Source organism: Artemia sp. Qi Xiang Cuo, chromosome 1 (genome assembly GCF_049724085.1).
Source record: "Artemia sp. Qi Xiang Cuo chromosome 1, ASM4972408v1, whole genome shotgun sequence".
NCBI lineage: Eukaryota > Metazoa > Arthropoda > Branchiopoda > Anostraca > Artemiidae > Artemia > Artemia sp. Qi Xiang Cuo.
Window position 1 is genome coordinate 91,771,738 of NC_142794.1, and position 144,179 is coordinate 91,915,916.

Below are 144,179 nucleotides of genomic sequence, written 5' to 3' on the forward strand. Positions count from 1 at the left end.
TAGGGAGCAACATTAAAACTTAAAACGAACAGAAATTATTCCGTATATGGAAGGGGCTGTCCCCTCATCAGCGCCTCGCTCTTTACTCTAAAGTTTTCATTGTTTAAAAAAATAAACTTGTGAGACAAAGCCAAACTTTAGCGTAAAGAGCGAGGCGCTGAGGAGGGGACAGCCCCTTCCATATACGGAATAATTTCTGTTCGTTTTAAGTTTTAATGTTGCTCCTTACTTTCAGTAAAAAAAAACTTTTTTTTTTTTAATTTTTGAACGTTTTTGAATTAATGCAGGTTTTGATTTTGGCTCACCGTACATGAATAATTAAAACAAAATTTTCATATTAATTTTACTTTTATTTGGTTAAATGGCTTTCTCGAAACTTGTTAAATTTTATTTACGAAGATGTTATTTTTGTTTTTATTAGTAATAAATATGCGTAACTTACGAATTAAATTACGTAACGAACTTCTATATTCATATATTTTTAATACGTATATTAGGGGGTTTGTCCCCTAGTTAATACCTCGCTCTTTGCGCTAAAGTTCGAATTTTTTTTTCCAATTCTTTAAAAATGACCGCTTAATCACAAAGACCGTTAATTAGAATAAATAGCTCTTATGAAAGTACAAAAAAATCTTTGGCTTAAAGAGCAAGATATTGACTAGGGGGCGAACCCAATCATATACGTAATAATTTCTGTTCGTTTTAAGTTTTGATGTTGCTCCTTACTTTCATTTGAAAAACTTTGTTTTTTTATTTATTTAATTTCTGATCGTTTTTAAATAATGCTGGGAAATCCGGCACCCCCTTCATAGTGATGTCCCTTCCCCCAGTGAAAACATCCTCCATGGAAGGATCCTCCCACATAACCCCCGACCCTCCACTACCAGAAAAAATCCCCCCTGAAAACGTCTGTATACTTCCCAATAACCAATACTATATGTAAACATTGGGTGAAGTTCACAACTTTCAGCCCTCCCCCCGGGGGCTTTGGGGGATTAAGCCATCCTAAGACATATTTATAATATTTTCGACCATGCTGAACAAAATGGCTATCTCAAAATTTTGATCGGGTGACTTTGGGAAAAAAGTGAGCGTGGGAGGGGGCCTAGTTGCCCTCCAATTTTTTGGTCACTTAAAAAGGGAACTAGAACTTTTAATTTTCATTCGAATGCGCCCTCCCACGATATTCTAGGACCACTGGGTCGATACGATCACCTCTGGGGGAAAAAAAAAACAAAAAAACAAACAAACAAAAAACAAATAAACACGCATCCGTGATCTTTCTTCTGGCAAAAAATACAAAATTCCATATTTTTCAGATAAGAGCTTGAAACCTCTACAGTAGAGTTCTTTGATACACTGAATCTGATGGTGTGATATTCATTAAGGTTCTGTAACTTTTAGGGGGTGTTTCCCCTTTTTTTCGAAAATCAGGCAAATTTTCTCAATTTTTAAATTTTCTCGCGTAACTTTTGACGGGTAAGACTAAACTTGATGAAACTGATATATTTGAAATTAGCATTAAAATCTGATTCTTTTAATGTATCTATTGGTATCAAAATTCCGTTTTTTAGAATTTCGGATACTTTTGAGCCGGGTCGCTCCTTAATTACAGTTCGTTACCTATTATTACCTGTTTGATATAGTTCAAACCTGAATTAAAGTGGCTTAAACAGATTAAGTTTTTTTCAAGAATTTTTCGAGGCGCCAAAAAGTGGGGAGCCCCTCGATTTTAATACTGTGATTTTCAATATAAAAAACTTTGGATACTAATTTAAGCATTGATAATGAGAAATGGGATTAATCCGATCTAGGGTTAAGCGAGATTAGTATATTTTTGCATACCCGCGATAAATGCATCCTAGATGAAACCCTATACTCTTCCTGTACAGACACTACGGCTTTCCAGGGGGGGGGGGGTGTATACTTTTTTTTATGTTAAACTCGAAGTAATACTAATTTTTGATACTCTATTTTCCCTCACTGTTTGAAATGGCTGTAACCCATTTTCAAGGCATCAAGCAATAGCGTGTGGGGATCCAGAGGCCGCTGGATCCTGTAAAAAAAGCTTTTCGATAAGTATTCCTGAGTTCTTTTCAACTTCGACTATTATTCATAAAATAGAAAAATGTATGCAAGATAGGTTTCTACTGGACTTCAAAATTCAAAACCAAGTTTTATTTTTCATTAAAGATCAAATTACTCAGAGTCAATATAGTAATCTCGAGTGTGTTTCCGTGTGTTATTTATTTTATTATCTTTTTACCATCTATGATCTAGAAGGGATGGCTCTAGAAACTACCGTATATTCAACCTAAAATTTATTATGATAACCTAGACAGTGCTGCTTTCAAGTACCCAAAAACGGTAATAATAATAATACAAATATATATATATATATATATATATATATATATATATATATATATATATATATATATATATATATATATATATATATTGAACTCATCCTGAAAATTAACTTTCACTGTTAAATTCAAAACAATAATTTTTGTCAATGTTAGTTTTTGAGATTTCGGTGAAAGCATTAATATTTTAGGGGAAAGGGGGGGATTCATTAAAATTCAATGACAGTGGAAGCAGTGTATCCATTTTGCTAAGAGATCAATGGTGGGTCTTGGTCTTGGTCCCCAAGAATTTTTTGGCGCCCTCTTATCCTGTTTTTTTTTTCTTAAGTAAATTTGTCAATTTAGCCAATTATTGGCACCTTTTTCACATTGCCCCCCCCGATTTCGCTCATTGGCGCCCTTGTCACAATGGACCTCCCCCAGGATTTTACTCTAGATCCGCTCCTGTAAGAGATTACCGAAAGGTACAAAAATTTGGCTCAAAGGTGACATAGCCTATGAAGTCAAGAAGGCAGCTGCTCCAATTATTGCTGTTTGCGCCTTCCTTATCTGTGTATTTTAGAAGAAAAAAGGGCAAGATGCACCTTGTTAAATTTCAAATCATGCAAGAAATTAAAATTTCAATAAATATAGGTACAATAAGGCTTGTCCAATCCATCTCCTTTTACCACCAACATTTTTTCTGAAATCTTTACAGGTTGCGGCTTGTTTCAAATGAAACAATGGAAGGATTTCCAATCATTACGATTGAAGTTCAAAGTAAACCTATACGCCCTCGAAATCAGCCCCACCCTAGGTCAAACTGACATATGCACTGACTCCAATTAACAAAAAGTAGGGTGCAAAGGTCCATCATGTTCTTTTTAAATGAATATACAAAAACAGGTGCTTTCAAATATGAGGGGAAATTTTTTCTTCATTTTCTTATCAAAAATGTCTAAAAAAATATTTTTCAAAACCAAGAGGTGGCAATTGCCTCCCTCTCCCATACTGGATAAAACCTTGAATATCGTCAGTCGGGTATCCGTTTTCGTTTTACAGTTATCGGATGGGAGATAAAAAAGTTATGAGGCTTATGTTCTGCTCTTCCGAAAATTCAAAATTATGGAGATATGTCCTTTTGATACCCGACTGACGATATACACGTACCTATATCTAAGATTTTATTTTTTAAAATCCTTTTGTGTTATACTCTATTCTAGTTATCTGTTCAGAAACATTCGGACGTTACGAATCAATACGACCAGATTTGTTTCCTTAATTTTTTGCATTTTCAGAACTAAAGCCAGAGAAAAAGAAACTGATAACTGATAATTAAGGTAAAATGTTGTTTTGTCAAAATTTCAATAGGTACAGACCTGTCATGTAGGCAAAGGCCAGGACCCTCTAGAGGGAGAAGGAGTGGAGGTAGGTACTTTAAAATATCTTCCCATGCTATACTTTAGCCTGTAGACCCATCCTGAAAGTTTCATTTTCCTAACCTAACCCCTTTCCAAGATAGCCAAAAGTAACTAAAGTAGAATTTTACCCTTTTCCAGATGGAAAGGGGAGCCTAGGGCTGTAGTTCATGAAAAATTGATTGATTATCCCGGAATATTAATTCTCTAGTAATAGATGTTTGGTGGCAGAGAATGGTAGAAAACATCCCTTTTCTGTGGCACGATCTCTTTTGTTATTTTAATAGGGCTCTAGACAACGGGATTTCCTTTCAAATGACCCCTCTCAATAATGTACGACAACCGGTATGATCTTCTCGAGGGGGAAAAACATCAGTGCTCCCACGCAAAAAAGTGACTCCTTGTTGTTGAAGGCGGAGATGGGGGCTGTAAATCTCTCAAAAGGGTTTTCAGCCATGCAACTTGCTTAGTGCGTTTTCCATTTTGATTCGATGCCATTTTCAAGGGATTTCAGGCTCTTTTCCGATATTCCAATAAGTTTGTTTCCGCAATAAACTTTTACTATTAAGATTAATCGAAATATAGTTACCGTTCCTGAATCAGCTAAAAATGGCAACTTTTTCTTAGACAGTTTCTTTTTCAGTGTTTTTGATTTTTCGGTTACTACGTGCCGTGGTTCGCTCTTCACAAGCTGCAGCTATCGCTGCAACTATGATCAATATTTTTTCTTTACAAGCCCCAAATTTTGCGTACCACATTAGAGTCTACCTCCTTCTGACTCCTCGGCCATACTGCCTTCCGCCACGACCCGAAGCTGTGTCGGCAGCGACCGTGTCCTCGAGTTCAGGCAGGCAAATGCCGAAAAGCAGTAAGGAAACAATAAGTATAACAGATACTAAAACTTGCAATAGGGCACCTCTTACCTTGTATCTAAAGTTATCCTAAATTTATGCTTTTAAGCCAAGACATTAACTTCGATCAAAAACTAAACGCTCCAGTAGATAATTTAAGCGAACTATACGTAGACAGGGCGTTGAAGACTGGTCTTTTTGAATAGCTGGTTAAGAAACGTTATCAGACCGTGATAATATGGTATATCTATCTATGCCATCACATCACACTTGCAGGGTTGTAAGCATAATTTGTTTTTTTTTTCTTCTTTTTTTTGAGAGGGGGATATTTTTTTGTAAGTTTTTTTTATAAGTATACATTTTTTTTGTAAGTACAAGTTTTTTATAAGTGTGGGCCTTAGAGTACCCACCCTGCGTATTTGCCTACAAATACGTTGCACGAAAGCGACAAAACTAAAGACAAATTTCTTTATGAAAACGAAACTATTTACGGCGCCAATGTAAAGCGCCAATTTGGATTGCATGACGACTGTTTTGGCCGAAACAGGGAATAAATAATATAGTTTAAAATTCGGAAATAGCCAATCGTTTTAGAGCTATCGTTTTAGAGCTTTAGAGTTTTAGAGACATTCGTCCCTAAATATGTTTAGGCGATGTTTAACATTAAAATACGACACAAAAAATTCTACACAATAACATCGAATCAATACAAAATAAAAAAGAGTTTTAGAGCTATCGTTTTAGAGCTTTAGAGTTTTAGAGACATTCGTCCCTAAATATGTTTAGGCGATGTTTAACATTAAAATACGACACAGAAAATTCTACACAATAACATCGAATCAATACAAAATAAAAAAGAGTTTTAGAGCTATCGTTTTAGAGTTTTAGAGACATTCGTCCCTAAATATGTTTAGGCAATGTTTAACATTAAAATACGACACAGAAAATTCTACACAATAACATCGAATCAATACAAAATAAAAAAGAGTTTTAGAGCTATCGTTTTAGAGCTTTAGAGTTTTAGAGACATTCGTCCCTAAATATGTTTAGGCGATGTTTAACATTAAAATACGACACAGAAAATTCTACACAATAACATCGAATCAATACAAAATCAAAAAGAGTTTTAGAGCTATCGTTTTAGAGCTTTAGAGTTTTAGAGACATTCGTCCCTAAATATGTTTAGGCGATGTTTAACATTAAAATACGACACAGAAAATTCTACACAATAACATCGAATCAATACAAAATATAATAAGTACCGAAAGGACATTATGCATTGAAGTTTGGGGTGAAGATCGTTTATTTCGCGTTACTCTACCAATAAACAAACCCAAGCAGTGCTCAACAGCCAAGGACTAAATTTTTTTTCTCTTAACAATTTAAAATTCTTATTTTTCAATCTTGATACTATTTAATTTAAAAACTTTCCAAAAAAAAAATTTCAAAGGAAAGTAAAGAGCTACATTAAAACCAAAGATCAGAAGAAATAATCAAATGATTTTTTCAAGCATCAAACTACCGCAAACAACCATCAATAAATAAATGAAACCCAAAACGAACAGAAGTTACAATACATAACGGATTCAAACTCAAAAAGATCAGAAATTAATAAAGTAGGACTGATGACCCTGAGACCAGAAGATAATTTGCAGTTTACTGAGAACAAAATATAATTTAAATATTTTCTCTTTTTTAACTGTAACATATCTAAATCTATCAAGACTTTCAAGAATAAATTTCAGTATATATATATTAAACTGTCAATTTACATTCATTTTTTTTATAGTAATCTTGGTTATGATGATGATTTCTTTTCTTTTTCTTCGATATTATGAGAAATAAAAACACATAGCTGGGAATTAGGATTGTTTTCAGTAAAGTGCAAAATATGCTCTGATCTTTAAATGGCACAGGGGGCATTATTTATGCTTATCTTTGGTTTAATGTAACTTTACTTTCCTTTGAAAAATATCTTTTGTGTATTTTTTTTTTTTTTGATTAGTTGCTATTTAGGTCAATCACTGTTACTCAGTTTTCTGGAGTTTGTAGTAACTTTTGATTGCCATGCTTAAAAATTTTTAAATATTCAAAATCAGAAAAAAGGACGATTCTTTGGAGTATATATTGTTACCCATTTTTTCAGGTTTAGGTTTCTATTAGCAAAAGTCACTCTTTACTTGAAGTTCGTTAGCAAAATTTGTTTGATTTAGTTTCATCATTGTTGTATTTTGTTTTGCAGGGGGGGGGGCTGCTTTTTTCAGAGTTAAATACCTGTTTGGACCATGCCCTTGCATTAACCATTAAGTCTACTTATAAAACAATATTCTCTTATGCAGGAAGTATTACCACTTCATCATGGTTGCAGCGGTAGCTGCAGTCTATTAAAGAGCGAACCACAGCCCATAGCATACGAAAGTTAAAAAACCCGTTGAGAAAAAAATACCTGGTGAAGAAAAATTGCTGTCTGACATTAATTCACGAATGGTAACTATTATTTTGGGTCGTCCTAAAAGTAAAAGTTTATTGCAAAAAGAAATTTATGATGATTTCGAAAAAAGCCTGAAACCCCTCAAAAATGGCGTCAGATCAAAATCAAAAGTACACCATTGAAATCAGCATGGTCGAAAACCATATATAGGGAAACTACAGCCCCCCTCCTTGAATAACAAGGAAAATCACTTTTTTGCATGGGTAGTAGCACTAATCTGTCTCCCTTTTTTTCTAGCAGGGCTAGGGGGTGACCAGAACATCATGGAGAGATGTGTAATAGCTCATTCGAACAATAATTAAATTTTCTAGTGCCCTTTTTAAGAGATCAAAAAGATTGGAGGGAAACTACCCCCCCCCACTAAAGGCCCCTCCCCCCCAAAGCCATCCAATCAAAATTTTTAGGTAGTCATTTTGTTGAACAAGTTCAGAGATCCAATATATATGGTTTAGGTGATGATATGACCCTCCATAGTCCCTGGGGAAAGGGCTGTTCGCTGTATTGGTATGAGGCGTACCGATATCACGCGTATCGGTATGGGCGTATTGGTGTCACCAGTATCTTAGACAGATTTTTAGTAGCTCATATAAAAGATATTGCTCGTATTTATGTCCTTCTTATAAATTCCACCATCAGCAAGTTCCAAATGGCACTTTTGGTACCATGTCTCAAGTGGAATAGCTGGGGCTAGTGGGCTACCATAACTTTTTGGAGTGACGTTTAATGGTTCATTTGAAAACTTTTGCTCGTATCTACGTGCTTTTTATCAATTCTACCATTCGTAAGTGAGATATAGCACTGAAAACAACACTTTTGGTCCCAGTTCTTAAGTGGAGATTTTTGGAAGCATAAAACTGTATCATTGTAATAATTATGGTCCAAATCCAAACTGAAGTCTGGAGGGAACAGTTGCCCCCCTGCCCCATAGAAAATTACGCTCCTGACTAAAAACAACACTTTTGATGTCATTTCTTAAGTAGAAAGCTTGGAAGCATAAAACGATATCATCGATGTGATACTTATGGTGGAAAACCCTAAACTGAAGGTTTGCAAGAACACCTCCTATATGTTCCTCCTCCAAGCCACCTTAATAAGCTACGCAATTAAGGTACAAACACCAATATATCACATTAGATTACTAGAGGCGTGGTTCTGTTAGTACAGCGTTGGACTTCAAGTTAGTGTCTTGAGTTCTATTCCTAGTTGGGTTTTTTTTCAATCACGGTTTTGTCCCCTTCAATATGATTATTTTCAGATAATTTCACTGTTTTTGTAAATGTGATGTACTCAAGCCATATAGTAATAACAAAGGTAAAGATGTACTAAAAAGACTGACCTGTTTCAGTGGATGCTTGAATTATGCAGGCTTATCTTAGTTTTGACAACATTTTTGGAGAAAATAAATTTCACCTGGGGGGGGGGGGCAAACTGAGGTCTGGGAAAAAACCAGTCAAACAGTTTAGATTGTAAATAATCAAATATGTAACATATTTCATTTCTACCCAAAGAAAAAACCGCAAAAACCGCATTTCTACCCAAAGAAAATACGGGAATATAAATCACAACAAGCAGCAATTCTGCAAAATTATTCCTGCTTGTTGGAACAAAGGCAATCTAAATTTAAAAAATTGAACTTTTCAATGTCTTGATTTGGAAAAAATTACTTTCTATGCATAAACTAAGATATTTTTTCATTAAAAAGAACTACACAAGAAACCCATTGTGAATTCCTGGGACTGGTACTCCTTAGATCTTCATTTTTCAAGAAATCTGGTCTTGCTTTCTTGAAATTTTTACACTTACTTCATGCATAACATTAATACACTGTATTAATGATAGATTTACTATCTTTTAATACCTGCCCTTTCGCTTACTAACAGCACCTACAACAGTTTTGTCACTGCAACATTTCACACTAGAGAGTAAGAAATATTATACTGAGTCATGCTTCTACTTTTTGGCCCCACTCAACTTTTTTGACGCAATATAGAGAAAATTTTTGAATAGGGAAGTTGTTGTGCTGGAAAAGTAGTTATCAGAAAAATACTTTCACCTAAACAGGGTGTTGCAAAAATTCTGGAGTGCAAATACTATATATTTTAAATGGGACACACTGTATATTATTGCATTTTTGGTGTCTACAGAAAAATCTAGGTCAATAAAGTCTTAACAGAAAAAGAAAAGAAAATTGTTGCACATTCCAATGTAAAATTATTTACTTTTGATACCAACTGCGATTTCAAAATTATTACTTTGTATAGCAAAAAAAATGATAAAGATTGTATTAATGATGAAGCAAAAAGAGCAAATGTTTATCTTAGGATTGCTTTGTTTTTCCATTTATTATTTGTGTATTTAGAAGAAACCTCCTAGAAGCCAAAAGAGTCTATTATGGATTCCCCAGGTGCTGTTTTTCAAAAGAAAGAAAGAAGACTTTCTTGGAATCTTGTTGGTAGTGCAAGTAGATAATTTCAGATAGAGCATAAAAAACTAAGATAGGAACGTACAAACAATTTCCTTTAATTTTCACGGTTAAGATTTTACAGACTGTCAAAGAGTCATAATGGCTGGCTTCGGATTATTAACACAGTATCTTGTGAACAATTGAAGATAGGTAGAGGACATTACATATGAAAAATGTCAAGAATTTTCCATTGAATCCAAAACTTCATTAATATTTGGGTTTTTCCATTTAAGAAACACATATTTTTTTTTTGTTCTCCACACTTTTAGGAACACATTGTATAGACAAAATATTTTCAATAAAAAATACTTTTAAAGATGTTGTATTTCAACCTTTCTTCTACATCGCCTCACAGAAAAACTTAAGGGGTGAGAGAATACAAAAAAAAAAAATATCCTGTAAATAGGCTATATACGAACAAATACGTAAAAGTATTCAGATACAATAGAAAAAAAATACCAAGGAATAAACAGTAGTTCTTTTTCCCCAGAAATAAAAACCCATAGTTTATTCTGGAAAAAGTGAATTATTTTCTTCATTTCGAGGCATCCTGAATAAGAAAATTCAGTATTTTTGGAGAATTATATTTTGAAGGTTGTGACCAATACCAGTAGTTGCACCAACAATCTTACATAAGTGATGTCTGGTTTTGAGTGGGCCAGATTCTTGTACAGCGTTTTTTTTTTCTAAGTTAAAGATGAAGAAATTCAAAGATATCAGGTCATTTTTCAAAACGTAACCTCAATGATGCCCACTGATACAAAAAGGGTGGCAAATGTAAGTCCTAGCTGTTCTGCATCACTGGGAGCAACACCAAGGCTATCGAAAGAAGATCCTCCGAGAAGCAAAATAGAAACAACAGAAGTAGGCTACGAGTAAAAGGAAAATGCCTCCATCCAACTACCAAAGGGCAAAATTTTATTTAAGTGTAGTATCAGAAGTAGTTATGGTTGATTTGCCAGAAGCTGCTAAGAACCAAAAGAGGAGCAAATTTGGCCATTTGCAATATATACCCTTCCAGCTCTATACAAATTTTCCAGAAACAGAATTTGGCAGCAACTTGAGATTTTTTTTTTCTAAATATTTTAGAAAAATTAACTGGTGAGAATATAACACAGATGAAGACAATGTCTAGTTTTGTGTGCACAGGGACTTCATTAAGGATGGAGTCTGTGACCAATGCAAAATTTATTTTTGAAAATCAGTTACAACAACTAGAAGAAACTAGGCAAATTGTAAAAAAAAAAAAAAAATGCAGAATCTTCATCAAATGTGCCAGAAAATATGTTTCATATCAAAAGCCTGAAAAAACTGGGTTCGTCAAACCAACAAGGTCTAAAACAACAAGAGCATGATATTATTGAAAAAGGAAATTATTTTTTAAAACCTATCTATATAATACTGACTCTTGTACATCTGGGCTTGCCTTTAAGAGGGCATCATGACTTTTACTCCTCACATACTCCTCATTGAATAAGAGGGGCAGTTTCTTGAAAAAAAAGTCAACTTTTTTCAAAGTACAACAAGAATTTTGTCACTAACTTTGAAAAACATTTGAATTATTGCAGTCCAAATTAGGGCCCGACCAATATTATTGGACTGATATGAGGATTAGTGTCATTATCAGGTATTGTAAAAAAAAATAATATATTTGTTATCAGCCATATATATATATTTTTTTTGCACAACTTGCCCAGCAGATGGCACCACATTTCCTCAAGTTTTTTTTCTTGCCCAATCCTTAGAGGCAGAGGCACCAGCTAAATCTGACCATGGTTGAGAGAGTAGCACAGGTGAGTCAAATGAAGTCAATGTATATTTATTGTCAATACACACCTGGTGCAGCAATGTTCTAAATGCATGGTAACTTCAAGAATGTACATCCTCTACCAAAACAGCTAGAAAGAACACAGTAAATCATACATTTTTGTTTAATGAATGTTCACTTGCATTGGTGAAAGTCAGTTAAAGCCATGATATCCAGTTCAGGGTGCAGCTAAGGAGAAGAAGGGTGTTTTATGGTGGGGGGGGGGGAGTTTCAAGGTTTTACTGCTGCGTGTCAACGCCTTGGAAAATTAATCTGGTGTGTCCGCATTTGTTGACATACTGGACGATTTTGTTAACACAGTCTTAAAATCCCTCCTCTAAATTCAAAAATTTAGCTGCATCTCTGTATCAAGTGTGCCCAGCATGGATTCCTTAGTAAGAGACCATATCATGTGATTGTTAAGTAAAGTTTTCACACTAATATGTGAATTATTAAATTCAATGTCCTGCTATTGAAATTTGGGTTTTAAATAATCAATTTCAATAAATATCTTGTGCTTCTTTCAATCAGATTTTTATGCATTTGTGTTATGTAACTAAACTGGCTTCTTTGATTTTTGTTTCTTAATTGTCACTTCCGCAAATATCCGCCATTTCGTTTCTGTGCTCAGACGCTGCTGATCAGAAAAGGTAAAGACAATCAAACAATTCTTGTAAATGGCCCAATTTTTGGAGTCCACAGTGAATTATTGAGGCTGTTCTTTGGTGTGTAATAGACCAGAAAGAAACATGTGAGTATGAATATGGGCAGAGAATGGGGGGTTTAAACTTTAGGTAAGGTTTATTTCCAGAGGGGAATTTATCGGCAAATTATATCAGTACTGTATTGGTACTTTATCAATATACTGGTATTGGAGCCCAAAAATCCATATTGGTTGGGCCCTAGTTCAGATATCCAAAATGAGATTATTGATATGAAAGCCTGCCTTACCAGAGAGGTGATTATGAACTTTACTGTGAATTTTAGAAAGACATTAGATTTTGTGTGAGTATAAGAAATAACATCATTATAATGAGGTGTAACTTACAAATCTCTCATTAAATTGCATGGTAACTTCCTAAGTTTGTCAACTTCAACAAAAAAAATCATAAACTAGATTGCTAAAAATTGAGACAATACAGTTACTTTCCTTCAGCTGATCAGCTGCCCTGCCCCCCCTCCCACCTTAGGATAAATCTCTAGCTAAACCAATGACCATGAAATCCTTAAATTAATCTTTAAGCTGCTAAAACATAACTTTATGTCAAAAATCTATGCTTCTTGGCTTAAGTGGAATCAACTTGAGATATACCAAAGTTATCACTACACAACATAATTCTTATTGGTATTAGTAATACTAAAATTTTAAAAAGCATGAATTAATCAAGCCATTGTTACTCAGATAACCTAGTTTTTTTTCACTGCATTCCTGTGGTAGTCCAGTAGCATTTCTAAAGAGAAAATAGAAAATTGCATTGTCTTGTTCTAGCAACTCTTTTCTCTCAGTAACCTTTCAAAAATGACTTCCTATCATGCTGGCATGTGTAGAAAATTCTTTCATAGTCAGTTGACTTTAAAACTTGCATTGTATTTTCATTTGTCAAATTGATTACTAATCAGCTTTGGTCTCTTGTAAAAAAATAATAAAATGACAAATTGACAGAGTTAATTTTCTTACTCTTTATGCTTGCTTTTTCTTGTTCACATTGCTCTTAAAAATCATTTACAGAACTGAATCTCATTAGCTTGACAGCCTGATGGTAATCCAGTAAATTCTATTCACTTACATACTAACTTCCAACTTCATTTTCTCAACATTATATACAAGCTATTCTATACCATATATAGAAGTTGTGATATGCAAGTGTGAAAAACCATAGTTTTAAGAGATATAAAATCAGTATATAGTGCTGTTATGCAAACCTAATTTGCAAAGTTAATTTTAGCAAAAATTTCAAAAGAGTTTCAATAATATCCACACCTTGCACACCCAGAAACTTCAACCCAGCATTACAACCTTGAACAGCTCAAGCAATACTTCTACACATTTATATGGCTGTCTTTAGTTGCAGTGTGCAGTGCAGTGGTTTCATCCTTTTGCTTATCATTTAGATTAACCCCTTTGCTCAAAGCACTTAACAAATTTCTGTATTTCTTAGGGAAGAACATATGCAAAGTCATTTTGCATCTCTTTCTGTCCTACAATGTACTTGTGCACCCCATTCTAGCAGTAGTCTTATAATCTATATAATTTCCTGTTCAGTTGCAATGTGCAGTGCAGGGTTTCATCCTTCTTCTTGGCATTCACATTAGCCTTTTCATTCAAAAGAGCTTTGCAAATTTCATTATTTTGGTGAGAAGAACATATGCAGAGTGCGGTCATATCACTTTCTATTGTAGAATCAACTTTACCACCCCATTCTTGCAATACTTTTACCACTAATCATAATATACAGTGCTGTTTTTCTACCCTCCTCCTTGGCATTTACATTAACTCCATCATTCATGAACATTTTGCAAATTTCTTTATTCCTTTTTAGAGTTGAGTAGTGATGTGGTATTACTATAATGTAATGGCAAAGTTGCACTGGAGAGGGTAATTTATTCAAAAACCTTTTATTACCATTGACATTTGCTCCTTTGTTTAGCATATTGTATATATTCTTCATTCCCTTTTAAAGAAGCAAGAAGGAGTGGGGTTTTATTACTTTTTGTTTCTAGATTGAAAACTAGTTTATACCCTAAAATAGCTTTAACAACTTTTGTGTGCCCATTATAAATAACCTTGTGTAGTGTTGTTGCATCATCTTCATCTTGGGCATTTACATTTGCATCTTTACTCAAAAGTAGTTTACCAATTTCACTCTTAGTATCCAAAAATGAGGAAAATTCAAAGGCAGTATAATGCAATGCTATTAGACTAAATATTAACATCAGAATCATGCTGCAAAAGAGCTTTAACTATTTCTATGCATTACTTTTCAGTAGCCCAGGATTATCTTTCTGCATTAGCTCAGGACTGTCTTTTATATTAGCTTTATTACTTAAAAGTAACTGTGTAGTGTTCAAACTATTATTCTCAACAGTATAAAATATTGTAGTTATTCCAGCATTGTCTTGAGCATTTATATCAGCTTTACTTCATATCATTAATTTAGCTACTTCTTCCTGCTTATTTTGCCTGCTATATGTATCAGCACTGAATTTTAATTGGTTTTGCATGATCTTACAAATATTGGCAAGTCAGTCTATTGAAACTGGTTTTACAGAATATATTGTATAGGTTTAGAAGCAGTAATTAGCCTATTGTTTGTTCAAGTTTAATTTTCTTTTTTTCATTACATTAATAAAAAAAAAACTCTTTCTACACAAGAAATCTTTTGAAGAAAAATAAAGATCTAGGCTACAATAAACCCAAGACAGGCAGAAATAAAGTCAAATGGCAATTCAAGCATAAAACAAACATAAATTATCATCAATAATTAAATGAAACCCAAAAAGAACAAAAATTCTTGTCAAACATATAACTAAAGGAAAGCACCATAAACAGGAGAAGGGCTAATGATCTCTGTACCTTGTAAAGACTGCCTTAGTACAGTGTTTAGTTTAGATAAGAGGATAGCCTACACTTATCAAAAATGTATATGCCTCTCAGTACAAAAGCTTTTTAACATCTGACCTAGGGTATTATGATATTATAATAATTATGTTAAGTTAATTTTACTAGCTGAATGACAAAAATATCTTTTAACACCAAGGTATTGAATTCCTATCAACATATTTTAATGCTAAATAAGAATGTACTAGCTGCTACCCTTATAAACTGTATTCCAGCTCTCTTCCTTAACAGGCAAAATAGAGCCCTAGTCTAGCCTAGGCTATATAGCCTAAAAACATTACTGTTTTTAAGATTGCTGAAAGAATATTCATCTAGCTCAATGGCTCCTAAAATTATTAAAAAGTTATGTATATCTGCCAAAAATTTTTAGGAATGTTTAAAAACAACAAATTGTACATACTATTTAGGTGTTTCAAGCAAGCATACTATTTAGCTGGAAAAGACAAAATAAAATGCTTAGCCTACATTCATCTTCCTTCAATTGGTCGAATTGTCCCAGATAAAACTTAAACAAAACAACAGTCTACATTCAACTATAATTTAGTAATAAATGGATGAGACAACCTATTTTGTGTCATATACTTTGCAATGTTTACCTAGGTATGGATTTTCAACAAAGCCATGAGCTAGCTATTTAAATATTCTGCCATTTGTTTCAATGCTGTCTATCATGTGCATACCGATTTCTTTAACGTACCCAAGTTTAAGTTCTTTTTTCCGTTGTCCATTTGCAAATTAAAAATATGTTTGCATGTTTTCTTGTTAGATCATGGAAATATTAGTGCTAAGTAACTAAAATTATCAGTTAAAAATTATCTTAATTATGTCCAAATGGGTGGAAAATTCAAAATATGCGAGTTTGGAAAGATCGTCTCTGAAGATATTTTCAGGACATCAATAAAATAATTTACTAATAATGAGAAATATTAGCAGTCAGGAATTATCTACTAGTGTTTAAAATGTAATAAATCATTTTTAATTTTTGCGACGCTATCAGTTTGTACCGTGAGTAAAATGTGATATATTTAAAATACAAAAATTAAATTTTTTCTTTCTAAAGATAATTCTGACTTCTTCTAATTAAGTTTAAATTTAGTTTCAAAAAAAGAAAAGTTCTTAATCAGCAAAAAGAGCAATTGTATTTTAGCCTCAGACAATCAACGAAGCTATTCAGATAGTGGGTAATTTCGCTAAGATAGTGGGTAATAAAAAAGATGCTAGACATAATGTTTCTCAGGAAGTTTAAATTATAAGAGCGGTGTGAACGTTTAAATCATCAGAAATATTTAAAACAAATTATTGTATGAGGAGTTCGCATAATGTAGTGAGATTACTTCACCTTAGCCTTTGACGAGACGTAAACAGAGTTGCCACCCTGATCTGGAAGAATTTACTAAATCTGATAAGGAAAATTTCCTAGATCACATCTGTTTTTACTAGATGATCAAAAAAAAATATTACTATAGAAGGATAATCAAAACGATCTTCAAAATCTTTTTTCCTTTTTTCTTCTTTTTTTTCTCTGTTCCTCTTTTCTTTCGTTTTGAAAGTATGATTGAAAATCCATGAAACCTTCCAGTTCAAATATCTTGTTTTATTATCTGGCTATACTGCTGGATCGGCTTCATGATTCAGATGCTGTGTTTGCAAGACGTCAGACAATAGTCTGGAATCTTGGATTCTAGAAATTCTGCTGGTGAAGCCTGGCTTTAAATTTATCAATGTTCTTCGGGTCATAAAATTCAGATATATTGAAAAAGTAAAAAACAATCAAAGAAGACAAACAGCTACAGCTAAGACAATAGTCTGGAATCTTGGATTCTGGAAATTCTGCTGGTGAAGCCCGGCTTTAAATTTATCAATGTTCTTCAGGTCATAAAATTCAGATATATTGAAAAAGTAAAAAACAATCAACGAAGACAAACAGCTATAGCTCATCACGAAGCAATTCAGGCGATGAAGTGCTAAGAATCTGAGGTGTGTTTCAAAGTGATGGCTTTTGAAATTTGTCCCCCAGTTTCCGTTTTTAGGGTTGAAATCTAAATTCTTTAATTTTACACTTTTTGGAGGAAATTTGCCGGTTTTAAAACTCTAATTGGGCTGTTCTTTAAATTCGGGATAAGCTGCTTAAAATAATATCTGGCATGTTTTAAAGTAATTAATTTATGATTTTTTTTTTAACTAATTCTTTATTTAATATTTGTCATTCTTATTTTAGGTAATAAAAAGATATATTTATATGTCACTACAAAACGGAAACGACATAATCGGCTACCGATTTAGTTGTACAATTATGTAAGTTAAAAAGCACACCTCAAATTGGACTAGGGCTGCCAAGAAAAAGAAAACTTATATAACATACAATAATGAGTTTAAAAAATACCATTTTGTCAATAGTCTTCAGGTCAGGTAAATCATTCCAGGTACCTCTTGTCCTAAAAGGGTGGCCAAACCTTTGTCTTTGCCCATATAAACAGAAGCATTGTCAAGTCCTATGCCAATTAAGTTGTAAATTGGTACATTAATTGTGATCAAGTAATCAGTGATCAGTTTCCTCTAGCCCTCCCCATTTGCATCATCCACCTGCAGCAACCCCAGAAATTCTTCCTTTACTTCCTTGTTTTCCGTTACATACTTTGTTATCAATACTAAGCTCTTTTTTGTCGAGCGATCTGTCGACTCGTCGGCAATCAGAGAAAAAAATTCGTTATTCAGGTCCATCGATATGAATTTTTTTTCTTATGAAGAAGTAACATTGGAGATTATGGTAGTTGCTTTGGTTCTCTTGATCTTGATACAAGACGCAAATTCCGAGTCACTGAAAGTAGACTTTATTAGATTTTCAAGGGAGTTCATTTTCAAAATAGGAAGGTCTTCGACAGCGAAGTAGATGGCTAAACGTAGTTCTCTATTTGTAACTTTGTTTGCGTGCGGTTGTCGCGCAGAATTAGCAGAAGTGAAGAGATCTAGATGAAGTTCTTCTTTGGTTGTGTTCATACTTTTCACGTGATTTCGGCATGTATCATGTTTCTTAATAACTGACACGCTCCCTGTTAGGCGTTTTTTTCAATATTTGCTGTACGCCGACTTCAAATCAAGAGGGCACCGGGTAATGAATGTTTTCAGTTCTCTATCTTGTAACCATTCGTCCCTAAACTTCTGTTGGTACAGCAGGTTTCCTAGGCGTTTTACTCACCTTTTATCCACATTCTCAATACCTGCAAAATTTTCATCTTCCGAACTAAGATGAGAAATAAGATCAAATATATATATAGAAATATATATATATATATATATATATATATATATATATATATATATATATATATATATATATATATATATATATATATAAAATGTTACATTTCTACTTACTTTTAATTTCTCTCAGCAGGCTCCTTTTTCCTCAATAAAAATTTTCCGACTGAAGAGATTCACCAAATCACCTTTGGTGGTTTTTCTTTTGGGTGGCTACACTGGCTACTGGCTTTTGTTTTGATTCCTATAGATTCCCAATCATCACAAATCCAAGTGTCATTGCAGCTTCATTTTTAGTTGGTAAGATTTGATACACAGAAAAATGTTTTTGTCGACCTTTAGACGCCGAAAGTGAAGTGTCTGTTGTTTATGAAAATAGGTGACTGCTTGTTTGTCTCTTAGAGACAGACAAGCAAAATTGTAAAACAGACAAGCAAAAATTGTAAATTGTCAAATATTTACGATGATTTTTTCCCCTGAATTACTGGAAAATAAAAAAAGTTTTCTTTACTATAAATCCTGACTTGTTACTAGATTCCAGGAAATTTACTAGATCATTTAAATTTACTAGATTTTTTTATTACTAGATCTAGTAAAATCATACTAAAGTTGGCAACCCTGACAAAATACTGAATTGTTCAATAATTTTGTAAAATGAACCATATTTTGTAGGATTGTACTAAATTGTATCAGTAGAGATGAAATGTAGCAAAATGGTACGGCTGTACCACGTTCGGCACCACCAGGAATCACTGGCTAGATCCTCTGAATTACTAGATCTAGTAAATCCAACTAGCTGTGGAAACCCTGGATGTACTAATTGAAGCCTCAATTTGGAGAGACCACCGTTACCTGGATCTCCCTGTTGAGGCTATTCAAAATTGTAAACAAAGTAAGTTTTTCAAGTTATACTCTTAGAAACTTTAACAGTGTTTATTATAATTTTATATTAAAAGTGTTTCAATCGATACATAGTTTTAAATTACATTTTCACTTGTAAAATTTACAATAAAACTAATTTTAGTTTTTCATTTATCTATAAAATGTTTTTTAAAATATATTTAACCAAGATTCAACTTGAGAATATATTTTTAACGCATGAGTCGAATAAACTGAAAATATTAACGACAAAACAAGAAATTGAAATATGGTATTAAGATGCATCCACGCTAATTAAAATAAATAGTTAGGTACATAAGCGTCTAGTTTGGGCATTTTATGGTAAAAGCATGAAATTTGGCAGACATACGCAGAAAAATATGGAACGAAGCTATTAAGTTTTGAATTTTGCTAAGATAGTTGTTAATAAATAAGATACTTGATACAAAATTTGTTAGGAAATTGAAAGTATAAGAGTGGTGTGAACGTTCGAATCATCAGAAATGTCTAAAACAAATTATTAGACGAAAAATCCGCACAAGGTAATGAGTTTGTGAACATAATTACAAAATAGCGGCCCCCTCCACAGGACTTGGGCCAATTGTGAGTCAGGTCTTAGAGCGCAGGACAAAAACTATGTTTTATAGTGTGGTAAAAGTGCTTTTTGGAGGATTATTATGATCAGAATTATTTCGGCGTTCAGGCATTGCAATTCAGTCATTATTATTATCTCTGCTCCTATTTGTCGTCAATTGAAGTGAGCATTGTTGTACACCTAAAATGTAAGTCACAATAAATCTATTGCCTTTCTATTTGTGTTTATTTTATATGTCTGTATCTAGTTGCACGGCAGGTAATTAGTTCACATGTCTCCATCAGTAGCGCTCCCAGGGATCTGATTTCTACATTATATTACAGGTAATTGATTTCCAGATAGCCCAAGGAAAGGAGGTTACATTTTATAGTTACATATTTTATTGTCTTGCCTTTAGCGAGTTGCGCGATCGGTATACCGCTTTTAAGCATCATATTACATATGGCACAGTCCTTAGCGCTATAAGTGGCGCTATCGGAGAACTTATAAGGTGTAAGTTCACAGCTTAAAGCATAACATTACATTGACGCGGTCAATCCTTATTACCACAATTTAACCCACTCTAATTTTTTTATCGCTACAAGTTCTTGAATATTGCAATTCAATTTCTCCGGTTTGTACTCATACATGTTTGACACAATGTCAAACATTGGCATTCCAGTTTTAACTTAGAGCCCTTTTGAGTGACAAATCATTTGTGGGGATGGAAATACATACCTAATGATGAGTGATAGCATCCCAGTTAATAGCGATTTTATATTAGAAGTCCGTAACACAAGTTACTTAACCTAAGAATGTAGACGGACGTTGAACGGTAGTTTAAAATAATCAATAACAACCAGTAACAACACTACATTCTTCCGGATCTTGTGTAATCGGTGTTATGGACTTATATAGAACAAACGAAGACACCATACATAAAATGAACTATCTAACGAAATGTGCAAAATGAAAGACAATTTTTATATGAAAAATGAAAGATAATTAACCAATTATAACAAATATGAGTCTTATCCAAACCAATGCAATATGATTAAACTGGTGTAAAATTGGCTGAGAAGGGCCACTACGCCAGGTCACTTAAGTCTCTTAAGAATGTGATTTTTCTTCTAGCTGGTGAATCATTTTTAGTTGGTCCATCAAAAATTGTGTTAGAATCTCATGTTGTCTTATACTGTGGTATGAATATTTGTACATTTTTTATCATCAATTATCTTAGATAACTATAGACTAAAACTAGTCTTATTCTAAGCGATCACTCCGCACCTTTTCTTTTTCGACAGCATACACATGATATCTAGAGTTTGGTGTACTGAAAAACAAAATATTCGTTTAGACGGTCATATTTTCATGAAAACGCATTATTTTTTATTTATTAATTGAAAAGCCGTCTACAAAAATTGAAAAAGACGGAGCAAAATATGAAAAAAACTAAGGAAACGAAAATGATAGACGATTAAAAAGATAAAACAAGAAAATAGGGAGCCAGTCCCCCTTGATTTAGTCATTCCGGCTATTGAGAAAAAAAAAATTTCATTACTTTCATTTTTTTTCATCTTAAAACTTAGAGATAAACTTGGAAAAGTTTTAAATAAACAGAATCTCTGTTTCTTTCAAAACTAAACAAAAACATAAACATTTTTTCAACTCAGGAAAAGATAAAACTAACCCTGTACTGGGTAGTGATGTCTAGAGAGCCCCGTCTTCATGTGGGCAATTTTACACCGGTAGAACCCATCAACAACTTGGTGAACGTTTGCATGAACACAAAATTTCAATAGATACGTTCCTGAGATTGGAAAATAAAAATGACAGCTTTGAATCCGCCTTGGCCCTGCATATCCTTGAAAATCTACTTTTTGAGGAGGCAACTTTAATATCTACTGTAAATGGCCTACCGCATTCTTTTAAAGAGGTAATTAAGATAAAAAAATATATATACAGAAATTTGGCTATAAATAGAGATACCGGAGATATTTCATTAAGCCCAATTTATAACAATTTAATATTAAAAGACTAAATCAATATTTTCGTTCAGTCCAATTTAAGAGAACCTAGTTGCATATCTAATGAAAACCAAAATTGTAGACCAGCCAAAACTATTGCAAGACAAAAAATTCCTGCTAAATCATCTTGGTAAATCCTTTTTCATTGATTCCTACCCGGTTTTTATTCACTGTCTTTTCTGTTTTTGTCGGGTAAACTTCGAAAGGATAGTTTTTCGTTCTTCTTTTTTCTTTAGCACTGAGGACGACTTGGCGGAGCTCCTTGTCGAAATATTTGCTTGTTCTTCGTCTTCATGTTTTGCCACTGGCTGACAAAATCCTCGTTTTCTCAGTTTGTTTATTTTATTTTTCATTTATTATTTCCTTTCCTCTCTTAGTTTCATATGTCATGTATAGCATGTATGGTCTTAGAAAGTATTTATATCACTCTTTTCTTGAAACGAAGGGGTTTCTCAACCAACAACAGTTTGGATTCAGACCCGGACACTCGACGGAAAATACTCTGGCGTCACTAAGCCTGGTTATTAATAAGGCACTTGACCTGGGACTTGTACCAGTCGCTATTTTGCTTGACCTTAAGAAAGTGTTCAACACAATGGCTCATGGAATTTCATTAGGTAAACTAGAGCACATTGGGGCTAGAGGAGAGGTATTGTAATGGTTCCGGTCTTACTTTACAAAGCGATATATTTACATAGGAGAAGATTCACTAAATAGCATCTTTGTAAACTTTGGTGTGCCGCAAGGCTCAGTCCTGGGTCTACTGTTATTCCTTGTTCACATGGATGACCTATGTTGTGTTCTAAATCCTTTATTCAACACTTCACGATGTTGCAAATTTTGCTCGAAACTTCGAGCAATGAGGGCAAATATAATCTACTTGTGGCTTTTGGGGGTGACACTACAATAGCCTCCCATGACTCTGACGTGTCAGCACTCGAGAAAAACTTGAGGTCATCTTAGAAGAAACCTACATTTGCGAAACTTGAGGTCATTTTAAAAGAAACCTACATTTGAATGAATGTCAGTTGATTTGCAATAAATGTTAAAAAATTGTACGTTCTCTTTTTCTCTGGATTGGAACTTCCCATCCAGAAATACAAGGACTAACGACTTCTCGAGGAACAATCAAGTGACTAGAAAGGGATTATGCGAGGTACCTAGTTGTAGTCCTTGACAAAAACCGTTCCTACCTACACAAAGGTGCCGGTAGGAAATTCTCCTCGGTGGGAGGGGGGGCAGACACTAGAACAGCATTGGTGGGTGGGAGACAGGGAATATATTTTAGGATATTGTTTTAAGGAATAAGTTTATTTTAAATACATTTAGAAAACATTCTCAAATTAAAAGAACAGCTAAATTTGCCTGCAAAATGAAATAAAAAGTTGATTTTAAACGACAAGGATTTCTGGCAAAGGAGTCAATCCTTTTAACCAATAACATATTTAATTATTATGTATTTAATCTTAAAACAAAATCAGATTCAAACCAAAATTATAGAAAGATATATTTCTTCCGAAGATTATAACACATGTAGACTTGTCTTCATGCAGTTTTCTAAGCCTTAGAATAGGCTACAGAGGGAATAAAGATACTCAAAAATCATTCTGCCTGCATAGATACCAGGTTTTGATTTTATAACGGCCATGTAAAATATACCTCTTTCATAACAGCACAATACTCTCCCTCGAACTAAAATCCCTTATATCCTTAAACATATACAAATTACAGAATAGCGAAAGAAAAAACTAAATCTAAACTTACAATGTAGCTCTCAAATTGACCTTTGTTCTTTGAATTGTCCAATTCTAATGAATAAAATGAACAGGTTAAAAAAAATTTTTTTATCAAAAGTGAATCTTATCAAATAGTTTGTGATAATAAACTGTAAGCAAAAAGTAACTTATGCCAATGTTCACAAAAACTAAAAACGGATTTGTTATGATAATTGGTACACCAACAGAATTGGCGTTTTATCCTGCATTTAAATTTATAAAATTTATTCAGTTTTCTGTTACCCAGAATATAACTACCAAATCATATTATTGACTTACGCATAAAGTGAATATACCACTCGATGCCTTTTTTTTATACTGATTACAAATATAATAATCATTTCTATCGGAAATGAATTTCAGCCCAAAAAAAAAATCAAAAACGCAGACAAAACTTGTTTATATCCATTTTTGTTACGTTTTTACAAGTCAAAAAAACATTTCAGGAGGGGTTCAAACTCCCCTAACCCCCCCTCTGGGTACGGCCTTGCACGGACTACAGGGAATCAGGCAGCAAAGTCTGTCAAAAATGCAGCCATATCACAGAGAAGCAACTTTTCAAAATGTGTTAGTGCTATATTGTCTTTGTCAGAAATAAGTGTGGTGCATCATCATGCACACGGCTGGATTTACCAATGGGCCCACTAGACAAGGGCCTAAGGGCACACTAGACAAAGGCCTAAGGGCACACAACGCAAGGGGGTGAAATAAATTATCACTGAGCGAATATTTTCTTAATAAAAACTTGGTTGATGTGATTTATCGTCAAAGTGCCAGGTCCTCTCCGCCGCACACCTCGCCTATTCACAGAAAAGTCATTTTCAGACAACACAGAAATTCCGTGGCCACTTATATACTGTTGGATGTCTCCCAAGAGAGGCAGCTGGATTTTGGTATCACCTCTCTTTCATTAGTTTAGGCTCATCAGTTGCGTTATGTTTAGTCCCTCCACTACCCCCGAATTTTCGAAGATTTTCCCGATAATCTCGCAGAAACAGACCAGCAAAAACACTTAGACCTACACGTGTCAAAGGTTCCAACCCGGCCCTGATCATGCATATGATAATTTATTTTATCATTTAATTTACAATGGGTCAGAATTCGTTCTATACTGTATTATAGGATTCAAAAGTTAATAATTATACATAGATTGTCGTAGAAACTTCAGAAGGAGATCATTCTATAGGAAATTGAAAGTTCTGGTGCCCTTTTTAAGAGTCAAAAGTGATTGGAGGGCAACCAGTCCTCAACCCATCGCCTCTTTTTTCCCCAAGAACATTTGATAACAATTTTGATACATAAATTTTGTTAATCATAGCTGGAAGGTCCAATAACTATGCCTTTAGGGATATAAATCCCTCTCAGACCACATGGTCAGGGCTTTAAGTCATGCAATTGGCCCTTTGTTTACATACAGTAGCCTATTTCTTATCGGGAAAGAGGGGTTTGTTTGATCCATGGTGTCCAAAAAGGCCAAGGATATTCAGGTGTCCTGTCCTCCATACTATTAAATTTCGTTTTTGATTGAAGAATAAAGCGTGCCTTGAATTCCACTAGAGGCGTCGAAAGGTAGTCCTGATTTATTCTTTAGTGACCTTGACTATGCAGACATATTATCCTGACGACGAAAATGGTGGATGATGCAAAAGCCATTCTGTATAATGTAGTTGACACGGGAGTTGGTCAGGCTGAAGATCCACAAAGACAAAACAAAATTCAGCGGAACTCCGAAGACGTGCTGAGAAACAGTATCTAAGGTGAAGCTTTTAGGGAATTTTAGGCGGATATTGAACTAGATCAAAACACACTATGTGCAAGTAGATTGTCAAAAGGGTGTATCAGCAACGCCTCAGGAACGGCTTAGGGAATTAAGCTGAAACTTTCAGGGTATATTGAGGGGGATTCTGAACTAACCAAAAGACACTATGTGCATGCTATTACTACTACTATGACGACTATTGCCCTATTGCTACTATTGAGTCTAATGGCATTAAGGAAAAAGTCTAAATGGCATTAAGGGGAAATGATATCATTTTGCAGATATCATTTATAGATTAAAAAGATGGATTCTATAGATACAATTCTGCAAAAACAGTAAATAAAAAAATGAATAAAACACTTGCGTTTCAGAGAGAAAACATATGGAAAATACATATCAATTTCTTTAACAGATACAATTACAGCATCTTACCAAAAATCTTAAAACTTTTCTTGAGCGTGCCGTCCGGGATGCTAGAACAAAGATCCAGATTGGTTACTCTTATAGCCAACCGAGGGAAATATAATCGTAGTGCCCTTGAAAAGTTTTATTCTACCTTTTCAGATCATTCTGTTCTTTACCCTATTTTTAGGCAAAACGATTTTAGTGATATTTGAGTAACTTATTTCCATTTCTGTAAATATATTCTCAATCTTTCTCTTTGGAATAGGAATCGAAAAATAATAAATACGTTTTACCTTCCGAATATTACTGAGAAGCTGTAAACGAAAAGCTTTCAGAACCAGCGTACCGGCGTTTGTCGCCTCACCATAGTTTGATTCATTTGTTTTATTAATTTTATTTATTTTTTTCATTTTTTATTTTCATTCGATTTTCATTTTTTTTTAAGTTTTCATTTTTTTTCGATTTTCATTTTTGAATCATATCTTTTTTTAAGTGTTTACTCCACTGTGATGTGAGTGGGTTATAAATAAATATTATTATATTATATTTCAATGGTTCTTGTTTTGAAAAATTTAATTTTTCCAAATTCACATGCTGAAACGGGAACCATTTTTCTTCATGATTCCACAAGTTATCAATTTTTGCTTGCGATAAGAAAACACTAGAAGGATTTTCAAATGAACCCTTGGCTTATTTCTGACGTTTTAAAGCAGCCTCAAGTGAGGATATCGGAAGAAAGATAGCGTGAAATTCCCCTAAACTTAGAGTTTCTGAGGCTATACTAGAAATCCTACTTTTTTGCGTGTTTTCGGTAAAGCGCTATTTTGACAAATCTGCAAAGAGAGAAAAATGTTAACAGTGTGTTTATTCACACTTGTATTATAAATATCAGCTGCATAGACTGAAAGGCAATAATTCCTGCTCGTTTCAAATTACTCCTTATTTTTATCAAAAAAACTTTATCAAAAATTAATGCTGAGTGGCATCTTAGGGCAAAAGTTTTACTTTAAAGTTAATTCTATGTCCAGTTAAAATGGAGAGTTTTATACTGTACAAAACGGTAAAATAAATAGAAGAAACAAAAGTAAAATAAAAATATATTCTTAGTAAAATAAATTTTTATTTTAAAATAAAAATTAATAAAATCTAAATTCTAATCTAATTAAAATAATTTAATTTAGTTAAAATAAAATCTAATATATATATTAGTAAAATAAATTTTTCTTTTAAAATAAAAAGAAAAAACTAAAAGTGGAGTTTTGATACGCGGCACTGTAAGCTGAGGAAAAGTTATAATTCTAATCCACCTTAGATTAAGTAAACATTATTCAAAATCATAGATTTATCTCATTATAATATAAGAAAAAACCTATTTTTCTTTATATTTGATACGCAAGAGAGCATTTGGTCACTAGAATATGCAGAATGACAGAATTCTTAAAGGAAAGCTTGATTATACAGTCGTTCATTCTTTTATTCAATACCAAAAATAGGCAAGGTAAAATGATACAGCAAATACTATAAAAAAACAACAAAAGAATAAAATCCATTACTTATTAAACTTTGTTTACAATTAAATAAAATTCTATCTCTGAAACTAAAAGGGTGCAATCAATGATGATTTTCTTTAGTGAATATAACATAACAGCTTCAAAAAGCATTATTTTATTCATACATACTAGGAAATGATGGTCTAAAGTATGTGAACGTACATTGTATTAGCGGTTGTGGGCCCTAATCAAGGGGGGGGGGATGTTAAATGGCAATCTTAATTAAAACGGGAAAATAACGGACACTTGAAGTATATCACGAAGACAGTAGTGAAGATGTTTCAAATCCTAGAAATACTTTAGCACCAGTAAGATTCTAGATGGTCGATTGTTGTTTTTGTTGCGAAAACATTTATTTCATGAATAAAATGATATTCCCTGTGGTAGACCTGTGCCCAAGTTCTTGTGCTGCTACTTTCAGAATGTTGCTCCAACAGTCAAAATTGATCTACTAAAAAAAATGTCTTTATTAAATGGTGATTATTAGCATGAAACAGTATTAAACTCCCTAGAGAAGTTAGCGCCCTTTTTAAAGTATTTATTTTGACAAGATTGTGGTGAGGAGTTGCCAACTTCAGGACTCAAGGTGTACATCTTTGGAACTTTAGAGGTATAAATCCAGGCTTCTAAGGCTACAGATCCTCAGGTCCCTGAGTTTGACCTCTTAAGCATAGAACTTGAGGCGCATGAACTTTAACCAAAAACCTCGGGAGCTGATTCCCAGAGTCTCCACGACATACACCTTGAGTCCCACAGTTAATAGCCTCTCGCAAATATTTTACAAAAGAAAATCAAAAGGATAAGCTGTTTTTAATATATTTAGCACTGATACTGCTCAGTAGCAAACACAGTATAAGTATATATGTACAGTAGCGAAAAGTTTCTTCAGAAATGACACAGATTAAAGTGCTCGGAAAAGGACATATCTCTAAGCGTCACAGCAGCAATAGTTTCAGTTTCTTCTTGGAATTCAGTCAGATCACAGCATAAGCCCGTCGTAATGCGCTAAGCATTTGTCATTGCGCGTGCGTGAAGAGGCAGAGTCATAAAGAGAGGTCTAAACCAATATGTGTCAAACATCTTTAATGGAGAGTATAGGACTTTTCACTACTGTTTATATATAGCCAACTTATACTGTGGTAGTAAAACAATCTTGTCAACACGAGCAAACTATTCAGAAAAGAAAAACTTTTTCTGAATAACTGAATAGACTTCTAAAATACTGCTTAACAGAAATTTTGAGCGCAAATTTTCAAAATAGTAGGCATTATCCGATTTAAAAAGCCAAGACTTTTTAATATTTTTGCTTAAATTAGACTTGAGAAATGGGGATAAACTCAACAGAAGAAGTTTAAATCAAGTAATCATGAGTAGAAACTGGAATTCTAGTGAGTCCTGAATATTACCATATTTACCAAATATCAATGCATTACACATAACTTAAAGGGGTTGTGCCAAGACGTGTTTTCAAAATACTATCATTTTACTCTGAAAATTATCTGTGACAGAGAGAGATGGAGTCATTGAAGTAGTCTTTTGGTATCTTTTTGTCGCATCAGGATTCAGTTTGGCAAATAAATAGTGATTTATGTAAAAATCTAACAAATTTCCAAAAATATTGAAAGAATCTATTTTTTCCCCTGAATTCCAACAATTATTCAACCTGAAATAATTTGAAACTCTGAGGGTTAGCTTTTTCTTACTTAACCTCAACCAGAGGCGACGCTATAGCGTTGCCTATTATCAACCATCCAGAGTAAATAAAACACACAGGTACAATATAATAACAAAAAATATATAAATATAAAACAGAATAAATTCAATTTGAAGAGGTTACATTAGTAATTAAGACAATTTTTCTTAATGCTCTACATTAAACTTTTACTGTGGCTTAATAGAAAATTATAGTAAAATAAAGAGAAAAATTAGCAAAAGATATATTCAGAATCTCTTTTAGGAAGCAGGTGGAATTTTAATGGGACGGATATAAATTTAAAAAAAGAAGAACAAAACATGCAAATTATAGGGAAAATACACGAAATTATAGAAAAACCGCATGATTACAAAATTTTAGGTGAAAAGTCCAAATATCGCTGAAATAAAAAGACGTATTTTTTCAAAGTGCTTTTAGTAAATATAAAATGGAATACCAGTAAAAATATAAACAGAAACACCTCAAATCAGGGTAGAGGTAAGTCAGGTTACCTCTTAATACAGGGACACCTTACTTACCTCTTACTTAATACAAGGGCAGCGAAACAGTAAATGACGTTCTTCACGAATAAGAAGTCAAATTCATAATCATTGACTGCTGTCTGATCAGATCTTCACGAATAAGAAGTCGAATTCATAATCATTGACTGCTGTCTGATCAGAAAATTGGACGATCACGTCCAATGTTAAGAAATATAAAAACCCCTAACTCCTAAGAAAAGAGTCAGACTTCAGAACATGGATAAATATAGACATGCCAACACAATTCAACTACGTTGATCTTATAATGGTTGAATGGGGACTTCTTAATACAACAATCAAATACTTATTAAAAAAAAACAAAAAACAAACAAACAAACAAAATAATCGAAATAGTTATAGCCTTCACAAAAACTGACTAACTTACAAAAAAAAACACTATTCCGAAATACACTATGTCCTTAACACGTGAACCAGCATACCTTGGCTCGAACGAACACTTTGTTTTACCTGACAACCAGTATGAAAATTTATCTGGCCACATTAGACACCCAAATTACAGCTTCTCTCTGCGACCCTTTGGCCTTAAAAAAGAAAACTTGTTGATAAGAAAAGAAAAAGTAGGAAAAATGTAACAGTTTATTTACACAAAAAAAGAAAAAGATAAGCTTGGCAATAAACGTTAAAACTACACTAACTTCAGTATTAGGCACGTCCTAACATTTTTTTTTAACTTTAAATATCAATTTCGATAAGAATATCAGCTTCAGCCGACAATATCGATAAGATCATGACCGAGGGTCTCAGCTAAAAACATAGCACAAAAGTCTTTTGAAACTCGGGTTTATAAATTACACGGCATATTTATCACGTTGAATGTAGCTAGGCAAATTATCATAAACTATCCTAGCTTGATAAATGCATTAAAATGTTTACTAGGTGTGGTTTCACTGAACGTCGTTAATTGAGAAAATCAGAGCCTATCGAGAAATGATCCACAAAATCTTTAAATTTCTTTTTGTGGAGGATTAACATCTACCATCTGTTAATAAGGATCTTCCTTTTTTCAGAGTCAATGCTTCGGCATCTTATATCTTTTGCCAAGAATAAGCTTGCATATAATCATTGTTTACATAACTATTATATATGGCGCAGAGTTTCAAAGCAGATAGATACTACAGGGATTTCATCAGATAATTTTTTTTTACACCATAGGCATAAAACACTAGGACAGGAAGTATCCGAGCAGAAATTTTAAGCTAGTTCTAGTGCCTTTTTTTCAAGCAATAAAAAAAACTACACCATACAGAGGTTTGGAAGCAGTGACCAATGAGCCATGCATGGCTTTTTCAAAAATAATTAGGAATGGAAAAGTCGGTCTTACATTTCCCCCACTGCTTCCAACAAATCTACCTCCAACCCCTGGGCTGCATCCAGGATCTTTTTTCGGGGGGGGGGGGCGTGTTACAAAAGTATTTATTTAGGGGGGAGGGGGTTACAAAAGTATTTTTTCGGGAGGATTTAGAAAAATAAAACTTTAAAAATGCTTGAAACATTTGTTTATATTCTTTTTTGTTACGTTTTTACGGATCGGAAAAAATTGCGAGGGGGAGGGGGCTCAGACCCCCTAACACCCCTGGATATGGCCTTTACCCAACCCCCAAAAATTGCATGGAGTTCCCATTTTTTAGGGGTGTATTCCCTTTTCAAAGTAATATTATGCAAAAGTTCAGCTTTATATGAAGATCGGAGGGAAGGAGCACTCCCCCAGAAGGGAAAAGGGCACTCCCATGGGCTTAACGTTTGAGTATCAACATTTTATATATAATGATGTCACTCTAAATAAAACATAAACTAAGCTTTATAATAAACAGCAGATTTGCCTATGATTTTCCACATATAGACAAATCTCAGGTTATTTTTGTTTTCAGAAGCACTCTTTCCATTCTTTAAAAAAAATAAAAGAAAACGACCTTTTCTATTTAATGAGTTGAAAGCACTAAGACAAAAAATAAATCTTAGGTTAGTTCACGCTTAATGTTTTAAGACCTTTAATAATAATCGTTGATTAATTGGAATTTTTTCAAGTAATGGAGTTGTTACGAAATTAAGGCCTTCCCGAAATTCAATATTTTTTTGAATTTCCAGGCATTTTTTATTTAAATGATTACCCCCCCCCTCCACCTCTAAAAATTTTTACATGCATGTCGGTTTCATGAATTAGCAAGGGTGGTGTTCTATCTCCGTTTGAATGTATTATTTTGACTGACCTCGTCCTAAGGAACACGACAAAGACTATGGGAGAACATAGTCCGAATAGGAAGGTGAAACTTACAGAATTAAATTATGCATGTGATATGAGTGTCCTAGATAAAAAAGAGAGCGAGAAGAATGAAAATTTTGGAGGTTCTGAGAAATCCTGGTGCAAAATTAGATTCGAAACTTGATGTTAAGATGATTAGGCCGCTTCGGCTAGCAATCAATATTAGAGAAAACCCAAGAAGAAAAACGTGGATATTTCCAGCCAGTGAAAAAGCAAAAATGCTAAACGTTTCGGCCGAGAACTCCCCTCAGCCGTCCTCAGTGCAAAGATAGACGAATAATCAAAGGCCGTAAAACAAACTCACTAAAATGAATAAAATCAACCCATAAAAAAAACACCACTAAAATAAATAGCCCCTTTCCATGTAATGGTGAAAGGGTAAATGAATAAAAAAATCTCACATTGAATTTCAATTCAAAAAACTAGATTTTAGTTCTTTTTATTTAATGCCTTTTAAGCCAATCACTTACCAGGCCTGGTATAAGCATGGGCACTGTTTCTGTTCTGTTTTCAAAGTGCCTGTTTCTATTCTGTTCATGCAAAAAAAAGAAACAGAACAGAAACAGATGACCTTTTTTTAGTTGCCTGTTCTGTTTCTACAATAGCTATTTCGTCCTGTTTCTATTTTTTTTTCCTACCTGTTTTTCATCTGTTTCCAATTTTATTAAGTAATTTACCACCCCCCCCCCCCTCCAAAATTTTTCTGGCACCCTCATTCCGTTTTTTTACTCCTGTTAAGAATGAATTTGTCAATTTGGTAACTATTTACACCTTTGCCACATTGGGTTCCCCCCAAGATTTTGCTCATTGGCGCCCTTGTCACATTGGGCCTCCCCCAAGATTTTGCTCTAGATCCGCCCCTGAATGTTAGTTCCACTAAACCACTTATTTCTTACTCTACATTATTCAATCAATTGAACAGTAAAGTTGCACAGATACTGCTCAGGTGAAGTAGGATACAAACAAATCACCTATTACCGTATATCCTGGCTGTGTCCTTGCATTGTGTCCGTAGACAGTGATGCAGTGTCTACGGAAGAGGGTGGCGAAAGTAATGGAGAAGAACAGTGGGGAGCTGGGGGTCTGTGAGAAAACGAGGTCGCAGCACAGGCTATATATCCATAAGAGTCTCTATCTCTCTTGACGTAAAAGTGCGATGGAATAGCACATTGGAAATGATTGAGTCTACAAAAAACCTAGGGAGCCTGGAAATAGTTTTTTTTTACATTCGACGAATGCAACGATTCTATTAAGAGTCTCTGGGTTATGTCTAATAGCTGAACTGTACTATAAGCTACTATTACCGTACTTTCTACCATGCATAATACAACTGTATTGATAAGTGCTTCTTCATATCCAACTGGCAGTCGAGCACAAATAACCTAAAATGAGCTTGAGCTCTTTTCTAATACTAGGGCTGGTGATACTCCCATCGTTGCACTTCTCAAAGAATTCATAGTCGTTGTGTTAAAAAAAAGTGTTTTATGACAAGCCTTCATTTTGGAAGTAACCTTTTTCAAAAGGCAGATTATCTGGATCCTTCAACATTTTAAAGGTTGTCACTTGGGAATCGTTATCTGGTCCCTCAAGCTTTGACACCATTACTGTAGGATAATTAAGTAATGATGGAGAAACTGCAAGAGAGCCCACTCCAACTCGTTTTTGTACTGCTGAAGTCCATGACGCATTGGCAGAGTCCGGTGAGGAATGATGGTTCTAGTCGTTTTTGGATACAACAGACTTCAAAATCGTAAGACGCTCCGGCAGCGTTAGCAACTCTGTCGTAAATACCTTAAAATCTTTTGAGGAGAAACTGCTGGTCAATCTTTCAGAGTGACGTAGAGAATTCCGGTAATCCTTTTTCATTAATTCGCATAAATACAGTAATGCAAATTTCTAAAAATCCTGGGGGGGGGGGGGGTGTGCATTTTTCTTATATTACACCGTTGAAATATTGGCAGATTCAAAGTTTCTAGGGAAGGGATGGGGCTTGGCTAGGAAATAAAATTAGTATTCTTGGATTGTGTAACTATAGTTAGTTATAATTGAGGGTGTCAATACTTCTTCTCCTTTGGGAATACACCATGAAAACATACCTATATGATCAAAAGCATGTCCGCTCGCATTCTTAAAACGAAAGTTTAAAGTGGTAACAATTTCTATGATAAAGCAAGTGCATGCGTTGAAGATTTTTCTGCCGCAAAGCAACGCAAATTCTTGAAATAAGTTGTCAAAAAGTACAACTTCTATTACCTCTATTACTCCTACCACAACTACCTCCTTGATAACTGTGTTTACCATTACTGCTATTAACAGGATAAAATAGAAGCTGGTTGGTACTTTTATCAGGACTACAACTACCGCTACTACCAACACTCATACTACAATTAGCAATGCCATCACTACTCTTACCAAGACGAATAAAATTCCTTCCACAAAAGCTCCTAGCAGGACCTATTCTAACCCGACCTCTAATGACTATTTTACGTAGACAGTTGCAAAAATTGGGACTACTAAACCTAATGTAACAACTGCAACCGATGCTTCATATTTTTCAAAATCTCTAAAGGGCTGGTGAAAAATCGCTAGAAATCTCCATTTTTTTCAATACCAAATCCCTAAGAGCGTCCCATTTTCTGACTTTTCAAATCACAAGTAAGGCCTTGTTATGCAGATTTTTAAGATCATTTATTTGAGATAACTTATTTTGAAACTAAAGACCAGTTACTTGGACTAAGTTATCTTCTTTTGACGTTTAAAAAAATACTTTTTAATTAACAACTAGTTCGGACTTGATGGATAGATTCCTGCACCACACTCTAGGATCTGGGCCATATGAAGGAAAGTTATCCGTTGATAGATTTGTCAAAATAGGACAAAAATTAGGAACATTTAGATTAAAATTTGCTTAAGATGTACTTCAAAAAGACAAAAAAGGTAAAAAATAAAACAATGCATAGACATTGTTCATATTAGTGTAGTGAAGGGCAATAAGGCGTAGAGTCTAATAAGACGAGTAAGAGAAATGGACTTCAGGTCAATTTTTATTGATGGGAGACCAATCAAATGGTCTGCATTGATTTGGTCAGCATGTCACGGGTGGATGTGGTGGTGAAAACTAAAAAAATAGTTTTATTTAAAAAGTTAATAAATAAAAAGAATTGACTTTTTACGCTAATTCTAAATATGTAAAGACCATTAAGCTTAATTTTATACATCAAATGCCACGCACCAGGGAAAATTTGCCTGATTATCGAAGAATGGAGAAAACCCCCCCCCCGAAAAGATAAGCTATCTTAATGAAAATAACGTCATTAGATTCAGCATGTTAGAGAACCCTACTGTGGAGGTCTCAAGGTCTTACCTAGAAAAATATGGAGCTTTGAATTTTTACCAGAAAAAAAGATCATGAATGGGTGATTATTTCGTTTTTTCTTCGTTTTCAGGGGGTGATTGTATCGAATTATTGATCCTAGAAGAGCGGGAGAGGGTCCACATGAACGGGAATTAAAAGTTTTATAGCTCTATTAACGTGAACAAAAAGATTGGTCCAAGGGAAAGTGGAAATTTTCTGCCATTTTTTGGCATTAAACTAATTTTACCTCATGGAGGACCAAGTTGCTATCGATTTTAAATTCTAAGATAGCCAATCAATTTAAAAGTATCCAAAAACTGCGTATTGAACTTTCCAGTTAGAGGGGTAGTAGTTCCTCACAGTTGCGCATTCGTTCCTGTAAAGTCACGCAGTCCATATAAGTAAAGGTATTCATTCTCTTCTTCATTTTTTTGTAATACTTTCTCTTTTACGGCTCAGTTTTGGATGTGGGGGATGGCTCCGCAACGGGAAGAGGGGTTTCCGAGAGGAATCTTCAGTGACAGAGAAATTTTCTGCGGGGGGGGGGGGGGGATTTCCAGATGGGTGGATTCTCGGCGGATGGGAATTGTCTGGGGAAGGGGGTGATACGCCTGTCCCCTCACTAGAAAAAGAGTGGAGTTGTTTTTTGGACGGTTCTATCAATTGGCTCAGAAATATTATGGACATTTATTAGAAAATGTCGTCTTTCCCAACAATTTATATCATTTCATGAGAAACATCCTACTCCTCTAAAAATAAATAGAATTTACAGAGGGTTAGGGGGTGCATGGGCACCCATAAGTGGGGGGGGGGGCAGGGGGCACCCGCACCCCCTGGCTGAATGATGCTGCCTTATTTTTATATTTTTGTTCTAAGATTTCTCTTATATAGCATTAAAAGTGCCAATTAGACGAGGTTTGCCCCTCCCTGGAATTCAGCTTATGGGCGCCCATGGGGGGATGGGGTTCTAATAGGGATACAAGGACATAATAAAATTAGTTTCTCTTACATTATCAGTACAAACGTTTATAGCTACTGGCTAATAGCAGGACTTTTTTTCCCAGGATCTGGTCCAGGAGGTTTACGGTCTTGTTGCCAAGGTGCACTTGGGTCTCCATAAGGGGTGTGGTTGATACCCTGTTCTTCGAGTACTCCAACATTTGGGTCATACTGGTTATTCTCTAAACGAGTAATTAATCTCTCATCCTCCTCACCAAATTCACCACCCATCAATGATGGTTCACCGACAACCATTACATCCTACAAAAAAAGAAAATTAAAAACATGAAAATTACAAAACATGACAAACAAAACTAAAGAAAAATAAAAAACATGAAAATTAAATATATTAGGGAACATTTGTATCGTCAAACTTTCCGAAGAACACACGTACATAGGAACATGCGAAGTTTCCAAATGTGCTACGCCAAAATCCATCTTTACGAGGGCAGTCCTTCAATTTTTTCTTAAGATGTTGCACTAATAATAACAGCAAGAATATAAAAAAATAAGCATAAAACAATAATTTGTATTCGATCAGAGCTAGGGATTCCTTTACTGGTCGGTCAAGTTTTACCAGTGAGCCTGTCAAGTAACCTCTTATTTTTGCGCTTGGAAACTACACACCGGGGCCATATTCAAGATTTTTAAAGAAGGGGGATTGGAGAGGGTGTTCGCTCCAAAGGATAGCTTCCCATGGACTGCTAATTATTCTTCAGCAAGAAGTGGCTAAGGCTTGAACTATACCTTCTGTTTTTTTTTGAAAAAGTTGCATTGTGGAAAATCTTCCACGTTGGTTTTCTAGGGAGAGAGAAAGGGGCTGAATCTAAAAAGCCATAAGCATCGCAAGCATATTGCGGCTACATAAAGAGCGTGGAATACAGCATAAGCAATAAATTCAAATTTTTCATGTTCCCGAAAAAGACTGTGTGCTGGATTAGCTAGGGCTCTAAAATAACACTAAGTGAGAGGTGCATAAGCCATGCTGCTAGATATGGTTGTCGCCAAACCATTCTTACAAGAAGAGATTCACTATATACATAAAACTACCAGTAAAACTGGCTAAAGCATAATAATATATTGGCACTTCTGATGTACCTGCCAGTGTGAAATATGTTTGAAATAATATAATAATAAAAATAATACAATTAATTAAAATAAATAAAGAGCTACATGACAAGTAGAGACCCCTCCTCCCTTCCGTTCAAATAATATAATAATAAAAATAATACAATTAATTAAAGTAAATAAATAGAGCTACTTGACAAGTAGAGACCCCTCCTCCCTTCCGTTCATCTTCTCTGTAGTTATACAACTTTCTCGGGTGATTACTCCTACAATGCAAGAGCTTAGTCAGAAAGGTAGGTTATTTCAATATTTTGTGAATAATAGTGATAATTTCAATATTTCTTCAATATTATCTGATAAGACAAAGCATGCTCATAGAAGTTGAACAAAATTTTGATTTTCAAATTTTGAAGATTGGCAAGTACCCCCGGGATGAGCCCATTTATCTCAACCATGTATGGTACTGATATTAATTATAACAATACTGCATTTCAAACTAAACACACGAAATAAATTTCAAACATTTTCTCTTACAACTTAATTAAATTTAAAATTATTAAGACTTTCAGGAAAGAATATCAGTATATAATAAACTGTTAATCCTCATTCATTTATTCTATTCAATAATCTTGGTTGGGATCTTGGTTATAATCTTGGTTGTGATGTTTTTTCCTTGTTGTTTTGATGCTATGAGAAATAAATGAACATAGCTCGAAATAAACAATGCTTTCACAAATTGCCTACGGATTGTTCTGGGTACCCGGCTGACTAACCGTATTTCAAACAGTAGGCTGTACGAAAAATGTGGTTCAATCCAGCTTTCTAGGGCTATAATGAAAGAAAGGTTGAGATGGCTAGGACACGTTCTGCGGATGAACGATGACAGATTGCCGGAAAGTGTCCTTTTCGGTCAACCGTCTAGGGCTAAACGAAAGCAGGTCGTCCTCGTCTCGGGTGGAAGGGCGTCATAAAGAAAGATTTAAAGGAAATAGTAACTTCCAGAGAGGGTGTAAAAAGGGAGGATTTGAATAGATTGGGATTGAGGAGGAGCGTGGGTAGCTGTGCTAGCCACAAGCGGCTTGGTGCTGCGGTGAGTTGTTAGTAGTAGTAGTAGTAGTAGTCGCTGAAGTACAAATTATGTTCTGATCTGTACAAGGTATAGATGGCGTTAGCCCTTCTCCAGTTTGTGGTAGTTTCTGCTCACTTTGATTTTGACTTAGTTATCTATAGTAATTTCTATTCGTTTTGGGTTTCATTTATTTATTGATAGTGATTTGCGGTAGTTTTACGCTTAAAAAAATTTCTGACTTTATTTCTGCTCATCTTTAGTTTAATGCAGGTTCTTTACTTTTTTGAAAACTTTTATGCAGAAAAAGCTTGTTTTTAATTAATTATTTAAAACCAGGAGCGAAGCCAGAAATATGCAAGGCCTATAATTTAGCTGAACAACAACTTCAGACCCGTTGCATGCGTTATAAACCAAGTTTACATATTCTCATAGGCCTGATTTTTTTTATTGATAAAGTCATGAAAAAATTATACCTTTATTCAAGAATACATTGAAATTTAAATGAAAAAACATAGTTCCAGCAATGTGAATCAAATCATCGGTAGTTACTAAATATTCATCATCAGTCTAGTGTATAAGTTTCTAATTTAATAAGCAAGTTTGTGAACAAATTTGCGAAACAACCCATTCCCGAATTACAAAAAAAAAAAAAAAAAAAAAAAAAAAAAAAAAAAAGCGTATTAAATATATTTAAAATTTTTGGGGCAAAATGCAATTCTTTTGTTTTTGTTTAATTGGGTTCAATTGGTATGAAGTATAAGTTAATCTGGGTTCATCGAGTAATATATTATTTGATTCAGTAATTATTATTATATTATACACAACTTGTAAATATGGGCTCGTCCTTCCGAAGTTCGACACAAAGGATCTAGTCGGAGAAATATTTTGAACATGCATCGAGAGAGACCTGTCTAAGCACGAGACCCCCGTCCCTCCCAGAGAAACATGAGGGTCTCAGTTAGAGGTCTGATATTCGAACCCGATTCCTATATAGCATGGAAATAATAAAACATTAGTAGAGGAGCTTGCCTGGGATGCTAAAGCAAAATTCGGGCCAGGTGATCGCTTCTTTGAAGGCGGAGCTATTGGGTTTGCTCCAGCACCTGCACCAGCTGAGTTGGAGCCTTTTCGCTTTCGTCGCTTATTGGGAGGTCTTTGGCTTTCCAAAATAGAAAAATACTATCATAATATTTGCTCAAGGGACATTATTTATTTAATTCTAGCACTAACGTAACAGAAAAAATTATAATATAGTAATTTGATTCAATAATCTAAATAAGAAAAATGAAACGTCATTAAAGACCGTTTTTAAAAAGAAAGGACTTAATGATAGTAGTTATAACAAAATATTAGGAAAAGTAATAATATTTCATTGTTCTTTCAAGAATTACGTTCCCATGGATTGGAGCTTCGTATATTTTGTTTCACATATGGTGGTTTTCATTGGATACAATAACGAGTTTCTGTCCTGAAAACAAAAGGCAGGCGTGCAATGGAAGCAATACTCCCGAAAATGGTTTGAAGGAGCTCACTTCCTTTCTCTAGGAAACAATTAGCCTAATTAGCCACTATCTTCAGACAGTCACCGTCTATTAGCCTCTTCAGACAGTCACAGTCAATTAGCCACTGTCTTGAGACAGTCAGTTCTGGGTCGGAAAAATTCTACTAAAATTTTTTTTTAGGGATCTCTCAAACATCAAAAATTGACAGAGGTGAATCAAACGCAATTTCTTTTAGCACAAATTTAAAACATAAATGGTATTTAACATAAGAGTTAGGAAACAATAGAGTATTAGTCTTCAGTGTTTCTTTCATGGTGACTGAAAGGCCTCTAAACCTCAGAACCTCTTTGACTTAAACCTCTAAAAACGTCATACACTTAGCTCAACTACTTATCATTATAATATTAAAGAAAGTTTGTCCAGAAAAGCAATTGTTTACGGTGAACTGAAACCAACATAGCTGCTAAAGCTCCTTCTCCTCCCCAATCTGTTCAAAACTTCACTCTTTACCCTCCCTTGAGGTTCCAATTTCCTTTAGCTCCCTTCTTATCACCTCTTTCCGCCAGAATATAAAAAGTAACTCAATTTTGATTATTTTAAGGTAATAGTCAGCATAAGTCCCTTACCATAGGACGCAAACCTTCTAACGAATCAAGACAGAACTGCAACCTGAACTAAAATTGTAGCATCAATATCATCTTGGAAAGAACGTGTCACTTCGATTAGGTTTGACATCAAGTAGAAGTTCATCATTCCCAAACTTAATCAACTAAAATTAATCTGATAAGTTGTCAATAAAAACTTATTAGACAGGTTTTTATGTGCAACATGGCTGGATCAAAAATAAGAGAAGAAACTTATGTATCGGAGTAGACTAATTATTTATTTATTCAGACAATGAAATATTCTGTGATAAGTTATAAAATATTTTACACCATCTTCTAAAGTACTGATCCATCTCTATTTTCCACATCTATATTTAATTCCCCACATTGCATATATAAATACATTTGAGCTATTTACATCATCTATTGGCACTGTTACTAGGCATAATAATTACGATCATTAATACAACTCTAATAAATTTAAGTCTATAATTTACTTTTACTTTCTCTATATCTCCATATCCTAGCAATTATATGTAAAAAAATCTGATCATCCAATCGTCTAGTTCTCCATACCTTGCTTTATTTGAGTAATCAATTGTCCATTGGTGTCATCACTACATAAAATTAATACAATCATATGTAGAAACTTTAAAGAATACAAAGGATTTTTACGAAAGCTTTGGTGCTTTTACAAAAGCTCTTTTTGCCAAAGGAGCCACAAATTAATACAGCAACTATGCAGTCTCCCAGGCAAGAACTTGCATGTATCTTATGTTTGTCAAAGAATCACACAACTTCGGCAACACGTTTTATTGGCGCAAAACAACGTTTGACGGATAGACTAAAACTAATTCGGCTGTGATAATTAACAAGGTGATAAAAGCCATTTTCGTAACCTTTTAGGAGGGCCAAAAAACTGAAAAAAGTTTGTCCATGGCGTGTGTCTCTTTTTCATCTTCCTAACGACGACATATACATAACTCATTTTTGACTGAAACGACATAAGTCACCCTTTTAATTATCACAACCGTCGGCTGTGAAGTAGGTTAAAAGTAGCGCATGTCTTTTTCTTTATCTTCGTAACGGTACGACATAGAACAATTCTGGCTGCACCATTCGATTCCTCGTGCTAAGTTTACCCACGACACATACATAACTCATTTTCGACAAAAATGGCATTTGTCACAGTTTTAAATATCACTGCTCAATTTCTGCGAATTACTTTAGCCGCAAAGTTTCTCTTTGGTGCTTAAAAAAAAATGTCTTTTTGGTGCCTTCTTGTGACTATAGTGTAACACCGGGAGACTTATGGATGAAAAAAAATTATCAATCAAAGATACACCAAGACAAAACAGCTAACTATGGCACTTACTTTTTGTAGTAAATACTAACTGTGGCACTTGCTATTCGATCGGACTTGGCCGCCCCCAAAAATACGACGCACCTGTTCCCCCACAGAAGTCAGGTCAAAGACACTTGAAGCCATAACTCTAGCCAATGACCAGGGTTATCCGAATTCCGCATGTTTACTTACTCATTAGAGCAATGACAGCACACTTGAAAACTGTATCATCCCTCCCAAGATTAGTCAGACTAAATGTAGATCCTAAAGATAATGAACTGTGAGCCAAGCTTCTGCGTTGCGTCAGATTTGATTGAAATACCATCCTCTTCAGATAGATGGCCGATAACAAGAATTAACAGATCTTCTTTCTTCCTCTTACACAGAGGTCCGATAATACCAGACTCTAAAGGCATAGGTAGAACTTCGACTATTCGATTTAACCAAGTATGGTTAAAACCCAAAACATCATCACTGACAGGAATTGGATCGATATTGGGTTTTTTAAGATAAAAAATAACAACAAAAACACAGAAACACTAACTTCAAACCTCTTAATTTTTTTGCTAAGAGCCAAGAACCTCTTCTGGTAGATATCCTGATGCAAATAATGTAGCGGCCCTCATCCCATAAAGAATCTGAATCAGGTCTTAACACCGAAAAGTCTTAACGAGGAAATTAGCGTAAACTATTTAGCGTTAATAATTAAACTATTTTAGCCTAAACAATTAGCGTAAACGTCAACCAGTTTATTTTAGTTTAATAACTATTCTCTTAGAGTTACTGATTATAAGAATTTATATCCCTCCTTTATTCACCATAAACCAAAAATCCCTTCTAGAAAATGTCCTTATGATAAATTTTCAAAAAACCCACTCCATTTCCTCCAAATACAACCCGAAGTGCAGCCGAACTCATCAAGCTGAAATAAAAACGTCAAAAAAAATATCAAGAACTCGCAATTTTACAAAAAGAAAACTCATATACATAAAACTCGAATTACATTTTTAAAATATTACTTCCTGAAAAATCTAAAACGGAAATAAAATGTTCATCTTTGGTTCTGGAAGAGACAGTTTAATTTTGTTTACAAATCCAGCATTACCCGAGCCCTAAAAAGATTATTCTCAGAGCAAAGACAGATTGGTTTGACTTTTTTATATATTTTATTTAGTAGTATAGGACAAAATGTTTCGTCAAGAAGATTACAATAAACTCTGCAATCATTAGAGCAACTTTTCTTCTCTGTTTAATGATCCCCATGACAGAAAAGAAAATCTCCAAAAGTTACCCATTGCCGTTGCCGAGATACAGAACTAATGATGAATGAATAACAATGACAAGCAAAATAAAAAAAGCGAATGCAGCAGCGCTATTCCAAAAAGAGAATGAATTAAGTAGTTTATTACAAATAAAATTTAATTTATTCTGGTTTCCAAAATTTCATAAAAGAGACTGGAGACTATTCCAGCAAACAAGACATCCTTCTGCTTCTCTAAAATAAGAAATAAAAAAATATAACTTCATAACTTCACAGACGCCGTAGCAGCTCTGGAAATAGTTCTTCGTTGACTTAATCATTCGCTAATTACCTGAATAATCTCCGAAACCTTGTGAAAGGAATTAATGGAGACAACAGAAGAGGAGAATGAAAACAGTCGTGGGAACAAATAAAAAAAAAGACGTGAAAACTTACCGGGAGGCGCTACCATACGTTGCCACTTCTGAAACAATGTGGTTTTCAAACAATCTCTTGGGCTTAAGGCGTAAGCTTTATGTATTGACATAAGTTCCTGCATTGGTTCCAAAATGACGCACAACTAAAAAATAAAAAAGTAAATCTAAAGGAAAAGCATTTCTTCATAATTAAATTTCAACTTAAAAACAAACATTTCCAAACTTTCCCCCTTTTCTCGTTTTTCAATAATTAAATGGTCGTCAACTCTTGAAGATATTATAACTTAGAAATTTAGGGGTAAATAAATCTATGGCCGTCAAGAAATATATGTCATTAAAATATGCAAGAACTATATACCATTAAACTACCCAACTAAATTAGATGTTATCGGGTATCGATATTTAATGAGAAAGGATTGTATAAGCAGCGCATTAACGAGCTGCAGGGATTTGCATGGGATCCGGCGTTGAAGTTTTGCACTTGCGACAGGATGATGTTGTGAAGATATACTCCAAAACCCTATATACGTAACAGTACTAGAGGGTGGGACAACGAGGGAGCCGTAAATGCACACCTCTTCCATAAGAATAGTATTTCTTACTTTATTTTGACGAAACTCAAGTGATACTGAAACTGAAGAAGAGCAGAATTTATCACAAATACGAGCGGTATAACCCCCTCTCTCCCAAGCTTCTAATTTTCAGCCTTCAGCCTAACTTGAAGTTAAAAAAAAACAATACGTATCTTTTCAAGCGTTGTCTTTAACATAATGCTCCCTGAATATATACACTCATTTAATTATTAATTGTGTTTCAAACAGTTCGTGGTAACGAACTGTAAGTAAGGAGCGACCCGGCTCAATGGTAACCGAAACTCTAAAAAACGGAATTTTGATACCAATAGATACATGAAAAGAATCAGATTTCAATACTGAATTCAAATATATAACTTTCATCAAGTTTAATCTTACCCATCAAAAGTTACGCGCCTGAGAAAATTTGGCTGATTTTCGAAAAAAGGGGGAAAGACCCCCTAAAAATTACAGAACCTTAATGAAAATCACACCATCATATTCAGCGTATCAGATAACCCTACAGTAGAGGTTTCAAGCTCCTATCTACAAAAATGTGGAATTTTTCATTTTTTGCCAGAAGAAAGATCACGGATGTGTGTTTATTTGTTCTTTTTTTTTTACCAGGGGTGATCGTATCGACCCAGTGGTCCTAGAATATCGTAAGAGGGCTCATTCGAACGGAAATTAAATGTTCTAGTGCCCTTTTTAAGTGACCAAAAAAATGGAGGGCAACTAGGCCCCCTCCCACGCTCATTTTTTTCTCAAAGTCACCCAATTAAAATTATTGTATTGGTTATTGGGAAGCATACAGACATTTTCAGGGAGAATTTTTTTCTGGTGGGGGGGGGGCTGGAGGAGGGGGTTACTCGGGATAATCTTTCGGTGGAGGATGTTTCTTTGGGGTAAGGGATATTTCTATGAAGGGGGCGCCGTATTTCCAAGCATTAAATAAAAAACGATCAGAAATTAAATTTAAAAAAAACAAGTTTTTTCAACTGAAAGTAAGAAGCAACATTAGAACTTAAAATGAACAGAAATTATTACGAATATGAGGGTGTTATCCCCCAAGTCTACTTCGCACATGACTATACAGTTTTTTTTTTAGTGCTGTCAAAATTGATCTATATTATAATTAAAAGGCCGGTGTTATTCAGGGGTGTGTGAATTAATTTTTTTTTTAACTTTCAACGTAAAAAGCGTGGTATTGACTAAGGGCAGAACCCCATAATATACTTAATAACATATACGTAATAAAAAAAAAAACAATAAAAAAAAACAAGCGATACGGCTAAATAGTTATCAAAACTTTTAAAAACGGAACTTTGATGTCAATAAATGTATCAAAAGAATGGGCTTATAATGCTTATTCTAAATATATGAATTTTATTAAGTTTAGTATTACTCATCAAAGGCTCCAAGCCTGAGAATCTTTAACTGACTTTTCAAAGAGGGGGGGAACATCCCCTAAACTTGAAAGAATTTTAGTGAAAATCACACCGTCGGATTCAGCGTATCAGAAATGCCTACAACATAGGTGTCAAGCTCATGTCTACAAATATCCGCAGCTTTGTATTTTTTGCCAGACGAAAAATTTACGAATATAGAAGTTCGTTACGTAAGTTAATTTGTAAATTACGTCAGAACCAAATTTAGAGACAGCCATTTTGCAAAAGAAAAGTAAAATTTTTATGCAAATTTTGTTTACTTATTCAATGACGGCGAGCCAAAACAAAAGCTGCATTAACTAAAAAAAGATCAGAAATTAAATAAAAAAAACAAGTTTTTTTAACTGAAATTAAGGAGCGACATTAAAACTTAAAACGAACAGAAATTATTCCGTATATGAAAGGGGCTGTCCCCTCCTCAACGCCTCGCTCTTTACGCTAAAGTTTGACTTTGTCTCACAACTTTATTTCTTAAAACAACAAAAAACTTTAGCGTAAAGAGCGAAGCGTTGAGGAGGGGACAGCCCCTTTCATATACAGAATAATTTCTGTTCGTTTTAAGTTTTAATGTCGCTCCTTACTTTCAGTTTAAAAAACTTGTTTTTTTTATTTAATAATATATAGGGTTGAAAGTAAGACTGTAAACAGCTAATTTTCAACTGGAACTTTTGAAAGACATTAGGTTAGTAAAACACTAGCCATTAACAACAGGTTAGTATTTTTATACTTCAATAAACTTTCACTAATGCAAAAGTTGAACTTTAGCATAAAGCATATAACCTAGCATGAGATTAGATAAGAAAAGAAATAGATGAAATATGAAAAAAAATTTCCTATTAACTCTACTTACAAATTCCTTGCGCCGTCAGGGGATTGAACCCGAAAACCTCTCATTATAAGGCCCAGCTTCTTCCACCACGCCGACACAAGGTATGTAATTGTATCATTTAGAGAAATTACGATGTAAAATTTTTGTAAATATATTGTAAACAGACATGGTATTACTCTTGTATTTACTGCAGTTATCAAGCCTCGTAGTTTTTACTTATTAAATAAAAAAAAAAATATTGTAATAAATATTTGCTTGATAAAGCTATCATTTTATGGAACATTTCAAAATGTACAGTTTCCCCTGGGCATTTGTGCGCAATTTAGTTTGAAATAAGTACAATAGAAATAAAGTGGATGAAAATACACATTTTCGATGAAAAATCAATGGATTCGTGAAACAATATATTTACGTATATGATCAGACAAAGGGGTTGCAAAAACGATGAATAGACGGATTTCATGCCAAATACAGCTAAAATGAATTGGCTGGATGAAAAATTATCAGACACATGAAACAATGTCCCTCTATCTATGACAAGAAATAAGGAGACTACGAATGTCCAGCGAACACGAATAACACGCGGATTCTATGAAGAATAATGTAAAGATGAGCTTTCCAGATTATTATTATTATTACAACTATGGCAGAAACAAGACTGAGTCGACAGTAAAGTTACGAAGGCCCGTTGTCTCCACACCCAAATAGCCCAGGCCCATCTTTTATCCCTTTTTAGAAGAGCCTTCCTCGGTAACGTCAAGGTGGATCTGGCTTCTTTTCTCACGCCACAAGAACCCTCAGAGCACTTGAGGACAATTTAATTTGGAATAAGTACAACATCAATAAAGTGGGTAAAAATAAACATCTTGAGTGAAAAATCCCCCCCCACCCCACCTGCCAAAATAAACATTTTGAAAGAGCTCCACCCACCAAAATAAACATTTTGAGAGAGCCCCACCCGCCAGCTTCAGACTGGCGACACTGCAGGAGGAGTCACAAACCACTTGCCAGCCATCAGCGGCAAACACGCTCGATCCACACAATCGGCGCAAACAAGAGAACTTCTTTTTCCCATCTCGAACGATTCTTCAGCGAATCGCTTCTTGTGTCACGGTCAAGGTATTCACCCCCCATGCAAGACTTTGGTTGCCATGCTTTCTTGATAAAAAAAAAACAGAAACAAAAAAAAACTATTGTACAAGGAAAACATCACCTTTTTATCTATGATAAAGAACAAAGGGACTATGAATATCAAGGAAACACACTTAAATACATGAATATTATTTGTACGCAAATAAAAATGCAACTTTGAAGAAAAAGAAACGTCTTTTCTTTACTGCTGTTCATAGTCAACCAATTATAGTCTGTCATTAAGAAATCTATTGTTCTTTCCACAAAGGTTTTGTTGTGGAATTGTATGAGAGAGACTTGACAACAGTATGATAAGGTCTCGGTAACTTCAGAAGCATAAAGTAACCTTAGGCAACAAAGCTTAATTTCTGAAGGGTGCATGTGAAATGTCTATTGCCCTTTGACGTAACTTTGCCGTTAATGCACCAAAATATCTTTCACACAAAAAATTAAACAATGTTGAAAAATAATGGGTAATGTTGCATAACAGTAAAAAAACAAAGACAAAGAACCAACAAACAACAGAAAAAATTCCAAAAAAGGGGATTAAAACAATTATATTTTTCCGATAACTTGAAAACCCGACATGATAGAGTAAATGAGTTTTTACATTTGTAATCAGCCTGAAAAACTGCATAAGGTAAAAGTAGCATCATGTTAGATATCTATAGCTTGTTGCTGTAATAATTTTCCAAAGCGAGAAAATTTTGCATATGCTCAAAATGACAAGTTTTTGTTTAGGAATTTAAGAAAAAGTTTTTCTTAAGTTTCAATCGATTATGCCAATTTAGGCTATATTTGGACTTTTGTCAAATTTGTCTGAAATATTTGGTAGTGTTATAAAAATGTGCATACTCAATTACTTCTTCCTCATGAATGAGGCTAATTTAACTATCAGGGTTTTGTTTATATCCAAGTTTTGGTAATACGAAGAAAGAAAGAAAAAGCCAACATTAACGGCAATAGGCACCAAATTACTTCTCTTTTATGCAGTAAGATCACTTTATTATCAGTGCCTGCAAATTTCTTCCTATGATTGACTAATACACATTTCTAGTTCGGATTATTAAAATTTATGTCCTACTCTCAAAGGCAGAATATTTCTTAACTTTATCTGTCGTCCCATCTTCCGGAGTATATACTTAGTTCTTACTATAGAAACATGTATCTAGTTCCAGACACATTTTCAGACTTTTTTTCCCGGGGGTATTACCTTAAATTAGGTATTTTATGACCTTTAATATGTTAGTTTTAATTTTAATGCTTAGTATATCTGTTGATGACGATCGCTGTATATGTGGTCGAAACATCCAGAGTTTTGTATCTATTTTCACTGTCTAACAAATGGACCTATCCCCAATTGAACATTTATTTGTTAAAGAAGAAGAGGGGAGAAAACTGGGTAATTTATGATGGCCCAGACTCGAGATAACCACTAAATACGTACCTAAGTCACCTTATTAAAATAAGAGTAGTCCACAGACTTTTTTATTTGTTTTTGAAGTTTTTTAAGCCCCCCCATCCGAAAAAGTACCCCCCCCCCCCACCGAAGAAAAAAACAGTAGTCCACACACTTAGAATATTTACAAAACAATATTAAGTGCTAGAATATTACAAAAAAGCGATCATTTACGCTTCTTACGATTTTTTTTTTCAAAAGGGACTTGTCAACAAGTTTCATGCTTTTCAGTGTGAACAGTCGCACCAAAATATAACGATAAACTTGAACCATTCATAGGGTTTCGAACCCCACCAAGGATCAATAACATATTCTCACTTCATATCATATCTCGCCTACAGATCTATTTCTTGCCACTTTAAGGTGAATCTCAGCAGTTCAATGCGGCCAATGTGTCTTCCATTTGACTCAAAAATCCCAACTTAAGCAGTGGTAGTGTAAATCATTTCTTTGACGTTTCTACTCGAGTATCAGAAGTGTACCCTTTTTCTTTTGTGACCGTCTGGTTGCTGTAACCTCATTAGTTTGCCAATCTTTGGTAATCTCCCACTCTCTGCTTTCCCAGTTCTTTCTTCTGCTTTCCTACTTCTACATTTTAACTTCTTTCTTCTGCTTTCCTACTTCCACTTTTTAATTTCTTTCTTCTGCTTTCCTACGTCTACTTTCCAAATTCTTTTTTCTGCTTTACTACTTCTACTTTCCAACTTCTTTCTTTTGCTTTCCTGATTTTACTTTCTACTTTCCCACTCTCTAGCACATTTTTTTTCACTTTGTAATCCGGTTGCTGCCACTGAGTTAGTTTATATTTTCTCTTGTTTCTCAATATCCCCCAGTTTCCCAATTGCCATTCCTCCCTTATTCAGTAACTACTCCCCTCATCACCTCTCTTTACACTCTTAATTTAATGAGATGGTCCCTGTATTTTTGCCACTTTCGAAACCATTTCTTTGAATTAATTCAGATCTTTTCAGTCAAATAATGAATAATTTCTTTTGTAGAAATGAAACACTTCTTTTAAATATACTTGATAGTGTTTAAAGTGTTGCAAAGCATGTATGTATTAGGAAATTCAAACAGGGACCAAATACAAGAGGAAAACAAAAACAGAAATAACGAAAAAAAGAAGCATTAATCTGGAACTCAAGAATAAATTGAATACCTTATTACTATTTTATACATTTGCTTGCATTGATATTATGTATCTTTCTCCGAAGGAACACAGACAGATAATAAAAGTGCAAAATTTAGCGCATGTCATTGGCTCCCAAAGGCAATTCTAAGGTCTTAAATATACACCGATAATATTTCGTATTTTATGGAATAGGCCTGTTTAGTGCTATGGAAGAGCAAGTTGGTTTATAGTACCGAAAAAATACCAGCGAAGATGAGAATAGACGACAGGTGGATACTGTCTCTTCCTTAACATAAATTTTGTTATTTATATCAGCTGACCGTTTAAGAAACATTCGCGCCATCAAAATGTCCCCATAATCCCCATATTCCCTAAATGTTAATTCTTGATAATGATTATCCTTCACAAACATCGATTTTCGTTTTTCCTCGTTACATAATCAATTTTTATTCTCATTAGTTTCCAAACAAACTTTGAATATGAAGAAATATCTTTTAACGAAGCTACTGTTCTAACACTACCAATAACAAAATCCAGAACATAACCAAAATAACAAGCGTCAATTTGGACAGGCAGCCCAGCATATTATGGGCATGTGATTTTTATTTTTGTTCAGTTGGTGGTCCAATAGAAAAATTTCTACAAACCAAGATGTTGTTGTTGAAAGTGTTGTTGAATGTTGAAAAACTGTAAGTTAATATGCGCCAGTGCGGCTCTGGGGTTGTCAGCTGAATTACCCCTCATTGGCAGGAATTGCATCGCAGACTCGTTAAGCAAAGAGACGGAGTACAAAATAAAAATAGGTTCAATGGGCTGAAGACGAATTCAAATGCATAGAGGACTGAATGTAATTTAACCTTAAAAAATATCGATGAGCAAAAACAGAGTGAAAATCCGAAGAAATCCTTTTGTAAAGACAGACCAATTTCAATTGCAGTCTCTCAATTTTATTTTAAATCGTACATAGGTTTTAGAAAAATAATTTGAGGCAAAAAAGAGTTCTGTACAATGGTAAGAAATAGAGTTTTATTAACACACATTAAAAAACTACTGAGCTCTTAAGAGCGCGCAAATAAAAAAAGAAAGTGCTAAACATAAGCCCTGAGACGACCTCTGAGACTGTCTGATCGGATCTTTTAATCCCATTTTGATTCTACGTTTCGGGTCAGATTCTTGTTTTTATTCTAAGCTGTCTAATAACTTCGACCCAAGAAATTTTGACAACTAACCGATTTCTCCTACCCTCTAGCATTTTTCACATACTTAGCTTGTTTTTAGTGACTCTCAAAGATGTGACACCGTGGATCTTGCTTTCATGCCGTGTATTTTTCTTTAAATTCTATAGTTTTAGATTTGGGCATGGGAGTTCAAAGTTCACTTGAACTTGAACTTGCACTGATTTTGAATTTTAGATTACGGGAGTGGACAACTTGAATCAAAAACATAAAGAATTACCCTCAAGTAGTTCAAAGTCGCTGACGTTATGCCTTGTCGAGTAATATTCTTTGTCAGTTGATCTAAAAGTACAGGATCTTGAGAGTGCATAGCCAGCACACTTCGGGGAACAAATTCTCTATGTGTTCTTATGGCAAAATGCCAAGCTTTAATCCTCATCAAGTCATCAAAGGTGAATTCCAGTATTAAACGTCCTTCGGTGCAAACCTAAAAAAATGGCTTATTTATAATATACTCGATTAATAAGTCACAGGAAAACAATTACCTACAAGAGTATTTACCTTTACCAAAATGGCACTTACAATCCAATTGGTCGCGGTTTGTTACCAATGACCAGTGGCCACTGTTCAATTGCATTCTCCCTATTGGTCACTCTTGAATAATCAAACAGTTCGTGGTGAACTGTAAATAAGAGGCGACCCGACCCAATAGTAAGCTAAACTCTAAAAAAAAACGGAATTTTGATACCAATAGATACATCAAAAGAATCGGATTTTTATGCTGATTTTAAATATATAATTTTCATCAAGTTTAGTTTCACCCATCATAATTTAAGAGCCTGAGAAAATTTGCCTTACTTTCGAACAAAGGGTGAAACACACCCTAAAAGTCATAGAATTTTAATGAAAATTACACTATCAGATTCAGCGTATCAGAGAACCTTACTGTTAATATTTCAAGCTCCTGTCTGCAAAAAAGTGGGATTTTGTATTTTTTTGCCAGAAGAAACAATACGGATGCGTGTTTATTTGTATCTTTTCCCAGGGGTGATCGTATCGACCTAGTGGCCCTAGAATGTCGCGAGAGGGCTTATTCGAACGGAAATTAAAAGTTCTAGTACCTTTTTTAATGAAAAATAATAAAATTTAATTAAATAAGTACTTTTTTATTTAAATTCCACTAAAAACTGCATTCTTATTGCCAATCTTGATGAATGCCATCTATCCTAACCACTAGTATACTTACCATTGCACCAACAGAGACTTATGAAAAATAAGTTACATATAAGACATGATAATAAGTTCGATAATTATAATAAAGAACGAATATAAAGTTATTATAAAAGGTACTTCGATATAGTTACATAAACTTTTTGAACTTTGAATTTATTGAATAGAAACACTTAAATAAAACACATTTCCAGGGACTGATCAATGATCCATAGGGCATAAATGTAGCCCTCTGGAGAACGTCGAACGTTTGGAGAACGAATATAAAGTTATTATAAAAGGCACTGATTTGTGTGCCAATTTTCTGTTTCCCCAATTTTCTGTGAAAACATAGAATCACTTTCAAGAGGAGGCCTAGAAAGTCGTGAGCTTTCGTAATATAAGACTTTGATTTAAAATAATTCTTAGACAAAAATCTAATTAATTTTCAGTTTCAGAGAAATTCTTATATTAACTACTAAATTTCTTTAAGGTTTTCCACTTTTTGAACGAAGTCGGCGAACGCTAAACTGTCATTGGCCACTTAGATACTGCCACGTTCATTCGCCGACGACCCAACTACCATACATTCCCAATCTCTTTAACCAGATCTAAACAACACAGTGCTTGCCTGTGTTGTTTAGTATTTAGTATTTGAGTATTTAATTTTTAATACTATAATTATTTAATATTTAATAATAATTTTTTTTGAGTATTTAGTAAAAACAGATGCGATCTAGTAAATTTTTCCTCCCCGATTAAGTAAATTCTTCCAGTTCAGGGTGGCAACCCTGCTTAGCAGTTATTCAAATGTTAGCAATAGACAGAGTTGCTAACAACAGCGTTGTTCTGAATATAAATCACTTACTATAAGAACACTGATGTCATCACCGTCATAGACGTACTATTATAAAATATTGTCTTCTTAGCCGTTCAAAAGTACGTTTTTTTCTTATATTTACATCTTAGAAATATTGGCATATCCAGAGTATCTGGAGGGGGGTGAGTGGGCTCGGCTAAGAAGTAAGAAGCTTTCATATAAAATCAAGTGGAAGCTTTGAGCGAAGATTTAGAAAATTCCTTTTGAAATAATGTGACAAAATAACTTACGGACTGTAATAATGGTGTAGGCAGCTATAGTGTCAATTCGCCTGTTTGACTGAAATAAAATTACTTTTTATTTCTGGATAGGAAATCTGCAATTTTGAGAAAATCATGTAATTTGCTTTTTAATAATAATCAATAAACGGTTACTCCTCGTATATTTTATTAGATCATTCAACGCGCTCTCCGTGGTCTTAAAAAGGGTTTCAACACTTAAAGATCGGAATAATAGAACTGTATCAACTGCGAATGATATTGTCAAACAATCTTTCATCAAATGTCTTATATCCGCGGTATAAATAAGGTAAAGGAGTGGCCCTAAAATCGACCTCTGTGGAATTCACCAAGTTATTAGGTGCTCTCATGATGTTTTTGGTCCAACTATAACCACCTGTGACTATCTGATAGATATGACTCATTCCAACAAACAATCCACTGTGGAAATTTATAATTCTTTAACTTTCTAACTAAAAGATTATGGTTTACTGTATCAAATGCTTTCGACAGGTCAGTAAATAAAGCCAAGATATAAAAAGGCTTATCTAGAAAATCTTTCATTTTACAAATAAAATGGGCAATCACATGATCCGTCGAATGCCCTCTCCGAAATCCATATTGGCTAGGTGGTATTATTTCATTTTCTTCCGCAAATTTACTAATCTTATCATGCATTATTTTTTCAAAAATCTTCGAAATAAGTGGTAGAATTGAAATAGGGCGGTAATTATTTATCTCTGCCTTATTTCCATACTTATATGAAGGCATAATACGGCTTTTCTTTAGACCTTTTGGAACAATTTCTATTTGAAAAGACAAATTGATTAAAGAAATCAAAATATGAAATATCACCGGCAAAACATATTTCAGAACTCGTTTCGCCATGTGATCAATTCCAGGAGCCTCTGATGGTCCCAAAGAATTCACGATCTACTTCGAGCCATCTATGAAAACCGGTTCAAACACATAAATACTACCATCATGATCAAAATTTGAAGAAATTTGACTTTCATCTTCTATATCAATATCATTATCAAGTAGTGATGAAATATTGTGACCAATCTCAATAAAAAATTTATAAAAACTATCAGCTATAGATTGATAATTTCTTATTCTTACCCATTCGGGTTGACTATCTCCTTAGGGACCTCATTATCTTTATGTTTATTTGGCCTCAAAATTCGATTAATAATTTTCCACGTTGAAGATGCATAATTCTTCGCAAGTTCAAAAGCATTAAAAACATAATTCTTCTTAGCATCTCGTTTTTTCTTATTGATAACATTTCGATAACAAACATAAATATCTCGATTTTCATTCAACGAATTTTTCAACATTCTACTATAAAGCTTGTTTCTTAATCCTATCGTGTTTTGTAATTCCTTTGTTAACCACGGAGGTTTAAAAGTGTTTTTCTTTCCCGATCTATTGTCATGTGGTCCTTCAATCTTACAACGCTTCACGAATCTTATCAGAAAACAAAACATAATTTACTTCAGGGTCGTTCTGACTCAAAACATCGCTCCATTCTAGTTTCATGAATGATCTTTTAATTTATTTAAATTGGGTTCATTGAAAACAAATATTTTCTCTTCAATTTTATGCTGGTCATTTGGATATGATGATTCGCTAAACGACACCGTTACAAATGCAAGGAGATGATCCGAACCTGGCGCAATTAGCACATTTGATGATTTCAGCCGGTCACAAATATCTTCACTAATTAATATGTTATCAATAAGCGTGGCCGTGTGTTGTGTAATTACACAAAACACGGCCACAACACACGTATGGGGATGTTAATCGACGGGGAAAAAACTAAATGATAGCATAGTTGTTAAAAATTCCGCATTCAGATTATTTACAAGCTCCAATAAATTATGGTTGAAATCTCCCATTAGCATACACGGCTTTTTACACTACCCTAAATTATGACAAAAGATTCTCAAAATGCTGAGATGTTTCCGTGGGGTTAGAACTCGGTGTCCTGTAAATAATAGCAGTCAAAATTTCAAGATAATATCTTTTTACATTAACAACAAAAGACTCAAACCGACCTTCAACCCAGACACCTAAAGTATCTTCTACGGTTATAGAAATATCATCCCGCACGTAAATCCACCTTTCCACATCTGCGTTCTATTTTAATAATAAAAAGAACAACCGCCTAATAAATACAAACTTAAAGGTGAAATTTCACTCAAGGAAGTCTCGGTTAGAGATATTACAAAGATTACTTTCATTAACTGTGGTAAGTAGTGTATCATACGCAGTTTGAAGCCCCTGACAATTATACCTGCCTACGACCAGATCACTCGATGATTTAATTCGCCTCAGATCACAGGGATCAATATACTTAAAAACAGGAATATTGAGATCTGAACACCCTTTTTCATTCCCACCATCACGTTCACAACGGTCTCGTTCACATACATTAGCTAAATCAAAGTAATTTCCTGCAAGATCAGATAGTCTATGAGTCAGCAGAGACATTTTGAAACAAAAAGTCCACCTTACTGTCACCAAAGCAGTTTAGTCACTCATGTCTGTTAGCCGGAACCCTGGCTTCTTAAAGTTGGCTCAGCGAGACAACTGATGGATCCTTAATTCTAACTACTTGATCACCAGTTAATTATAAATAGGATCTATGTAAGTTTTGTCAGAAATATCTGAAACATAGTATCCAAAAACTACTGCACATAGTAACTAAAAGTTAAGATAATATTACATTAAAAGATGATCATTGGAATAAGAAACCATAGCATACATTGGACTTAGTTCTTCCTGTTTGTTATAGTGAAAGTAAAGGGCGAACTCTAGTCCATAGTAAGTGAAATACTAAAATAAATCAGCATGTGCATGAGGATGTGATACTCTTATTTATTGACAAGATAGCATAATCATGGTTGCTGAAAACTAGTATAAGGCGAACCAAAGCCCATAGTAACTAAAAACTGAAAAAACACGTTTTGAATAGAACCGCCAGGGGAGAAAAATTGGCATCTAACATGGATTCAGGAATGGTAACTATATATTTCCGTTACTATTAAAATTAAATTTTTATTGCAAAAATTATTTTATGGTCATTTCAAAGAAAAGCCGGAAATCCCTCGAAAATGTCATTTCATCAAAGGACAAATAGGGAAATGGTACAAGTATGAAGCAATAGCCATAGCAGTCGACCGTTGCCACAGAGTGTGTTGAACTCAAATCCTTCGGAACCGAAGAATGGTAAATATACCATTAAGTTTATGATGTCTAAGACGTGATAAAAACGTGTGAAAAATAATCCCATACGATTTAGGAACAATTAATTTTTTCGTCTCCTCTATTATTTTTAATGGAGGATGTTGCTTGAAAATAGTGTCCAACCTTTCAAGGAGGAACGAACACTTTTCATCTCTGCTTAATGGTTGATTTGCCATACTGAGACTTGAAACTAAAAAAAAAAGCGATGATTATGGCAATGCATAATTTTGATATTTCAGAAGGTTAGGCATTGAAACATTCCTGGTTGCTATTGAGTTACACAACTACACAATTAGCAAAAATATAACAACTGCGAAAAGGCTGGGAAAGAAGTTGTTTTGTATCTATGACGTCATGCGAAATTACACATTATTTTGAATGAATCTGAACAACTAAAGAAAAATGCAAGGAAATATGCCTCAGGTAATGATAAAATAAAGCACCACTTGATCCGCCACTAGAAGACATACAATAGCAAGCATCAAAAAAAATTCCAAACGAATATACTGGCCAAATTATTCTGGGGTTAGAAGAAAAGCGACAGTAAGAATCTCAGCAATGTAAATAAATAATTCTCTCTCTCAAAGGAGTACCAAGAGAAAGCATATCCTATAACTTAGATGGTTTTACGATGCATCAACAGGAAGGAGGAATTGAATTCACGCCAGAGTTTCTTAATTCAATTGAAATTATTGATTTGACGCCAATCCTTGTTTTTGATCATCAGCCAATACATGCATCCGCACAAAGGTATGTTTTGTATGAATTATGATATTAAAAACTAGCCTATACTAACTGGATTACATAAATGATCTATGTAAATCTGTATAGAACGGGGCTATGTAAGTTTCATCGGTTATAGCTGAAACCTAGTAAAGAATAAACTACGGCACATAGTAATTATATTAAAGAACGAACTGTTGCCAATAATTACATAAAAGATCAATGTAATTCTTTGATAGCGGGGCACTGGAATATCGTAGAGAGCTATTTAATGGCTCATTTTAAAGGAAATTGATGGGGTTAAAAACCTTTCGTAATTAAAAATTTTTTTTTACCAGAACTCTAAAAAACGGAATTTTGACACCAATAGATACATCAAAAGAATCAGATTTCTATGTTGATTTCAGTTTCATCAAATTTAATTCTACCCATCAAAAGTTACGAGCCTGAGAAAATTTGCCTTATTTTGGAAAAAAAGGGGGAACACCCCCTAAAAGTCATAGAATCTTAAAGAAAATCACGCCATCAGATTCAGCGTATCAGAGAACCTTACTGTAGAGTTTTCAACATCCTATCTGCAAAAATGTGGAATTTTGTATTTTTTTGCCAGAAGAAATATCACAGATGCATGTTTATTTGTTTTTTATTTCTTTTTCCCAGGGGTGATCGTATCGACCCAATGGTTTTAGATTGTGGCGAGAGGGCTCATTCGAACGGAAATAAAAAGTTCTAGTGCCCTTTTTCAGTGACCAAACAATTGGAAGGTAACTAGTATCACTTTTTACCAAAAAATTATAATAAAGAATGAACTCAAGACCGCGGTAAAATTTGCGGTAGATGAAACCTAGTAAAAGATGAACACGGCCAATAATACCCAAATCACGGTTTCAGCAGTAGCTGCATAATCAAATGTATGTAGATATAGGTATATAAAATGTTTATTCTTTTAGAGTTTTAACAAAAAATCTGAACTGAAACTAGAGTAATTCCTGAAAATTTTAGATAAAATAATTTTACTTTGTAGATCGCTAAAGTTATTATGTAAACTGCTAAAATATTTATGATATCTGAGTAATAATTTTAATTGTTTAATTAATTTTACGTAAAAACAACCTTCATAATTGTTGTCGTCTGTGAGTTTTGTGACTGGAACCTCTTAGTTCAAGAAAAAAGAGACAAAAACGAAAAATCAATTTTATACCACAACCAAAGATAACGTAACCTGCGTAAGATTTCTTATTGTTGCTATTGAAAATTCTTCCGACAGCCTTTCGCAATCTGGCAACTACTACTACTAACAAAAAACACAGCACCAAGCCTACGGAGGCTAACACAACAGAGAGCACTCCATCTACACCCCAATCTATCGAAATTTTTACCTTTTTCCCTCCTGCTTTTTGGGAGGGGGGGGGTGATGGATAGTCAACACGAACAATCTATGGCAGTATGTAATCCTCCATCCATAAAATGTGTACAAATCATCTTGGCTTTTCTTTCATCAAAGCCCTAGAAAGTGGGATCGACCTACGTTTTTTTTTGTACGGCCCTTTGTTTAACATAGGGTCAGTTAAACAGGGGCATAAACCTCTCCTTAGTCAACTCTTCTGTAAAATCTTTAACAAATCATCCTCTGCTTTTCGAAGCACCCACGTTTCAGAACCATACTTGACCACTATCATTACCGTAGCTTTCAATATTTTAATCTTGGTTCGCAGACTTATCTTCCCATTCTTCAAAATGATTGTTCAACTGTGAATAAAACACCCTGGGCCTTCCCCATTTTATTTTTTACGATTTCAGAGCATCCATCAACTTTACTATTAATAGTACCTGAATAAGTGAAGCTACACACCTGAACATTCTTCATATTACCCAGCAGCACTCCTTCGCCTTCATTTATTCCTAGTCAAGGCACCCTACTCTTCTTGACATGAATTTCCAAACCTATCCTTGCACCCTCAACCATCTAAATCTCCCGTATTTCATTCATTTTATTAAAGTTTTGAGGAACTTCTAAGGGTTTTAAGTTGAAACTACCAGGGAAAGGTGAGGGGGGTGTTAAACTAAATCAATAGACTATGTACATTAAGGTTGTCGAAAAAGCATATATGCAATATCCAAGGAGCTTCTTAGGGAATTAAGTTGAAAAATTTAAGGGAATGTCTGAGACACTCAAATCTCTGCATACTTTATATCAAGGAGAAATTTACTTTCCCATTTGATTCCCCACTCTCCTACGTTATCTGTCGTGGTCCCTAGGAACAATCCATTAAAATAACCTACATTAAACAGGGATAGGATACAATCCTGCTTAACTCCAAATTCAACAACTAGCCTGCTACTAACCTCACTTCCTACGTTAACCACAGCAATGGTATTGCAAAATTAAAATTCAAGTTAGCATTTCTACAGCTGATTACTAAAACAACTTTTAATTTATTAAAAAACGAAAAAGTTAAATAAAAAAACCAATGCTTTACTGCCATCTATAATTCACGAATATTGCAGTTTTCAGTAGCCCTGAGCTTCCTTTCAAAATGTTTAATTTCCGAACAAATGAGCTCGTAGAACTCCCTATAAGTCTAAGACTACATTATACTACATCATACCCCCCCCCATTTTTAAACTCCTTTATTAACGGGACATATACTTGACCTTAGATTCATATAATATGACAATAAGTATATTAACCAAGTAACAAACTCAGAAATAGTTTGTGATGCATTTGCGCTTCTCTCCCCTCGTTGGAGCTTAAGCTGTCATTAAAATTACATGTTCAATCAGTTTCTAACCCTTCATTTCCTGTAATACGGACCCCCACCACCTTGTCCCTACACCACATCATTTGCAATAATTCCTTAGGTTAAATAAAACCTTAAAAGGTGGTTCAGTAAGTTCAAACAAAACGTTAAAAGTGTATCTTAGTCTGTAAAGCCATCATCAGGGAAGTACAGTGTTAACAACTAATGATTTTCATCTACATAAAAAAACACACAAAAACCTGTTTCTGATGAAAAAGGTGTCTGCGAGTGCATCAGGTAAATGAAAATTCAATAGAAAATCCCTGAGAGCACGATTGATGATTTTGGGGAAACTTGTCAGGTATGCTTTTTGGTCCAAGTCAGTACGAAATATTGTAAAGTTCTTACTAAATCTGATCCTGTAAAATACTAGTGCAGTATCTCAAAATGATGATCAATAATTGTTACTCAAGACTCTGCGAGCTCTTGAACAATCCAAGGTGATGAGGTAGATATGACTCATTTTCCTTCCTTAAAAAAATTCCCTTGATATCAGAGTTGTTTCAAGGATTTTGACTCACGAGTTGGTTGAATCTTTTCTTCTTGTTTAGAAAGGGAAAGGGGAGAATAATGGAGGGGTTGTTTTTGGGGGTTAAAGTCTTAAATTGTAATAAAATAATAAAACCCCTTAAGTTACTCAGATGACGTGATCCTAATTTCAATCTAGGCTACCCGTTTAAAGCCCTGCTTTTCCCTTCATCCACATACCCTCACAAAAATACTGGTACCTTTACTATCAGCTTTAAATTTCTTATCTATCTTGATTGAACTGATTTTTGTTGCAATTTCTGAATTTGTTTACGTTTTCACAACCATAATAAAGAAGTTGACATATATGTTCATATTGTTCATATTTTTATACATATGTTGATTTATAAGTAAATTTTATATATATGTTCATTAATATATATGTTCAATTTCTTTATAATATATGTTCATTTTCATAATATATATGTTCATTTTATATATGTTCATTAATATATATGTTCATATTTTTAGATTTTCCATATAAATAAAGTCTACTTTGATCATAAAAAATCATAAAAAAAATTCTACTTTGTTCCCACTTTATCAGGTGGAACCAGAATGTCATTAGACACAGCTAAAAGAAACCCGGATATCATTTCAAGATTTGAAAGTCTTAATTTTTTTTTTTTTTTTTTTTTTTTTTTTTTTTTTTTTTTTTTTTACTTTGATTCATTTTCGTCAAGAAACAAGTTGTCAACATAAATGTAAAAAAATACAGAAAAGTCAGATAAAATTATTTTGTAATCGTAAAAAATAGTAGACCTTCCAGGTCAAGAAACAGTCTTTCAAGTTTGTTAGGCCTTTCCAGTGTGCTCGAATTTACCCTTAATAATCCAACTCTAACTGAATAAGGCACTTACTTTGGCAAATGTAGGCTTTCCATGCTGAGTAATCATCGTGCACTGGTCACAATCCAGAGTTAACGTTGTTGAATGAAAAGATTCCTTGGCGTGTCTTAAATGAAAATATAAGTCTGCAACACCACTGTCAAATATACTCCGAAAGTAACGTGGAATTAATGTTCTTCCAATGGCTAGAAAAAGAAAAACAATCAAAAACTTTTCAATAAAAATGAAATGAAAACCCAAAGTAGAAATTAAAAGACCCTTAGCATCAACAGTTTATAGAAGTTCAGGTTAATCATTAAAAAAAAGTTGTTTCTTCAAGTTCAGCAACTTCTTTAATTGATTTCGTCACTAAGGTATTTTAGAACGGAAATTCCACTTTTGTTCTAGAACTTGTGAAACATAGTACTTCTGGAAAGAAATATAGTACTTGTTGGGACGAAATGGAAAATTTTACATAATTTGGATTAAATTAAGTCAGAAAAAAAACAAAACAAAAAAGATAATTAAGGGTACACTGGTGTCTTGCTGGCTACCCAACTGACAAGCAGGGAAGCGAAATCAATGTCCCAACTGACTGAGTGAGGAGAATCAAGCCCCTAGGAACTTAATTGACTCGCAGATCCATCGTCAAAAGTCTTTTTTTGAAGAAGAAATAAGATTTGTAAAAAAAAAAAAAAAAAAAAAAAAAAAGAATTAAACAAATAACATTTTAGAGTTTTATGTGTAATTCCATGTTTTCTAATTGATCACAAATCTATTCAATTCGTCTACACTGAACCTCTTGTCTACACTGGACCTCTTCTGGTTTCACGCTTATTACACAAGTCTTCTTCAACACTTATAAGGCCAAAATGACTTCCAATAATCCCTTTTCAACTTTCAAAACTGGCCCATTTTTCATTCTAACGAACTAAGTTTGAGTTTCTCAACTTTTGTCATCAATTGTACCTCTTCCCTCGCAAAAAGCACTTGCCTTTTCTGAATTTTGACAATCTTTGGGTTATAAAATTTTAACTAATATATCTATTTTCACAGTACAAATATTTAGATCCTCATATCCTTCCTAAATCTTCATTTAGAATCAAAAATCAGCTTTAAATCTAAAACGAAAAATCATAAAAAGGCTTAAAATCTTACTTAAATCATTGAACTTGAGAGTTCATTCTAGATGGCTGGTTTTTCACAATTCAGAAAGATTTAATACGCCACCTGAATTTAAATGAGAATTTAAAATACTTTAATTTAAGTTTATAACACAGAATATATCTTTAATTACTACCATTCCATCTATTTAAATTAATACTATTTAATTACAATAATGCATCTTGAAATTACTACTTGGAAACTATATTTAGCTCAAATTGTTTACCAAAAAAAACTGCCTATATGGCAGCCCCCTCTTCCCTTGGGGTGGTAATTGGGACGAAGTTTTAAGAATTGGTAACCTCATACGATAAGTTACCTATGACGTCAATGTGTCTTGTTTTAAGTTTTTCTTTTTCACTTACTATATCTTTTAGGTCCATCCTCTAGGCAGAATGTTAAAGTCAACGTTGCATCGTCTTCAAAAAATTCACTTGCAAACGCATCCCACCATAGGCTGTCACTCTCCTGGAAAATCTTCAGGTTAAGACAATCAACTATCAAAGACGAGAAAAAGATAGTACAGAATAGAAAGCAGCAAAAAAGGCCAACCGTTACAGTATTTAAGAGCCATTTTATAAAGAGTATTTTTTCGTAAAAAATCAGGAAATTTTGCGCCTATATAGATTTTCTACGTAAGAAGGGAAGAGGGGAAATCCATAAACAATACGTCTGTTCAAATATGAAACAGTTTAGGATTTCTAAAATCGTGACGACAAACAATATTTAACTCATATTTTAGTAGTATTACCGGTGTTCTAACGAATTTGCCACAATTTTGCTTAATGAAAATCTTGGTTTTGATCAGTTAAAAATTGTTTGAGCCTCCCCCCCCCCCCAAAAAAAAATTAATGGCGATATCCCTGGCAATAACCTGTTAATCATCTGAAGTCACCCATTGTAGTTAAAAGTAATTAAAGACTGACCTTGTTACTTTTTTTAGATAGCCTAGTAAAACCCTTTCTTAGATCTATTTTTCAGAAACCCTGCTCGTAGTTGCACGACAAGATATTAAAAAGGGTTGCAAATATGATACTAGGTGATTTTCCGCCTATGGAGAAAAACAAAAGGGAAAGACAAAAACAGATATTTCGGCATGTAATTCCTGACAAGCCGTCCTCAGTGTTAAAAAACAAACAAAAAAACTGAACTTCTGAAGTGAACATTGACAAAGCTGATGAAACACTGAAACAAACAAAACCCAAGCCTGAATAATTAAGACTATTCACAAATTAAGTCGGACAAGAATTTTCTCCTCAGCGATTAACGCAGCTTGTCTACTAATTTGATTTTTATTAGGGTAAACTGATCTTGGTTTAAAGCGAGAAAAATCGTTACTGGATTTTCTTTGTGTTAAGTCATCGTAAATTGAGTTAATAGCAATATCTTCACTATATCCATTGAAAGTTAAGTCTTAATTATTATTCTTTTTTATTATTATTTATTTCTTATTTTTTATTATTATTATTATTTTTATTATATCATTTTTTTTTTATTATTTTTTTCAACTGCCACCATAAAATATGCTTGGTAGTGGCACTTGCAGAGTCCCGTGTTCGTATGGGAAGTTTTACATTGACACAACCCGTTAACAGTTGGGAAAAAGACTACGCCACCACAAGCTTTCAATAAATATATCTCTAAAAGTAAAAATGACGAGTGCCTTCATTGGCTCTCAATCTTTTTAAAACATCTGAACCATTTAGTTCTTTTTGGCGAGGCAATTGAAATTGAAAAAATACACAAGTAAAACCTCGAGAGTGAGACCGGTCCGATCAAAGTGACAAATTTGGGTCAAAGTAATAAATTCCATTTTGTGACTCTTTGGCAATTATTTGTAACTTTTATTTGGACCCGTTGGGACTTGTTTTTTTTTCTAACTTAGAAAACCCTTAAGATTTAGTCTCCTGAACAAGCTAAAAAGGGTAAGTTCCTTACCTTCACAACAATAAAGAAAATGTGCTATGAAAATTTTGCACGAGTCCTATTCCCATCTGTTATCCAATCAGATATTGTATCATCTAACATTCTAAAGAATTCGATACTTTTCACATAAAGAAAATATTTTTTCAAATCTACTCCTAAAGCTATTTTCTATTTTTTTTTTTTTTCTATACATTTTGACCCTAACCTCAATCCACAGGAGAAACATGCTAATAACCGCATATAATAAAATAACGAGGCTAAAGATTAACATACTTGGTAAGAGCATTCAAAAGAAAATTGTATTGTATATTTTTTTGTACTATAAGAGTGATATACTGACATATAACTAGAGGCAGATGCCGCTACCCCTATTAAAATGGAAAGATATACAAAATATCAACTAAAAGAGGGGGAGCCAGGCCCTCTTCGCAGTTTTTGCTCAACAGGGTCCAAAAACAAAATGATTCATTGTCGAAACAAAACAATACCTTCATAGACAGAGTAAACTAAAATGAAAACCAACTTCTTTTGATTGAACGATTTTCAACAAGGTTGTAACTTTTTACGGAAAAAAGATAGAGAACACTATTTTAAGCTCAAACAATACCTAATATTCATGTTGAACTACCGCTATTTTAAGCTCAAACAATACCTAATCTTCATGTTGAACTACTTTTAATTTTTCTGGTAATTTGATTAGACATAGAGTTCACTATTGCTTTAAAAATGGACAATTTTATGCTTTATAATAATAATAAAAAAAAATTGAAAACGCATCTATCTTGAGAAAAGAGATATCTTACTTTACTTACGGACAAATACAAAAAAAGAGACTGTTTCTTCCAACGAACGCCAAGCAACTTTCTCTTTTCTTCAAGCCGATTAGACTAACACCACGGCAAAATATGATTAAGCCATTTCTAAACACCAATTTTTATTTTTCGAGTTAATCAATTTGACTGAAAGTGGCCAAATAACTAATTTAATTTCTAAGACTATACGTACACACAACTAAATATATATATATATATATATATATATATATATATATATATATATATATATATATATATATATATATATATATATATATATATATATATATATATATATATATATATATATATATATATATATATATATATATATATATATATATATATATATATATATATATATATATATATATATATATATATATATATATATATATATATATATATATATATATATATATATATATATATATATATATATATATATATATATATATATATATATATATATATATATATATATATATATATATATATATATATATATATATATATATATATATATATATATATATATATATATATATATATATATACCAAGAAGTTATATACCTCTGTTCGAAGCTGAAGTCGCTTATTTAGCTCATATATTCTCACATCAGGCTGACCAATAAAGTGACGCCGTCCAAATATCGGGGGTCTGCAAATATGAAAAAGAAAATTATACAGATCGACTATTTTGGTTGGGAGGGGGTTGAAAGAACATTGTATCTTTAATCCAACGAAATTATTTTGCACTATAGCCAGTGGCGGATCCAGGGGGACCCTTCCCCCCCCCCCTAAAAAAAAATTGGCGCCCTCATTCCTTGTTTTTTTTCGCTTTTTTAAAAAATAAATTAGTTAATTTGGTCAATTACTAGGGCCCTTGTCATATTAATCCCCCCCCCCAAGATTTTTCTAATTGGCGCCCTTGTCACATTGCCCCCCCCCCCAAGATTTTGCTCTAGATCCACCCCCGACTATAACCCTTTGAAGCCTAGAATCCATTCACACTATGTAGCAAGGTGAATCAAAAGACCTTATGCGTAACCAAACCTATCAAAATAACACACATACAATAGGCTATCTTGGGAAGACCTACAGGGGTGGGGGGGGGGGTTAAAGTTGAAACTTTAGATGAACATTCTGGGATCAACTGGATCTCAGATTTGGCTTGAACAAGCGGGCAGGGTGTGGGAACTAAAGACACATTTTCTCTTATCGAGCCTAAATACTTTTAATTATTAGTTACTAAGGACTCAGAATCTATACAAGGTTACTTAACAAGATAAAGAGACAGTTTGTGTTGCCAGCTAGTCCAAATAGCGTAGCGGCAATATTTCATGCAAATATAGGAAAAAAAACACTATCTAGGTCTATAGCATTTCTTTTTTTTATAATTAATCGGTTGACTAAGCTATAATTTTTGGGTCACGCCTACGGGAATATATCTTGTTTATACTAATCACATTTGAAAATATTAACATATTCAAAGTAAGAAAAATAAGAAATTCCGTAAAAACTGTTTGGGCAGTTGTGACTTTTCTTTTTGTTACACTCCACATGAATTTTGAACTTAGGGGAGACATGGTCCTTCTGTGCCTCCATCAAATATATTCTCTGATTCCTGAAAGATTCAAAAAATGTGATTTCCAAAAAATAATCAGAATGGATTAAAGAAAAATTCAGGAAATTTCATAATTACATGAAACCCAATAGGTATTTATTTTACCACAATTTAGCTTAAAATGAGCTCTCAAATTTCTAGGTGACAGGGGAGTTGGTTACTCGCTGTTCATATTTTAAAATGGGTATTTCCTTTGTTTTAGCTAGGGTCGACCAGCCAAGATTAGGTATGTAAATACTAAATTACCAAGAAGAGTAAAAATGAAATCTGATTCTTTGAACTGGATGCAGGGGCGTCCCAAGGGGGGGAGGGGCGCGCCGCCCCTCCAAAGTTTTTGGGATTCGGTAAAATTTTCGTCGAAGGCAAAAATTTCGACAAAAATTTTGTGAAATTACCCGAAATTTAGCAAAATTCTTGATTTGAAAATTCGGCATAAATCAGGTAGTGATTCGGTAAAATTTACGGAGATCACCCCCCCCCCCAATGAAATGAGTCTCGGGATGCCCCTGACTGGATGAGTGGAAACTTGATCTACCCTATACGTCTTAAAAGATTTGTGAAACCCAGGAACTCAATTTTTAATGGAAAAGATTTCCATATGCAGTAAGGTAGTTTTACACTTAGGAGGCGCCAAGTTTGAAAATAATGAACGTATGTGTAAAATCAGCAGAAAATAAGTAAAAAAGTATAAAGTTCCTGGTTGCTATAGCAAAAGACAAACACTGTAATAAATCTAAGCTATACAAAGTAGCAGTTTAAGGCCTCATACTCTGGTGAGGGGGAGAATGTATACCACAGAAATGTAAAAATATAAATAAGAGGAATTTAATGGCAAATATCAGAAAAACTGTTGGGTGGGGACGATCAGCTGTAGATAAATTGGGTGCCTCAAACGCTGGGTTGGGCTTGCTTGTAAACACGAAGTCTCCGTTTGCCTTTTTTACGATTCAATTGTGGCAGCAACGGAGAGAATATACACATGAATATTTTTTAATAATTATATGTGTATAACAACAATTATAATAGACTAACAACCAAAAGAAAAATTGTAGAAAATTCCAATTTTCAGGTATGAATAGACCGAAGTTAAAACTCTATAATATTTAATTCTACCGAATATTATAATTTTCTAGTTACCAGAATACAAACATAAAATGTAATCAAAAGACAAAAAAAAGAAAACAATAAAATTGGGTGGCTTCTGGAGAGTGCGAACACTCGAACTGCTTATTCCCAGCAGTCTAAGAGCTATAGGGCGGCCACTGCCAGTACGGCTCTTCCTACTCACTCTCTCCAACATTGGAGAACATTACCAATAAACCACCTTAAACGACATGGTTATCCACAAGAAGATCAATAATATTTTTAAGCAGGCACCTTTTATCTCCTAAATTGAAATTGACCTTAAGCAGCTCCTTAACATCTTAGTTATTTTTAGCCTTTCAGATGTACGTTTGATATATACTACCAGGTGTACTGTTCTGTAATATTAAAAAAAAACCATGCCTTGCGAAGTTTCTGGCGAATTTAGACATAATCTACAGTATGGGCTAGCCCTTTTCTTCCAGTCATATTCTTCTTATTTAGAATCAGACATTCTAAATTTGTAAGATTTCTTATTTAGAATACTCTTCATTCTCAAACAGTACGTTAACTTCCCGTGAAGGCAAGACGAGAATAGAAGGTGGGTCTCGTTTCTGAGGCATTCTCCCTTATGGAGAGGCACCTCAATAATGAAGCATTCTTCTTTTCTTAGAATCAGGGAGATACTCTTTATTCATAAATAAAGTACGTTAACTTCACGGGAAAGCATGATAAGAATAGGAAGTGAGAACCGTCTCTGAGTCATTCTCTGTTGTGCTGTGTCGTATAGTGTGAGACCTGGCATTGACAGGAGCGGGTTTAACAGCTGTAGAATTCACCAACATATCGGCAATTCTATTATAGAGTACACCCTGATTACTTGGAATATGTTGGAACTGGATGATAATATTTCACTCTTTGAGTTATAAGAGAAGACACCTGGGGAAGTACAGATTTGAGTCAGGCGCTGATCTGTGTAAATTAGAAATCAATTATAAAACTGACTTTGAGTCTGAGAAGATAACACTTTTATTTGATATGGGAGGTTTTAATATGACCATCTTAAGAGCCTCGATAACAGCTTTAATCTCAGCTCTCGGGATTTAAGATCCGTTTGGCAGCCTTATACAAATATTTTAAGAGTTATTCAGGGTAGATGTCATTGGAGCAGCTGGACCCTTTTAACTTACCCTTTGTATAGATTTGTAGGAAATCAGGGTAGTCAGTTTAAGAATTTCTAATTGAAATTCACTTTATCTTTAAAGGAAGATAACTTGCCTTCTTATCCGAAATAAAAAAAAAACTTTTCTACAAAAGAAGTTTTTCAGATAAAACCAAAGAGCTACATTAAACCAAAAATGGGCAGAAATAAAGTTTCAAGCCTAGAATGACCATAAACCTCAACAAATAAGTAAACGAAACCCAAAATGAACATTAATTACAATATATAAACAAGTCAAACTTAAAACAAACAAAACTACCATAACGAGGGGTAGGATTAACGCCGCTGTGCCCTCCAAAGACAATATCCAATTTACAATTTACTGAAAAAAAAGTTTTATTTCGAGCTATGCGGTTTTATTTCAAGTATAAAAAAAAAAAAAAAAAAAAAAAAAAAAAAAAAAAAACACGCTACAATAAGCAAAATTAGCGAAAGAACATTTGAATATGAGTTGGCAGTTTATATACTGACATCCATTCATAAAAGCCTGGCGAATTTAGGATTTATTAAAGTTATAAAAGAGTAAACGTTGAAGATGTCTTTCATTTTCACCAAAGTTGAAATAACGTTCTGGTCTTTAGAAGGCACAGAGGGCATTGGTAAGGCCGTATTCAAAGAAAAGCTACCAGGTTTCACCCCCTCCCCACCAAAAAAAAATGTCCAACTTGTAAAAAAGAAATAAGGTTGCATATAGTCTTGATCGAGTGTTCGTTGCATAAACACCTGATTTTAGATATTAACCTTTCAATAAACCTGTGTGTTCAACCTTTGATTTCCCTAGACATTTATAATCCGATTATTTTATTTGCTTGCTATTGACATTTTTGCAACTTGAATATAAAATAAACACTTGGGATTTAGTGACTTAATAAGTACAGAGACTTGGATAAAGAGATTTAATTGCCTTAGCTTAGAGGATTGAACTGTGTGCACAGCAGCGGTATCTATTATGGACCCAGATATTGCGGCATCTGCTCAAAAAGAACCTGTAAAACAGGTGGCGTGCAGTGTATCAAATGCAATAAATGGTCTCATTTTAGCTTTGGAAAAAACTAAGTACTCAAATGACTTGAAGAAGACATTCGTGTGAGAAATTTGTGCTCAAAAAGATTCTCCAAAAACCTGTACTCTGACTAAATTGAAATCGAAAAATAACAGTCCAAAACATCCAATTAACAACGAGAAGAACAAAGATCCATTTAAAACGAACACTATTATCCCAAGTGAAAACTTTACAAAACCCACTTCATCCACTCCTCGTGTTTTACCGAGACTTATGGCTGCTATAGAAAATAGAACGGTGGAAAGAAGAGACTGCACAGGTCTTGATCTGAGTTGCCGCATATGTGACGAACCAAGAACAGACAGCCCCTCGTTTGATTGTCATTATTGCTTACACCGCATGCATGCGGCCTGCGCTGCAATTGCTGCAGACATAATCCTTGCTCTGCCGAAGCCCTCGGGATGAATCTTTCCTTTTACCTGTGAAAAGTGCTTAAACCAGGGTGACAAAACCAGCTCAAAATGTCCCACTACTGATGTATCTGTTCAATGCAATAGCTTTGTTACCAGTCAAGCACCTCAAACTGAACTAAAGTATCCTCAGTCCCTTCATACAGATAAAGAGGCTCATACAACGGATCATATCCCTGAGCGATGTGTTTGCAAATTTCACATAACTGGAGGCTGTAGAAGGGGCGGAAAACTGCACTTTTCTCTATGTTTGCAGGTATTGTTTTAAAGGCAGCTGCCCTGACGAGCGTTGTCTTCTGGGGGGCGAAAAAATGTACATCTGTTGATACAAGGCTGCCAAAAACAGCTATATCCAGTCCCGCTTATGAGCTTTAATTTCATGCCACCTGTCTTAAATCAGCCGATACCCATCCCTCCCCCATTATACCAGACCCTCCTCCTTAAACCCTGAAGAAACTGGCAAGAACCAACGTAAGCCATCATTCCACCAAATCCGTCCAGTCCAAACAACCAACTAGTTTGGAATTTTAAAGAAATCAAAGATTCACCCACCCTTCAAACCATGTTTTTCGAGTTTCCCAGCTTCGAAACGATTCAGAGGGCTGGCGTGAAAATTCAAAACCACAGTGTAAAGCCTCTCATTCATCCCCATTCAATTCCAAAAATACTAGTATCAAACGTCTGGTAACTTATGAACAAAATGGAAGAAGTTGAACAATGCTTAAAAAATGAAGTTGTTGATATTGCTTTTATCTGTGAACCATGGCCCGCGACTGAAGAATATGTTGCATTTGATGGATATGATACCTATTTCAAACCAAGAATGACACCCGATGACATTACAGTAATATATGGAGGTGGTGTTGGCAGTGTTTGTTAATCATCTATAGAAAATAGAGTTCTCTATTTCAACAATATCAAACAGTTCGTGGTAGCGAACTATAAGTAAGGAGCGACCCGGCTCAATAGTAACCGAAAGTCTAATAAAACAGAATTTTGATACCAATAGATACATCAAAAGAATCGGATTTGTATGCTGATTTCAAATATTTTAGTTTCTATCAAGTTTAGTCTTATTCACCAAAAGTTACGAGCCTGAAAAATTTGCCTTATTTTCGAAAAAAGGGGGAAACACCCCGTAAACGTAACAGAATCTTAATGAAAATCAAATTCAGCATATCAGAGTACCATATTGTAGAAGTTTCAAGCTCCTATCTACAAATATGAGGAATTTTGTATTTTTTTTTGTTTTCAGAAGAAAGATTACAGATGCGTGTATATTTGTTTTTTTTCCCCAAGGGGTGATCGTATCGACCCAGTTGACCTGGAATATCGCGAGAGGGCTCATTCGAACGGAAATCAAAAGTTCTAGTGCCCTTTTTAACTGGTAAAAAAAATGGAGGGCAACTAGGCCCCTCCCACACTCATTTTTTCCTTAAAGTCACCAGATCAAAATTTTGAGATAGCCATTTTGTTCAGCATAGTCGAAAAATCTAATGACGTTGTCTTTGAGGATGACTTAATCCCCCACGGTGCTTGGGGGAAGGGCTGCAAGATATGAACTTTGCCCATTGTTTACATATACGTAGTATTGGTTATTGGGAAGTATACAGACGTTTTCAAGGGGATTTTTTCTGGTGGCGGGGGGGATCAGGGGGAGTAGGTCACAAGGGAGGATCTTTTCATGGGGGAAAAGAATTTTCCATGAACGGGGCGCTGGATTTCCAAGCATTATTTAAAAACGATCAGAAATGAAATTTATTAAAAAAACAAGTTTTTTCAACTGAAAGTTAGGAGCAACATTAAAAATTGAAACGAACAGAAATTTTACGTATATAAAGGGGTTCACCCCCTCGTTAATACTTCACTCTTTACTCAAGCTTTATTAGTACTTTCAAAAGGGCTATTTATTCTAATTAAACGGCCTTTGCGATTCAGGGGTCAAAGTTTAAGAATTGGAACAAAATTCGAACTTTAGCGTAAAGAGCGAGGTATTGACGAGGGGGCAAACTCCCCTGAGACAAAAAATGACTCAGAGATCATGACTGGCGTGATTTTATCTCGCTGTCTGATGGTAACAAAGTTTGTTCTGTAAGGAACTATTCGAAGAATACTGTGAAATTTTCCCACAAAAAAGAAAATATGTGAAATCTAATTAAAACCCTATGGATAATTCAAAATATTTGGGATCTGATAAAACTGAGGAATGAACGGAATGACCTCAGGAATGACCTGAAGAAGATTTCAAACGATTAAGAAATACAATTGTGCATAAATAAGATGTTCACGTAAGCAGTATGGTTCCAAAATAATAAGCAAAATTATCGGTAGAAAAGTGACCAAAGTTGAAGTGAAATATGATAATGGTAAACCCCTGCTACCTAGTGAGATTAATGAATTTTTTGCATCAATTTGTAAAATTCATCCGCAACTAACAATCTTACCACTTAATGACTCAGTTTAAAATATCCCTATCCTAGAGATTAGTTCAGTTGCTAAAAAGTTGAAAGCACTTGATTCTCGTAAATCTAGTTACCCTAGTGAGATACCGATTAAATTGATTATTGAGTGTGCTAATCTTTTATCTACTCCTTTAACGGCAATTTTCAACCAATGTTTTATTGATGGTACTTTCCCTAGTATTTTTAAAACAGGCGCACGTTACTCCAATCCCAAAAGTGTAAGACCATTAAGGATATTACTGATATGGGGCTGATTTCAAAAACACCGGCTCTTTCAAAAGTGTTTGAAAGTTTTATTTTCGATTGTTTATTTGAGGACATAAAAGATAATGCAGATTCCCAAGAATTTGGATTTAAACCCGGGCATAGTACTGTTCATTATTTGGTTGAGTTGTTGGATATCATCCTTAAACATTTAGAAAAAATGGGGCTTATGTGATGCATTATTTGCTGACATAGTTAAAGCTTTTGATAGTCATAATGTAGTAGTGGGAGAAGCTAAGGTTATGGTTGCCCGTCCATTTGTTCTACGTATGCTTGCTAGTTTTCTTTGATCTCAGTGTGTCGAACTCCCTGGTCATGAGCCATCTGAATTTTTAGGTTTTTTAACCGTTGACCACAAGGGACTAATTTAGGGACATAAGGGACATAATTAACAACAATTCGGGAGTGTTTTAAATTTGCTGATGATTTAACTGAATTATCACTACGACTAGGCCTTCCGACTACCGAACAATTTGACTTGACGATAATTTTTAATAATCTAAAAGCTGAGTAAGGAAAGGTAAAACTTATGGCCACTGAGACTACGAGCTCTTATATGACTTTTTCCTTCCTAAAGTTAGACAGCCACTCTTCTCTTAATTGTCTACTGCCGACAAAGAAAAATGTTAAAATACTTGGAATACTTTTGGACGAAGGTTTAAGATGGAACTCGCACGTTGGCTTTCTGGCTAAAAAAGGCCCATCACTTTTACATTCATTTTCCAACCTGAAGAGATTTGGTATGGCAACTGAGGTTTTAAAGTCTGTATACTGCAGCTACGTTAGACCTTCTCTTGAGTATGCATGTCCAGCTTGGCATCTGAGTTTGATGAAAGGCCAATCAGATGGACCTGAGATGATACAAAAAAGAGCAACAACCCAACCTGAATTCACTTGAAAGTCGTAGACATGAGTTGACTTATAGGTTTGGACTAAATTGTTTGAATTCCCCAGCTCATGATGGTCTACTACCCAACCTCGAGAGCCCACCTACTAAAGGACCAGTCACTCGACTCGGACAAGTAAAAAAGAATTATCCACAGTTAATGACTTACCAAGCCTCTTGTACCGAGAGATATTGCAAATCATTTGTCCCTCATTGTACTCGGTATTTTAATTATATTAAAAATATTAAATGACAAATATTTAATGTTTGATGCAGTTTTTTTTTCCTGTTCCAAGTTTTTTCTTGTGAGTACTTTTCAATGTACATTTATATTTTGAATATTCTGATATATTCTGTATAAGCGGTCACTATTTTAACCGTGAAAATTGATTCTTGACATACATTAATTTAATATCAATTTTATTTATGACTCATTTTAATTTATTGACCTTGAACATACAGCTTTAATATTTTTGTGTTGCTATTTATTTTTATTATTTTTTTTTTAATCCTTGTTTTGTTAGTCCTGACATGCTCGAGTTAGCTCCAGCTATTGTAGTGAATAAATATATTCTATACTCTATATAAACAAATTTTTGATACGGTTTATAAAGTTCACCCCCCCCCCCAAAAAAAAAGGACACGCTATAGGGCGTTATACCTACTCCCTACTCCTCTTTGTGGAAGTTTTATGCTTGAAACCCTTATTTGACCAAATTGATGTTCATATTTGGTTTAATGCAGCTCTTTACTTTTCTTTGAAAAACTTCTTTGGTGGAAAGACTTTTTTTTAATTAATTTCTGTTCGTTTTTAACTGAAAAAGTTTCAATCTCTGATTAAGAAGAGAAAATTTTAAATCTTTTTAGTTCTTTTCTATAATAATCCAGATTGTGGCTTACAATATACAGGTTGGGAAAAATATGGCAACAACGTTTAGTTTTGGTATTCTATAGGGCTGATGGAGTTCTAACCCCATCATATTACAACTTGAGTATAGACAAATATTAATCAACTATCACCCTCAACATGCCTTGAAAGTTTCAACTTATTCCATTACCCATTCCCGAGATTTCCCAGGCACACCCTTTTGACAACGATGGACGCACGTAGTGTTTTGATTTAGTTCAAATTCCCACTCAAGATGTCCTGACAGTTTTGACTTAGATTCCCTTATCCTTTCCTGAGATATCGCAGATATGCCTTTTTGATAATTTTATATAAACATAGTGCATAGTGCACCTTCCACTCAAGGCCTGACATTTTAAAATTAATAGTACTAACGGTTCCTAAGATACCGCAGATATGCCCCATTGAAAACAATGGATATAAAGAGGTTTTTTTTTAATTAGTTCAACATCCCCAATAGCCTGCCCTGAAGTTACAAAATAATACCTTTAGTTTTTCTTGGGATATTGCATATACACTCTTTTCACAATCTGGATACAAATGGTTTTATTTTGATTTAGTTATACATCCCACTTATCTTTCCCTAAAAGTTTCGACTTTATACCCTATTCAATTCCTGAAATATTGCATTTGTGCCATTTTGATAACCAGGACGCACTTGGACTCTTTTGATTTAGTTCAATTGTAATAGAAGTTGCAGCAGCAGTCATGTCGCACTTTGCAGTAGTAGTAACAGTCACAGTTCTATGTAGTTAAATTCGTAATCACAAGTAGCTGCAGAGCCAAATAGTTGCCACAGTTACTGTTGCATGTAGTCAGAATCGCAGTTCAAAGTAGTCGCAGTCGCGGGTAGTGGAAGTCAAAATTAGTTGCATGTAGTCACAGACACAAGCAGTAGCAAGGATTTACAGTTATAGTCGCAGTCATAAATAGTCACAGTAGTAGTAGTAGTTGTAGTAGAAGACTATATTCCTGATTGGAAACAAAATGCCACGTGGAATTATTTACAAACAAGAAGAGTCTCTCCAAAATTTAAGGTTTGTTAATACGCAAATGAATTTATTTATAAAATGCCAAATTTTTGTTAGCATTAACCTTTTGGGGGATTCTGTAGGATAAAATTTTGCTTTGGGATGATTCAGGGAAGCCCTATAAGAATTCGAGGATAGTGCTTACGGTAACTAAATAGAAAGTCTCTTATATACATGTTCCATACTGTGCGAAAAAAAATATGGAGGTTAATTAAAAAAAGAAAAAAAAATGTGGGCTACTCGAATTAAATTAAAACAGGTTATTTTCGAAAAGATTTCAACCAAGAGTCAGCAAACCTATCTTTTTTTACAGATCAGAACTAAACTTTGAGTATCAAATGCGAAGTATTTACCTTAAGAATTCTCTACAGAGTATATACCACACAAAAAAAAAGAAAAGAAAAAAAAAGCATACATTGGCCTGTCACCAATTTCAGGTCAAACAGATATCGTTTAGCATGATAGCACTTTTCGCGTAATAGCTACTTGATGAGGAAATAATTTAACTATTGGAAACAATAATTACATTAAAAGAAAACGAAATAAAAGACTTTCAGGATATGATTATTGAGCTTAAGAGTATTTATCCATGATTGAATATGAAAATTAGCTTAAAAATACCTAAGACTTCAAAATAAAAACACACCCCCTGGAACCATTTCAGGTCTATTCATACCAGAAAACCACGATTTTCTAAGGGTTTTCTTGCGGCTCTTTAAAGACTATGGCCTTTTTGAAAAGTCTCTCATTTGTGTCAGTGTTTCCACGTCAAACCGGATAGACAAAAATAATCTTACAAATTTGAAAAAGTTTTGGGCTCGTAAAAATTTTAACATGAAAAGTCTGTTGATTCCAAAACATCTCCCAAAAAAGCTATATTTTCTTAAGCTGGTTCGTATCAAATGTTTTAGTCCTTTTGCTTATTTCTATTCACATTTCTGCTTTAATTTTTTTTTTAATTTTCAATTTATTTTTTTTTTCTACTTTAGTTTTGTAACTGTTTTTAATTAACTCTTTACAACTATAAACTATACCTAATAGCACATGCTCAAAATTTCAGGTGAATTCTAACCTAACTCAGAAAATATCATTGGGATTTTATACTCTACCTATCACTCAATGGTCCAGGTGGTCCAGGCATTGGTCCCCCGGGTCCCATTTGTTGAGGACCCCCAGGACCCATAATTGGACCCTGTATCTGACCCATGAAAGGAGGGCCAAAAGAACCTGGTCCAGAGTGATGAAAGCCGGAACCAGGAGGTGGCCCACCTCCATAAGGAGGTTGTGGACCTGCAGTAGGGCTGCTAAATGGTGTTCCAGTCGGGTTGCTAAATGGCATACCTGTAACAAAAAACATAGAGATATGAACAATATGATAAGTGGAGGAGAAATTTAAAATGTCGGTGAATTTACTGGCCACAAATAAAAGGTACACTCGATGAAAGTACAGCTAATAACATTCTTCATCCTCTCTACCCGCAAGCAGCTCAGTGTCTCAGTTTAATGTAAAATTTTTCAGCAAATTTACAGCAATACCAGCACCTGAAGGAGGGGGGGGGTTAATCCCTCTAAGTCTCTGATTAATAACATCTATAACAACCAGACAGCAGACCGAATCAAAAGGAGTAGCTTTTTACATAGCGTACAAAAAATGGGGTTTGATCCCGCTTTCTAGGGCTATAGGGGGAGGGTATGGCTAGGCCACGTTTAATAGTGGAAATAGCTGCAGTGGAAAGGTATGGCTAGGCCATAGTTATTAGTGAAAATGGCTACAATGGAAAGGTATGACGGCTAGGCCGCATTTTACAGATGAAGGGCGATATATTAAAAAAGATGTCCTCTTTAGCCATCAATTTTAGGCCAAACAAAAGTGGGTCATCCCTGAACAGGATGAGACTATGTTATTATTTTTCATAATGTAGAAGAAATTATAACTTTATGAAAAGGAGTAACGCACAAGTCTTTCTCATATCAACAATAAGAGTTCAACAGCGACAACTCATACGCTGAAAGTTTCAAAATACTCATAGACTGAAAGTCATATCTCGCAGATACATGACGGTTTATTTGTTTGACAGTCCAAATGCGCCCGCTTAGATTTAGCCATCCGTTTTTTTTATTCTTTACGGCGATCATATTCCAACCCCCAGTTCTTTTCTTCTCTTTTTTAGCAGCAGCTGTTACTCTTTGTGGAAATTTTGTATCTCAGAGATAAGTCTCGACTATTCGTGCTGATAAATAGTAGTGTCAGTTATTTTTTCTGCTTTAACTTTCAGCTTTATTGCCTTGTACAAATATAAGACAATAAAATGACTTGTTTATACACTATTCCTGAAAAAAAAACAAAAACTGCCAAATATGTTAGCAAAGGCTGTGTTCAAAATTTATGCTTATGACATGAAAATTAGTAATTTATTTGCTTGTGTTTAATAGTGATGCAACTACCGGAAAGCAAAGCAAGTGAAACAAGAACGAGATAGTCAATTAGGTAGACGAAAGAATTCTGCTTTTTTCCCCATCAGACTTGTGACAAAAAGCTATGTCTTTTAAAAGAACCAGCGTGTACACTGCAACAACAAAAAGCTTGAAATAAACCACAAATTTGTTTCCTAAAACATAAATACAGTTTGTTTTGTGCTCAAACTTCCAATTATTGAAAAATGAAACTTGACTAACTTATTTCTTTTGCACACTAAGAATAAAAATTGAAAGAAAACTAATATAATAATAAAAATGAAATACACAATAAAAGACACGAAAAACAACAAAATTAGATAAAAATAATTAAATAAAGGTAAATACCTCCCATTGATCCTTGCCCAGGGAAACCAGGAGATGGGAAATGATTGGTCACACTTGCACCTGGAGTGCCTGGCCCTTGTGGAACTGGTGAACTACTATATGAAGGTGGTCCTGGAGCAAAATGAGAACCTCCAGTTGGCGTGGTGAACCCAGGGGTTGGCGTTGATGCAGGACCGGGTCCTGTATAGTGGGATGGAGGTCCAGGGGAAGGACCTAAAACGATACTTGTTTCGTTGACTAGATTAAAACATGATAGTAACAAAAATTATCTTTATTCCAAAAAGTAACCATGACTTACTAGCATTGGTCAAACTATAGGTAATTATAGGTAATTGGTCTAATGAGCTATACAAATGAAGAAATTTGGCAGGTTCGAGCTGTAAAGTAATAATTTTTCTTATGTCAGCATGGCCCGTATATTACTCTTCAGTCTCAGGTTCCCAATCTTCTGTACCTCCACTTGAAGGAAGAGGAATGGTTAACACTCTATTTTCATTTACTGCCTACAACCACTTCCTAATGACAGAGTACTGACAATTACTGTAAATTCGGCTGATATTTTGGCAAAATCTTGATATATGGTGAGTGGTGGATAGGGACCAGCTTTATCACTTCAGAATCTATGTTTTCTTTTTACTTTTCCCTTCCTCTTTTGGATGTATTTGGCATAAAAATGCGGCATTTAAGCATCATTTTCGAGAGAGGAGGCATTCTTGAAAATTCCACCATTAGTAAAACAAAATTTATTTAAATTATTAAAACCATAGATCTTGAGATAATTTCCTCAAGCATGTCAGTTTACTCAAATATTACAGTGTAGAGGGCAACACTGTGACAAAAAAAACAGACTTAATATTCTTGATATCAGGATTGATAAAACATCACTTTTTTACGTATTCTAAATCTAAATGCAGGCGTACATGGATGTTGATTGATCATCAGCACATTCACCAGTGTCTTCACTATTCATTTGATGTTTTATGTTGCTGAATTTTCAAAGGCTAGTTAGCTGTTATTTTCTGGTAAGAAAACGACTACTTTCCCAGTCTAACAAAAAATGTAAGACAAGATCAGCAATTTAAAAGCAATAAGATACTCTAATTTACAAGCCAAGCAATAAATAACAAGACATTCTTCCTGAGTTTAAGTTTTTTCTTCTGCCACAAGTATATACTAATTTCTACTAGGCGTGGGGATAATTTCTGCCAATTGGCAGACGGGCGCAATTCATCCAGACAACCAACTGCCCAGTTTTTGATGTGTCTCCCTTCTACAATTTCTTCCCCCTTCTATTTTGTACAGGAAGCATGGTTTTAAAATTCGACCATGTATTGAAACTTTAAACACCCTGTTTTAGGATCGAAGGTGCGTGGGAAACCCCTCCCCCCTTCTTTGTTTTTTTTTATCAATTTTTTTGTACTTCTTGCAAAAAAATTATTACTGATTTGGTACGAAACAAGATAAGTAGCCGTCTGACTGGGCACCAAAAAAAGCTAAAATTTACCTAGAGAATAAAGGTAAAGTACTGAAAATGAGGAAAATCTGATTTTTTTGCAAGAAGAAATAAATTCGCGGGACGAGCTAAATCTTAATTCTGTCTGAACACCAGTTTAAGTTCTGACACGGCATAAACCAATTAAGTCCCATACACAGAATTTTGTCAATGATATACAAGACAAAAAGTCCTGAATACAAACAAAATAAATTGAATCTGAGGACTGAACACAGCGCAAGATCGACGAGATAAGTAACCTGCTGGCTAGATGCAAAACACTACCTCCTGAATTTTTGTAAAATCGATCCAAGCTGAACTTAGGCCTCCCCCACAGCCAACTATTTTATCAGAAAGATAGGTAGGTGATGTCTTTTTTAAATTGGATACATGCAATAATTTTCCAAATATGTGATTAAAGTTACTAGATTGTACTTTGTCCCCTTTCCTCTCTCTTAGGAATATTTACAGCAGAAATATATAAAAATGCCACATTTTGTTTGAATTCCAATCACCCAAGGAAGTTTCAGCAATTTGATTAGAAAACAAAAGGGGCAAGCCACTGCTTTTTTAATTACCCTCCCCTAGAAAAACACTTTCTAGTAGAATGGTATTTTGCATGACATATTGTATGCTGTTGTGATCTTTTATCTAAGTCAAACATACAACGTAATAAAAAAAATCTACCTAGAAAGCAGACCTTATCCATGAGCAGAAAAGTGTTTCATTAACGTAATAATAATAAAAAAAATGATTGAAAAAAAAACAACAAAAAACAAGGCAGATAGTCCACCAATTTAGAAATGAAACCTGATGCTAAATGGTAGATAACTTTTTTTTACAAACCAGGAAAAAGTGGGGTTCCAGGTCCTGTGAAATTTGAATGCTGGTCACTTCCTTGTCCTTTCCATGCTTCTTCCATCATTTCCTAAAACCAAGAAATTCGTATTAGAAAACCACAAAAAAAGAACAAAAAACAGCAAGAATTTTTGCTTCTTCGCATAGATGAATAATTGATAGATCTCTAATCAGAAAAATTACTAAAAGAATATTTTATCAGAATATTGTCAGTTTCAGGGGTAGAAATCCATTGCAAAAGAACTCTCAATGGCATCAATACCACTAATAATCATATGTGTTCAGAAAATAAGCAGCCTTTTTGGAACTGAAAAAAAAACTAAGAAATTCATAATGGGTACTATCTATATCATAGATGATGATAATATAGGGTAAAGGCACCAATCATTCGCCAGTGCAATTATGGAACTACTGTCGTAATTTTCCTGCAAAATAGGGTAACTCTGCTTAGTGGTAACTAGGAACACCATCTCTTGAAGCCGTCGTTATATTTTGACAGTGCGAAACGTGGACACTATATCCAATACACCCAGATAAAAAAGAATATTTAATTCAATCAGTTTCCTGTTTTTCAACACAAAATGAGCTCCAGACAATTTTTTGGCTATGTAACGATCAAACTATCATTACTTGGTTATTTTTTGGGAAAAAAAGTTGAGATCAGCTCCAATGCGTCAAGATGCATCTGATCTTCTGTAAAATGTAGCCATATTGACTTTTTCTTGATAAAATTAAGCTAAAATGGAGCTAATATTATATTATTAAACTATGTTCCGAGTGTTGAAAATCCTAGTCTATAGTGGAATACCAGACCGACTAAAAATGTTCCTTCAGCCGAATTCAAATGTAGATATTGGCTTCTATTATGAGATTCATTTCTTTTGAGAATAACTTGTAGTAACCTTGTCGAAATTTTCGACAGACAGCAACAGGCCCTGTCGAAATATAGGTGACTCTGTCGAAACTTCACTGAACATGTAAAACAGATGAGAAACAATTGGTGTTGAAATTCCTCTGACAAAAACATAGTTGTCGAATTTACGGGTACTTTCTCAACAACGAGAGGTTCTGATGATTATTATCTGTAATAATTCTTAACATGAAAAAAAACATTAAAAAAGCTGTTTTTTTATTATAGTTTAACTGATTTTATGCTAGATGCTAGATTTTTCCATCATCTGAGGAACTGCTGCTTAGCCTCATTTTATGTTCATATTTTTAAGCATTTGATTTGGTTGATCAGAACAACTTTATTCATTTATAATTGATCAAATTTGAATTAGATCCTCTTTTTGTAAATTATATATGTGATTTCTTTCAAGCTGATCCCAAGTTTTAAAATACAAAATTTTTTCTCTGAAGCCCTCTCTAATTAGCGTGGAATTCCTATCCCACCCAAAATGCTAGTGAAACAAACTAACATACTAAACATTCTAAACATACTAAGTAGGACATGCATATTTAAAGAATCCGTGACTTTCCAGACAAAGGATAGTCCAAACAAATTTTTTTTAATTGGATTAAACGTGTAGATTAATTTTGAAATGGCCAAATGTTGACAACACTTCAACTGTGAACAACAAAGAAATCTTTGCTGGACCATTAAAGATGAGACAAAGTGGGCCATTCCAGGTAGCGTTTGTAAAGAGACCTATATCACATTATGAACAGAAAATTAAGCAAAAAAAAAACAGGTTTTAATATTTCAGCCCCACATCCAGGAGCCTTTCTCAACAAGAAAAAAAAAATGTTTTAAGAAGTAACACACATACAAAAAAAAGCAACAGCTAAACATACAACGAAGAAAATAAAAAAAAATAAATAAATAAGAACAACTCATATTATAAACAAACTTCCAGCAGTGACGTTATAAGACAAGAACAAAACCAAAGCGAATATCTAAAGTGAAACCATGGGTCACTCTCCTCTCAACATTCAGTGCATAAATGGAAATATTATAAGCAAACTTCCAGCAGTGACGCTATAACACAAGAACAAATCCAAAGCGAATATCTAGAGTGAAACCATGGGTCACTCTCCTCTCAACATTCAGTGCATAAATGGAAATATTATAAGCAAACTTCCAGCACTGACGTTATAACACAAGAACAAATCCAAAGTGAATGTCTAGTGTGAAACCATGGGTCACTCTCCTCTAAACATTCTGTGCATGTCAGTGTCAAGGCAAACGGAATGTTGATATAAATATAAATAAATATAAATATATATAAATATATATATATATATATATATATATATATATATATATATATATATATATATATATATATATATATATATATATATATAATTAGTTCAGATGTTTATAGGAATTAAAAGTAGGTTTTGAAGTCTCGAGGTGGTTTGAAAGGCATTTTGAGAAAGTTTCTGCCAAAATACGTGTTCCAGGGTAATTGGACCGTCAATGGCAGACCAAATAAGAGGAGCTGTTTGTACGCGCCGATATACGTATATATATATATATATATATATATATATATATATATATATATATATATATATATATATATATATATATATATATATATATATATATATATATATATATATATATATATATATATATATATATATATATATATATATATATATATATATATATATATATATATATATATATATATATATATATATATATATATATATATATATATATATATATACTACGAAAACTTTACGAAAAAGAAATTTTTTTTTAAAGAAAAGTAAAGGCCATATTAAACTTAAGATCAGTAGAAATAGAAGCCTACAATAATTCAAACTCAAAACAAACAGAAATCATAGGCAGCGCGCTAGCGCTGCCTAAGTAAAGAACAATGTGTGTTTTTTTTCTCCATACCCGGGCACTTCGTATCGAAGAAGTTGTCATAGAAACTTCGACAAGGGCTTATTCGACTGGAAATTGGAGTGGCTAGTGCCCTTTTTAATAGTCGAAAGTGATTGGAGGGTAACTAGCCCCCTCCCACTCCCATAATTCCTCCAAACACATCCAATCAAAATTTTGAGGTAGATATTTTGGTCAGTGTAGTTGATTTCCAGATAGAAAATATATTTTTGAGGAAGACACTCCCCCACAACCCTCAGGGCAAGGGTTTTAAGTAATGCCCTGGGGGCATATGAGGTTTTTTTTATGAAGGCGTTGTCGTAGAAACTTCAAAAAAGGCCCATTCAATTGGAAATTCAAAGGACTAGTGCCCTTTTAATAGTTGAAAGTGATTGGAAGGCAACTAACCCCCCCCCCACGCCCATCATTTCCCCAAACACACCCAATCGAAATTTTGAGATAGCCATTTTGTTCAGCGTAGTTGATTTCCAGATAGAAAACATATTTTTGAGGAGACACTCCCCCACAGCCCTTAGGGCAAGGGTTGTAAGTTGTGCCCAGGGGGCATTTTAGGTTTCTATAGGAAGCGTTGTTATAGAAACTTCAAAAAAAGCTCGTTCGATTGGAAATTCAAATGGCTAGTGCCCTTTTTAATAGTCGAAAGTGATTTGAGGGCAACTAGCCCCCCCCCCCCGCCCCACGCCCATCATTACCCCAAACACATCCAAAAAAATTTTGAGATACTCATTTTGTTCAGCGCAGTTGATTTCCAGATAGAAAAAATATTTTTGAGGAGGATACTCCCCTAAAACCCTCAGGGCAAGGATTAAAAGTTATGCCCTGGGGGCATATAAAGTTTTTATTGAAAACTTTGTCGTAGAAACTTGAAAAAGGGCTCATTCGATTTGAAATTCAAAGGGATAGTACCCTATTTAACAGTCGCAAGTGATTTGAGGGCTACTAACCCCCCCTCACAAGCCCACCATTTCCCCAAACACATCCAATCAAAATTTTTAGATAGAAATTTTACTCAACATAGTTGAAAGTTTTGAAAATTAGGTCTTTAAGAATGACAAACCCTCCCCCACAGCCCTCAGGGCAAGGGTTGTAAGTTATGCCCTGGGAGCATATAAGGTTTTTATTCGAAGTATTGCCCAAAAAACTTTAAAACTACTCATTCAACCGTAGATTGAGAAGGCCAGTGGATTTTTTAACAATTGAAAGTGAATGCATGGCGACTAACGCCCATCTCACGTTTACCCTTTCCCCAAACACATCGACTACAAATTTTTACATATCCATTTTGCTCAATGTTCTTCAAAGTTCAAGTCGTTAGGTCTTTTAGGATGATAACCCCCTCAGAGCCCTCAGTGCAAAGGTTGTAAGTTATTCCCTGGGGCATATAAAGTTTTTATTGAAAGCGTTGTCGCAGAAACTTCAAAAGGGCTCATTCAATTGGAAATTGAAGGGCTAGTGCCTTTTTTTAATAGTTGAAAGTGATTGGATACCGACTAACTACCCTCTCACGCCCACCATTTTCCAAAACACATCCAATCAAAATTTTGAGATATCCATTTTGTTCAACGTAGTTGAACGTTCTGGAAATTAGGTCTTTTAGGATGATAACCCCCTCAGATCCCTTTAGTGCAAGGGTTGTAAGTTATGCCCTGGGTGCATTTAAGGATTATATAGAAAGTTGTTGTATAAATCATAGGCAGCGCGACGCGATCGCGCTGTAAAGAACGGGGAAACTCGAGAACGAGACAAGAAACGGGGACTAATTAAAGAAGAGGAAACTCCCCCACAACCCTCAGGGCAAGGGTTTTAAGTTATGCTCTGGGGGCATATAAGAACAATGTATTATTTATTAATTTTTTCCTTTAGAGCAGGGCACTTCGTATCGAAGAAGTTGTCGTAGAAACTTCAAAAAGCGCTCATTCAATTGGAAATTGGAGTGGCTTGTGCCCTTTTTAATAGTCAAGAAATTATGTTTTTGAGGACAGTCCCCCACAGCCGTTAGGGCAAGGGTTGTAAGTTATGTGCTGGGGGCATATAAGGTTTTTTATAGAAGACGTTGTCGTAGAAACTTTAAAAAAGTCTCATTTGATTGGAAATTCAAAGGGCTAGTGCCCTTTTTAATAGTCGAAAGTGATTAGAGGGCAACTAACCCGCCTCTCACGCCCACCTTTTCCCCAAACACATCTAATCAAAACTTTGAGATAGCCATTTTATTCAACGTAGTTTTAAGTTCTGGAAATTAGGTCATTGAGGATGACAACCCCCGCCACACCCCTCAGGGCAAGGGTTGTATATTATGCCCAGGGGGCATATAAGGGTTTTATACAACACGTTGTCGTGGAAACTTCAAAAAGGGCTCATTCGATTGGAAATTGAAATGGCTAGTGCCTTTTTTAATAGTCGAAAGTGATTGGAAAGCAACTAACACCCCTTCCACGCCCACCATTTCCCCAAACACATCCAATAAAGATTTTGAGATAGCCATTTTGTTCCACGCAGTTCATAGTTCAGGAAATTATACCTTTGAGCAGGACACTCTCCCCACAGTCTTCAAGGCAAGAGTTATAAGTTATGCCCTGGGAGCATCTAAGGTTTCTATTGAAATCTTTGTCGTAAAAACTTGACAAAGGGCTCATTCGATTGGAAATTCAAAGGGCTAGGGCCCTTTTTAATAGTCGAAAGTGATTTGAAGGCAATTAGCACACTTCTCACGCCCATCTTTTCTCCAAACACATCCAATCAATATTTTAGATCGCCATTTTATTCAACGTAGTTGAAAGTTTGGAAATTAGGTCTTTAAGGATGAAAACCCCTCCGCCCCCCCCAGCCCTCAGGGCAAGGGTTGTAAGTTATACCCTGGGGGCGTTTAAGGTTTTCATTGAAAGCGTAAAACTTCAAAAGGGCTCATTCAATTGGAAATTGAAAGGGCTAGTGCCTTTTTTAATAGTTGAAAGTGTTTTAAGAGCGACTAACGCCCCTCTCACGCCCACCAATTTCCCAAACAAATCTATTCACAATTTTGAGATAGCTATTTTGTTCAATGTATTTGGAAGGACTATACATTAGGTATTTGACGATGATAACCCCCTCCAAACCCTCAGTGAAAGGAGTCTAATCTATGCACTGGGGCATATAAAGTTTTTATAGATATTTTTTATAGAAATTTAAAAAAGGGCTCATTTGATTGTAAATTTAAATTGCCCTTTTTACTATTCGAAAGCGAGTGGAGAGTAAGTAACCCCCCCTCTTACGCCCACCATTTCCCCAAAAACATTTAATCAAAGTATAGAGATAGCCATTTTGTTCAACGAAGTTGAAAGTTCTGGAAATTATGTATTTAAGGAGGAAAAACCCCCCAGAGCCCCAAGGGCAAAGGTTGTAAGTTCTGCCGGGGAGGCATATAAGGTTTTTATAGATAGAATTGTCGTAAAACTTCAAAAGGGCTCATTCAATTCAAAATTGACAGAGCTAGTGCCCTTTGTAATAGTCGAAAGTGATTGGAGGGCAACTAACCCCCCTATCACGCCCACAATTCCTCCAAACACATCCAATCAAAATTTTCAGATAGTCGTGTTCAACGTAGTAGAAAGTTATGGAAATTAGGTCTTTGAGAATGACATCCCCCCCAGCACTCAGGGCAAGGGTTGTAAGTTATGCCCTGGCGGCATATAAGATTTTTATTGAAAGTTTTGTCGTAGAAACTTCAAAAGGGCTCATTTGATTGGAAATGAAAGGATTAGGGCCATTTTTAATAGTTGAAAGTGATTGGAGAGCGACTGCCGCCCCTCTCACACCCACCATTTCCCCAAACACATCCATTCAAAATTTTGAGATAGCCACGTTGTTTAACGTAGTTGAAAGATCTGGGAATTCGGTCTTAGAGGATGACAATCTCCCTAACGGACCTTAGGGTTAGGGTTTTAATTTATGCACTGGGGGCATACAAGGTGTTTATAAAAAGCGGTGTCGTTTCCAAAAGGGCTCATTCGATTGGAAATCGAAAGGCCCAGTGCCCTTTTTAAAAGACGAAAGTGATTGGAAGGCTTGACATTTTTATAGTAAAGATCGAAGTGGGTATACTGTATTATTTTTTGTTGTTGCTGTTATTTAGACCAGGGCACTTCGTATCGAAGGAGTTGTCGTGGGAACTTCGAAAAGGGCTCATTCGATTGAAAATAGAAAGGGCTGATGCCCTTTTTAACAGTCGAAAGTAATTTGAGGGCAACTAATCCCCCTTCCACTCCCACCCTCCCACACCAACCCTCCCATTTCTGCTCTTAAAATTTAGCGAATTCAAAATAGCCGACGTGTATCTAAGCTATCAAATAAAGTAAACTGATTTGTTTTCAGATGTTGTCAAGTTTTCCATTTCAGATCAACTACTGGAGTTACGAAACTAAATTAAACAGTATTAATTGTGTCCAGATTTTTAAAAGGGGATGTGCTGTTAAAAATTGCTGAAAATTTTTTTCCAGCATACAATTAGCAGGCCAAACCATAAAGTCTTTTAAAAAAGAAAAGATTTAAAGTATTATTATTTTTTTCCCCTGAAAAGACTATGTCAATATAAAATGAACAGAAATTAATTTAAAAAACTTTTTCCACAAAATAAGTTTTTCAAAGAAAAGTAAAGAACTCCATTAAACAAAAAATGAGCAAAAGAAAGTCAAATAATCTACCAAGCGTGAAACTACCACAAATCAGCATCGACAAATAAATGAAACCCAAAACGAACAGAAATTACAATAATTAACCAAGTTAAACTCAAAATGAGCAAAAATTAACATAAGTTGGGTGCAAAACCCCTAGGCCTTCTCAAGGCCAGAACAAAATTTGCACTTTACTGAAAAAATACAAATGAATGTGCAATGTCAGTTTAATATACGTATAATGATATTTAGTAATCAAAATGTTAATATTATTTGATTTATTAAAGTTATAAAAGTAAAAACATTTATATTTTTTCAGTAAAGTGCACATTTTGTTCAGGCCTTGGGAAGGCATATGGGTTTTGCAGCCAATTTAAGTTAGTTTTTGCTTGTTTTGAGTTTGACTTGGTTAATTATTGTAATTTCTGTTCGTTTTGGGTTTCATTTATTTGTCGATGCTGATTTGTGGTATTTTCACGCTTGGTAGATTGTTGATTTTGTTTTTGCTCATTTTTTGTTTAATGGAGTTCTTTACTTTTCTTTGAAAAACTTATTTTGTGGAAATTTTTTTTTAATTAATTCTAGCATTAAGGATACCCTGAACTTTCTAGGCATAAAATGAGCGATTAGTATTCTATTATTAATATCTTCCGAGCCCAAACAAGACTTAGAAGCATAAGTCCAGTTCAAAACATCTGAATTCGTCAGTCAAGATGTCGATACGATATTTATTCTTTACGTCGTAACATTGAAACTTTCAATTTTCAATGTTAGGAAAAAGGAGTGTAGAAGGGGGGTCTACTTGCCTTCCAATCTTTTTGGTAACTTAAAAAGGGTATTAGAACTTTTGATTTACAATCCAGTTCGCTTCTTTTCCGATCTTCTAGAACAATTGGTTTGATATAAATACTCCTTAAAAAAAAAAAAATCAAATAAACATGCATGTGTTGTCTTTTTCTGGCAAAAAATTCAAATTCCACTTGTTTGTAGATAGAAGCTTTTAACCTCTACAGCAAGGTTTTCAAATATACCTAGTCTGATAGTGTGATTTTCACTAATATAGCTTAAATTTTTAAGGGTGTTTCCCCCTTTAAAAAAAATAAGGTACATTTTTTCAGACTCGTCTTTTCTTACGGATAACATTAAACTTAATGAATTTTTGTCTTTGGAATCAGCTTAAAAAGTCAATTTATTTATTGTGTCTATTTTTATAAAAAAAAAGTGTTTAGAGTTTTGGTATGTGTCCAGCCGAAGTTACTGCTTACTTGCAGTTCGTTATTACGAACTGTTGGGTGACATCATCTATACAATAAGCATAATGCTATAAGTAGTAAATGGCTCTCAATATAAAATGACTGTCATCTGTGCTATAAATCACATGCCAGATTCTGAATTGGAATAGTTTGTTACAAACACTTGGACGATAACTTTAGAAAAAGATGTTAGCCGCTTGTACACTGTTGCCCGTAGTAGAGGGAGATCTGTTTATGTCAGACGATGAAAGTAATATGGAGTTTATTGGGGAGAGAATGAATTTATACCCCAGTGATAAAGATTCTAAAATGAAAGTTGGAAAAACATTTGGTTTCTCTATGGTTACCAGTCCTATGTCTACCAACGATGGAAGAGAAGAAATGAAGTCAATAAAAAGAGGAAGGAAGTCTCTTAAACTGACATCAGTTCGTGCAATCACTAAATCAAAAGTCAAAAAAGAGCAAGTGGAAATCTTTCGAGTGACATCAATTTGTGGAAGTACAAAAGACAAAGTGGATAGAAAGATAATGCGAAAGTTCACGGAAAAGACAAGAAAACTGCCATCCTTGTTTTACAAAACCACGCCCGACTCTATAGTGAACGCGTGAACAGGGGATTGATGTCCGTATTGAAGCTCAAAAGATAACATTTAGAATTTGTCAATAGAAGAAGTTGATGATATGAGTGAACACTTTCGAATTTTGTAGTGTCTAAATTATCGTTGTTTGAATATATAAAAAAAAAAAAATATTGACTTTACTTTAAGAAAAACAAGACGCGGACTAAATTGCCAATTATTTGACCCCTTAACCAAGCATTACCTCCATTCATTGAAAGTCAGGCATTTTTTGCAGAGAATCTATAAAGACTTACTCGGGTTAATAGTAAGGACTCATTTTGTATTCTTGTATCTCTGTACCTCTCCCCCCTTCTGGTAAGGGTTGTACCTGGGTAGACCTAAAAGTGGACTAACCACTTTTGTAATAATATCGGTTAATAGAAACTTCATCTTATTAACACACGAAGAAGAAATCTTCTGAATTTTAGAATATTTAGGAACCAAGGAATTTCTTTTGCTGTGACAATACCGAAGATGTCTACCGAAGACGAAGAAGAATTATACCGAAGACGTCTCTGGAATCGTTGAAGCAAAATATATTAAAAGAAGAAAAAATAGAAATTAGTTTAGATTTCAACGTGAGTTAGGTAAGAGTTTTGGTTTAAAGATGTGAAACGATTAAATTAGGTTCAAGTTACACACCAGAACTTACAAGCCTGGGATTATTTGTCAGGGATCTAACAAGGGAGAAAACACCCACAAAGAGCGTTTTGTCTTGATGCAATTTGCCCCATCAAATTCATCACATTAGAGAACCATATTGCATTAGTCTCTACCCTCTATCAACGAAAATAGAAAGTTTTGTAGTTGTACAAATTACAGAAAGATGTTTTAAGTACTATCAAGAATGATATCAAGTTCCAAATAATTCGTTGACGATGGATACTGATTGAGATAGAAGACTAAAAATTGCTAAAAAAAAAAAAGGCTTCTGTGTTTTCTTGGGCTCTCTTTTTTACGGTATTCCGAATAAGGAGGTGGTTGTGAGATAGAGCTTGTTTAACTTGTACATAAATTCTCCAATGGTCAAACAAAATAAAATAAAAGACACTTCAAAATATCTATTGTTTCTGTACTTTACAAATTATATTCTAGCCTTTAAGGGTTTACAGAAGACCACAGTCTCATTTTCTTTTTTAATACTTCACATGTTTTCAAACTTTGGAAGGGCTCATTTGATTACAAACTGAAACACCTAGTGCCTTTCTAAAAAGTCAAAAGGGACTGGAGGGTAAACAGCTCTCCTTCTTTGCGCCTTGTCCCCCAAAGATCGAATGAAAATTTTGATACGGCCATCTTGTTCGGCATAGTCAAAAGGTTCAATAGCTATGACTCTGGGGATGACAACTTACACAGTCCTTGGGGCAAGGGCTTTAAGTTACACAATTAGCCGATTCTTTACGCATAGGGTTTGTTATTGGGGAAGGGGGCGTGTTTGACTCTTTGTGTAAAGAAAAAGGTCAATGGCATTTAGGCGAAGTTCTGAGGGAATTTTGGGGGTGTTATTTACTACTACTCACACTGCTACTATCGCCACTTATGTTTCTACACCTGCTACTTCTATTATGGTTGCTACTAAGGCTAAAGGTATCAAGGCGTAGAATTCGAAATATGTTGTCCTTCAGGCAAGGACTGTAAGTTACACAATTCGCCGATTCTTATATATAAAATTTGTTATTGGGGAAGGGGCGTGTTCGACCTTTTGTGTAAAAAAAAACCGATGGCATTTAGGTAAAGTTCTCAGGGAATGTTGGAGGGAATTATCTACTGCTACTCAAACTGCTACTATCACCGCTTATATTTCTACACCTAGTACTTCTTTTGTGATTACTACTAAGGCTAAGGGTATTAAGGTAAATATTCAAAATATGTTGATCGGAAGTCAAACTAAAATCAGAACACACCATGTGCAAACGATTGTCAAAAGGATAAATTAGCAATATTTTAGGAATGGTTTAGAGTGTTCAGTTTGAGGAACAAGGACATGATGAGAAGGATGTTCAACTGACCAAAATGCAATTTGGCCATACTAATGCTATTACGGTTCCTAATATCACGAATAAGGCTAAGGGTATAAAGGTGACATTTTCATTGATTTTTTTTTGGGGGGGAGGGGGTGTTGAACTAACTAAAAGCCAATATTAGCATGATTACTATTACTACTAAAGCTAAGGAGATTAAGGGTATTAGAGAGCTAAATCAAAACACTATGTACATGTAATTTGTCAAAAGGACTTATCAGCTATTTCCGAGATCTCAGAAACAGATTAAAGTATTCAGATGAAAGTATCAGGGCACGAAGAGGGAATTTTGAACTAGACCAATAAGATAAAATGTGAATACTATTACTGCTACTGCTGCTATTAATATTACTCCCCCATAATCCTACTATTAACTTTAACTATAAATAAATAAAACCCAAAAAGAAAAGAAATTACATTGAATAGCCGAGCCACATCCAAACAAGCAGAAACTAAGCAGAGTAAAGATGTCCCTCCCCCTCCACCCCCAGTCCTTCTGAACACCAGAACATAATTTGTACTTTACTGAAAACAGTTTTTATTTCGGTCTATGTGTATTAATTTCTAATAATAATGAAAAAAACAAAATCAAACACAAGATTATTTAAAAATAATCACACGAGTGTGGATTGACTAAATATATATACTTATATTAATTACAGAAAGTATTAATAATTATAGATTTATTATTTAGAGGTGTGTTTTATTTAATTTATTTATTGATGATGATTTATTTTGATTTTGTGATTGTAAAATAAGTTGACTTTATTTCTGCTCATCTCTGTTTAATGTGACTCTACTTTCCCCTGAAAAACTTCTTTTCGGTAATAAGTTTTTTTTAATTAATTTTTGTTTGTTTTTAGACATAATCTTTTTCATTGGTTAACAGAAGAATATTCTAAATGTTTTTGGTTTTTCTCTCTTAGAATCTAGATTTTGGCTCAATATTTATATATTTGACAATTTTTTTTTTTACAGTTTCTAACAGTATACACCCTTTTGGAAACCTGGATACAGATTGTACATTTTGTATTATTTTTGTACCTCAACTTTCCATGAAAAATACAATTTAACGCTCTATCTTATTCTTAAAACATTCTGTCTATTCTATTTTGACAACTTGGATGCACTTACATCCTTTTGGTTTAGTTCAATAGTATGACCAGAAATAGTAATAGTAGTAGCTCTGAAAGTTTCAATTTATTTTTCTTCAATAATTTTTAAGTATTGTTGAAATTTGTTATTTACAAGCGGCATGGAAATGCTGCCTTTTGATTTAATTTTAAAGCAACATAAACTTTCCCAGATAAAGTTTTTACTTTATATCCTTTTCCAGTTCTAAAATGTTCAACCTGGATATCTTAACAAACTGATCTATTTTGACAACCTAGATGCACTTAAATTATTTTGATTTAGTTAAATAGTAGCAGTAATGCTAGTAAAAGAAGTACTAACAAAATTGGCAGTAAGTAATATTTGTACCCCTGGAAGTTTCAGCTTAATATCCTAAGGCGTTACGGGGATATTGTTAATACTTCCCTTCAATAACCCACACGTACATTATTTTTACGATTCAGTTCAACACTGCCCTCACCATTTCCTAAAAGTCTTATTAATAACCTTGTCATTAGCAATAGTAGTGGTCATCTTAGCAAGAGCATTTGGAATAGAATTAGGGATAGTAGTAATATGATCATTAGCAGTAGCAGTAATAGTATTCAAGCTCTGCCTTTTTGGTCTGGTTAAGCATTCTCTCCTCACCCCTGGATAGTTACAGCTTAATTCTTTAATTTGTTTTAGAGATATTGCCTGTATACACTTTTGATGATGATCACGCACATAAAATTTTGACACATCCCAACTTCTCCCCAATAGTCTCTGTAAATTACAAATGAATACCATTAGCTTTGGTAATAGTGGTACTAGTAGCAGAAGCAGTATTATACTTCTACTACTCCTACTTATAGTCACACTCTCTACATAATATAATTTTAGTAGCTTAGCATACATCTCAAGATAGCCTGGAAGTTTCAGCCAAATACTTTATAATGTTCTTGAGATACTGCTGATACGCACTTTTGACAGTTTGAATATACATTATATGTTTCAATTTAATTAAAAATGCTCCAGCATTTCGTGGAAATTTCTCCTTGATACCCTTAGTACTTGAACTTGAATTGAGATAGTGTGTTTAGAATTATTTCAACACCCACCTCAACAATCCCACATAGTGTTATTCTAACATCCCGATATGCCCTCAGATTTTCAACTTAATATTTTAAGATGTTCCTAAGGTATTGCTTATATTCCCTTTTGGCAACCTGCATGCAATTAGGATGCTTTGATTTAGTTGTAACTCCCCCCACAAACATCCTCTAAAAGTTTCACTTTAGCCTCAGTAGTAGCAGTAATTTTAACAGCAATAGGACTAATATCCTCATAGTGGCTTTTGGTTAGTTCAACATTACCCTCGGCATACCCTAAAAGTTTCGACTCCATACTCTAAGCAGTTCCGGTGATATTTTTGATACTTTTTTTTTGGCAACCTGCATCAATACAGTGCGTTTTGATTTAGTTCAGTATCCTCTCGAACTTCCCTGAAATTTTCATCTTACTACTCTTAGCTTGAGTTTTAGTAGGAGTAACAGTGGCAGTAGTAGTAGTAGTAGCATGTAAGTATTGCCTTTTGGTTTGTTCAGCGTCCCCCACATCATGCCCTATAAGTTTTAACTGAATATTCTAACTCGTTCCTAAAATATTGCTGATGCACCCTTTTGGTAACCTGGATGCACATAATGAGTTTGAATGGAGTTCAACTCCCCCTGAACATTTCTAGAAATTTTCCGCTTAATACCCTTAGCCTTAGTAGTAGTCGCAATAGAAGTAGCAGTAATAGTAGTAGTAATAGTAGCGAGCAAATAATGCCTTTTGGTCAATTGACCATCCCCCTCATCACCCCCTGAAAATTCCAACTTAATACCATAAGGTATTCCTGAGATACGTCCTTTTCATAACCGGCATCCGCATGTGTATTCATTTATTTCAACACTCCCTGTAACATCCCCTGAAAGCTTCACCTTAATGCCCTTGGATATTTTGGACACCAAGGGTCAAACATGCCCCACTTTCCCAATAAACAGTAATATATATAAACAATGGGCAAATTACAGCTTATAATCCTTGCCCCATAGGCTGTTATAGGGTGCTTTCCCCAGAGGGACAGTTGATTTACCTTTCTTTTGGACCTATGTAAAAAAAAAACAGCTGTCTCTGTGTGGGGGGGGCGGGGGTTTGCCCTACAATTAGTTTTGACCTTGAAAAGAACCCTAGAATGCTCAATCTCTAATCGAAGGAGCCCCTTCCTTAGTTTCCACAACTCCTTCCATACGAAGTGCCTTCTTAAAAAAAAAAAATAATACACAGTACCAGCTTCGCTATTTACTGCGTTGTCCAGGATTTACAGAAACTCGTATAAGCCAAAGACGGTAAATACAAAGATGGTACTCATTATTATAGCCTCTAATATCTACTCCTTACATACTAGTCTCAATGATTAAGTTTTGATTGAGAGTTGTTCAATTACCGAGTGATATGTTGCGTACAAGTAACATTATAATAAAGACAAATCCTTTTATTAGACAGTAAAAACAATGACGAAATCTCTGGATAAATCGGTCGCATAGCAGTAACCGTCATCAGCAGATAAGCAGATAAAGAATTTTTCTACTGATGGTGGTCACTGTGTATATAACCGAAATATCCAAAGATTATGTTATTGTTTTTACTATGTAATAAAAAACTGGTAAACTGTTATTTTTACGTCATGGTTATTTTTACAGTGTTCCAAATAAAGAGGTGGTTGTGAGCTAGAGCTTGTTTAACTTATACATAAATTCTCCACTGGTTATAACAAAATAAAATAAAAGACACTTCAAAATATGTATTGTTTCTGTACTTTACAAATTATATTCTAGCCTTTAAGGGTTTACAGAAGATCAAAGCCTCATTTTCTTTTTTAATACACTTCACATGTTTTCAAACTTTGGAAGGGCTCATTTGATTACAAACTGAAACGTCTAGTGCCTTTTTAAAAAGTCAAAAGGGACTGGAGGGTAAACAGCTCTCCTTCTATGCGCCTTGTCCCCCAAAGATCCAATCAAAATTTTGATACTGCCATCTTGTTCGGCATAGTCAAAAGGTTCAATAGCTATGACTCTGGGGCTGACAACTTACACAGTCCTTGGGGCAAGGGCTTTAAGTTACACAATTAGCCGATTCTTTACGTATAGAACTTGTTATTTGGGGAAGGGGGCGCGTTTGACTCTTTGTGTAAAAAATAGGTCAATGGCATTTAGGTGAAGTTCTGAGGGAATGTTGTGGGTGTTATTTACTACTATTCACACTGCTTCTATCGCCACTTGTGTTTCTACACCTGCTAGTTCTATTATGGTTGCTACTAAGGCTAAAGGTATTAAGGCGTAGAATTCGAAATGTGTTGTCCTTCAGGCAAGGACTGTAAGTTACACATTTCGCCGATTCTTTAAATATACAAATTGTTATTGGGGAAGGGGGGCGTGTTTGACCTTTTGTGTAAAAAAAAACCAATGGCATCCAGGCAAAATTCTCAGGAAATGTTGGAGGGAATTATCTACTGCTACTCAAACTGCTATTATCACCGCTTACGTTTCTACACCTAGTGCTTCTTTTGTGATTACTGCTTGGGCTAAGGGTACTAAGGTAAATATTCAGAATATGTTGACCGGAAGTCGAACTAAAATCAGAACACACTATGTGTAAACGATTGTCAAAAGGATATATCGGCAATATTTTAGGAATGGTTTATAGTGTTCAATTTGAGGAACCAGGACATGATGAGAAGGATGTTCAACTGACCAAAAGGCAATTTGGGCATACTAATGCTATTACTGTTCCTAATATCACCAATAAGGCTAAGGGTATAAAGGTGACATTTTCATTGATTTTTTTTTGGGGGGGAGGGGGTGTTGAACTAACTAAAAGCCAATATTAGCATGATTACTATTACTACTAAAGCTAAGGAGATTAAGGGTATTAGAGAGCTAAATCAAAACACTATGTGCATGTAATTTGTCAAAAGGACGTATCAGCTATGTCCAAGATCTCAGAAACAGATTAAAGTATTCAGATGAAAGTATCAGGGCACGAAGAGGGAATTTTGAACTAGACCAATAAGATAAAATGTGAATACTATTACTGCTACTGCTGCTATTAATATTACTCCCCATACTCCTACTATTAACTATAACTATAAATAAATAAAACCCAAAAAGAAAAGAAATTACATTGCATAGCCGAGCCATATTCAAACGAGCAGAAACTAAGCAGAGTAAAGATGCCTCTCCCCCTCCACCCCCTTTCCTTCTGAACACCAGAACATAATTTGTACTTTACTGACAACAGTTTTTATATCGGTCTATGCGTCTTAATTTATAATAATAATGAAAAAAATACCATCATAACCAAGATTATTGAAAAATAACCAAACAATTGTGGATTGACTTAATATATATACTGATATTCATAAAGGAAAGTCTTAATAATTCTGAATTTATTATTTCCATTTGTTTTGTATTTCATTTATTCATTGATGATGATTTACGTTTTTGTACCTAAACTTTTTTGTACTTACATTTTTGTACCTCAAATTTCCATGAAAAATACAATTTAATGCTCTATCCTGTTCTTAAATCATTCTGTCTATTCCATTTTGACAACTTGGATGCACTTACATCCTTTTGGTTTAGTTCAGTAGTATGAACAGAAAAAGTAATAGTAGTAGCTCTGAAAGTTTCAACTTATTGCCTTCAATAATTTTTAAGATATTGTTGAAATTTGTTATTTACAAGCGGCATGGAAATGCTACCTTTTGATCTAATTTTAAAGTAAAATAAACTTTCCCAGGTAGTTTTTACTTTATATTCTTTTCCAGTTCTAAAATATTCTACCTGGATATCTTAACAAACTGATCTATTTTGAAACCCTAGATGCACTTAAATTATTTTGATTTATTTAAATAATAGCAATAATGCTAGTAAAAGAAGTAGTAACAAAATTGGCAGTAATATTTGTACCCTTGGAAGTTTCAGCCTAATATCCTAAGGCGTTAAGGGGATATTGCTAATACATCCCTTTTATAACCCATATGTTTATTATTTTTATGATTCAGTTCAACACTGCCCTCATCATTTCCTAAAAGTCTTATTAATAACCTTGCCATTAGCAATAGTAGTAGTCATCTTAGCAAGAGCATTGGGAATAGTATTAGGGATAGTAGTAATAGGATCATTAGTAGTAGCAGTAATAGTATTCAAACTGTGCCTTTTTGGTCTGGTTGAACATTCTCTCCTCACCCCTGGATAGTCTCAACTTAATTCTTTAATCTGTTTTAGAGATATTGCCTGTATACACTTTTGATGATGTGCATACACATAAAATTTTGACTCATCCCAACTTCTCCCCAATAGTCTCTGAAAATTACAAATGAATACCATTAGCCTTGGTAATAGTGGTACTAATAGCAGAAGCAGTACTACTTATAGTTACACTATGTACATAATATAATTTTAGTAGCTTAGCGTACCTCTCAATATGGCCTGGAGGTTTCAGCCTAATACTCTATGCTGTTCTTGAGATACTGCTGATACGCCCTTTTGACAGTTTGAATACACATTATATGTTTCAATTTAATTAAAAATGCTCCAGCATTTCGTGAAAATTTCTCCTTGATACTCTTAGTCTTAGCAATTGTATTAACAGTAGCAGTAGAAGTATCAGAAGCTGTATCCATGTAGCACCTTATGGTTAGTTCAACATACCCCTCAACATGCACTGTAAGTTTCAATTAATACTCCAAGTTGTTGTTAGGCTATAGCTGTTATAGCTTTTTATTAAATTGAATTGAGATAGAGTGTTTAGATTTATTTCAACATTCCCACATAGTGTTATTCTAACATCCCCCTTAACTAGTCCTGGAAGTTTTAGCTTATTACTCTAGACCCATGATTCCCAATGTAGGGTGCAGGCCCCACCTGTTGGGCATGATGATATTTTGGTGGGCTATGTGCGGGACTTGTACCCTTTGGCTTACTATTCCTTAGAGCCTTAATTTTCAAAAACTCTCATTTGCATTCTGTGTTTTGATTTAGTTCACATCACCCTAAATCTGGCTGAAACCTTCACCCTAATACCCTTAGTAACAGTAGTAGTAGTCGTAGCAGTAGTAGCATTAGTGTAGCATGCAGATAATCTCTCTTGCTTAGTTCAAAACCCACCTTCAAGATGCCCTAAGATTTTCAAATTAATATTTTAAGCTGTTCCTAAGGTATTGCTTATATTCCCTTTTGGCAACCTGCATGCACTTAGGATGCTTTGATTTAGTTGTAACTCGTCCCCAAACATCCTCTAAAAGTTTCACTTTAGCCTCAGTAGTAGCAGTAATTTTAACAGCAGCAGGACTAATATCCTCGTAGTGGCTTTTGGTTAGTTCCACATCCTCCTCGGTATACCCTAAAAGTTTTGGCTCCATACTCTAAGCAGTTCTGGCGATACTTTTGATACTTTTTTGGCGATCTGCAACGATACAGTGCGTTTTGATTTAGTTCAGTATGTTCTCGACATTACCTGAAATTTTCACCTTACTCTTAGCTTGAGTTTTAGTAGGAATAACAGTGGCAGTAGCGGTAGTAGCATGTAAATACTGCCTTTTGGTTTGTTCAGCGTCCCCCACATCATGCCCTATAAGTTTTAACTGAATATTCTAAGTCGTTCCTAAAATATTGCTGATGCACCCTTTTGGCAACCTGGATGCACATGAGTTTGAATTTAGTTCAACATCCCCCTGAACATTTCTAGAAATTTTGTGCTTAATACCCTTAGCCTTAGTAGTAGTCGCAATAGAAGTAGCAGTAATAGTAGTAGGAGTAGTGGCGTGCAAATATTGCCTTTTGGTCATTTGACCATCCCCCTCACCACTCCCTGAAAGTTCCAACTTAATACCATAAATTTTTTTAATTTTAAAATAAATTTTTTTTAATTAATTTTTGTTTGATTTTAGACATAATCTTTTTCATTGGTTAACAGAAGAATATTCTAAATGTTTTCGGTTTTTCTCTCTTAGAATCTTGATTTTGGCTCAACATTTATATGTTTGACAAAATTTTTTTTACAGTTTCTAACAGTATACACACTTTTGGAAACCTGGATACAGATTGTACATTTTGCATTATTTTCGTACCTCAACTTTCCATGAAAAATACAATTTAACGCTCTATCTTATTCTTAAAACATTCTGTCTATTCTATTTTGACAACTTGGATGCACTTACATCCTTTTGGTTTAGTTCAATAGTATGACCAGAAACAGCAATAGTAGTAGCTCTGAAAGTTTCTACTTATTGCCTTCAATAATTTTTAAGTATCGTTGAAACTTGTTATTTACAAGCGGCATGGAAATGCTGCCTTTTGATTTAATTTTAAAGTAACATAAACTTTCCCAGATAAAGTTTTTACTTTATATTCTTTTCCAGTCCTAAGATATCCAGCCTGGATATCTTAACAAACTGATCTATTTTGACAACCTAGATGCACTTAAACTATTTTGATTTAGTTAAATAATAGCAGTAATGCTAGTAAAAGAAGTACTAACAAAATTGGCAGTAATATTTGTACCCTTGGAAGTTTCAGCTTAATATCCTAAGGCGTTACGGGGATATTGTTAATACATCCCTTTAATACGGTAACCCACATGTACAATACTTTTATGATTCAGTTCAACACTGCCCTCACCATTTCCTAAATGTCTTATTAATAACCTTGCCAATAGCAATAGTAGTAGTCATCTTAGCAAGAGCATTGGGAATAGCATTAGGGATAGTAGTAATAGGATCATTAGTAGTAGCAGTAATAGTATTCAAGCTGTGCCTTTTTGGTCTGGTTGAACATTCTCTCCTCACCCCTGGATAGTTTCAACTTCATTCTTTAATCTGTTTTAGAGATATTGCTTGTATGCACTTTTGATGATCTACATGCACAGAGAATTTTGACTCAGCCCAACTTCTCCCCAACCGTCTGAAAGTTACAAATGAATACCATTAGCCTTGGTAATAGTGGTACTAATAGCAGAAGCAGTAAAATACTGCTACTACTACTACTTATGGTCACACTATGTACCTAATACAATTTTAGTAGCTTAGCTTACCTCTCAATATGGCCTGAAAGTTTCAACCTAATGCTCTATGCTGTTCTTGAGATACTGCTGATACGCCCTTTTGACAGTTTGAATACACATTATATGTTTCAATTCAATAAAAAATGCTCCAACATTCGTGGAAACTTCTCCTTGATACCCTTAGTCTTAGCAATAGTATTAACAGTAGCAGTAGAAGTACCAGAAGCTGTATACATGTAGTCCCTTATGGTTAGTTCAACATACCCCTCAACATGCACTGTAAGTTCCGATTAATACTCTAAGTTGTTGTTAGGCTATACCTGTTACAGCTTTTTAATAACTTGTATTGAGAGAGTGTGTTTATGTATATATATATATGATATATATATATATATATATATATATATATATATATATATATATATATATATATATATATATATATATATATATATATATATATATATATATATATATATATATATATATATATATATATATATATATATATATATATATATATATATATATATATATATATTGTCACCCTAAATCTGGCTGAAATCTTCACCCTAACACCCTTAGTAACAGTAGTAGTAGTAGTATTAGTGATAGCATGCACATAATCTCTCTTGCTTATTTCAAAAGCCCCTTCAATATGCCCTCAGAGTTTCAACTTAATATTCTAAGCTGTTCTCAAGGTATTGCTTATATTCCCTTTTGGCAACCTGCATGCACTTAGGGTATTTTGATTTAATTGTAACTCCCCGAAACATCCCCTGAATGTTTCAATTTAGCCTCAGTAGTATCAGTAATTTTAACAGCAGCAGGACTAATGTCCTCGTAGTGGCTTTTGGTTTGTTCAACATCACCCTCGACATGCCCTAAAAGTTTTGACTCACTACTCTAAGCAGTTCCTGCGATATTTTTGATACTTTTTTTCTTGACAACCTGCATCCATACAGTGTGTTTGGATTTAGTTTAGTATCCTCTTGACATTCCCTGAAATTTTCACCTTACTATTCTTAGCTTGAGTTTAAATAGGAGTAACAGTGGCAGTGGTAGTAGTAGCATGTAAACAAACCTTTTGGTTTGTTCAATGTCCCCCACATCCTACCCTGTAAGTTTTAACTGAATATTCTAAGTCGTTCCTAAAATATTGCTGATGCACCCTTTTGGCAACCTGGATGCACATAGTGTGTTTGAATTTAGTTCAATTTCCTCCTAAAAATTTCTAGAAATTTTACGTTTAATACCCTTAGTCTTAGTAGCAGTCGCAACAGAAGTATCATTAATGGTAGTAGTAGTAGCGTGCACATATTGCCTTTTGGTCAATTGACCACCCCCCTCATCACTCCCTGAAAGTTCCAACTTAATACCGTAAGGTATTCCTCAGATACGTCCTTTTCATAACCGGTACGCGCATAATGTGTTTTCATTTAGTTCAACACTCCCTGTAGCATCCCCTGAAAGCTTCACCTTAATGGCCCTGGCTCTTTTGGACATCAAGGGTCAAACATGCCCCACTTTCCTAATAACCAGTGCTATATATAAACAATGGGCAAATTACAGCTTATAATCCTCGCCCCATAATCTGCTATAGGGTAATTTCCCCAGAGGGACAGTTTTTGGACCTTTCAACTTGGTAGTCAAAACGGTTGTCTAAAAATTTTGATCAGACGTACTTGGGGGAAAACGAGGGGGGGGGGGGGGGCTGTTTGCCCTACAATCACTTTTGACCTTGAAGAGGACCCTAAAATGATCAATTTCTAATCGAATGAGCCCCTTCCAAAGTTTTTAGAACAACTCCTTCCATACGAAGTGCCTTCTTAAAAAAAAAAAAAAAAAAAAAATGACACATAGAACCAGCTTCGCTATTTACTGCGAAGTCAAGGATTTACTGAAACTCGTATAAGTCAAAGAAGGTAAAATACAAAGATGGCACTCATTAGTATAACCTCTAATATCTACTAGTTACATACTAGTCTCAATGATTAAATTTTGATTGAGAGTTGTTCAATTACCGATTGATATGTTGTGTACAAGTAACATTATAATAAAGACAAATCCTTTTACTAGAAAGTAAAAACAATGAAAAAATCTCTGGAAAAATTGGTCACATCGCAGTAACCATCATCAGCAGATAAGTGGATGAAGAATTTATCTAATGATGATAGTCACTGTGTATGTAACCGATTTATCCAGAGATGTTGTTATTGTTTTCACTGTGTAATAAAGAAATTGGTAAACTGTTATTTGTACGTCATGGAAAGGCAGTGCGATCTTCCAAAATACCTACGTGATGGGTGTCTTAAGGTAACAGATTAATTTATATGCAATTAAATTTGAACCCCGGTCTAATACCCTTTGAAAGTTGTTGACAATGTCAAGAAGTTGTGTATAGCAAGGTCTTTATTTTTCCAAAAGGAATCTAGCCATGAATCCAAGTCTGATATGTTCAAAGAATTTCAAGAATCGATTTTAATGCCATGCTTCAAAGTAATATTAAAATCCAACTATGATTTAAAGAATAACTCAACTACATTCAAAATGCTTTGCTGGCACAACTGAGTTAACTAGACCTTTAATAGTTGATTCATCAAAGCCTTGTCAAACTGGATTAGTCCTAGATATTCCATCTTTACAACCTTAGTCCTGATGTATGATCTGGGTGGTATGGCTCCTACCATTGATGATGCAGAATCATTATCTTTCATGTGCATCACTGGCCAATTTCTCAGTTCCTCAACACAGTCAAGTTTATCTAAGTGTCCACAGCTTAAAAATAAAACCCGCATTGCTTATCTGGGTCAGAAAGCTGCACAAAGGAGGTAAATAAAATAAAAAAATTACAAGAGCAGTAGCAACTTCTGGATTGAGAAGGGACAGCCAGAGAAACGTTTTCATCCATATCAAAACTATCTGTTAAGTACTACTAACAAGTCACTGCAGCAGTGAGTATGCTCTACATATGCTCTTCCTCCATCCCAATCTATTCAAAGCCACCTTCTTTACACCCTCCCAGGAAGTTCCCATTTCTCTTAAAACAGTCTTTATGAAATTATATGGAACTAAATTGAAAAATACTATGCCCACACAGGTTGTCAAGCAGACATATAAGATATGCTTCAGGAACAGCTGATGGTATTAAGCTGAAACTTTCAGCATGTGTTGAAGGGGATGTTGAAGAAACCAAAGATGTTATGTGCATAATACTACTAATGCTGCTTTAACTATTGCTACTATGTAAGCAAAGGATAATAAGGTGAAGCTTTTAAGGAATATTTAGGCAGATGTTGAAATAAATCAAAACAAGCTATGAACATGTGGACTTTAAAAAAGGTAACACAGTAATATCTCAAGAACAACTTATATTATTAAGTCAAACCTTTAAGGGTAAGTTATGGGGGATTTTGGACTAGCCAGTAGGCACTATGTGCATACTTTTAATACTACCACTACAGTTACTGTAACTAATGACACTAAGCGTGTTATGGCGAATTTTTTAGGGAGTGTTTAGGGTGGGGATTCTTATCCCCCCAACCTATATCAAAATATCAAAGGCAGGATTTTACTTAGAGCTTAACACATCAAAAATCCAAAATCACTGATAGAAACAATTCTTTTCTGGGTTTTCTAAAAAAAAAAATTATATTATTTTTCTATCAATCAATAAATGAAACTCAAAACAAACAGAAATTACAATAAATAGCCAAGTCAAACTCAAAACAAGCAAATATTAACATGAGCAGGGCTGATAACCCCCATGTCTTCTCAAGACCATAACATAATCTTTTTTCTTTGCTGAAAACAAAATACATTTTAAATGTTTCCATTTTTTTACTTTAAAAAAATATAGTTATTAAAAATTTAAGGATTAAATATCACTATATGTAAATTAAACTGGCAATCCATAGTTATTTGTTTTTTGTTTCAGTAAAACACAAATTATAGTTATGGTCTTGAGAAGGCACGGGGGTTATCAGCCCTACTCCTGTTAATATTTGCTTGTTTTGAGTTTAAATCAGCTATTTATTGGAATTTCTGTTTCTCTTGAGTTTCATGAATTTATTGATAGTGATTTGTGGTAGTTTTATACTTGAAAGATTATTTGACTTTATTTCTGCTCCTTTTTGGCTTAATGGAGCTCTTTACTTAATCTTAAAAAACTTGTTTTTTGGAAAAAGTTTTTTTTTTTAAACTAATATGGCAAAAGGGAAAGAGTGGTCATAGTATGTGCACAAAATCTTTTGATGCATGTTTTGGGCCTGGGATTCACTCAAGAAATTTTCATTCACGATCTTATGGTAAAACTTTCAGGAATGAGTCTAGGAACAAAATATAGGCTGTCTACTCTTTTATTTTTAGGACTTGGTCTATACCTGAGACAGGTCCTGAGACCATACTGATCTGAATTCTGGTAAAAAATGTTTCACCATAATTTTGAGTTTTTAATCTCTTTTTCATTGGTTTTAGTTTTAGGAAATACTTTATTTTTAATATGTTATTTGAGTAGAATTTCAAGCCACATCAATGGTTTTTTTCTTAAATTTAAGAAATAACATTACAGATTTTCAAGACATTATGGCTTGTGATTGGGCAAAGTTATGAGGCTCAAAACGCTTTTCTTGTGCCTCATTTGAGCTAAAGATGTATATTGCAAGGTTTTACTTTTATAACACAAAGATCATTAATGTTTATTAGTCAGGGTAAAGTTTATACAGAAGGAGACATGCTAAAACAAAAATAGAAGCCTTTTTCAATAAAAATTCTTGTTTTTTCCAATTTTGTTTTGAATTAGTTTAGTTAATAAAATCCTTAGCAGAATTTGGAACTGAATACATTTTTGAAATTGACTTTGTAAATGTAAAACAACAATGGCTAACAGTGGTTTATGTGTTGACAAGAGTTGCCAACATAAAAAAAATTGCAAAAAGCAACAAATAGTGAATGTGAAAAATTTGCAAAATTCCAAAAATAAATACTTTGCTAGACAAAAATTCAGGATCTTGTGCTTCAAACTATTGTATGCCATAAATCTAGTTACAAGTCAAGATTAATTGAGTGAAAACACATAAACAATATATAATTTCTTATACAAAAGGAACTGCAAAAATATGAATGTACTGGGTGTTAAAACAGAAAAGTTTTGTTTTATCCATTCCATTCATCCAAAGTGGATACACTACCATTTTTCTTTGCCATAATACATATTTCCAGATACTGTGTATTGCACAACTTGTAAAAATAAATTCTATTTTTATGAAGTTGAAAATGTATTTAGTTGCCAAGGAACTTTTACTGCTTACTCTAATAAAAGATACACAAAAAGAAAATACTGATTTGAACAATTGCTTTGGAAAGGAACTTGGTGCAGTGCATCAAAGCTCTTTATGCAGAATATAGCCAAAAATAAAATTTTAATAAAATATAAAATATTTAAAATATATTTAAATGAATATAGCCACAAATAAAATAAAATTTTTTGGTGTAATATCCCAAAAGGAGGGGGAATACAATTCACCTAGTAACGGATGAACAATAAGCAAGTGAACACAGTGCAGTGAGGTTTGCATGGATGTTGTTGACCACAATAGGGAGCACTTTGGAGATCCAGGGATAATAGTTGAAATAGACAAAGCAAAATGTTAACCATTTTACTGTTTTTTATGTTGGCAATTCTTGTCAAAACATGAAACATTTTATTATGATTTAAATTTCGCAAAACACACCTCAAGAATAGTAACAAAATGGCATAATTTTTTTATTCAGTTTCAAATTCTGTGAAGTATTTTATTAACTAAAGATAATTCAAAAACATCAATTAATATGTGTAAAACAAGGAAATAGGATTAGACTTAACTGATGCTTGCTACATATTATAAAGTAAAAATATCTCTGGTTTTATGCATAGCCTAGGGCTATAAAAGACAATGGGGGGGGGGGCTATGCATGGACTGTTAAAAACGCCACTAGCACAATGAACATGAAATTAGCAATATAAAAATGTCTCTGTTTTTGTTCTAGCATGTCTCTTTTCCAAATAGGCTAGTTGTGACTGTGCAATTGCAACAAGAGTTGTGTTTTCAGGCACCAGGTTTGAAGCATGTTTTGAGCAGGTTAGACACAAATTGTTTTCAGATTCTTCATGTTCAACCCATAAAAACTTTAAACCATTTTCCTCTTACAGGTTCCAAGTGTGTTGGACACAGGTTCTTCAAAACTCTAATGCACTAGAATAGCATGGTTGAACATGGGTTCTGAAAAGACATTCACCATGTTTAACTTGGCACTCAAAACAATAATCTGCTAAACCTGTGTCAAACTCTGTGTTGGATGTGGGTAGCCTGAAAACAAGGCTAAGGTCAATGCCCTCTTGAAGGACATGAGAGTAGATGGATGCTTCAAATATCTTCCAATGAGATCATTCAGCCTCTGGTTGTACTCCTGAAAATTTTGTTCACCTAGCTCAACTGCATTTTAATATAGGAAAAAGTTTCCTTTAAGTTTAGAGTATATTTTTCCCAATTATTTAAAACCCATTATTATCCACCTAGTTAGATATTCATGCTTTGTTGGAGAGAATTAATTATCTAGCTAGTTGGGTATTATTATCAAATTAAATAAAGGATATACTTATCTGCCTAGTTATATATATATATATATATATATATATATATATATATATATATATATATATATATATATATATATATATACTAGGCAGATAAGTATATCCATAGTATAACGTAGATGCAGAGATAAATTATTATCTATGGAGGTATACACTCAATCTGTGGCCTTAGTTTAATCCTTATCTAACTAAGTAGAAGCCCTTAATGGGGCCCAAATGGTAACAGTATATAGTAGCCAATAGTTTAAAAACATGTTTCTAAAAAAATCTGTCTAGTGACAAAAGATTGCCACTTGCAAGTGATTCAGAAACAGGAATTGTTATTTTTCTTAGTCATAACAGTAAAAAGTTAATTTGCAAACAAATTTGCAAGAAGCTGTTTGTAGCCCTTTAAGGACTCGAAATACACTTTCCCCAGAAATGATTATTGAATTTTGAAAGAGCACAAAAAAGGCATATAGTGATGTATTTACTTTTATCCTAGCTGAATTATGTTGCCACTACAAATTTATCAGTAGCTACATATGTAAGACTCAGAGTACCAGTATTATTTTTCTAGCTGGATATTTTATCTTGATAATAGGCTAAGTGTGGGGCTAGTTTGATTATAGTATTTTTTTTTTTGTACTTCTGCAATAGCCAGTACACTTGAGAAGTGAAGTTAGATTAATCCAGATGAAACATACAAAAATATGATGAAAATATAATACTTTAGTTTATATAGATAATATAATATGGGCTATATATTTGCAAATTAGGATGGGGGGGGAGGGTAGGTAACCTAACTGTGCCCCTACCCCCCTAATGCATAAATATATAGTCCAAATTATTCAAGTCCAATGCATTCTGTCATCCATCATTTGTCTTTGTGGCTATGAGACTGGTTTTCTTAGATATTACATTCAGCAAAGTTTTTGACTAGGCTATGTACTGGCTATTACAGAAGTACCTATTCTTATATTCTGTACAATATAATTCTTTTTATAGAATATCTATTGGGCAACTTCCCCTCACATAACATATTTTACACCATGGAATCTTTTCTGAGATTTTCATTTACCTAAAACAGTAAATTTCTAGGTGGCACAATAATTTAACAAAGATGAAAGTGAAAATGGCATTTGATGCTTTTTTTATGCTCTTTTGTAAATCAATAATTGCTTCTGGGGATAGTTGCATCTTGAGCCCTTAACAGGGCCCTAAAGGTATTTTGTTTTTGTAACCACACAAAGAAGTTATCAACACCAGTTAAAGTTATTAAAAAGTGGTTAAAAACATATCACTAGTTTATAAATAAGTTGTTGAAGAATAATATATTCAAAAAATACTTATTTATAACAATTCAAACCTCATTTATGAGGCAAATCAAATATAAACAGTTTTCTTACCATTTAAAGTTTTTCAAATGCCATTGACAAAAATATTCAAAAAAATTCAAAGTCCAGTGAAATTTCGTCAAAAAGCCACCAACAGACCAGAGAATTGAAGATTGTGTGATTTAAATGTGTTTGTCTAATTAGGCTAAACTTACAAGACCTCTGTCAAGAGATTTAGATAGTAAATGACTTCAGCATAGGCTTCAGTCTAGTCAAGGTTACTTTGCTGAATTTCATCGGCTGTCGAGTGAGGAGTGGTTATCTGAAGATTTATCTGGATCTAAAATCAAATTCTTTTGAAGAATTTTCCATGCAAAGCGAGCCGCGAAATAATATTCCCGATAGGTAAACGTACACAGATTGTAAGCAGAAGAGGGGCGGGTGCCTGCCGCAAGAGCCGTATGTACCTGCTGGTATTTAGTTACCCTTAAATTGCGGGGAATAGGTGAGCAGGTCCCGACGCTTCCCTTATACTTGTGTACGCTATCCGAAAATTGCGTTGAATGCTGTGACGTAAGCAATGGGGACTCTCGTACGCAATGCTGTACTGAATTTCCTCACGCGATCCATGCAAGCGGGGAACAAAATTGAAAGCATTGTTAAGCGAGCTGTGGAATTCTTTGATCATGCTGAAATTCTTAGTGCAAAGGAGAAACTTATAACGCTTGCCAATGAGATTGGTTATGATTACGTCTATCGGAAAACGGCAAACGATTCTGATAACGTGATTGAAATGGCGAAAATCCTAGCCCTTTGCGCTAAAGAGAAAAAGCCCTTGCCTACTTTCATAATTTTTGATCCGCAGGAAGTGCCCACCTGCCCTGATGAGGTCAGTGCCTGCGTGAGAATAAAAGTAAACGAGATGTGTCAAAAGTTTGATGCCGGATTAGGGGCTATCGCGGATAAGATCAAACTTGCATCTGAACAGTGTGCCCAGCAGCTCGCCGGGGTATCGCAGCAATGTACGACCATAAGCGACGCTTTTTCCCAGGGCTCACCCACTCCCTGTCCAGCAGCGAATCCGCCATCAAAGCCTCTTTACTCGGTGGTTGTGAAAGCAAACGATATGCCGCCTGAGTTAACGTCCCCACAATCCCGGAAAGACTTCATTGCAAAGGTTTGCCCTAGCGAAGTAAGCTCCGATTCTCTTACTCTGAAACGTAGCAACGATGAATGGAAGATTCTTGTCCAGTCTCGAGATGCCGCTACCCAACTTGCAGAAGCAATGAAAAGGAAGAACATAACCACTAAAGTCAAAGTTCCCCAGTTTGTCGGTATCATGAAAAGAGTACCCTCATCAGTTAGCGAGAGTGAACTCTGTCAAATTGCTGGTTGCGACAAAGTGGCGCAATGCGGATCTACAAGAGCGTTCAAGTTATTCTATGCAAGTCGACAAACACTTGAAAACGCTATCGCGAACCCGCTGAAGATTTGTTTAGAACTGTTCAGGATTGAAGAGTTCCGCTTTCTACCGAGGAGGTGTTTCAAGTGCCATGCTGTTGGTCATTTAGCAGCTGACTGTTCGCAACCAGAAAGGTGTTCGCACTGCGGTGGCGATGGTCACAGCTCTAGTAAGGACAACCCATGTAGTAATCCGCAAAAATGCCTAAACTGCGGCTCTAGTAGACACTCTTGCTACCATGCTGCTTGTCCCTTTAACAAAGCCCAGCCTAACACTAGCACGTAAATGGAAAATTGAATATTCTGCTGGAATATGAACGGTAAAGTGGTGGACAGAATCCCCCTTCTAACTGACCTTTCTAAAGAATATAACTGTATTTGCATACAGGAACACTTTCTGACCGATGATAGTGTAAACCTTCTAAAGTTTTCCTCGGATATGCATTACCTCGTTCAACCTGCGCGAAGATCTGGGACTCGGGGTCGTCCCTCTGGTGGCCTAGCCATAATCACGCGCTCTAACTCGGGGCCCCCCGTGTGTGTCGAGCAGAATGAATGGTTCCAAGCTGCCAAAATGCATGGCGTGTTTTTCGTAAATGTTTACTTACCAACCAATTATAATGACATCGCTTCAGAAAAGAAGTTTGCAAAAGCATGCCAGAAGCTCGGAAAGTGCCTCCTCAGTTTAGTCCAGAAATCATGCCCTGTTATAATTCTTGGTGACTTTAACTGCAATCTCGACGATCATTCCTGCCCTCGGGCTGTACTATTGCTGAACGCCCTACCAAGCGGATTTAAAGTTGCTAAGAAGGATAAGTGCTATTCCTATATCAGTACCGCAAAAACCGTCTCAAATCTTGATCATGTAGTAACTTACAAACTGGACCTAGAGTCAGTCTCGGTTGGATCTGACGGTGCCTATTCGGATCATTTACCTCTCTCTTTTGCAATACCAGCCGTCAGTCCCCAGTGTGCTCCAAAAACCAAGCCTGAGCAAGCACGTGATTGGAAAAAAGTAGTCCGTGAGCAGTTCCAGCTCAATTGTGAACAAATTTTGAAGAAAATTAAAGTGCCTTTCCACCTCCTACAGTGGGATTGTGGCCTAACAGATAGCGAGATATGCCTACAACTGAACATGTATTTCTACGAAATTTGCCACTCCTTGAGAGTAGCTGAAAGGATTGCTGTCCCATTACGTAGCGTCCGACGTGGGTCGCGAGTGAAAGGATGGGCCTCTAACAGTGAGCTTGTGAAGGCAAGAGCAGCTGCCAAGTTCTGGCTGGGGGTTTGGCACGAGTGCGACCGGCCAAGAAGCGGGGTAGTTAATGAATTGCGGGTTTATACAAAACGGCGGTTCGCGAAAGAGCTACGAAAACATCGTAGTAGCCTCAAACGGGAAACAGTTTCAAAAATCATTGAAAACCCTAATTTGGTCTGGAAGCTCCGTGCCAGGCCTGTAGAAAGTACGGGACAAAATGCTAGTGATATAGATGAGGAAATATGGGTAGATTATTTTGCTGCTGAATTCTCCCCACCAGATGAAGTGAAAAATAAAAAGTTTAGTGAAGAGCTCGATCAGCTTATGACGAAAGAGCATAATTACCTCGTGATTTCTAGTGCGAAAATAACCCACCTTTGTCAAAAATTAAAGAAGAACTTATCCGCTGGTGCCGACCAAATCTGTGCTCTACACCTACTGAATGGTGGTCCAGTTCTATCGGAGCATTTAGCAATAGCTTACCAAATTATACTAACACATGGTATTGTACCGGATATTTTCTGTTTAGGTGTGATCACTCCAGTTTTGAAAAAGGGTAAACCTGCTCATGAACCATCGTCATACAGACCCATTACTGTATCATCTGTGTTTTGTAAGCTATTTGAAAAGCTCATAATTTCGGACATTAAAGCTAGTTGTAAAGTGCCTCCCCACCAGTTTGGATTCCAAGCTGGCTTAGGATGTGCCCATGCCTTGCATGTAGTTGCAAATGTTCTACTGGATGCCCACATTTCGAAAGAAAGCCTAGCTATAGGTGAATATGATGTACGGCGGGCTTTTGATTCAGGTATCCATTCTCAGAATATGGTTGAGCTGAGAAAGTCCGGAGTTGACCGTGCTATTGTCAAACCCTTGAACGACATGTATAGTAGGCTCAAGGTCCGTATTAAACTGTCAGGTAAATTAAGTCGTAGGTTTGCTGTGGTGAAGAAAGGTATAAAACAGGGAGCCGTATCATCACCTGATCTGTTCAACAACAGCATATCGAAGACCCAGTCAAAAGTGGCCCCTTGCTGTATTTTTAAAGGCATTGACGTGTCCCTAGTTGGGTTTGCAGATGACCTTCTAAACTTTTCAAGAATTTTGTCTTCTTTGGAATCTAACTTTAAAATTTTGGAGATGGAGTATGATGAAATTGGGTTGGGTTTTAATGTGACAAAATGTGAAGTACTGTTATTTAACTGGAATGCCTCTCAACCCGAAATCCAACTAGGGTCACAGGTGGTCATGCCCTCTAAGTCAATTGTATACCTGGGTCTGCCGATCAGTGAAACTCTTCAGCATACACGAGCACTACTTGTAAAGCACATTGAGAAGAAGATCAGGTCAGCTTATGGAGCTTCGGTTTCCTCCAAGCGTAATCTAAATAGGTCGCTGCGTGCACAAATATTTGTTGCTGTTGCCTTACCCCATGTTCTTTACGTTTCGCCGTTCTGGAAGTTACTTACAAATTCGAATAAAGTAACTATAAGAAGAATATTCTTCAGGTACCTCAAGTTCCTACTGGAGATGCCATTAAGAACAAGTAATTCTTACCTAACGAGGCGGTATTCAGTACCTGATCCATTTACTGCGGTGGAAGCGTGTCTTGAAAAGTACCGTGATAGAGTAGAAGCGAGTAACCACCAGTGGACTGCCATTCTTACATAGTTGTATTATAGTTCCTTCGTGATTATTTTCATTTCAAGAAGTTTCATTGTGTTTTGTATGTGTGTTTTCTTCTCTTTTGTTTTTTATCCGTCTTTTGTTCAATTGTGACGGGTTTTTCCAATATATTCATTCATTCATTCAATAGCACTGAATTTTGTAATTTGAAACTTTGCTGTTGACAATCCAGGGTATATATTTGCACATTAGGGGGGGGGTAAAGTTCATGGTAAATTTGGTGTGAGCCATATAATTTAGCTAGGATGAAAGTGAAAACATCTTTTGAAGCTTTTTTATGCTCTCATAATTCATATAAAATAACTTTGGGGCTTCTTTAAGGGCTCAAAATGCAATTAGTCCTAGAAGCAATTATTGAATTATGAAAAGAGCATAAAGAAAGACATCAATTGATGTTTTCACTTTCATCCTAGCTAAATTTTAGGGCCACCTAGAAATGTAACCCTAACTTGTCTAGGACAACTAGCTTCTGGGAAGTAATGATGTTGATAGACCCTAGGATGAGAAGTTGAGCAAAGCATTTAAAGGACAGTAGAATACCAAACTAATGAGTCCAAAATTAGACAATGTAGAAGACAGATAGAATGACTTCAGGAAACTAGTTTGTGAAGTAGCAGATGGTGTCTTACCAAGGAAAGTTAGAAAGTAATACTTTTGAAAATGCTTTGAGTTTAGTAGAGAAGAGAAGAGGCTTGTACAAGAAGTATTTGAGGGATAGATCACATGAAAACAAGAGGAATGTAGGCTAAGTAAAGTCAAGAAAGCATTAAATATGAATTGAGGCGTGAAGTGAAGGGCATGGATAAAATTCCCAAAGATCTAGAAGATTGAGCCAGACAGCACAATAGAAAAATACTGATTGATTTTTTGAAATATCAGTAAATATTTACCAAATCATATTATTGAGTTACAAATAAAGCAAATATACCACTCAATGCCTTTTTTTATGCTCCTTACAAATATAATAATCATTTTGGTTGGAAATGAATTTTACCCCCCCATCCCTATATATACCAATTCAGGGTATATATTTGCCCAGTAGGGGGGTAGGGGTAATTTTATTTCTGATGTAAATGAGAGATAAGTTTATACTTTCCCCCCACCCCCTACTGTGCAAATATATACTCTGAATTGGTATATATAGGGGCAGGGGCTAAAATTTATTTCCAATAAAAATGATTATTAGCCTATATTCATAAAGAGCATAAAAAAGGCATCAAATGGTATATTCACTTTAGTTGTAACTCAATAATATGATTTGGTAAATATTTACCAAAATTTCTGAGAGGGAATAGCCTCAATCTGGACTTATCCCAGTTAAAGGTAGGCTAGGCTAGTAATGGGGCCACAATTAGTGGGTAAGGGCAAAGTAAAAATGAGATGCATAGAACAATTTGAAATGTGCTAAACTGTGTGACAAAGTTACAGGAAATACTATACAAAGAATGAAAAAGTTTTTGATAATTTGAAAGTAAAGGGATTCATTCATTCAACAAGAAAGAATTAGAGACAGTACTAGCCTAAAAAATTAGAAACTAATATGGCTTCAGCTGATGAGCCATCAAAATCTTTAGGCCTATCAGTTTTCAAAAGGGAATCTGATTGTACATTAGGGCTATTACTATTTTGTTTTTCCTACAGATGGTTCAGACCTACAATTTGATGATTATAGCCTACCTTTGATTTTAGTTTGCTTCTTCTTCAAGTGTATCAGAAACATTGTTACAACTTGACTGGTATCATAGCAGTACTGGTTGAGGGAAAAAGCTATGTTTTTGTGGTATCTTTCCTATTGAATGGGGTGTAAATCTACAAAGTAGTTACTGTTTTCCCTATAGGCCTATTTATTATTAGCCTATATTCATAAAGAGCATAAAAAATGCATCATGTGGTATATTCACTTTAGTTGTAACTCAATAATATGATTTGGTAAATATTTACAAAAATTTCTGAGAGGGAATAGCCTCAATCTGGACTTATCCCAGTTAAAGGTAGGCTAGGCTAGTAATGGGCCACAATTAGTGGGTAAGGACAAAGTAAAAATGAGATGCATAGAACAATTTGAAAATGTGCTAAACTGTGTGACGAAGTTACAGGAAATACTATAGAAAGAATGAAAAAGTTTTTAATATTTTGAAAGTAAAGTAAAGGGAGATTCATTCATTTTACAAGAAAGAATTAGACAGTACTAGCCTAAAACATTAGAAACTAATATGGCTTCAGGTGATGAGCCATCAAAATCTTCACCAGCTTTCAAAAGGGAATCTGATTGTACATTAGGGCTATTACTCTTTTGTTTTTCCTACAGATAGTTCAGACCTACAATTTGTTGATTTAGCCTACCTCTGATTTTAGTTTGCTTCTTCTTCAAGTGTATCGAAAACAGTGTTAAAACTTGACTGGTATCATAGCAGTACCGGTCGAGGGAAAAAGCTATGTTTTTGCGGTATCTTTCCTACTAAATGGGGTGTAAATCTACAAAGTATTTACTGTTAGCTTTTAGCTTTAAAACTTAGCTTTTTAAAAACAGTTTATTTTTTCTCACTTTTTCTTGCACACGTCTCTTGACTAAATTTTCCTTTTTTAAAGTGAAGTTGTGTATATTGCCCTGAGATTTACGCAGAACCCTTGGGACAGGGCAAGGAAAAGTAATACCCCTAGACTCCAAATGAAAGACAAGAAAATCAAGTTAGATGTTTTTACCCATATCTAGCATTCTCATTATTTTAATTACCATTAATTCTTCCAGAACAAAACCCAGACGCCGTGCCGATTTATTAACGATGTGCCGCTGATGATGCTAGCGTCGGCGTAGAAAAAAAAATTCGGCTAGTTAGTTTTTCATTTAAGGGGAGAATAATCTGTGTCATCAACACTTTCAAACTCCAGAGATCCTTACCAATAGGCATAAACAGGTATATACCAATGGGTATGACGTAGGAACTTTCAGGTTAAGTTTACACTCTGTTCAGATTGTCAAACAGGTGTATATACAATATGCAAGCAACAGCTAGGCGTGCTATATTGGATCAACAAAGGTAATGCGTTTTTCCATCCCACTTATTTGAACATTAATTCCCGTACCCCATACTATCGAAAGCGCTACAGCACAACTAATAATAAAAGTTAGTTCAAAGTTTTGTCCAACATGTAGATAGTAACTCAAAACAATATATTCATTTAGAGACAAACAACAATTATTGTAGACTTTCTTTTCTTAACCACTGAAACAACTAGGCTACTTAAAAATGAAAAAAATATAAATAAAAATCATTAAAGAAGTTTTTAAAGGAATAGAAAAGAGCTGCATTAAATCAAAGGTGAGTAAAAACACAGTCAGAAAATTATTCAGGCATAAACTTGGCATAAACCACCATTAATAAATTATAAAACCTCAAATGAACAGAAATTAAAACAATCAACCAAGCCAAACTCAAAACTAGCAGAAACTAAAGAATTAAGCTGACAAACCCCGTGTCTTCAAAAGACCAGAAAATAATTTGTATTTTACTGGAAACAAAATGAACTTTATATATTTTGGCCCTCTTTTAAATTTAATAAGTCCAAAAAATTAATACTTTCAGGAATGAACATATTTATATTTCATTCTTGAAAATTCATGTTTATTAGTTTTTGCAATTATGTTGGCTATGAAGGTGAAATTTTTTTTTTCATAGCATGACAAACAGAAACCCCTAGCTTGAAATAATGATTTTTTCAGTAAAGTTAAAATTATGTTCCTGTCTATAGAAGGCAAGGCGGTTTTAGCCTCTTTCTGTTTGTTTTAGGCTTCATTTATTTATGGATGGTGGTTTATAATAATTTTAACACTTGAAAAATTATTTGAATGTATTTTCGCTCATCTTTGGTTTAATATAGCTCTTTATTTTTCTCTGAAAACATACTTTTGCGATTCTTTTTTCAAATTAATCCAACAATAAAAAACAAATAAATCGAGCGCCTCTTTTGCTGTAATGCTTTGAAAAAAATTTCAAAGTTTGTCCAAACTTTATTCAGCATCAGCAATCACTATACAGATTATACATATGGATTTGGGGAGGCGGGAATATTTCTTATCTGGGGGAAAAAAACTTGCGGCCCTTGTGTTTCAGCAGTTTTTCTTAAATAAATGTGATAATAAGTCAAACTTTAGCATTATGAGTGAGGGATTAAAGAGGGGTCAATTTCTGTTATGTAAGGAAGGATTTCTGTTTGTTTGAAGTTGTAATGCTGGTCATTGCCTTCAGTTGAAAATTTATTATTTAACTTCTTGTGTCTTTCAAATCATACTAGGGTTTCCCCCACCTCCCTGGAAAATTCCCACGGAAAATTTTCCCCGTGGAGAATACCCCTCGCCCAAAAAATTTGCGTATACTTCCTGTCAACAAATACTTTATGTAAAACTGCATAGCGTACAGCTGTTTACTCGGGGGTAGTGTGGAGGTCAAGTCATCGCTAAGGGCATAGTTTTTGGGCTTTTTAACTATGCTGAGCCAAATGAATATCTCAAAATTTTGAGCAAATGCCCTTGGGGAAAAACACTTGTGTTTTGGGCTGGTCGCCCTCCAATCGTGTTAGTCGCTTACAGATACTAAACTTTAAATCTCTATTCACATGAGCCTTGTCCTGATATTCAAAAACCGCCTCATCGATGCGATAAATCCTGGAAAAAAGGTTTCATGATCTGTCTTCTGGCAAAAAATGCAAAGTACCGCATTTTTGTAAATAGGAGCTTACATCTGCTAAGCTGAATCTGATGATATTATTTTCCCACATTAAGATCGCTTGAATTTGTAAGGATGTTTCCTCCTTTTTTTTAAATCAGGCAAATTTCCTCAGGCTCCTATTAGTCCAGTAAAATCATGAAAAGAAAGACCAAACCTTGGCATTTGAGCAATAGAAATGTTTTTGGCACCCAAATGCTCCCAAAATATAATCGGCCAAAATCGGTGGTTCAGGTATACTATTTTTTTCAGGGAAAATAGGGGGATAAGAAGGGGTAAATCTCGAATCTTAATTTCTGCAATATTCTTCTGGATAGAAAATATCAGCCGCTGATGGATTGATTGAGTTTGTGGCAGACAGCATTGACCATAACCTATGTACTCTCGCTGGAAAGGGAACCTTTCATGGAGTGGATATTATAATGACTACAACACCCACCAGTCCCAGCAGCGAGCTGCACTGTGCAAACGTAGAAAAGGGGTTAGCGACAAAATAATCAAGTTCATCAGCCCTGTACCATTTCACATCTTTAAGAGGAAAACAATAGCTACAGACGAGATCAAGTATGAAACCCACCTTTCGCTGCAAGTCTCTTTTCCGGCTTATGTAGACTTATTATGATACAGCTCCTGGTATTTTGTATAGTCTGAAACCGGCTGGTTGTGCTTTATGCAGAAATTAGAGACTTTCTCCCACCAGGGTGTGCCAGTTGCATAAGTTCATACCTATTCTCAACAGAAACTCAGTAAATGGTCAACTGAAGTTCAGGTAAAGCCTCAGTACTGAATGCTACAGACGATGCCAGATTTTTTAAGCCAGTTAGATGTTTTACTGCTCTTGAGCGAACGAGGAAGAACTGATTGTGGAAAGTGATAAGGCAAGCTTACGCTTGTACTGAGTCAGATCTGACGAATCCTTACCTAAACTCCGACACCGCTCGTTCATATTAAAAGTAGCCGGTCCTGCTAGTTTTGTCCACTTTGAACAACTACCGCCTGCACCTTCTTGTGCAAACTACCACTACTTGCGATTTTATGTTCAGATGATGACATGGTTGCCCTCAGCGACAGCTCTAGCACCTGGAGACTGGGTATGGAAACTTTCATCAAAAGGCTTGTACCCATTGTGAATGATATACCGCCTGCTCCTGAAAGCATTCTCAAACTGATTCCCTGTATTTTTGGACCATTATGATCTCTATGGCCAATGTCGTGAAACCAAATGTTGTGTCTTAATCAATAGATTTTTACTTAACAAAAACCTGTGATTCTTCAAGAGTCACAGTAATCAAAAACGAAGTTGTGATTAAGGTATTTCCATTTACTCTTTTTTTCTTTAGTTTTTTAATTTTCATAACTTTTTGCAATAATGACTTAATTTTTCAAATCCGGGAAGGAATTTAAGACGGTAGTCTTTTTGATATTCTCTTTGCACTTCCTTTTCCCCCGTATTAAAAGGTGAGGGTGGCTTCAAAATAAGAGTGGGGAAGTCAAGAGAGACCTTAAAGAGAATTTGAAGAAGATCTTCTGTTCAGACATACACTCTTTAGCCACGAAAAATCAAGAAAGTTCCAGCAATGTAAGTAAAATAACACCCCTTACACTTCCAAAATCAGACTGATACTAATTGATAAGTCCATTATTAATTCATACCTGAGGTTAAGGCCGTGAAATTTTAATGAAGTACTGTTAGAACCAAAAATAGGCCAATGGCAATAAAAAAGGTGCTTTCACTCCCCTCTGATCTCACTTACGGTAGAAATAGGGTACTAAATTACGTAATTTTTCAATTCTGATACCTTTTCGAATCTACCAAGACTTTAATGAATATGAAAAGATCTTTCAATCCATCAAATACTGCATAAATTAAAATGTTCATTTTCCATCCCCCTCTAACCTCACTTAGGGTGAAAATGGGGCACTAAATGACAGAGTTTTTCAATTCTGTCGTTATTTTAAGTCTTCCCGTACTTGAATTAATAAGAAACGGCCTTTCAATCCAAAAAACAGAAGCTTAAAGTTGAGATTTTCTCCTCCTCTTTTCTTCTTTTCCTTGACTTTCACTCTGGATATGTTATTGAGCGAATTTTTCTAAATGGTCTGAAGTAAAAGAAAAATTCTGTTGCTCAAATGCTGGGTCTTTACCGTGTTTTATTGGACTAGACTACTAGAGCTCTTAATGGCTAACATTAACCCAACTGAATTTTAAATATTGGGATTCAGCACAAAAAGCCAATTATGATGTATTATTTGTTATAAAATTTCTTTTTTAGGCTTTCTGCTACTATTTTGCTTTGCCTTTCTTACAATTCGCTTACGCGGACTGTTTGAGACACCTTGCAATATAGGTAATCTCGATTTTTTTTGTCAGAGTGTAAAAAAAATAAAAATTATCGCTGAAGGCTAATCGTGGTTAAAAAATACTAGTGGCACTAGTTTTCTCCCTCCCTTCCTCTCACAACTTCCAAAAGGCTAGAATATTATTTGCTTGTGATTGAGAAAGCGGTTGACTCACTACCAGGAACATCGATTCCAATGAAGATCCAATCATCGCCAAGGACAGAACACTCTGGAGACGATCAATGGTGCTGATCTCTAGATCCCTCTATGCTGTTGATGTTTCTGAGCAAGAACTATTAGGCAAGTAAGCCAAGCGATTGTGAATTATTTGTATTTAGAACATTATGGTCTTTATTTGTTAAAACATCAAAAATATCAAAGAAGAAAGAAAAGACTATGATTAATTACTGATCATTAAAATTTACTGACATGAACTAATAAAAGTCGACTAAATGTTTAGTATATAATGATTCTTGGTAATCATTACGGTTGATCTTTCCTAGTAGTCTCAACAGTTTTTGAATTATAAATATTAAATAAGAAAAATTGTTTAATCCTCTCGCGGGCTCTAGTCGGCTTTGACATTTAATTGTAGCCCTCTTCGTAACCGCAGTTGCGGTTTCAACATGACTATTGTTCTGCCGTCTGATTGCCAACACTTAACAGACATGAACGTCCCTTAACAGACATCCACCCAATAATCTTTTTTTTTACCGTCATTTTAGTAGAAAATTTTGATTTGAGTTTCTAGAAGCATTTGAAAAGTAACTGATGTTTATTTTACTTTGTAGCCGCTATCCTTATCCTGGGGAAGTTGCACTTTTTTAATGGCAAATCAGATTCTTAAAAGTGTGTTACATTAATCATGTTAAATTGCAACTATTTATTACGTGTAAGACTTTTTTTCCTGATTGTATCCATATGAGGACATTGTCCATGAAATGGGCAGTCTTTATTTTTTAAGTATCTCAACTTGAGGCAACTACCCATAAAATAGGGTAACATAAATTTCTATAAGCACAAATAAAGAATCTGAAACTGTAATAGTACCAGCCTCCTATGGAGTTTTGTTACAGAGAATATTAATATAAGCCTTATGATGATAATTTGTATGAAAGCCCGTCGAATATAAGTAGTGTACAATGACAGAATTAAACAAAAGAAGTACCAGCGAAGATGAAAATAAAAACCCTTGCACTTCAAAATCTTGCACCATAGACATTGCAGACCAGGAGATACAGGAAAAGGACCAAGTAGATTTCATCCCTCTCAAGATTGTAGCTAGAACATAATAGAAAAAGGAAAAACCCAAGCACAGAGCCCAAAAGTTTTTTTTTGGCGGCAGTATTACAAGCGGATTTAGTCCTCAATACTTCAGTTCGAGTTGGATAATCACAAATCCCAATTCGTCAGTATAGTAACCTGATTGCAGTTTAAATGGCACACAAAATGATCACCCAAAATTAAAATCTTCTGAAACTTGACTGCGTTTTTGAACGCCAGTGTCGATAATCCTTTAGGAGATTCAATGAAAAAAACAACAGAAATTATTCCGTATATAAGGGGGGCCACCTTTTCCTAAATACCCTTCTCTGGATTCTAAAGTTTTAAACACTTTTAAAAAAGTTTCTTATTATAAGCAGCGTAATAGCACTGCCTCAGTAAAGAGCGATGTGGGCTTGTAATTTTTGTAATTGTATTTGTATAATTGTATTTGTAATTGTAATTGTATATATGAATTGTAATTTTTTTTTGACCCAGGCACTTCGTTTGGAAGGAGTTATCGTAGAAACTTCGAAAGAGGCTCATTCGATTGAAAACTGAAAGCGCTAGTGACCTTTATAATAGTCGAAAGTGATTGGAGGGCAGTCACCCGCACATCATAAACCCCAAAGACATCAAATACAAATTTTGATATAGCTATTTTGTTCAGCGTACTTGAAAGCTCTGGAAATTATGTCTTTAACTACTGACGCACGCCAAACTAACACGTTTATTTATTATGTTGTAATTTTGTTTTGTCTTCGGTAGAATTGCTCACAATGCTTTACATAGCAAACTCCTATATCGTGATTCCAATCTCTTTTTAGTATTCACAGGAAGGGGTTTATACGAGAAATTCCTGTGTGATATACTGTGACATTTTGCAGGCTCTTTCTCTGGCCATTTTTCTCGTACGTAAACATATGTCTTCTGATCTTTTAATCTGAGACCTGAAATTCTGTCCTTTAACCTCATTATTTTGCGAGTCAAAATAGATTTTTCTAGACACGTCTTTGCGAACTTCGACCCCTGAAAATATATTGTTTATGAATTTACGGACTACCCCCTGGACAGACCATTTCTAAACGTATATACTAGTGGCCTAAAAGTAAACCGTCCTGATAATAATTGAATTATTAATAAAAAGGTATATGCAAAAAAGTATATTTTTCACTTTCTTCAGATTCCTTCTTAGACATGTAGGTCATGATCGGCAACAGCGAACAGTAGTAGATCATTTAGATTCACTTTATATTCTTCTTGCAAGGAAGATTAGGGTTCACTCTTTTACAACAAAGTGTAAGTTCACATTTATTATAACTCTTTGTAAATTCAATGATGCTTGTTTCATTCGTATTGTAAAATTCATATGGTTCAATTTGCTTATTAACTGCAATATCCCACAAGGTATCATCATTCCCCGTAACAACCAAATCGAAATCTTTGGTATTATAATTATAATAGCCACTGTCTTCAAGACGATGATGTAGAAATCTTACTCTCTTATTGTTCCAACCGTTGAAGCGTAAATCAGACCTTCCAAAATAATTTAAAACCAAAACGAGAACAATCTCTTCGAAATAAACTAAAGGTTTATTTAGGTTTTCGATTTCTTACCAGGATAAGTATTTTACCACTTTTTACACTTATCATAGTGACAATTGAAGCATGGGAATCCTCTAATGTGAGATTTACAAATCCTTCACAACAAGATTTACAATCCTTTATTTGAATCGCATATCCAATATTTAGTTTACATTGATTAAATAGTCTACACGTTTCATTGTATTCATCCACAATAGTGTATTTCTCACAAAGCATACAGATAGATGCCCATGGTGTATAAACAAAGTGGACAAATGTGGCACATTTTTCCAGTGTTTACTCATGCATTGCTGATTTCAAACTAACCATTATATCAAAAGATATTCCTTTACTCCAGATACCCGTTTAAGCTGTTCATCTATTGGCTACCTAGAGAAACCAGAGGAGCAATTGAAACTCTGGGTAATATTCAAATAAATGTACAATGTCACTTTGTTTTGCGTCAATCAACGCATCAACAAGTTGATTGAATGCTTTTGGAACTCGACATATAAGTTTCATACAATATTCCAAGTGTGGAGAGTCCTGTTTCATGATATCGTCAATCATTCATTGGCTGATGATTTTCTTCTGCACTGACAATCTTTGAAACTGACCATTTAGATCTAACCATTTTCCGAAGTAATGATATTCCGTGCAATTTTTTGTCAGTCTACATTAATTTTTCACAATTGATTCTCGGACTGCTGGTTTCAAACTAACCAACAACCCCTCAAAAATCCCTTTGCTCCGGTTACTCGGTAAGCTGATTGCCTATTGGCTCGCTAGAAAGATGGAGGAGTTTTTGATACTAACATCCTATGTCGCTAAAATATGTGATAAGGTTAGAATTTAGAAAATTTTATTCAGTACAGGAATTCAAGATCACTACATTCAAATTTGTGCATACACTTGTAAGGGGTGAATGCTCAAAGCTATACAACTGTTTTACTACATTCTCACTGGTACAATCACTTAGGACCACTACACTTGTTAATGTATTTAGAATAGCTTTAAAAGTATATTCACGAGCTCTTACTAAAATAAACAGCGCTACATGAAATCTACAAAACATTGTAAAAGTAGCTTGTATCTGTTTTCTATGTTCGGTTATTACGGAAAATTTTTCAAGAAAATTTTCCAAAATGACCATGCATTATTTTGACTTCCAAAAGTGTCAAATATTTCAATAGACACTGTCGAAAGAATTTAGATCAAAATCCAATGCCCTTCCTTAAGGAACTAATCACTAGTATTGACAAAAATAGCCGTAGGATAATTTAAAAATTTATTTTGTTCAGATGGGATACAAAACTATTAATTTTAGCGCTTTCAAAATCGCTTTGCAAAATGTTTAGAATCTGAAGGGTATTCGCTATGGTGGAAAAACCAGTATAGGATGATTTTGAGCAGTGAGTTCCGAAAGGTTTTTGTGAAAAGCAAACACTAAAAGAGTAAATGAGCTGGGTAAAGCTTCTCTAAAGTTCAAATCTAAACATGTCTGTCCATTTTTCATACGGTTTTAATCCTGACTGTCCCTTATATCGTATATTGCGTAACTTTTATGCGTGACCCGTTCTTCATACCTAAGATAATTTTCAATGCCTGGTCGTCTTGGCATAATTTGTTCATACTTAATTCATAGAGAAGAAGATAGCTCTTATCAGCAAAATTTAAACTGTAAAAAAGTTGAACATTTACATACACTTTAAGATTCTGAAGCTTATTAATATTAAAGTTAAATGGAATCTAAATGAAACTGCCCAAGAAAGTGCTTGTTCTTACAAGACTAATGGCTAGCTTTGAAGGGAGGAGTGAAGAGGGACATAGATTATTTTCGGAAAATGTTAGCACACCCCTCTCAATCTGTGTTGCATTTGATATAATATAGGGTACACGAAATTTACATGCTCGTCTTCAGATCTTAGCTTTACTACAGCTAGTGCTTGCTAGGCACAACATTAATCTGATGGCAAATTTTGCGGTGTTCATAATTGCTGACTCGACCTCGCAGTTTAAGGCAAATGATTATCCTTAGACGTCAGTGGTGAAACGCGTTGAGGCCTTGTATGTCGAGTCCATGTAGCTTACGTGCTCTCCGAGTCCATGTCTCACAACCTTATAGTATGACAGACTGAGCAAGGGCCTGATATGTCCTTATCCTTGTCTTCAAAAAGATTTTTTTCTGGTTCCATAGAGATAGATTTAGCTGCGTGAAGGCTGTTGTTGTTGAAGCAATTATCAAATGAATTTCTGATGTTCATCGCCTTTTGGGTTTACCAAAGAGCCCAGATACTTGAATTCAGTTATCGTCTATGGGCAACTGTTTTATTAAGATTGGGGGGGGGGCGAGATGATATAAAAGACACCATGACTTTTGTCTTCCAAGAGCATATCTTTAGGCCCGCCAGAGAGGATTCTTCAGCTTTTTTCGATGGCATGGATTGGGATTTTGAACGAAATTTAGCAAATAAGCTAACATCGTCGGCGTAGTCCAGATCTGTGATCATAAAATTGAGAATTACTCTAACGCCTAAGAGCGTTGACATTGCTCTGGTTATGATTTAATCCACTTCAAAATCTTGCACTTCAAAATCTTGCACCATAGACATTGCAGACCAGGCGATACAGGAAAAGGACCAAGTAGATTTCATCCTACTCAAGATTGTAGCTAGAACATAATAGAAAAAGGAAAAACCCAAGCACAGAGCCCAAAAGTTTTTTTTTTCGGCGGCAGTATTACAAACGGATTTAGTCCTCAATACTTCAGTTCGAGTTGGATAATCACAAATCCCAATTCCCCAGTATAGTAACCTGATTGCAGTTTAAATGGCACACAAAATGATAACCCAAAATTAAAATCTTCTGAAACTTGACTGCGTTTTTGAACGCCAGTGTCGATAATCCTTTAGGAGATTCAATGAAAAAAACAACAGAAATTATTCCGTATATAAGGGGAGCCACCTTTTCCTAAATACCCCTCTCTTGATTCTAAAGTTTTTAAACACTTTTAAAAAAGTTTCTTATTATAAGCAGCGTAATAGCGCTGCCTCAGTAAAGAGCGATGTGGGCACAATGAATAGTAATTTTTTTTTGACCCAGGCATTTCGTTTGGAAGGAGTTATCGTAGAAACTTTGAAAGAGGCTCATTCGATTGAAAACTGAAAGCGCTAGTGACCTTTTTAATAGTCGAAAGTGATTGGAGGGCAGTCACCCGTACATCATAAACCCCAAAGACATCAAATACAAATTTTGATATAGCTATTTTGTTCAGCGTACTTGAAAGCTCTGGAAATTATGTCTTTAACTACTGACGCACGCCAAACTAACACGTTTATTTATTATGTTGTAATTTTGTTTTGTCTTCGGTAGAATTGCTCACAATGCTTTACATAGCAAACTCCTATATCGTGATTCCAATCTCTTTTTAGTATTCACAGGAAGGGGTTTATACGAGAAATTCCTGTGTGATATACTGTGACATTTTGCAGGCTCTTTCTCTGGCCATTTTTCTCGTACGTAAACATATGTCTTCTGATCTTTTAATCTGAGACCTGAAATTCTGTCCCTTAACCTCATTATTTTGCGAGTCAAAACAGATTTTTCTAGACACGTCTTTGCGAACTTCGACCCCTGAAAATATATTGTTTATGAATTTACGGACTACCCCCCGGGCAGACCATTTCTAAACGTATATACTAGTGGCCTAAAAGTAAACCGTCCTGATAAGAATTGAATTATTAATAAAAAGGCATGGGCAAAAAAGTATGTTTTTCACTTGCTTCAGATTCCTTCTTTGACATGTAGGTCATGATCGGCAACAGTGAACAGTAGTAGATCATTTAGATTCACTTTATATTCTTCTTGCAAGGAAGATTAGGGTTCACCTTTTTACAACAAAGCGTAAGTTCACTTTTATTATAACTCTTTGTAAATTCAATGATGCTTGTTTCATTCGTATTGTAAAATTCATATGGTTCAATTTGCTTATTAACTGCAATATCCCACAATGAATCATCATTCGCCGTAACAACCAAATCGAAATCTTTGGTATTATAATTATAATAGCCACTGTCTTCAAGACGATGATGTAGAAATCTTACTCTCTTATTGTTCCAACCGTTGAAGCGTAAATCAGACCTTCCAAAATAATTTAAAACCAAAACGAGAACAATCTCTTCGAAATAAACTAAAGGTTTATTTAGGTTTTCGATTTCTTACCAGGATAAGTATTTTACCACTTTTTACACTTATCATAGTGACAATTGAAGCATGGGAATCCTCTAATGTGAGATTTACAAATCCTTCACAACAAGATTTACAATCCTTTATTTGAATCGCATATCCAATATTTAGTTTACATTGATTAAATAGTCTACACGTTTCATTGTATTCATCCACAATAGTGTATTTCTGGCAAAGCATACAGATGCCCATCGTGTATAAACAGAGTGGACAAATGTGGCACATTTTTCCAGTGTTTACTCGTGCATTGCTGATTTCAAACTAACCATTATCTCAAAAGATATTCCTTTACTCCAGATACCCGTTTAAGCTGTTCATCTATTGGCTCCCTAGAGAAACGAGAGGAGCAATTGAAACTCTGGGTAATCTTCAAATAAATGTAAAATATCACTTTGTTTTGCGTCAATCAACGCATCAACAAATTGATTGAATGCTTTGGGAACTCGACATATAAGTTTCATAAAATATTCCAAGTGTGGAGAGTCCTGTTTCATGATATCGTCAATCATTCATTGGCTGATGATTTTCTTCTGCACTGACAATCTTTGAAACTGACCATTTAGATCTAACCATTTTCCGAAGTAATGATATTCCGTGCAATTTTTTGTCAGTCTACATTAATTTTTTCACTACTGATTCTCAGACTGCTGGTTTCAAACTAACCAACAACCCCTCAAAAATCCCTTTACTCCGGTTACTCGGTAAGCTGATTGCCTATTGGCTCGCTAGAAAGATGGAGGAGTTTTTGATACTAACATCCTATGTCGCTAAAATATGTGATAAGGTTAGAATTTAGAAAATTTTATTCAGTACAGGAATTCAAGATCACTACATTCAAATTTGTGCATACACTTGTAAGGGGTGAATGCTCAAAGCTATACAACTGTTTTACTACATTTTCACTGGTACAATCACTTAGGACCACTACACTTGGTAATGTATTTAAAATAGCTTTAAAAGTATATTCACGAGCTCTTACTAAAATAAACAGCAATACATGAAATCTACAAAACATTGTAAAAGTAGCTTGTATCTGTTTTTTATGTTCGGTTATTACGGAAAATTTTTCAAGAAAATTTTCCAAAATGACCATGCATTATTTTGACTTCCAAAAGTGTCCAATATTTCAATAGACACTGTCGAAAGAATTTAGATCAAAATCCAATACCCTTCCTTAAGGAACTAATCACTAGTATTGACAAAAATAGCCGTAGGATAATTTAAAAATTTATTTTGTTCAGATGGGATACAAAACTATTAATTTTAGTTCTTTCAAAATCGCTTTGCAAAATGTTTAGAATCTGAAGGGTATTCGTTATGGAGGAAAAGCCAGTATGGGGTGATTTTGAGCAGTGAGTTCCGAAAGGTTTTTGTGAAAAGCAAACACTAAAAGAGTAAATGAGCTGGGTAAAGCTTCTCTAAAGTTCAAATCTAAACATGTCTGTCCATTTTTCATACGGTTTTAATCCTGACTGTCCCTTATATCGTATATTGCGTAACTTTTATGCGTGACCCGTTCTTCATACCTAAGATAATTTTCAATGCCTGGTCGTCTTGGCATAATTAGGGTGATAATATAGGGTGATTTTGAGCAGCGAGTTCCGAAAGGTTTTTGTGAAAAGCAAACACTAAAAGAGTAATAAAGCTTCTCTAAAGTTCCAATCTAAACATGTCTGTCCATTTTTCATACGGTTTTAATCCTGACTGCCCCTTATATCGTATATTGCGTGACTTTTATGCTTGACCCGTTCTTCATACCTAAGATCATTTTCAATGCCTGGTCGTCTTGAGATAATGTGTTCATACTTAATTCACAGAGAAGAAGATAGCTCTTATCAGCAAAATTTCAGCTGTACAAAAGTTGAACATTTACATACACTTTAAGATTCTGAAGATTATTAATATTAAAATTAAATGGGATCTAAATGAAACTGCCCAAGAAACTGCTTGTTCTTACAAGACTAATGGCTAGCTTTGAAGGGAGGAGTGAAGAGGGACATAGATTATTTTCGGAAAATGTTAGCACACCCCTCTCAATCTGTGTTGCATTTGATATAATATAGGGTACACAAAATTTACATGCTCGTCTTCAGATCTTAGCTTTTCTACAGCTAGTGCTTGCTAGGCACAAAATTAATCTGATGGCAAATTTTGCGGTGTTCATAATTGCTGACTCGACCACGCAGTTTAAGGCAAATGATTCTCCTCAGACGTCAGTGGTGAAACACGTTGAGGCCTTGTATGTCGAGTCCATGTAGCTTACGTGCTTTCCGAGTCCATGTCTCACAACATTATAGTATGACAGACTGAGCAAGGGCCTGATATGTCCTTATCCTTGTCTTCAAAAAGATTTTTTTCTGGTTCCATAGAGATTGGTTTAGCTGCGTGAAGGCTGTTGTTGTTGATGCAATTCTCAACTGAATTTCTGATGTTCATCCTCCTTTTGGGTTTACCAAAGAGCCCAGATACTTGAATTCAGTTATCGTCTATGGGCAACTGTTTTATTAAGATTGGGGGGGGGGTCGAGATGATATACAAGACACCATGACTTTGGTCTTCCAAGAGCATATCTTTAGGCCCGCCAGAGAGGATTCTTCAGCTTTTTTCGATGGCATGGATTGGGCTTTTGAACGAAATTTAGCTAATAAGCTAACATCGTCGGCGTAGTCCAGATCGGTGATCATAAAATTGGGAATTACTCTAACGCCTAAGAGCGTTGTCATTGCTCTGGTCATGATTTAATCCATTATGAAACTAAATAAATCGGGAGACAATATACATGCCTGTCGGACTTCAAAATCAATTTGGAACATAAATAAGTGTTCCCCACAGATCTGAATTTCGGCTCACCTTCACTGGTAGCATGCTTAAATTAATCTGACTATCTTGTCTTTTAATCCATCCTCCTTCAAGGCCTTCCAGATTCCATCCCTTTGGACAGAGTCCAAAGCTTGTAAAAACTATGAATAGAGATACTGTCAGTTCGGATGTTTTGTCCTGTGTTCAATGGTATGTCTTAAGGCGAATAGCTGGTGGACTTGTCCAGTCTCTGGGTGGCATTTTACTTGATTAGGCCTTGTCTTAACGTTACACTGGACACCAAAGCAATTATTTAGAACTATGGTGAATATTTTAGCAGCAATGCAAATAAGAGAGATCCTAAGATAATTGCTGCATTTTGTCTTTAGTCCTTTTTTGAAAACCGGAAGGATGATAGTCTTCCCAATCCTGTGGAACCATCTCTTCTTCCCATATGCGACAGGCTAGATTATGGATCCTTATGACAAGTGCTGTCCCTCCATACTTGTAACATTCAGCAGGGATAGCCTTGGGACCAGGGGTCTGTCTTTGTTGGTAGTGGTGGTTGGGTTTTGGTTCCTGAAAGTCATCAGGGCTGCGGACTGGGTTATGGCCAAGCTGATTCTGGTCCTTTGCTGTGGAGAGTTGTTGCTGGTTCAAGTGCTCCTTCTAGCTATGAATTATTTCGGTTTTTTTCAAAAGCAACTTGCCGCTTTCGTCTTCGACGGAGGCACTAGTAGGTTTAAGTGATTGTCTCCAAATTGATTTTAGGACCTGATACATCTTCCTGCTGTCGGATCTAGAGGCAGCGGCTTCCTTGTCTTCGAACTTTTCTCCCAGTATTGGTTCTTATCAGTCTTAAACAACTGCAGGCATTCTCTTCTCAGCTGCTTAACAAAATCACAATTTCTGCCTAAATCTGTTCCTTGCACTCAGCTAGCTGTACCGTGCGCGTTAATATACATGTTTTGGATAGTATTTTGTGATATCCTGACGTAGCCTCTGAAGCCTCATGGATTGTATTGTTGATCGTCATCTATTCTTCATCCAAGCTCTGGGTTTGCTCGTCGGTCGTTTACACTTGGGGAGCTTCAAAGTGATTAGAGATCTCTAAGCTTAATCCCTGTTGTCTGTTAGGATTATCAAAACGATTAGCGTCGAATCTTCATTGAGGTTTCGTCTTGGGGCGTGCTGCTAGTCACAACTTTAGAAGTAGTAGATGGTCCCACCCATGTTTTTAGCCAGTATCTGCTCGAATGTACGATCTACTATTCGTAGCCATCAACTTCCATCGGCGGGACACGAGGATTTAATAAATCTGGCTTTTTGCTCTACCATCACTTGTGGCTCTACGGCTGGGCTTGGGTTTGAATATGGTAGTGGTACTGAACAAATTATTCATCATGGCAAACTGAAGAAGCGTTGATCCCCTGCAGACTCAGCATTGGATACTTTTCTACCAGATCGGGTGCTAAAATTGCATTGAATCAAGATGAGGTCTTGTTCCGGGACGTTCTTAGGTGTACAAGCTAGAAGTTGGTAAAAAAAGTCTGCTTCGCTCTCCGGTGTGTCTCTGGCTGGAGCATGAACTATAATAACTGATATGTTGAATAGATGGCTTTCGAATCGTGCCTTTGGTACTCCATGTGAGATAAACTCCCGCTCGACCAGTGACCTTGATGAGAGGGGGCTTAATATGATGCCCACTCCATCATACGTAGATCCATCAAGGGATCTCGAGTTGAAAATAGAGAATGAGGAGTCGTTCTCGGGAATTTAAATCTCCTAGCCTTCAAATATGCCGTTGATTCGAGTTTCTGAAACGTACATGATTTCTATGTTGTAACGCAAAAATTCCCCAGTGATTAACGACTGGGTTGTTCGGCATTTCATCGAACAGACGTTCCAGTACCCTACATTAAGGGGTTGTCTACGTTTTTGGAGAAGACACCAATGAAACCTTCAGCGCATCGCTTGCAAAGGATGTCGTAGTATGAGTTGGACTCTTTACATTGACTTGCGCTGGGACTTTTTGTGGAAATAAATTTAACCTTAAAGGTCCTCACTCCCTGACGGCACCCACTGCGACTTGGCCTAGCTACAGTAGTGATAGGCATTTCCGGCCTTTTATACCTGATTACTACGATGAGGAAACCGCAGTCAGATTTCTTCCATGTCTTACTAGGGACGGAAGAATGGGCTAACTTGATGGGGGACCACATCACCCAAACCACCATGACCATCCAGTCTACTTAAACCCAACCTAGTTTACAGGAGCTTTAGTCAGCTAAAGGAATTTAGTTGAAACTATCAGGGAATATTAAAGGTGATTTAACCAGAAGGTAATTTATACTTAACCAGAAAAATCAATGTAAGTCTGGCGCGGCAAAAGCGTGGCTTATTTGTGACATCTGAGGAGTCACTAAGGTATTGATTTGAACTTTTAGGGAGTTGTAAGGAAGATTTTGAACTCTAAGGAAGATCTTAGATATCTGCAATATCTAAGAAATAGTTAGGTTTCATTTTCTGTTGTATTGTAAGCAGCTGCACCATTTCAGAGAACTTGCACTTATCCTTCCTTGGTTTGGGGAAACTGAAGTCAAGCTCGTTAAGGATGTTAATGAAGGCCCCCTAAAAAGGATGAGCTTTTTTCTACAGTTTTTAGTGTACAGCCGGACTAGATTTGACTTTTTTTTAGGTTTTGAGGCATATACTTCTTCGTTGTGAAAGAATGGTATCTTATTGGAAGGGTATGATTTTTTGTCTTTTCCCCGAGAAAATCCAAAATAATTGTTCTTAGCTTTTTTTCCTATAGCAAACTCCCTAGGATCTAGGGTTCAAAAAAAATATATTTTAGACAAATCTTCTTCTTATTTTCATCATCATGGGTCATATAGTGTTCTTATAGTCATATAGTCTTAAAGTGTTCTTTCTTCTTGTTTCTGCTTTTAGAGCTTACTCTGAAACAGGTTCAGAAATATTGGGGCTCAACATTTTTGGATATCTTTTTTTTGCCGAACCCCCAATAGTAAGAAAAGATCACTTTTCCTTTGTTCGTCTGAGAAGGTTTTGCAAAACTTACACTTTGATTTTTATAAAAGACAAGCGTTTGGACTGATTTCTATAGCTTTAATTTTACCTCCAACTTTAGCCCAATTTTACTTTCCTTGTTTTCATTTGAAAGATTTTGTTAAGTGGTTGACCTTCCTCATTTTCTGAAGCAGATTCAGATACTTTTTTAGGAAGAGAAGCTTCTTCCTCATTTCAGGTTTTCTCTCTGAATTCTTTTGGATCACTTGTGTCTGCTTCTTTACTCTATGAATCAATGGCTTCATTGCAGGTACCTCACCCACTCAAAAGACTGCGCTCAGGCAAATCTAAAGATGTTTTCTAAGGGAAGTTGTTCGAAACAGACTGAAGGGTCCTGCGTTTTTGGTGCAGAGTTCTTTTCTTATATCTGAGGTAGTTTGCCTTTGTCGTCCACATGTCAGACGACATATCGAATCTGTTAAAAGAGCGCTTCTGCAATATCTTTGTAGTAGTAAAGGTTGTCAACTTCAAAATTTCGGAACTAAGTAACCTAAATAAATGAAAGGATCTGCGTCCTGGCAGTCAAAAAGTCACTTCGCAATGGCTCAGTAGCGGCTCAAGGTACTAGCATGAAATTATCATGCTATTTTGAGGAAGATGATAAAACATATCAAAAGACTGTGCGGATCAAGCTTGGCAAAAGTTCATATCTGCCATTTCTCAGGAACAGCCGAAGTTTCTCAGGAAACAAACAGGGAATGTAAAGAGAAAGCTGAACTAAATATAAAGACACTATCCATGCTGTCAAAAGGATACATCTGCAATATTTTGAACCAGCTAAGGATGTCTAATTGTGTGAGAAAGCCATCATCACCTGACTAAATTGTAAAAAATAGCAAAGCTTTACTATGACTTTTGGGTAATGGTAAAAAAAACGCAGCATTATTTTGATCTTTGTGTAAGAAAAACAAACCTAAAATTGTGAAATCAGACTTGAATAATAATACCCTTGATTCAACAAGGTCCATGAAATGCAAATAAACCAGTCCGTTTCAAAATCAGAGTTCAATGGCTAAAATATTACGTGACAATATCACATGATAAGATATACAACAAAACAGGGTTTTTTATATAGGGAAAGTGGAAACCAACATTTTTGACCAAAGAATTATTATTAGCCTTGGTACAAAAAGAGTGATTGCATCAAAACTGGTCTCAGGCCAATGGGAGACAAGAATGACAAAATAAGACAAAGCTTAAAATAATGGTTCTGGGACCGAAATGAGGTCTTTTTTGGAACTAACAACGAGTAAGCGTTTTCTTTGTATTTAAGATAGGCTATCACTGTCTGTCTGAATTCCCCTTTGAAGATAAAATTGAGATAAGAACTAAAATTCTGAAAGATTTCTGTCACCTGGATAAACCAGGCTAAGGAATAAATTTAATACGTATATAGGAGACATGAAAACTAGTGCTGAAGTCAAAGCTCGACATTTTATTATAATTTGGTGAAGCCAGGTTTTCAAAATGTCACATATGCAGTATCTCAGAAACGATTAACAGGCTAAAGTTGCAGCTTTCAAGGCATACTGATTTTAATCAAAAGACACTATGGGCTACCAATTTGTCAAAAGAGCATATCTGTGATACATCAGAAATGGTTAAAAACTTTAAGTTGAAACCTTTTGAAAATGCCAACATGATGTTATAAAAAAAATATACTATGTGCATTCAAATTGGTTTGATCTACGAGCTTACTTGTAAAATCAGAGTCAACGCTATAGCGTTGCCTACAGTAAAGGCCATACGGCTCCAATGTTTTATTATTATAATTTTTTTTTCAGAGGCACTTCATATGGAAGGGGTCGTCGTATAAACTTTAAAGAGGGCTCATTCGATTGGAAATCGAGAGTTCTAGTGCCCTTTCTAAGGGTTAAAAGTGATTGGAAGGCAACTAACACCCGTTCCACGCCCACTATTTCCGAAAACACATCCAATCAAACTTTTAAGATAGCCATTTTATTTTACGTAGTTAATTTCCATATAGAAATTATGTTTTTGAGGAGGAAACTCCCCCAACAGCCCTAAGGGTAAGGGTTGTAAGTTATGCCCTGGGGGCATATAATGTTTTTATTGAAGGCGTTGTCGTAGAAACTTCAAAACAGGCTCTTTCGATTGGAAATTCAAAGGACACGTACCCTTTTTAATAGTCGAAATTGATTGGAGGGCAATTAGCCCCCCTCTCACGCCTCCCTTTACCCTAAACACATCCAATCAAAATTTTAAAATAACCATTTTTTTCAAAGTAATTGAAAATTCTGGAAATTAGGTCTTTGAGGATGACAAAGTTCTAAGTTCTAGTTAACGCAAGTGTCCGTTAAATAAACTTGCCCCTAATGGAAGTTTATTGGATCAACCTATTTTGTGATCCCCCTAAAAAAAACCGAATCCGCCCCTGGGGGCAGGTATTGTAAGTTATGCACTGAGGGCATATATGGTTTTTATGGAAGGAATACTCGTATAAACTTCGGAGAGGGCTCATTTGATTGTAAATTGAAAGTTCTATTTGGGAGAATCTTATTCATGGAAGAATTGTTCATGGGGGAAGGAACATTGCTATGAAGGGGGCGCCGGATTTCCTAGCATTATTTAAAAAACAATCAGAAATTAAATATTAAAACAAGTTTTCAACTGAAAAACTTTTCAATATCAAAACTTAAAACGAACAAAAACTTTTACGTCTTTGATTGGGTTCCCCCCCCTAGTCAATGCCTCGTTCTTTACGTTAAAGTTTTTTTAGTACTTTCACAAGAGCTATTTATTCTAATTAACGGCCTTTGTCATTAAGGGGTCATTCTTAAGGAATTGGAAAGAAATTCGAACTTTAGCCTAAAGAGCGGGGTATTGACTAGGGGTGCGAACCCTCTAATATACGTAATAAAAATATACGAATATAGAAGTTCGTTATGTAAGTTCATTCGTGAGTTACGTATATTTATTACCAATAGAAACGTCCGTAAATAAAATTAAACAACTTTCGAAAAAGCCATTTAGCCAAAAAAGTAAAATTAATATACCAATTTTGTTTAATTATTCATGTCGGTGAGCCAAGATCAAAACCTGCATTAATTCAAAAACGTTCAGAACTCAAATAAAAAAAGTTTTTTTAACTGAAAGTAAGGAGCGACATTAAAACTGAAAACAAACAGAAATTATTCCGTATAGAAAAGGACTGGCCCCTCCTCAACGCCTCCCTCTTAGCGCTAAAGTTTGACTCTTTCTCAAAGCTCTATTTTTCAAAACAATAAAAAAACTCTGGGGGTATATATGGTTCTTATGGAAGGGATGTTCATATAAACTCCAAATAGGGCTCATTTGGTTGGAAAGTTCTAGTTCATTTTTTAAGAGTCAAAAGAGATCGGAGGGCACCAATCCCCCCCCCTCGACGCCCGTTTTTCCTCAAACCCATCTGATAAGAACTTTGAGATAACCATTTTTAAAATGTAGTTCAAAGACCATATAAAAACTCAGGTGTCAATACAGCCCTCCAGGTCCTGAGGGCAGGCGTTGTAACTTATATCCTGGGGGAATGTATGGTTCTTATGGAAGAGATGCTCTTAAAAACTTCAAGGAGGGCTCATTTGACTGTAAATTGAAAATTCTAGTTAAGTTTTTTAGAGTCAAAAGAGATTGGAGGGAAACTGCCCCCCCCTACACTCTTTTTTCCCAAATGCATTCGAAAAAAAGAGATTGCCGTTTTGTAAAAAATTATTCAAAAGTCAGATAATCAAAACTCAGGTGTCGTGACAACCCCCCAGGACCCGGGGACAGGCTTTGTAAGTAATACCCTGGGGTATATATGGTTCTTATGAAAAGGATGCTCGTATAAAATTCAGAGAGGGCTTATTTGATTGGAAATTGAAAGTTTGGGTTCACTTTTTAAGAGTCAATAGAGATCAGAGGCAACTAAGCCCCCCCCCATGCCTTCTTTTTCCAAACCCATTGAATGAAAGTTTTGGGATAGACATTTTGTTAAAAATTGTTCGAAGGTTGGATAAGGAAAATTCCGGGGTCAAAACAACCCCCAGCGCCCGGGGGAAGGTGTTCTAAGTTATGCCCTGTAGGCATGTATGGTTCTAATGAAAGGAATGCTTGTATACACTTCATAGAGAGCTCATTTGATTGGAAATTGTATGTTCTAGTTCACTTTTTAAGAGTCAAGAGATTGAAGGGCAACTAGCACCCCCACACCCTTTCTTCCACAAATTTTGATATAGCCACGTTTTTATTTTTTAAAAAGTAGATAACAAAAAATCTAAAACCTACTGCGTCATGGCGCTTTACTGAAAATGAATTACATTACAAATATTTTATTTTGTACTTAATATTGAAAATAAACATTATAACTACAGTAAAATTTAACTGATGAGCTTTCAGCAATTAATATCATTATACATCAAATATTCATTTTAATTTATTATCTCTTTCTAAAATTGTTCAAGACCCCTAAAATTGTCCCGTTCCTTAACTGTACAAACCTAAAGAGTATTGCGTCATAGGCGCTTCACTGAAAATGAATTTTATTCCAAACATTTGTTTTCCAGTTCTTTCAGCATTGAAAATGAAAATAAGATTACACTGAAATAAAACCTTTAACTGATAAATCTTTAAACAATTAATATCATTATATGTCAAATATTCAATTTGATTTTGTTTATACTTTCCAAGACTGTTCAAGACACATAGTTTTCAGTAAAGCGCCATGACGCAGTAGGTTTTAGATTCTTACAGTGAGAGAAGGAGGTATGATAGTAAAGCTGTGATAGTGAAGCTGTTGGCCCTTCCAGAAAAGATCCAGTGCTGCCTATTCAAGCCCGTAATGCCGCCCCCATTCAAGTCACAGCCCAATATGCGCAAGGCCGTGACGTCACTGGCCCAAGAGTGCAACGCCGTGACGGAACCCCCACTCAAGCCGCTGCCCCACCTGTGCAAGACCGTGACATTGCCCTCCGCATGCAAGCTGCTGCTGATCTAAATGTAATTTTAAATGACTTTTTCATTAATTTCACTCAAAAATTAGTTTGAAATATTTAAATTATTTCAACCTACTTTTTATTCTTTTTTAGTTTAATATTGGAGACATCTGTCCTAGGACATTCATTTCGCCCTCATATATCCTTTCAACCTAATAAAGGTTTTACATTGGCACTTTTCGCTAATTTTCTTATGTGATTACACATTCTTTCCAGGCTCTTATTCGTTAGTTTTGAAGGGTTTAGAAATGCCTTAAAGCACAAGAGGGTTCTAATAATGGGGAAAATATCAGAGGGAAAAAAATAAAAATAAAATAAAGTGATATCGAGAGGGTGCTAGAAGTGTCCACCACCTAGCAGTGATGTGGGAAAACAAAGTGGTGCCGGATTATCCCCTGTTTTACCTGAATTGTATTTAGCTAATAACGCTTTGCGCAATATTTATGTTTTTAGGGCTGAGTTTGGGGACTCCTTCAACTCCCTTACAAGTGATAGTATCCACATGGATCCAATTGATATTGTCTACTCCTATGTCAACAAGATTCGAGCAATTATTCTAAACTATATTCGGGAGGCGGGAGGGCGCGAGAGCATAAAGTCATTAATTACACTTAAAACATTTTTATAATGCAAGGACGGGTGATTTGCAATCATATCACCTGCAAACGACGATGCAAACGCCTCACGATTTGCATAGTTTTTAGGGCGTTGTTTCTGATTGGGTTGGGGAAATTTTTAATAAGATGGAGGGGTATACTGAAATTGGGAGTGGGTTATTTGTTTTGTTTACTGAAAAATAAGAGTTTAATATAAAAAAAATTAAAAAATAATTTTTCAAGGGATGGGAAGGGGTGGGAGGAGGTGCAATATATAATGCAGATTTGAGGGCTTGTAAAGGTGTACAACGATTTTATTTCGTTAAGGACTTAGAGTGCTTCAAGTATTCAGTCCTTGTCGCGGGGAATTAACCCAAGGTGACGGCTGCTACTAAGACACATTTGGACGGTTTGGCAGTTAATGGGGATGAGGGGGGGGGGGCAGTGTTTCCTAAAGTAGGTTTTACTGTTTAAAGGGGAAGTACCCTGTAACACTTAAGGGGGTAGATATTTTGAGAGGGCTAACGAACATTAAAAGATTGTGGTTTCAGTTTTACAGTATGATTCAGCGTATGAAGAGGATGAGCTCAGTAATAAAAAAGGGTATTTTCTATTCCGCAAGGGCTCTGTCCATTGAATCAGCGAAACACTGTGTATGGCCTCTTTACGAGCCTTTCAAAGAGATTCATTCAATTGGACATTTGTTTCCAATTCCACATATTATTTGGGTTTTAGCTCGGGGATTAAAGCGAACTACACGCTATTACCGTCCAATATGTTTATCTAGATTTTACATAGATTTAGAATCGAAAGATCACTTGAAACACTGCAAGCGTAATGGGTACCAGTCCGTGGACACTGTCTCGGAGGATGATGCCATCTTATGGCTGAAGAATTTTCTGAACACGCTCCTGCAGAACGACAAGGTGGTATTAGACGTCGAAGCTGCATTCATTGATATGTGCGATCCATCAAATTTGAATCGTGTCAAAGAACACGAAGCCATTGTAGCTCTTTTGTCCATGCGTGAAGAGACTTTAGTAATACAATAGAATCTTTTCGAATCGAAATTTTTTTTGCGATCGAATTTTACGAATTTTTTTTTCGAACCGTGAAAAGTTCGAATCGAAAAATGCCATGTCCACCACGTCGGACAAAACCTATGTACACGCGGACGGTATGAGGGTACTATCAGATGGTCATTAAATTACCTCAGTTTGAGGTGATTGTATGGATTATAGAAAACAACTCGGTCTGGAGAAGCCCTAAAATTGTTAAGGTGGGGGCGTTTACCCATCTCCAGCTCAAAACTGTGTTTTTTTATATGTTTATATATTTAAATATTCATATATTTTATATTTATATATTTTAGACTTATTATTTTTCTTGGCAAAGCAGGTTTTTAAAAGTTTGTTTTTTATGTTTTTCAATAATACCACCGATCTTGTCGCCGGCCTCGTCACCAGCCCTTCTTCGCCATGACACCTTCCGTCCACTGGCCACCACATCCCCGTAGTTGCCCCACCGTGGGCACATACCGGCCCGGCCTACCGCCCTACCGCACCTACCGCCCACCGCATTGGCCGTCCCCCCAACCTGTTTACGTGTGGACGGTATGAGGGTACTACCACAAGGTCATTAACTTACTTCAGACTGAGTTGATTGTATGTATTATAGAAAACAATTCGGTCTGGAGAAGCCTGAAGTTGTTTAGGTGGGGGCGTTTACCCATCTCCAGCTCAGCAGTGTGTATTTTTTTTACATGTTTATATATTTACATATTCATATATTTTATATTTATATACTTTGTACTTTTTTTTCTTTGGCAAAGCGGTTTTTTAAAAGTTTTTTTTTATGTTTTTCGATGCTGCCGCCCGGGTTCGTTGCCGGCCGTCCCCCACCATGGCACCTTCCGTCCGCTGGCCACCACATCCCCGTAGCCACTCCACCGCGGGCATAAACAAGCCCGGCCTACTGCACCTACCGCCCACCGTAGTGGCCGTCCCTCGACCTTCAGAGGTGGTGCTTTTTACTGTCTATTTAAATGTGCTACTGTTTACGTAAATATGCTTACGTGATTATGTAAATTTATTTTAAAAAATTTATAGTGTATTTATTTACATTAAACAAAGCATTATATTCTATTTCTTTTGAGTATTTATTCAACAGATTGAGCTTAGGTTTCGTTAGTTGTATTTTAGTATTGGAAGAGTATGTATGAATTTAAATCACCATTCAGATCATTTCTTTGCGGACCATCAACGTCTGACAAAACAACACTATAAACGAAAATAATTCAGAATCGTAATAAAATTTTCTTATAGAATCCGATAAATATCTATTATTGCTATAGTATATGGCAAGAGTCCTATGATAAAATAAAGAGTGTTGCACCAAGCATAAAATTCATACGAAGGCTTGACGTGTTTAATAGTATGGCGCCAAACTCATGGTTGATTATTCATGATTTAGCTGGTGCTGTCGAAGAATGGTATCAGGAAATTCTACAGTTATTCAAGGCCCGGTCACATCATGAAAAAAATCCGTAACTGTTGTTCTCCATAATCTTTTCATCAGAGTAAATGTATGAGAGCACTTATTTTGAATTTTACTTACTATATCATCTATAGAGTTGTTCGTGATTCAAGTTTTCTTATAACTCTAAACAAACAAATCTACCCTGGTGAACCAAAATTTTTACTCTCCGCTTATAAGCAAGCTACTAATAAACCTTATGGTTCTCGTCTACCAGATCTTGATCAAAACACGCCCGAAGAGTTACGTATGGTCAGTGATATTTTTGACAATGAAATTACTGTACATCTAAGAAGCAATATTATTTATATAAAATACTGTATATCTGTTCATATAAAATTACTGTATATCTGCTGAAGAAGCAACAAGAAAATAAACATTTATTTTCCGTCCTTGATAGTTCCAAACCGCAGCTTTGAAAAGCTGCACTCAAACATGGTATTGGCAGTGAATTCGTTAGTGTCTTATCCAAACTTTGTTTAAATTTAACGGAAGGTAATTTTCAACTCACAAAATGTGTTAGACAACACAAAAAGCAACATCGTTCACTTGTACGTTCCCAAGCTTGCAAAAAAAAGGAATTAACAAGAGATAACGGCTTATTAAAGCAGGTGGTAGTTTTTTTTCAGTGCTACTGTCGATAATCGCAGGACTGGTAAACACTATTTTCTAGCACTGGCCAAACCCTATAAATTGACTCCAAATGAACTCGCTCTTTCATCAAAACAGCACTTTAAAAATAATATTGGTAAATTTTTTAACAATGAAACAATTGCTGACGATGAAAGTAGTGGAAGTTTTGAAAATTCGAAAAAGCCAAAAAAAGAAGAAGAAGATTTATTAACAAGTGCTGTAGACTTATTACCCACATTCTATAACGATCGAAGTAAATTACTCTTGTCCTATCTCACTGAAAAAGAACAAATTGACGAGAAAAAGAATGAAGTTATAATCCAGGGCAAGAGTTACAATTTAATTGATTTGTTATCAGATTTGATTGCAAATCGTAAGAGACTTGAATCTTTTGATAGTCATTTATATAAACTTTCCAAAAATTCTTATTGGGAATAAAAATGTTTTAAAACGATTAAGGGAATTTGGAAAAATATCGCAAGATACATCAATTGATAGCACTCCAAGTGAGGCTGGTAAGGGTATTAAACGAACGCGTCTCTCCACATATTTTAGTGTGCAAAAGGGTAGCGGGAGCTTCACACCACGATTACGTTTAAAATGGATCAAGTTTTGAAACGGGTTTATGAAAATATTGGAGAAACAGGAAGTTTAAGTTGTCCCACTACACTTTTTAAAGTCACCCGAGTTCAGAATAAGCTAGCAAAAGCGTTTTTACAGAAGGAAGCCAGTTACACTCTTCAGCAAAATAATAGGACCAAAGGTCGTGACTATCGAAAAACTAAGGCCTTTTCCTCCTGTATATATTGCAAGCAAAACTTTTGACTCGAGACTAGATCCACAGAAGTCATAATAGACCGTACAAGTATATTTTA

General features: G+C 34.9%; 1 protein-coding gene across 1 annotated transcript; it reads right to left on the reverse strand.

Moving 5' to 3' along the window:
- Positions 1 to 29,741: 29,741 nt before the first annotated feature.
- LOC148956917 (LIM domain-binding protein 2-like) lies at positions 29,742 to 89,941 on the reverse strand. Its single transcript, XM_089087763.1, has 12 exons — positions 89,926 to 89,941; positions 81,546 to 81,627; positions 79,208 to 79,420; positions 77,515 to 77,746; positions 66,024 to 66,111; positions 63,075 to 63,177; positions 61,579 to 61,751; positions 51,388 to 51,594; positions 43,381 to 43,504; positions 39,262 to 39,395; positions 36,106 to 36,356; positions 29,742 to 30,002 (listed from the first exon to the last, which is right to left on the reverse strand). Exons 2-11 carry the CDS (start codon positions 81,622 to 81,624, stop codon positions 36,129 to 36,131), a joined length of 1,581 nt encoding a protein of 526 aa, XP_088943889.1. The 5' UTR covers positions 81,625 to 81,627; positions 89,926 to 89,941; the 3' UTR covers positions 29,742 to 30,002; positions 36,106 to 36,128.
- Positions 89,942 to 144,179: the final 54,238 nt, after the last annotated feature.

Excerpts from the sequence above, each read along its gene's own strand:
- LOC148956917 (XM_089087763.1), bottom strand. The coding sequence starts at position 81,624 with ATGATGGAAGAAGCATGGAAAGGACAAGGAAGTGACCAGCATTCAAAT. Across the intron at positions 63,178-66,023 it reads GACTTCAGCTTCGAACAGAG|GAGAGTGACAGCCTATGGTG; the intron begins GTATATAACTTC and ends AAGATTTTCCAG. Across the intron at positions 61,752-63,074 it reads GGATGGACCTAAAAGATATA|CCATTGGAAGAACATTAATT; the intron begins GTAAGTGAAAAA and ends TTCTTTTTCTAG.